We start from the raw sequence: 103,496 nt of genomic DNA, 5'->3' as shown, positions 1-103,496 counted from the left end.
CATATAATATATATATATATATATATATATATATATATATATATATATATATATAATAGGCATATAAAGTAAGCATAACATTTCTACAAAATTTGAAGGGAGGGACAAGAGATAGAAATTGAAGATATAAGAGATATTGTTATTATTATTTAAGAGATACTACTATTTGCTTGAGTATAATGAAAGATTTGCTGATTTGAAGTGCAGGGATTCTGCACAGCATGACAGAAAACATTGTTTACAAGACTGAAACACAATTTCTTCTAAAGTGTTGAAATTGCAGTATTGAATATTGTGATTGAAATAAGTAGTGCAGTCATTCTGCAGCCTGTGTGCAAGCTGTAAATGTCAGCAGGCCTGTGTGTGTGTGTGTGTGTGTGTGTGTGTCTTTCACTTGTACACATTTTAAATAGATTTTGTGTGCTTCTATTGTGTATGTGGTGAATAGATGTTTGTGCGTGTTTCTATTGTGTGAACGATGAACAGCATTCATGTGTGCTGCCATTGTTCAGATTGTAAATAGAGACCAAATGAGCAAACTAGGCTCAGACCGACATGTTGCTTTGCTGATACATCACGAGTTGCTGATATTTGGATTTGACTAAATATCAGATCTCATCACCTCTGATCTGATGGAGGTTCCTCCTGACCGCTGCTACAGAAAAACACTCTGGAAAACCTGCAGTGACATTTTATGTATTTACTTATTCAAAGTTCTTTTAGAAAATAATTCTCCATTTAAAAGCAGTAATGTATCCCAGAATTTCCCCTACCATTAAATAGGAGGAGCAGGTCACTCTGTATTAAAGAACTGCTGACACTGACAAAGTGACTTGGTCGATGAATGGCATTATTCTGTCAGATTGTGGGCGGGGCCAGAGGCTCCAATTGAATTGCTTTGATTTTGCCTTTCGAAACGTTACATCATTTTAAACAGTAACTAAACCCCAAATCTGTGTAAAGCCTTACATTCACCAGTAAAAAGCATGCTACTGAAATGGCCATCTGCTATTGGCTGATCTTTGGTGCCAGGTGATGTCACCGTCTATAGAGTACAACAGGTGGTGACATCAACTGACATCAACAAAGATCAGTCACTGTTTAAGGCGTTAAAGCTGCAATAAGTGATTTTCTGACCACTAGAGGGTGACAGAAACGGCAACACATTCGTAAATAAAGCACAGCAAAACTATTGGACTATGGAGGCCCCTAAGGACAAACCTCACGAAGGACCGTGCGTAAAGGCTAACAGCTAAGCTAACCGTACCTACCAAGAAGTCTCACCGGTTACCAGTTTCACTTTGACAGATCTTTCTCCTGCTGAAGGTCACATGTCCCACAATGACAAGTGAAGAGGCAAGTGAAGAAGCAAGTTTACTAGTTAAGCAAGTTTACTTTAACAAGTCTGCTAGTTTAACAAGTTTACTAGTTAAGCAAGTTTACTAGCTTAACAAGTTTAAGCAAGTTTACTAGTTAAGCAAGTTTACTTTAACAAGTTTACTGGTTTAACAAGTTTACTAGTTAAGCAAGTTTACTTTAACAAGTTTGCTAGTTTAACCAGTTTACTCGCTCGCTTCACTGATTCCGCCATGGAGCTGGAGGAGCTTCGTTCAGAAGAAAACAGCAACACAGCTGCTGCTGTGTGGATATTGGTTTATATCATTATGTCTCAAGGAAATCTCCACATAGCACACATTAGCTTCAGGATTGTTTATAAGGTCTCATATCGCTTATTGCAGGTTTAACATAATTAGCTGGCAAGTGCTAATTAGGTAAAATTAATGGAAAATAAACAAAAAAAACATACTTTCAAGCGTACCATCGACCCCAACAGTAGATGCAACCATTCGCCAATCATTTAATTTCTGAAACATTTATTCCTGTCGTCTTTCAAATAGAAGTTGTAGAGAACTATAAAGCTTTGAACAGCTGGAGTCAACTTCTCCATTTTGCACTTACCAGGCAGATTACACCAGAGTGTTAGGGAAACAGGGAAGCTGAAATCCGATTGGCTGCGGCGACAAGCTGGTCGAGTGTCCACACATCAAGTTTCCCTGGGCGCTCGGCTGTAGAGGAAGTGAATGAACCGACGCTGACTTGTTGTGGAAGAAAAGTCAACATATGTATTAACAGCTGAACTAGGGCTGGGCGATATATCAATATTATATCGATATCGTGATATGAGACTAGATATCGTCTTAGATTTTGGATATCGTAATATTGTGATATGGCATAAGTGTCTTTTCCTGGTTTTAAAGGCTGCATTACAATTAAGTAATGTAATTTTCTGAACTTACCAGACTAAAACAGGGAAGGAAACCCTGTCTTTGCATTTTATTTTGATCACAGTCTTGTTTTAATGAAAGTGCTTGTGACATCTCACATGTGGCTTTGACTTACAACTGAACATTTAGCCCACTTCGTAGAAAATACCGAGATATATATCGTGTATCGCCATCCTAAAAATACAGAGATATGATTTTTGGTCCATATCGCCCAGCCCTAAGATGAACTGGGGTCACCTCAGGGAATGTAAGGTTTCATGATGTACGGCCACCTCACTGTAACCCTTGTGCCATAACTTACTATGCCATAGTGATGTTACGTTCGCGAATGATCCGATTATTTTCAGCGGCTCTTTGGCACGAACGAAGGGAACCGAGTCGTAGATGAGAGCCGTTCTTTTTATCGTTGTGCCCAAATTTCACTGCCTGCCCTAAATCCACTTAACCTGACGTGCAAAATCAGTTTTGCACAAAAATTCATTAGATACTTGTTTTTTATTGTACCAACAGAAGTTTTCTAATATTATGTGTTGCATGAATTGCATTCAAGGCAAGGCAACTTTATTTACATAACACATTTCATACAGGGGGTAAATTCAAAGTAGTAAATTCACTGACAAAGCAGAGGGATATGGCGTCACCTTGTGTAATGTTTGGCAATACGAGTAGCCTGATTTAGTGCTGCTAAACCTAGTCCACACATGCAAAAGTAAATTATATTGGTGGGATGTCTAAGTTTGAATCTGATCCAACTCTTACCCTATCATTATCCTAGTGATTATTTGGCAGATAAACCTAGTAACCCCCGCCCCCTAAAAAAAAGAAAAAAGAACGGCTCTTGGAAAGGAACGGAGCCATAAGATCTGGCTCCCTTCAAAGAGCCGTAATTCCCATCACTACTATGCCACTATGACATTCATCTGCACTGTAATATTTATTTATATCTTTACTTTCTTTTAAATTTGATTTTAATGCACTTTTCACTTTTCTAATCCTAAGTCTTTTTATCTGTCTTTATTTTAATTTTATTTTTGTTGTGTTCTTTTATCTTTCTATTTCACTTGATTTGAACTGCACTAGTTTACTTTTTAAGTCCTTTATCGTGTGGATCTCCTGTCTGTACTTCTGCACTTTTTAATTGTAATTTTTGTTTTAACTTTACTGTATTTTTTTTATTACTCTGTAAAGCACTTTGAATTGCCTCAGTGTATGAAATGTGCTATACAAATAAAGCTTCCTTGTCTTGCCTTGGAAGAAGTGTACGTAGCCTCCTGCTGTGTGCATCTCTTCCTCTTATGAGACTCCTTTTATAATAAATATATATTCAAGTAAGACGAACCTCTGACTCCAGAACAATTCTTCAACACGTGTTGATCATGTTGCACAGTACCAGAATTTCATTAACTTGGGTTTCAATGGAGAGTTTTAGTGTCACACGGTCTACATGCTGTTTTAGAGACTTTTCTACCCTGAAAACGATATAATTCTGGGAGAAACAATGAATACTTGAATTTCGGGGTGGGGGTAAAAAATGGTCAAAATTAAATACAGATTATCGATGCAAAATATCTGCAGCGTCCTTACAGCAAGCCAGTGAACAAGCCTTACCAAAGCCTCCTGCCTGTGTGGATTTCTTGGAAAGTAGTGGAATGAGTGAATGAGTGAGCGTCAGCCAGCGTTTCTGTGTGCGTCTATTGTACAGATTGTAAATGGCATTTTGTTTGTGCTTCCATTGGACATTGTGCAGCGAGAGAGAGAGAGAGAGAGAGAGAGAGAGAGAGAGAGAGAGAGCAGTCCAACACAGACGGCCGGACAGGGAAAAGCCTGCTGAGATTTGGATAAACATCACATTGCATCGGCCATTTGGTGGTGGATGCTTTTTTCCTCCCAAAGTGCCTACATGAGTGGGTACATTTTTAGCATGGGTGGCTCCAGTGGGAATGAAACCACGAACCCTGGCAGCCTTGGTATCCAGCGAGATACACAGGAGAAACTGAAAAAGAAATGCAACTGTTGTCTCTTCATCACTGCCAAATTCATGACCAAATTTCATTTTTCTTCAGCTGATCCTGATATATAGTCAGCTGGACTATTTGCCTTTTTGTTTGTAAGAAAAGAAAAATCAAAGAGTTTAAAAAAAAAAAGGAAAAAAAACAGTTAGGTCTTCTTGGCCTCCATGCTGACACTGATGTGTTGCGTCTATTAAACAGTCCACTGCTTTAAGTAATATTACGTGACTAAACTGTGTGTTGTGTGTCTGGACCTTAGCCCATATCTTCCTCCTCGACTTGCTCTAACATGCTCTTCCCTTGAAGTTTAACATCCTCGCACCCTGACCTTCCCCTCACATTTTCCCTTAAGCAGCTTCAAAGTTAGAAAAAAAAACATTTTCTCCATACTTCTCCAATGTCACATCAATATTCTGTATCTTCTTGTTCAAACGCTTCACTGAAGCTACAGCTGCTGATACTGAGTGAAATATTCAAACCCAAGACGCTGCAACATTACATCAAACAGAAAAAAATCTAGGAGATGTTTGTGCATCATTTTCTACACATTTCCCTGTAATTCAGCCTGACATGTTTGATATCGTTGGAAACTTTGGGATCTTGACTAGAATTTAAAATACAATTCTGTGGGTTTGAACAAAGCTTGGCTGCTTAACATGCCTTTGTATCGATGGACCCACCGGTGGGATCGCTTCCCCTCCACCTCTCCCCTCAGCTCTTTGCTTCCTGACCTGCTGCAGCGGTGACAGCAGCTCTTCTGAACGGACAAACTCTTTCTGCAAAGTCTTCACGCCTCCAATCAAATGATCTTATGTGCTACTGTACCGTAATCTGGTAGCTGGTAGCTGGTGTTGCACAGTGTTAGTGGATTTGGCGAAATCTCGATTTGCACGGTCTCACCCACAAATAAATATTATGTGGGCAAAATAACGATTGCCATATAGTCTTTATTTTCTGACCAGCGCTGTCAGGCAGCTTTCCACTCGGCACACAGTTAGAAGAGCGTGGCTTTCAGATTTGGTCATTTTGGTGAAATCATGCGCGCTCTTCTCTGCACAAACCTTTAGCGACTCTGGACCTCGGTGTGTTCTAGATCTGTCTCATCTCTCTCATCACTGAGACCTGAGCGAGGCACACAATGAATGAAACAAACCGTTCATCCAAGATTGCACGCTTTTAATGTTAGATACTGCTGGCCTATACACCAACCAATGAACATTCACATGCTTCTTATAGGTGTACGGCTCGCTACAAGTTTCTTTTTCACCAGGTAGTCGTCACTCTAGCACTCTAGTATCGAAGCGGACCCAAAACGGCCCACGTTCTTTTTGAGGTAAGAATTGCTCTGTATCAGGTCGTAGTCCCATTTAGCTTTGTCTCAGAGTAAAACAAACTAGGGTTCCTACCAAGGCAGTTAAGATGGTTAAAAAAATGTAAGGCCTAATAAAATAAAAAGAGTTATTACTATTTATCATTTTTTTCTAATTAAAAGCACCCATTCTTCTAAAAGATCTGTAAAAGGCCTTGAACTTAAAAAAAGATCTATTTAAATTAGATGTGTAGTAACAGTAACAGCAGTAAGGTTCTGGTCTATCATAGCTTATAGCTCATTTGGTGGACGCTTCTACCCAAAGCGCCTTACAGTACCATGAGTGCATACATTTTCGGCGCGTCCGGCCGCAGTGGGACTGGACCCCTCGACCCTGGCAGTGTTCGAGCCTCGCCCCGCCCCGCCCCGCCCGCCTGGCCCCGCTCCCCCCGCCCCCCCCCGCTCCACCCGTCGAGCTACACGGGAGCCGCTCCCTGGTCGGCAGGATGGTGTTTCTGCTGATGTATCCTCAGGTTCTGCTTCCCGGCGAACCGTTTGCCGCAGTGCTCGCAGGCGAACGGCCGCTCCCCCGTGTGGACGCTCTGGTGCGTCTTCAGGTGACCCGACTGCGTGAAGCGCTTCCCGCACTGAGCGCAGCTGTACGGGCGCTCCCCCGTGTGCACGCGCACGTGCGTCTCCAGGCTCCGTGACGACGTGAAGCATTTGCCGCAGTAGCTGCAGATGAAGCGCCTGTCCCTGCAGTACCTGTTCAGGTCCAGCGGGTCCATCTTGGAAACGCCGAGGCCCAAAGCCAAAGGAAAGCCGGCCGCGTTCAGGTCGGACACTTTGTCCAGGTGCGGCGCCCGGTGGTCCGGTTTGAGGTACGGCCGGCGCGGGACGGGCACCATGCTGGGCAGGCCCTGGTTGTTCCACGACGAACACATCTCCAGCTCCATGTCGTAGGGGAGGGAGCTGATCATCGACACGCCCCGTTTCAGGTCAAAGGTCCCGGGGAGGGACGTGGGACTTCCCCCCGACCCGAGGAGAAACGGCTTTCGCGTCAAAGTGACGGAGGGCGCTTCGGAGTCCGATTCTGAGGCCAAGTCAAACACGACCTCTGACGAGTCGTTGTCGGCGCCCCCCGCCGGGCCGGGAGACCCCGACTCGCTGTGAGATTCTCGAGGCTCGAGTCGCTCCGACGCTCCGTCGCTGTTCTGCTCCCACTGCCTCATGCTGGCGGCTGTGGCGGCGATTATCATTCCAGACGGCCCTTCTTCACAGTCGTCCGCTATCGGCTGCACCTCCGTTCCTTGGAGAAACAAAATCAATGAGCCGAGTTTAGAGACATTAAAACAGAGCGGCAGTGATTTCAAGTTGATTTTGCATTCGATGAAACGACCAAAGACCCTTCTGTTAAAGACTCCTGTCAAAACGCGTCAAGCTTGTCTATTTTAAAATAAAAGCACCCCATGCACTAAAAAAAGAAACAATGGCTGCAGTCTGTCTTGGGTGTTTGATATATAAAATTTGCTGCCTGTCTCACAAAAGCCACATTTAAAGTGGAATGCCACAATATTCGATGGACAAAGACGCAGCGCTACAAAATCACAGGTAAGTTAGGTGGACCTGTTCTGTCTTTCCAGTAGGGCTGCACGATTAATCGTATTAAAATCGCGATCTCGATTCATACCTCTATGCGATCTCATCCCTTAATGACAACGATTCTGCCGCATGTTCATTAGGGACACCCGTTGCATCGAAACAAGCGCTCCTAACGAGTGACAACACTGCGTTTCACCACGTGACGAAATGAAACCGACAGAAAGGAAAACAAATCCAGAGAGAGAGATAACGGAGGACAGTAGACACGGGAAAACACTTCAAAGGTTGTATTCTATATAAGAGAAGAGAGATGTAAGTTGATTGTTTTTATGATAAGTGTTGGACTCATCAAGCATTTGAATTAAGCTGTTTTGTCTGTTGAAAAACAAGCACATACGTATCTTTGACAGGCCGACAGCACGTGTTGAGCTCAATTCAATTCAATGGATTGTCACACCGTTATCAATTAAACTAATTCCACTAACGTTACTTAAATACCACAAGGTAATGATGCTACCTACGTTAGCGTTGTAAGGCAGCAGATTACGAGTTATCAGGTTATTGTTTACATCAGTGATGCTGTGGGTCGGGTTTTTTTCAACCCGCGGCCGTCCGATCCGACACATGTATCCGAACCCACCGTTCTGTACAGAATGTGCTGACATCAGAACAGGTTATCAAAGTAGACATGAAACCTTACATTCCTTGCCTGGGTCCAGACCTTTGACTCCGCCCACTCCACTGAGTTGACTGATTCTGGTCTGGCATTGTGACATGAAACAGCGGTTGAAAAATGATCGGTCCCGATGAGCGCCGGGGTGGGGGACTAACGATTAGCCAATCAGAGCCACAGGCGGGACTAACGCTGTTGTCAAGCTGTGCGCCGGAACCAAGGAGGAGTAATAACAACAATGGAGACGCTATAGACAAGATAGACGCTGCTATCCAGGCTGTTCTGAATCCATTAAAAGTACCAATTACTTTGAAATCCGAACAGCACTCTGCTTTGAAGGCATTTATTCAAAGGGAAGATGTTTTTTTCACATCAGCGTCGACTTAAAATGACGTCAAATTCAGACGGATACGTCGGTCTCTAGTGATCGGTTAGGGAAAATCGAATCCCCCTCCCCCACGGAAATCGGTTAGAGTGGAGGCAATGTCAGACTGAAGATGGAAATGGAGTGGAACGAGTTGACACTTCTGTCTGATATCAGGCAACCACATTCCCTGAGGTGACCCCAGTTCAGCTGTTTATAGATATGTTGAATTTTCCTCCACAGCTTGTCTTTGTAAAGTCCTGTGAGACTGGCTGTGTGGTGAACAGCTGGATAAATAAACCTGTTGTGTTTTCCCGTTTGCTGGGCTGCTGTCCGTGAGCGGTGAGGGTCGCAGCGTGTGCAACTCACATCTGCTCACATTTAGGCGTTTAGCTAATGTGTGTGTCCGGAGCGACTTAAGGACACAGTATACTTGCTGTGGAAGTGGATTCTGGCGGGTCTGTGCAGACAGAAGGACACGTTTGGGGAGAAAACGAAGCGTCGCATCGGCTTCGCAGGCCGAACTAGTCGAACTCTCCACGCAGCAGCTGCCACCGCGGTACCATCTGCAACTGGTCTAACATATCTCACGATTGGCGGTGTTGCTTTGTAGAAAAGCATCTCCATTTCCTTTTCCGGTTCATTGCCTTTGTTTCCATCTCTGTGCTAACATCTGGTGGCCGACGCTTTTAAACGAACGGTCTGGAGGCTCGGCTCGCTGATCTCGTTAGAGGAAATCTGCACCTTCATGATCGATCAAACGGCTTTTAAATTCTCAGATTCCCTCCGCGGTTTCTCTGGCTCTTTCACGCTCTTTTTGTCGCTGCTATTTCTGGTTTCCCTCGATTACGTTATCTCTTTAATCTTCATGCTTACAGGAACATTTTCTGTGTCACAATCCAACAATAAATGAACATATCTAATGATAAAACGTACAATCTACAAATAACAAATGACCACAACAAATGATGAATGCTCACATCATCAAATAATGAAACGCAAACCAACACGTCAAACAATGACCCGTTGGAGAGGAGTGTAAAGAAACACACGATACGAGTGAGTATACACTAATTTGTATGCGGTGACGTGTTCGACTGTTGTTAGGCTTGTTGAGCTCAACGACAGAATAATCATGAATTCCTGGATCAACAATAGGGCTGAATGATTTTGAAAAAATATCTAATTGCGATTATTTTGACTGATATTGCAATTGCGATATGATTTGCGATATTAGAGGGAATGATAATTTTTACATCATTATTCTCATTTTCATTGAAAAACGTATTAAAATGATTATGGTGTGATTTTTGCGGGGATCTGTACCAAACAAAGATGTTTTCTTAAGTCTGTAGAATATGATGTGTAGGCCAGGACATCTCTGCAGCACCACAATATTTACTTTAAAATGCTATTTTGACACATTTCACCTTTAACAAATATTGCGCCTCCTGTGATTTGAAAATTGCAGTAGGCCATATTGCGATTTCGATAAAATTTCGATGAATTGTTCGGCCCTAATCAACCACACCCCAGGCAGCGTGCGGTGTGACTCCTGCCTTACCGTCCTCGTTGAGCAGCAGCTCGTCGGCGGCTCCGTCTCCGCTCGCCTCCTCTCCCGCCGTTTCTTCCTTAATCAAAACAACATCCGGATCACTCGGTTCCTCTACAGTTAATGGCAAATTCACCTAAGTGTAGAAAGCAGAAGACGAAATACACTAACTGCATGTCATGTTCTCCAGAACAAAATGAGCGTTTAGAGTGAAAGAGGCGTAGGTTTAATTTTCCTAAATTTATAGCAGAGCAAAAATGAAACATTTATAAATGATGGCACACTGTTTTACAGGGTTTAAGATTCAGAAAACGTATATTCTGTAAAAAGCTATTACACCCATTTTGCACCAAATTTAATCTAGAGTCCAAGCCTTGGCAATACGTACTTGAGTCTTTTGGATTTTTCCCTTTATTTTAATTTAGTTAATGATTACAAATGCGTTCTTTTGACCATCTGATTGAACTCAACAACAGCTTTCCAATGATATACAGTATAATACTCGGAGGAAAAACAGAAGAAAAAATCCAAGGAAAGAAGAATGAAATATACCAATACTTTGCACCCTGAAGAAAGCTGGGTGGGGCAACATTTTAACATGAAATATCCAAGAATAATAAACTTTATACAGAGGAGAATGCCTTGGATTTTTTTCTTCTTTTTTTCCCCTCTACACATGGATGTTTGAAGCCTGTGCAGCGTTCCTCATCTGATCAACACGATATATTATACTCATTTTCAGCCAAAATGTCACTTACGCCACATTTGGCACCAAACCCTCAAAAAGCACCACAATGTATGTTACTATGGGCCATGGAGGCGATGCTTTCACATGCTTTGACCACTAACTAGGTCATATCACTGTATAGATGAAGATTGTTCTTCACAGCCACAAATATCAGAATATGTCAGATGATGTTCCTACACGGTTTCCATTTTAAAATTCCATATTTTTCCCAGACCCTATGTTCTTGACCGGATTTGATTTTGGTGGGTATTTGATATAATGCATGCTGACAGCGACTGGGTAATAAGAGCGTCCCTCAATCTGAACATTATTCTTCACATCAACAAAAACTGTGGACTCAAAGTGGCTCTACAACAACATAAAAGCTAGAATTATGTGTGTATCGGACCTGAACCGCAACATTTTCCATACTTTTCCAGATATTTCCCCAAATTCCCAAACTATTCAAGACCTGGAAATGATCAAATTCATTTTTAATACTTTTCCAGACTTTCCAGACCTGCGTAGGAACCCTGTTAGTTTCAGTGTGGAAGCAGTCGTACCTCTGTGGGCACGGGGCTCATCATCTCTGTCGCTGCCTCCACAGCCAGGACCCTTCCACTCTTCTTCAGACTGGCTTTCGGCTGCTTGGCACCAAATCCGCTTGACAAGGCACGTTCTGGACGAAAACACAACACACAACACACACAAGAGGGTCTCAGTGGGAGAATGTGTCAGGTTGACTGTTGTGACCACAGGTTTTACTGTACCTCACTGCTGTTATCTCCCCAACTACAGACAGGCAACAAAGACCTCTAGATAGATAGATAGATAGATAGATAGATATAGTCTTTATTGTGCCACAGGAAATTTGTTTTCACAGCCAGTACATGCACAGAAACATAGATAACCACACCATACAGATACATAAACACATACCATTCATCCCCCATCTGTATCCCAGCATGTATACATGGGCATTATGCGCTTCATTGGGACCAAATCTTACCAAATTGGGGCCCTTGCTCTAATGTCTATCTATTTAGGGGTCCTATATCCAAAATGTGGGGAACCCTAGCCTGCTGTGTGCCGTTCTCGTTGGGAGAGAACTGTATGCCAAGCTCTACTCACATCTGGCAATTTAATGTTTCCTTGCTTATCGGCAAAGGTAACTAAATCTCTCAAATAATATGACCACTTATTAGGAATAAATAGGAGCCACTTATTAATTCGGCATACATATAATGCAGGAAACAACGTTTATTCCGATCAATTTTCCAATTTCCTATAAAACTTTTACAATCCATTCCATCTGCTCACTACGCCCACCACGGTGTAACGTTATTTTAAAATTGTGGGACGAAACGGCTGAAAAAAGTTGACGTTTCATTGAAATAAATGCTACTTTGCGCATTATATGTATGCCGAATTGACAAGCGTCTCCAAACGATTCAGAAAACATCACTGAGTCATATTTTTTTGGAGAAGTGTACCTTTGTCGTTAAGCAAGGCAACGGAATTGCCAGATTTTTGAATAGAGTTTGGCGTACCGGTGTCTTTCAACGAGAACGGGCACGTAACGTTACCGGGGAAAGGGGAACCCATGCATCACACAATACACTGCCTGCCACCATCAATACCATCAATGAAACGCAAATGCAGAAGTGAATCCCGACACCGGCGCAGCGTGGAAAACGGCCTGAACTTACCGACAGTGAAATCCACCAACCCTCCGGCCTCCTGCCCATTGTAGTCCAACATAGCGATGTTCCCTCGGTGTCCGCGGGCGATGATCGTCTCGATCAGCTCCAGTTTCCTCCGCAGCGCTTCGTTCTCTTTGTGGCTTCGAGAGATTTCCAGCTGTAAAACGGCGTAGCTGTCATCCACCAGCTCACAGATCTCCGCCACGGCCGCTTTGGTCAGTGCCTCCATGATGGACGTCAGTTGAGAATGAAACGCCTTGTAATTCGTCATCGTGAACAGATGTGCAACGGCAATAATCACCTGAACGTGAATTAAATTGACATTAGCTAACACAACGCATCCGAAAGAATGAGAAATGACTAGCTAGCTGGCTAGACAGGCTTATTTTGTCCTTTTAACCGGGCGGTGTGGCTGGGCTGGATGCTGCGGCGACCCGTTGTTGTTTGTTGTTGCTCGGCTGTCTCCTCCTCCTAGTAGTCGTCAAGGCCACTTCCGCATCGCCACTTTCAAAATAAAAGCCATATACCCCCCATATCTACCCCTCTCATCTTTAGTGCCATCCAGCTGCAGATCGCGTCTCATCTGAGCCCGCTGTTGCCTTCAGGTGCTCCTCGTACGCTTCTATTTCCGAGGTTGGAAGGCGTAAACACGACTGATCGAGCCTTCAAATGCTTTTTGGTAGGAAGTAATATCGAAATGAACAAAATGGACCCTCATTCTTCTCTGTTTCCCAGCTATATTTACCATACATTTCAAGCTGGTCTCTTTTTTCCCACAGCACTAGAATGCAGCATCAGTGTGGTTTCTACAGCAACGCTTGACAACAACAGAAAGATGGTCTACAGTAAGTTGGAAAAGTTAAGATAACTAAGTAAAAACTGCAACTACTACTGCTATCTGGAATTTATAAAATTAGATGTGAAGTTGAAATTGAATGGGAAGTTTCGGCTGCTATTTTAGCTTCAGCTAAGTTCACTTTTAACGTTAACGTTAGTTAAGATAACGTTAACTTAGCTAATTTTGGCACCGTAGCTAGCGCTTCATGTGAATTAGGTCAGTGTTAGTTAGCCAGGCATCCAAAACAACTAATGATTTAATAGTGTAAGATGGCAAAGCTGAGCCTATGTCTAAATATACATTATTAAATGTTACTGCTACTACTGTTACTATTACTAATACTACTACTAATAATACTTAATAAAGTGATATCTTATCTTTACTACTACTACTACTACCACTATGAATATAGGCTACTACTGCTACTATTAATATTAGGCCTATTACTACTACTATTAATGTTACTACTACTACTTCAAATAGTAATAAACTTTATTTGAATAGCCTTTTAAAAAAAAAACATTTACAAAGTGCTTTAACAATCAAATGACAATAAACATCATACTCATTAAATCAATTAAAGCCAAGAAAAGAGTCTCCTATCACTGACTAGAGGCTGTTGTTGTTTGTATCCTCAATGCTACAAATCATGCTTGACCCCTGTGTGTGTATGTATGTGTGTGTGTGTGTGTGTGTGTGTGTGTGTGTGTGTGCGTGTGTATTGTCCACCCAGTCACAGAGGACATGGTCCGCCGGCGGGCCGAACACAACGACTGTGAGATTTTCTCCTTGGAGGAGGTTTCTCTGCACCAGCAGGACATTGAGAGGATCGAACACGTGGAGCGCTGGTGCCGGGAGCTGAGGATCCTCTACCTGCAGAACAACCTCATTCCCAGGATAGGTGAGACATAGGGCTGAAACATATTGACAAAAAATATAATTGCAATATTTGACAGAATATTGAAATTGCGATTTAATCTGCGATTCATATCATCAGAGGTTTTTCTTGTCATAAATCTTTTAAAACTTTAAAATTGTTTGAAGAAAAGTGATTTTGTTAAAAAAAAAATAGATGTGAGTGTGCAGGATTTACTGAGTTTGAGTCTGATGAAAGGTTTTGATTCATGGACCAAAGATTACCTGCAGCTCTAAAACTCCTTGTTCACAAATCCAGTTTGGACCAAACTCACATGAAGAAATTAACTGCAGACTCTGAGATCTGGAAACTGCAGAAGTTCATATTGCGATTTAGATTTTTTTTTGTCGATTAATTGTTCAGCTCTAGGTGAGGCACGGTTCCACGGTTCCCTTTCCAGCTGTATGAATTTAACTTTAAATTTTTTTCTAATTTACTTTGAATTTTTAAAAGCAATCACCCTGTTTCTTCCCCTCAGAAAATGTCGGCCGCTTGAAGAAGCTGGAGTATCTGAATCTGGCCTTGAACAACATTGAAGTCATTGAAAACCTCGAGGGTCAGTAAAAGTCAGAAAGTTCAGTGTTGATGTAGCAGTAATGCTTGGTTTTTTTTACCGTGGTGGCAGATGTGTGTGTGTGTGTGTGTGTGTGTGTGTGTGTGTGTGTGTGTGTGTGTGTGTGTGTGTGTGTGTGTGTGTAGACAAACTCTTGTGAAAATTTCATCCTGACACCACAGATTCCCTCTATAGTGTAGATGATCTCATTAGATTTTGGATCACCTTGCTGCATAGATTTGCCTATTATTGAGGGGAAACTGTTTTTCTTGAAACTACTATAACTCCTTATACTAGAGGAACAAATCTCCAAAAAAGGCTTTAGTTTTTGATATACCCCTACCCGAGGTAGAACAAAGCACAACCATGTTTTTACATAACTTTAATATAAATTTAAATATAAATTTCACATAAATAGTGAAAATTTAGGCTTCTCCAAGAGGGACAGCGTCTGCCTTATCACATGTATCTCTGGAAATAATGATCAGAATGACACCAAATTTGGACTGGATGTTCACAGACAGTTATTGCATACAATAAAGCAAAGATTCCATCAGTACCTTTGTCCTACACTTAAACACATGAATTATAGGCGGAAATTGAATAGGAAATTAAAAATCCAAAAGGTATGTATATATATGTCTGTCATTATTAAAGTAAGGAGACCAATCACCAAAAAATGATATTTATATGTACCAAAAACTGTTATCTTATCATAAAAGTAGATTATTTCACTATTCACTTCACCCTCTGATGTCACCAGCCCCCCTATTAAAGCTTGCAGAGTTCATGTTAATACAGCCCAGATGTTATATGCAGACAAGTATGTTGGAATAGAAATACTTGCTAGCTGATGACCTCATTAGCATAACTGAATATGTTTAATATATCGTGCAGATTTTGGCGTGGCATCAGGCAGCTCTAGTGCCTCCTGTGTTCAGAGGCATTAGAGCACTAGACTTAAAACTAAAGGTGGCCGTGCTTTTTCCATCTGGGTTTCCCCCTCGGCTCTGAACCTGCCTGAGGAGAGAAGGCTGCAGAATCAGTGACTTCTTTTAAATCACTTCTTAAGTCCCATTTTTATAGACTTGCTTTTATGTGATGTCGTCTTTTTTATTGTCTTTTTATCTTTTCTTTTTATCAGCTTTTTATTGTCTCTTTATCAGCTTTTTTTCATCTTTTTATCATCTTTCTATTGTCTTTTTACGTCTTTATCTTAACTCTATCGTAATTATCTTAATCTTACTTTTATGCTATTATTTTATTATTTTGTTTTTCATCCTACCATTATACCACTATTTACTTGAATGTTTGCTCCTTTCCACCTCTGTCCTCCAATGAATTTAATCCCTGTTTATTATTGTTTTATTGCCTTTTAAATTCATAATTTTAGTATTCTGCTTTTATTTTGTCTGTCAAAGCACTTTGTAAACTCTGTTTTTAAAGGTGTTATATAACTAAAGTTATTATTTAGTTTTGGTTCCTCATCTGCCCCTGTTGTGATCCCAGTGATGCTTGTATTGCAAGATGCAGTGCTGAAAACGTTTTGTGCTGGATAGTAAAAAAAAAACAAAAAAACATTAAGTATATTTAAACCTAGACGACTTAATGTTGTGTTATAAATATGTAATATTAATTCTAAGTATTAGGACTGCACTTCTCTGTTTTTAGATTAGATAGACCATTATTTTAACGTCATATTCTCTCTGGTAGTGGTAGGAATGCTCTTGCTGTGCTGGCGCAGCACTACTCAATCAACACAAAGGACCAGAGGTGGTAGAAGTACACAAATTTCCTACTCAAGTAAAAGTGCAAATACTCATTTAAAAATATACTCTGGTAGAAGTAGAAGTACAGTTTCAAATCCTTTACTCAAGTCAAAGTATAAAAGTACATGGTCTTAAATTTACTTAAAGTATTAAAGTGAAAGTCTTTCTCTAAAAAAGTCATTTCTAATGTTCTAAGCTGGTTTTCTGTTGAGCGTTCCTCTGAATCCCAGATGAGAAAGAGTCTGCAGCTCAGATCAGGAACCTGAACCCTAGCAGCTGAATTCACTAACGTTAATTCTCTCTCTTGTTGCTTCTCTCTTCTTCTTGTTGCTTCTCTCTTCTTCCTGTTGCTTCTCTCTTCTTCCTGTTGCTTCTCTCTTCTTCCTGTTGCACAAGCACAAGCAGCCGATCACATCTGGCTCTTGATCAGCTGCTTCCGGGATGGAAGCCGTCTGATGCTGAAAATATTTTTTTTTAGAAAATCAGTTGATGATTTCCAGAGAGTAACGAGTCTGTTTTGAAAATGTAGTGAGTAGAAAGTACAGATTTTTCTTTTGAAATGTAGTGAGTAGTGAGTCTTCAGTGAAAGAAAAACTTGAGTAAAGTACAGATACTTGAAAATCCTACTTACACACAGTACAGTAATGAAGTATTTTTACTTTGTTACATCCCACTCTCTGCAAAGGAGACACTCAGCATGGTGCTGTGCTGTCAGAGTCTGATCAGAGTAAAGGTGTGAACAGAGCCTCTCGCCCCCTGCAGGCTGTGAGAGTCTGCAGAAACTGGACCTGACGGTGAACTTCGTGGGCCGGCTGAGCGGAGTGGAGACGCTGAGACACAACGTCCATCTGAGAGAGCTGTTCCTGGTGGGGAACCCCTGCTCCCAGTTCCAGGGCTACAGGCAGTATGTGGTGGCCTCTCTGCCCCAGCTCAAGGTAACTTAACCTTAACCTTAACCATAACCTTAACCTTAACCTTAACCATAACCTGAACCATAACCTTACCTTAACCCTACCTCACCTCAGGCAGGGCCCTGCTGGTCGTCCTGAGGTCTGAAGACTAAAGGTAACCGGGCCTTTCTGTCTCGGCCTCTAGGCTTTACAACAGCGGTTCTCAACGTGGGGTCCGGGGACCACCAAGAAGTGGACACAGTTAGAGAATGTAGAAGATTGACTGTTTTGGTCATTTGGTTATCTCTCTACCTACAATAGAGATAGTAATGGAATTCTGGACAAAATCATTATCTAAATCATAATACAAATATTCTCAGATTTGGGGCCGAGAGACAAAATCTCATCAAATGGGGGTCTGTGGCTCTAATGTGGACTAAACTAGTGGTCCTTGATATGAAAAAGGTTGAGAATCACCGCTTTACAACACTGCCTCAAATCATTCCTTAAAACACAATCCTTAAAACCTGAATTTTGTTCAAGTTCTCATGCATCATATATTTATGCAGATAAGTATTTTTGGCCTAACAACATGTTGTTAAATGTCTATTTAAAGACAAAATCAGCAAGATCAGTCTGATCCTGGATTAGAAAATCTGTATAATTCTGCTCCAGATGTAAAGTTGACAAACCGGCCGTGTGTTTGTCTCTGTCCACAGTGGCTGGACGGGACGGAGATCAGCCGGTCGGAGCGGATCCGGGCCGGACAGGGCCTGGAGGAGGTGAGGAGGCGGATCCAGCAGCAGGAGCAGGAATACCTGAGGAGGAGAGCCGAGGAGAGGGGGGAGGCGCAGAGGAAGGGAGGAGGAGGAGGAGGAGGAGGAGGAAAGAGAGAAAACAACGCTGCCCAGCGAGAGAGGAAACCGGGCTTCGACGGCCGCTGGTACACCGACATCAACAACACAGAGTAGGCAGACAGAGACGCTCCTCCACCTCTCCTCAGCTCTGACTTCTTCTCTCTTTTCCGAGCATTTCTGTCTCAGGCGGCGGCCGCACTGATCCATCAGACAACAGACAGAGTTACTGCTGATAGATGTGTGTGTGTGTCGGTTTGTTCTGAGCGTCAACATGGCGGCGAGGCAGAAGAACAGGAAGCTTTGCTCATAACAGAGCTGCCTGATAGAAAACAGAAGAAACAGACTCTACTGTATAAATCCAATCAGAAACTGAGCTGGAAAACCTCCAGGCGTCCCAACGCTCCACCAGGCGAACTCTGTTTTGTTTTTTTCCACTTTAGTTTTTATTGAGTTCAACATTTCTAAACATGGAAAACCAACAGTTAAACATGTACACAAACAAAAAGAGAAAAGAAAATTTAAAAAAAAGGATGTTTTGTTTGGGAGTTACATTCTCAGTAGTTCGTCCATTCTCACAGTTTCATCCACTAAGTCAGTTTTCCTTTGTCTGTAAATCAGTTGTCTTTGTCGCTGCTTTAATGTCCATTTATCCCACTTTTCTTCCAGCTGTGCTCAGGCTTTCTCTGTTTTCTCTTTGTTTCGGTCGGACCGTTCCTGGGGTCACAGGAGTGTTGTCAGGGTACTGCTCCTCTGACCCTGGACCTCCTTGCTGTTGGTTGATTGTAATGATTGTGAATAGGATTGTGGTTTATGAATTGAAGCTTATTCTACTGCTGTACTCAGGTCACTCTCTATAAGGACGTCAGCTAAACGCCTAAATTTGGGCAACCTGTCAATCACAAGCCTCTTCTTTAACCTGCAGACTGCTGCTGCCCCATGTAGGATAAAGATCTATTGCATTGTATTACTACACAATATGATATACTTTTATTTGTATTGGACTCACAGTGCTGCTGGTTTTCCATACAATAAAAGAACACAAATCAACAACACAACATATTGCACAAATCCCAAACAGAAGGCACAGTACTAGAATAATAAAACATGACATCTTTCCATACATCCATGCATTAAGACATAGAAATACATACATTCACACAAGTTGGTACAAAAGTAGAATTGAAGTGCACTGATCTGAGATGAATTGAAGTGAACTGGACTGAATCTTATTCTTTTATGCCGCTTTTTTAGTCCAGGGTTGGAGGAGAACAAGGAGAACCAGGAGAACCAGGCGGTGGTGGAGGAGGAGGAGGAGGAGGAGGAGGAAACAGAGAAGAAGACGAGCCCGGAGGAGGAGAAGGAGTTCTGGGAGACGCCGTGCTCCTTCACCCCCGAGTCTCGCCTGGAGGCTCACCGCCACCTGGAGGACCAGAGGAGGGCGAAGGAGAAGTTAGTGCATTTATGTTTTTATCTTTTATCTGTAAGGGTATGACAGGTCTTTTCCCTTTTAACACAAGCACAAGCAGAGGCTGGCCGACACAGCTGTCCATGTAAACAGTCTGGCTCTCTTCAGGAGTCTGGTGCTGGACTTCACTGTTAACACTTGAGTGAGCTTTTTTTTAAATTTATTTTTTTATTTACTTAACAAAAATAACAATACAACACAAAACACACAGAAATGACAAAAAAAACATGTAGAGACATCAGAAAAGAGAGGAAAAACACTGTAAACATAACAAATGTAAAACAAAGTATATTAACTAGACAGAATGGAGATCACAGCCCAGTTATGAAGAAAAAAGGTAGAGAAAGTCTAACTGATATGCAGGTATAGTCACATAAGCTTATACATAAATAAAACGTATAAAGTTACATAAAAGAACAGAACATAATAAAGTATTATACACTCCATTTACAGTTTTTATAAATAAAGCCAATACAAAAGGCAAAAGAAAACAAAAAAAATGTGAAAAACAGGAAAAGAAGAATACAAAAACAGGACATATCAAAGCTCAAAATCCCATGCCTTTATAACTGATAGTTTTTCCCATTTACCAGTAAAAGCAAGTCCCTTACCTTTCCCTCTCATAATGAACCTTTCTTGAGTGAGCTTTGTAACAGTGCAGTTCACCGTTTCATCCACTGTGTGTCACTACAACATCACCCATCACTTAAGGAACCCAGAAGTTTGCTGCCAAAGCATTTACATCAAATTCAGCCACTGGTGGAAAAAGTCCTCAAATCCTTGAGTAAAAGTAGCAATACCATCATGGAAACATACTTCATTAAAAGTATAGATTCTGCATTCAAAAGTTTACTTCAGTAAAAGTCTAGAAGTATCAGCAGTAAAATGCAGTGAAGTGTCAAAAGTAAAAGTCGTCATTCTGTCAGAGAGTTAAATTATTGAAGCATGAACCTGTCAGAAGTATTTTAATGTTGTCGGTCTAACTGCTCCATATACTGTTGGGGAGTTTAAACTCTAACAATGCAACATGTTTTATGAGCTGATCGTATGTTTTGATGTAAAACCTTATTCTGCAAAGTAACTAGTAACTCCAGCCGGCAGATAAATGTAGAGGAGGAGAAAGAACAAGATTTCCCTCTGAGATGTAGAGGAGGAAAAGTAGAAAGTCTCACAGGATGGAAATACTCAAGTAAAGACATGACACACACAGCACTGTTTAACTTCAACGACATGTAAGATAAATGAAAGCAATCGTTCATTCAGTTCTGCTTCTTCTTCTTCTTAATTAACCCTTATTTGACCAGGCAGGTTGACTAAGAGCATGATGTAATTTACAGTAACAGCTGGGGAGGGCAGGGACAGGTATAATCCTTAAAATGTTCACTTAAGTATTTAAGGTTTTCTCCCTATCTTGGTCTTATACTTAAGGAGTCCCTTAAAGTTAGTTAAACCGTTGCACAAAAGACCTTAGCAACCAAAGTAAGGAAAAAAACGTAAGGTTCCTCTGACTCTATCTTAACAACATGGCCGAGTTTATGGCGATAAATGAAGACGTTGTCGTATTTTTTTTGGACCTCTTGGATGAACCTCTTCACCAGACTTCTTCAATTCATTTTCGTTGCAATTTCCTCCCACATTCGTTGTTTTCTGTTTGCTGTTATTTGCGGATCAAATTTACATTTTAGTATGTGCTTTCTTTTATTGTATTCCTCCAGAAGTATAATATTTTCCTCATCTGACCAATTTGGTGTTCTTGTCTTCTTTTCTTCTGCCATTTTTTTTGCTATCTATCGGCCAACTCTGTGAGGCGATAACAGGTGAGACGATAACAGGTATCACAAGCACAAGCAAACAAACGGTCTCCATGGAAACTGTAGAAATCCGCTGTAAAATCTCTTTCAATGCAGTAAATGCCTTAACGTTTTACCTTAACTAAGGAAACCTTATAAGGGATTCTTAAGTAAGTCCCTCAGCTAAGGAGAAATTAAGCCTTAAGTGTCACACTGAAGGAGAAAACTTAAGGTGTTTTGTGCAACCGGCCCCAGGTCACTAGCATGTTTCTCCAGATGTTAGATCACTTCCGCTCTCCCAAACCAATCATGTGTAAGAGAAGCCTGTTTGGTGTGTTTCAGACTGGCTGATAGTGAGTGAGAGGCGGGGCTAGTACGGGTAAATCAATCCTAGTGAATTTTCCCGCCATGCCGTTAATTAGTGCTCGCCCTACAGGTGACCCACTTGTCAGGGTGTTAATTGGGTGTGTGTGTGTCACCTCCACTTCTCACTGTGCTTCCTCGCTCTCTTAACATGCAAACACACACTGTCATGCTCTCTCTCTCTCTCTCTCTCTCTCTCTCTCTCTGTCAGACCAGTTCTATCAGTCACCAGCTGTAACCAGCTGTAATATTTTGGTTAGGGACAGCAGCCTCTGGACTAGTGAGGCAACGAACAGTTACAGTCAAGACATTGATCATATCAGTTATTTCAGCCAACTCACGTAAACAGATTATTGAGAATGAATGCAAATATAGATACAGAGTTGAGTTTGGTGTCTAGGCTCTGATCCTGTCACTCCCTGCAGCAGACACCTAGCTAGCTAAGAGAACAGGGAGTGACGATAGGGAACTTCCCCCCGGGGGGAGACCTAGAATCAGAGCTTGGATGGCGGGTACCAAAGCTGTAATACCAGCATCTACCTTCCAGTCGCCAGCTCACAGGGAATAAACCTTCCTGCTGGCACTGGTTATCAAACCAGAAACCCTCTGGTTAGCAGATGTCCTCTGTACCTCTACAGTTAGGGTTAGAGGTAGAGATGGAGCTCTCTCTGAAGTGAAATACCCTGGCTCAGCTACTCCTTCTCTTTTCTGATCGTCTGCTGATCCCCAAGAGGGAATTGGTCAGAGGTCAGAGGTCACGGTACACCGCAGTGCAGCACCTCCTGCTCTGGAGCTGGTAGGGATTCAGTGCTTTGCTCAAAGACACTTCAGCAGGATTGAACATGGGATCTTACAGTTACAAAGGAAGAACAATTCAGCTGCTCTTGGAGGCAGATGGATGTTCTAAGAAATGTTGCAGAAAATCCAACGCACTTGGGCAGAAAGCCTTCATCGAAAAGCCTTTGAACCACATTGGTTTTTCTGTACCAATAAAGGCTTCAGAACATCCACTGGGCTCCAAGAGCAGTTGAATTTGTTCCTTTCTAGCTTTCCTATTTCATGCACCTTGTTTGTAAAGTGAGGTTTTGTTTTTCTTGTGACCCTACAGTTGATTTTTTCCCCAGTCAGGTTTCAGAACTCTTTTACTTCATTTCACCCCCCCACTGCCTCCTGGACCCAGCTCTGACTCAGAGCATTTAGTTTTCATAACACCTAGAGCCACAGAGTCACGATTAGCTGAGCGGTGTAGTTATGACGAACACTGTCGTATGAGAATATACTGCTGTGTCACGGTGCTTTGGTTGATCTCCTGCCCACAGGAAACACTTTAAAGTGGACAGAATGTATTTCAGCATCTCTCTCCTGGCTGCGCTGGCAGTGTGTTTGTTGCCTGATGCACTTTAATCTTCTTCTGTCTGCTGCCTCTCTAACCCTCTGGATGCCTTTTCCTGCACTCCTCAGAAGGAAACCTCATTTTTAACACGTGTGCATTGTTATTAACATAGGTGTTGAGAAGTAACAGCGATGTGTGTTCCCCCAGACGACACACAGTCGAGCTGAACGCATCTTTTCATGGTTGAATGAATCTTAATGGAACCAGCACTCCACCCATGCATTCATGAATACATCACAACACTGGCAACAGGATTCTTATTGGACGCGCACAGATAGTAGCCTACGTCTTTTGTTTTCTCATCCAATCTCCTTTTGAATCTTCTTTACCAAACTCACAACTAAGCCTGTTCCACAACGCAGGCAAAACATGAGCAGAGATCTAAATGCTGTATTGTTGTTCTTACTGACGCAAAGAAAATCAGGAATGGAAATTAACATTTTCCGTTTGGTGGACACTTATACCCAAAGCACCTCACAGCACCATGAGGGAATACATGTTTAACTTTGGCGGACCCAGTGGTATGAGGGGTCGAAGTAACAAAAATCAAATGATAGAAATCAATGTGATGAAAATGCTTGTGAACTGAAAAACTGAGTGATAAACTGGCAAGTGATTTGATGAAAATGGTGGTGATTTGATAAAAACAGAGCCATTTTCATCATTTATCACCACTTTCTATCATTCAGCATGGCCATTTATCATTTAAGGCGAGCCTCAGAAGGGTGGAAGTAACAAAAATTAACTGATAAATTTAGAGGTGATAAAAATGAATGTGAATTGAAAAATACTGTGATGAAATTGCATGTGAACTCAAAAAGACAGCGATAAATTGTCAAGTGACTTGATAAATTCAGAGGAGATCGGATTAAATAGCTCAGTGATTTATCATTTACCTGAGTAATTATTGTTACTTCCGCCCTCACACCTAACCCTAACCCTCAATCAGAAACCACGCCCACTGAAGCTCGACTGTCAAACTGTCTACAGAACTGAATCTTCTGTAATGAATGGACCCATGCCGTCGACCCCTCATACAGTGGGAATCAAACCTGTAACCTTTGCCGTGTTAATGCCTTGCTCTGCTCATGTAGGCATACAGGACCACTGATATGAAGACATGAAACGGCAGAGACAAGCTAATAATGCACATTCCCGACCCTGACCGGCTATAGGAAGTCGGGGTATAAGACGGATTTGAAGGAACCGAGTTTGACGGCTAAAAAGCCAACCGGCGACAGTCCACTTCCTAATCCATACCACAAAAAAAAGCAGACCAGGCCCGCATGCTGTCCAAGCATAAAATCAGGTTGATACGGTGTTGCCGTTTTTATCGTCTCCCGGCGCGCGGCTGTCAGAGCGAGCTGACTTGATTCATGCAGTCGTGCCGTCACTGGATTGTCAGGAAAGATGAATTTGCCGCTCCTGAGGTGGATCCTGAGATAAGGTCAGCCAGGAGAAAAGCATAGTACCAGATGAACAGCACATCCAGCCCCACTATCTGTAGCACTGAATTTAAAGAGGCTCACTACCTTCCTGAAGGTTGAGACAAGCTGACAGGCAGAAAAATGGACATTGTTAATTGATGTGCGTGGATGAGATGGATGGGTGGAGATCTGTTCTCTACATGTGATAATGTGCAGTATATCATTGAGGGGTTATTTGAATAGCTTCGTTCCAAAATGAGATAGCCACTGTTTAAATAAAATGACACTTATAAAATGATTGATAACATAGAATTTAAAAAAAAGTATGGTATTTTTCATTGGATAGTATAACCTGAGTCCCTGGTTGAGAAAATAACAGTCTAGACTGGATCATGCTGGAGATACTGGGTGACAAACCTCAGGTAATTATTTTATTTTTTGCAAAATTATTAAATAGCGTTTTGAAAGAAAAAGTGTTCTAACTCTCCTATCAACCACGTCTGGCTCCATCATGGAGGTCCACTGGAGAACTGGTTGTACGTAAATGTCTAAATAGACTTTATAACAAGCAGCTAGAAACAGAGAGCAGCTGAGTCAGCTTGTTGTGGTGTGGCTGTAGATCCATTCAGTAACGTTCTCAGTAAAAGTGAATAGTGTTATAAGGTGGATTTGTTTCCAAATGTAGGTTACTGTGACACAGTAAACTGTCTTGTCTTTAGCCCTAGTCTCTACTCCAAAACATGAAGAGTTGGAGCTTGAGAAGAGTCAGCTCAGTTAACCTGAACAAACTGTTAGCTAGCTAACTAGCCAGCAAACACACTGATGTTAATGTGAACATGCTAACGCTAGCTGCTACTAGATATGTTAGCTAGTGTGCTAATCAGATGTGTTAACAACAAGACAGTGATGGTTAGCTGACCAGATGCTATGGTTAGCTAGCTAACAAGACTGTCCAGAATTCCATGACTATCTGTATTGTAGGCAGAGAGATAACAGAGAAACTATGATCAAAACAGTCGTTCTTCTACATTCTTTAATTGTGTTAACTTCTTGTAAATGAAATAATGGTGAAGTTTAACAATTCATCAATTTGCTGGGGACCCCCTGGAACCTCCTCAGGGACCCCTGGTGGTCCCCAGACCCCATGTTGAGAACCACTGATCTAAACACTAAATCAATCAGATGGATCAGTGATGAAATGATCAGTTCAGTCATAAACAGACAGAAATTAACTGTCTGTTGAGATGGACAAGTCATACTTTTAGCAAAACAATCAGCTGTTCATACCTATTGTTGTCCAACAGCTGAGGACCTCCAACATGGCCGCTGGAGGCTGTGTTCTGTCACCTGGAAGCCCTCTAAATAGTGACTGTGATTCTGAAAATAAAGCAGCTGCATATTTAGACCTCTCCCCGAGGCAAACTGAAGTGTGTGAGTCTAACTGGGAGCTGTCTGAACACATCGTCCTCAGGTCCGGAGCTGTCATCGCCCATGTCTCCCTGACTCAGCTGTTTGATAGACGCCCCGTCCAAAACAAAATAAAAAGTTTGGGAACAGGTTTTATAGCGCAGAGTGCCACACTTTGACCTTGCGGAGTCGGAGTATATGGCCTGCAATGAAAAAGAGGGAGAGAGAGGGTGCAGAGAGAGAGAGGGATGGTGCAGGGGAACAGGCTCTGTGAGTCAGGCGTTATGGTGATGGAGCGCTGAAGTTTGATCTCCGAATCTTTTGAAATAGATACTTGCCCTCTGTCTCACCCCGACTCATCTCCAAACCACACACACACACACACACACACACACACCATCTCTCTGCCTGTCTGCCCATTTATTCCTCACACTGCAACAGGAGGTGAGAAATGACCACCAGCCACCGGCCAAATGCTGGTATATTTTGTCATCGGTTGGTAAATTGGACTCCAAATGATGGACACCAACCATCATTTGGAGTCCAATTATATTCTAAACACTTAGTTGGCTGCTAAAAGTCACCAGCCACTTTAGCAGCTGGTGAATTTTGGGATTCACCAGCCACAGTGTGCTGCAGACAAACACATTTTCTACTCTGCACCCAACACAAAGTTGGGTGCAGTTACAGGTTAATCTCCAATTTGGTATTCTAATAAACACAAACTAATCCTGGTAGTGTTAGTGCCTTGTTCTACCTGTGGAGCACTTTATTAGTTTCAGATTAAACCTCAGTCTGGGATATTTTAGTTACCAAGGATGGAAATTAACATCTAATACATTTGTCCAAAACACAGCATCATGAATGCCTACATTTCTAAAACGATGAGTGAACAGAAAATCCAAGCTCCACCCACACTGTTTGATTGACAAAGATGGAAACTGAATAAAACAAATTGTCACATTAACATGGATGACCGCAGCAGTAATGGAAGCATTAAAGGTATAATATGTAACATTTCCGCATTAAAATATCTAGAAACGACTAGACCTATGTTTATATATATTTTTTGAGTTGTGTACTTACGTTATCCCAAATGTTTCCAACAATGTTCAAACCCAGAGAAATCTGTAATTTTCTTCAAGGTAACGGTGCGTTTCATTTGGTCTCCTGTCATGGCGTCATATCCCCTTTACCCCCTAACTTCCTGTCATGGCGTCACATCCCCTTTACCCCCTAACTTCCTGTCATGGCGTCACATCCCCTTTACCCCTAACTTCCTGTCAATGGCGTCATATCCCCTTTACCCCCTAACTTCCTGTCATGACGTCACATCCCCTTTACCCCCTAACTTCCTGTCATGGCGTCACATCCCCTTTACCCCCTAACTTCCTGTCATGGCGTCACATCCCCTTTACCCCCTAACTTCCTGTCAATGGCGTCATATCCCCTTTACCCCCTAACTTCCTGTCATGACGTCATATCCCCTTTACCCCCTAACTTCCTGTCAATGGCGTCATATCCCCTTTACCCCCTAACTTCCTGTCATGACGTCATATCCCCTTTACCCCCTAACTTCCTGTCATGGCGTCACATCCCCTTTACCCCCTAACTTCCTGTCATGGCGTCACATCTCCTTTACCCCCTAACTTCCTGTCATGGCGTCACATCTCCTTTACCCCCTAACTTCCGGGGAAACACGGGAAACACCAGATGATCCGTCAGAGAGTGAGGAAGGAAGTAGGCCAGCTAGCCGCTCTAGCCGCTCTGTTGTTTTTTTCATTCTATTGTTTTTATCGCTCACTGTGACGGATCAGGATTATTCATTCCTGTTTGCTGCGCGTTCTGTCGCCGAAGCTGTCCCTGTAAAAAAAAACCTCCCATGATCCCACGCTACTTCATGACATCATCAAACTACGTCTTTTGTTATTGTTTTGATTGAGAGACCCCTAGAGGCAGAAATTATGGCAGTGTTAGTGCCTTGCTCTCCACCACCAGGCTCCAGCACTTAAAATCTTTACGGGTCTCCCTGCGACCCTCTGTCCTGATGAAGACGTAAAGTCGACATGGCCGATCTGAGCGTTCAGAGGGCGGAGGGCTTCACCCAGCTGCCTGTCTGACACCCTGTCACCCTCTCCCCCGGCGTGGCTGATATACCGCCGCAGGAGTCGTGACGGTCGACCCCCCCCCCCGCAGGGCGCTAAACACTCCGCCTCAGCTCGCCTGACACCGGCCGCCGCCATTCATCTGCTGCTCAGCGGGCTTAATGGATGGACACATTCGAAGTGTGTGTGTGTGTGTGTGTGTGTGTGTGCTTCCCCTGCCTGTGCTTTTGTCACAGTCTGGTTCATGTGGCTAATGGAGCGATTGGTTGTACAGCAGATGGTAATGAGAAGTGCAGCATCAGCATCTGTCATAGTAAAACGTCTGACTCGGGGATGGAGGTCTGAAGGAAAACACACTGAATGGCTGCAGGCTCAAGTTTAAAAATACACAAAATGTGCAGAATGTAGCTCTAATAATACAACTGGAGATCATAATATATTTATGTTTCACACTGTAATCTTTTTTTTAGACTTTTTACTTACCCTTTGGAAGATATGCTCAGCACGTATGCTCATTTTCCATCCAGACTTCGACTCTCATTCATACAGTTAAACACTTTCACACTGAGAGCGGCCCGGTGTGACGATGGTCTTCTACTGTGTGGGGAAAGACCAGATCCCTGCATGTTCTGGGTCTTCCAGACAGGACACGGTTTCCTCGCCACCTGCTGCTTGGCACAGTGCAACTCTGGACTAGATGTTTGGAGAAGTCTTGGCTACTTCCCTTGTCGTTTATATTGGAGATTTTTTTCAAATTTTTTATGCAGCAAACTGCGGTGCAAGCCATTGGAAATAACAGGTTTTAGAGGGCAGGGTGGAGTTATCACGTCCTGTATGCAAGCTGCTTTAGAGGCAGAGTTCATTGTACAGTATGTGGCCGTACATTCTGTGTGTGTGTGTGTGTGTGTGTGTGTGTGTGTGTGTGTGTGTGTGTGTGTCCATTGCACATTATCTGTTACCTCTCTCTTTATGGATGCTCCTGGAGGAGTGGTGGCTCTCACCTTCACCCCAAAGACCCCATAACTCTGGCACTGTCATCAGTCACTCAACCCTGTAGACCACACACACACACACACACACACACACACACACACACACACACACACACACACACACACACACACACACACGTACTCCATTCATGCTTTTCCATTCCCCTGCAGGGAGACAGAGAAGAAGCCGAAGGCTCCAAGGACCCTGATCACTGCTGACGGACGGGTCATGAATGTCAATGAGCCCAAGTAAGTACTGAGAACCAAACAGCACCCAGATACAGTATATACTGACACCCATACATACTGCACCCATCCAACTATATACTGACACCCATACATACTGTACCCATCCAACTACATACTGACACCCATACATACTGTACCCATCCAACTATATACTGACACCCATACATACTGTACCCATCCAACTATATACTGACACTCATACAGCACCTTTCTTATTCAGGCAACAGTCACAAAGCATGTTGGCCACATAATAAACAACATCTAAATCAGGACATGTACAGGCTTAGGGTTTTCTGATAAATTGTGACATATTCACTTGTCTGTATGAGTGTGTGTCATTGTGAAGTGTATGTGCAAATACACAGTCTGCATGCTAGACTGCTTGGTGACAAAGGCTTTTTGCAATTTCGTCAACAAAAAGATAAATAAGTCTGTCCCAGGGAGATAATTCTGTTTCATTGTAGTTTTGACAAAACAGGATTAATGAAACAGATTTCTCTCCTCAGTATCTGAGCTTGGAGCCGCTTTTTCCCTTTGGCATTTGGAAAAAAATTCTTTCAATGTCTGAAGGTTTATTGATCAAGGTGAAGTTCCTGGATATTTAGATCTGCAGTATAGTACAGTCACATGATGTTTTTATTACCTGTACTTGGTTGAGTAAATGTAATGTTTCTGATATTATTCGCACAAAAATAAATAAATAAATACATAAATACATAAATACATAAATACATAAATAAAAATTAAAATAGTAAGGTTGAATATAGAGAAACAGAAAATACTTTTAAATTTGTAAATGTAATCTACACTAAATGAGTGGTACTTCTTTTTTCTATTCTAAGGCTGAACTGTTGAAGTGGATATATTTTGACTATAATGTATTTTAGTACTTTAGTTAACTAAAATCATCGGCCATTTTAATAAAAAAAAATGAACCAAATCTAATCAATATGCCATGACTCAAATCTGACTAAATTAAAGGCTGTTTTCACCAAAAGACTAAGACTAAATTTCATAATGCTGTGAAAATGACCAGTCTACAGTTAAACTCCAACTCAACAGAGTAATAAATGAGGACTCGATATATTTGAAACGGCTCATTTGAGCACGCGCTCTGCTGTAGCGCATGGCGGTCAGCATATGGAGTCAGTGGAGTCTGTTGAGAGTGTCTGTTGTCATCGACAGTGATGATGAAGAGTGACTCAGTAGAAGTCATCACTCTGATCCACACCAAGGTCAGCGGTGAGGCCGGAGTATCGCCTCTGCCTCACACCTACCATGAATCAGTCCTCCGCACCATTCACTCTTAGTACACAGCAGGCCTGACTGGACTGTGGGCTGTGCCTGCTATATATAGAATATATACTGTATACTGTATGTCCACAGTTTGGTTTGGTTTGTAAGGGTATGATGGATGTCTGCTGGTGAAGCAACCAAACATTTAGCACTGGTGGATGCTGACTGGGTTGCATGCTGGTTTCTGCTGCTGAACCACAGAACTTTAATGGATAGAACGGTTCTTCCACTGTTTTCAATAGTAATTTGGCTGGTATAGGATAACATGCCAATCATGGAACTTGGAGGGTTAGTTGCTATGGTGATGACGCAAATCTGGACTTTAAGTCTGTAAAGTCTGTCACACTGTGAGAACTGAGCAGATGAGTCTGTCAGCAAACTGTCAAAACTCAACTGGAAGCTAATGTTAGCGACGAGGCTAACGTAGCTTCATCACAGACTGGACTTCTCTCTCTAGCTCTTCTTGTCAACATTAGCATGTTAGCAATCCATGGCAGCAAGGAGACCCACTGAGCAATTTTACTTTGATTAGACGTTTAAAACACGTCTAAATGGCCATACCCATCTAGGCTAAATTAAGTTTAAATGGGGTTGAAAAGTGAAAGTTTATTAGATGTCTATACATACATAATATTATCCTGGACTATATGAGAGCTACGCATAGACGCAATGTTGAAATTACTTCTTGTGCTCAGATCATTATCTTGTAGGCTAGTCTACAGGACTTCTCTGGTGCATATTTTTGGTATTTACAGATGTTTATTCATTGTAATAATGTATTTACTGCTTGGTCTAAAATAGGTCTATACATAGCCGTAATGATCCTGGGCTATATGAGAGCTAAAGCAAAGACAAGACGTTGAAATCACGTCTTTTGCTCAGTGGGGACAGAGAAGCTGCTTTGGTTCTTGCTGTAAAACCTCTCAGCTCAGTGACTTGCTGTGAGTCGCTTTATACAGAAGCTAGTCCGGGGGTACGGGTCACAGCAAGATGGCTGCCGGATGTCAAAAGAAACATAAATGTAGTCAAATTATTGAATAATGGGGCTGTACATTTTGTCACAGATCTAATAATGACACAAATTTCAGAATCTTATTTTTACAAAGCTCAGCACAGACTATAACAACATGTGCAATATCACATATTGAACTGCAGTGCTTTGCATGGTAAAGATCACATGTTACAATGGCTGTTTTTTATAAAGTAATCAAAAAACTTTTAGGCTACTCTGGCTAGATTTTAAATGGCTGACATTTTACTTTTACTGAAGTCGATTTTTAAAGTAGCTGTAGTTTTACTTGTACTTAAGTACAATTTCTGCAAAGTAACAGTTCTTGAGTAGCTTTTGGTTCTCTTTCCAGCCCTGACAGGTACAACACAGTACCGACACTGTCATAGTATTCTGTTCCATCACCACACGGCCATCTTGGTAGGAAAATAACAGGTGATTGTAGTAAATAAACAGGTGATTATAATCAAATGACAATGAGCTGTGTCTATGGTAAAGCAGTGGTTCTCAACGTGGGGTCCTCGGACCACCAGTGGTCCTTGAGGGGATTCCAGGGGGTCCCCAGTCAAATTGATGAATGGTTAAACTCCAGCATTATTTCATTTATAAGAAGTTAACACAATTGGAGAATGTAGAAGAATTACTATTTTGATCATAGTTTCACTTGTTATCGCTCTACCTACAATACAGACAGTCATGGGATTCTGGACAAAATCATATCTAACATTAAAAATATTCACAGATTTGGGTCCAAGAGACAAAATCTCAACCAATGGGGGTCTGTGGCCCCGATGTGGACTAAATTACGGGGTCCTTCATATGAAAAAGGTTGAGAATCACTGTGGAAAAGCACCATATTGGTAGGAAATGCGTGTGACATCATGGGGATACTATGAATAGAACGCTACTTGTGCATTGGAAAAAGCCTAACAGTTACAGGAATAGATACAGAACACTGAGACTCCACACACCAAGCGTCACTGTAATGCCTCACTGGCATCAGCAGCGATATGATTGGCTGTGAGGGAAATGGAGCGTTCCACTCGGCTGTGGCAGCGAACACAGCACAATACAACATAACTGCTTCTGGTGCTGTTCTCTACAGCAGAGCCAATCAACCGCTCCATCTTTTTGTAAAAAGAAATAATAATGAAAAAAAAAAAAAAAAACAGTCACGGCTTCTCGCTTTCTCAGTTTCCCTTCAAAGTATTTTATAACTGTAATGTTTTTTCTCCTCGATTACCTCAAAGCCAAAGCGCCCGGTCAGCGAGGCAGGTAGGAGCTGCCGGCCGGGGCGCGATTGCTTCATTAGCGACCTTCGCTTTTGATCTCTGGCACCGGATTGGCCTGTCTGCCGTGTTGGTGGTAACCTGATAGCCGAGGGCCACCCCAGTCTCCCTCCATTAGCCGCGGGTTTATATCCAGTGCAAGGCCAGCGGGGTCAAGGCCTTAAAACACGGCTGATTTCATTTGTAATTTGAGCTGTGGATACACTCAGGTCATATGTATGGTTTATATGATATATCACTTTCCATCAGCGGGGAGAAGGGCCGGTGTGGTTTACTGCACCGGTGATAACAGTGAAAACTGCATCAGTAACGTTTCTGTTATTACCAGCCTTTGTCAAGAGGCTTGTAAACTCTTCTACTTTAAGGTCAGCACTTAATGTATATATTATATCACCTATAAACAAGCTATTTATGTAATGAATTGACAGAATGCCCGAGAATTTGGCGTAGCCATCAGAGCACGGAGGTTGCAGATCACATCACATATCTGGATATTTGGATTTATTAAGCAGGAGTGCAGGAAAAATACCACCACTGGTAAAGAAAATGGGAAATTTAAATCACAGTGCCAAACAGCCACATTTCCCTCTAAAACACAAATGAGTCTGATCCTAATGTTTTGATTTTATGTGTGTATTACAGTAAAGTATCCAAAGAACAGTGTTTGTAGGACCAAAACAGGGACGGATGTGGAAAATCACAGAGGAAACACTCGATCATACTTACAGTATATGAAAGAGGATTATTTTAATATCAAAGAGGCATTTTGAATTGGCTCGTGTTCAGTTGACTTTTTTCACTTTGCTGATAATGCCATGCCTAATCCCGTCATCGTCCATTGATACTGAAGGGCTCTTGTGGGATGCTGCTGATGGTTCCAGTGTCTCTTTCTGCATGTTAGCACTACAAATCCATTAATTCAACACCATTTTATGCACAGTCTATTGACAGCAGAGACAGACAGACATGTAGAAGTCCAAATGGCTAACATCATAAGAGCCGAACACAAATGCAAATTAGATGTTTAGGTTTGGTTCCTAAGAGATTGAAAAATATTTGGTTTACCTTTAGATGAATGAGGATCTATGAGCGGAGGAGAAGTGTCATCCTGTTACATCTCATTAGTGTGCTGCTTTCCCCTGTGTGTTCCCTGCTGAGTCTTGCTTCTCTGGACGCATTACAGGCTTGAATTCTGTCTGACTGAGGATGAGGACAGCAACACCGTCGTCTTGGACCTGGCAGTGTACAGGTAGGACTAATGAGCCCACATCAAAAACACTTCTAGGGCTTCATTTATAAAAAAAAAAATATGCTTGGATTTAATCTTTAATGTGATCTTCAAGGGGCTTTAAGCAATCCATGAGTCCTGTCAACACACAGCTCACAGTGTCCTGTACCTGACACAAACAATAAAGTCACATTGTCACAATATAGAGGAGTAAGCTAGCTAATTAGAGCAGAGATCCAACAGAAAAGTGTACTGAAGAGCTGATACATCACCATGCTGAATCCTGGAATAATAACACTGCTTTGTCACTGTCCTCCATTGTTTATCAGTTGAAAATGCGAGTAAGTGGAGGGGGGTCTGATTTATAAAAATATCTTAGACTGAATAAACCTGCGTAGCATCCCTGTTTCATATGCACATGTATAAAGCCCTATTCGCACGGGACTAGTATTACCTAGGGACCTCATGTGATTTAGAAATTATGCCCCCACGTCTGTGTTTCGTGCGCCGCATTCGCACGGGATAAGCAAAGTCTGTATTTTACTCGAATTTACTGACATTATCCCCCGGATATAGTAACCTTGAATTATGATATGAATCACCTGGCTTGTTTGTGCACTATTTTTTGGAGAAATATTGATTGGAAAGAGTCTGGTCGCTAGCTATAGGCCTAACGTTACTATTAATAGGCTAACACATAATAACTGTTGAGCCTGTTGAAAGATGGAAAAATTATGCCGCATGCTGCCATGAATGTCATCCATCTCGTCATCTTTCGAGATTTTGCTCTTCTGATGGATTTGAGCTTGCTCTTTCTGCGAATGGGTCTCCATGCTGTGTAGCGAGATGAGCCTCCTGAATTTGCACCCAAAATGCTGTCAAAACTTTCATTTATAATTGCCAACGCAGCCTCCATAATTCTTGACCGGAAAAGAGGCAGAAAAAAGGCGTGGAGAAAACAAAAAACCTTGAAAAAAACCAAAAAACAACCCCAAATCACTGAGATGCCGATTCGCACGGGACTAATATTATCACATGACCTCTGTGTTTGGTGAAATATGGTAGGTAATTTGTGGTATATAAATTACGGACATGGCAGATTCGTATGGGATTACGTTCACAGACGACCTCCGCAATTATTACAAATTACTAGAGGTCCCCAGGTAATACTAGTCCCGTGCGAATAGGGCTTAATATAATACTATAATTGTGAATGAACTTCTATTTGAACATGTGGATGGTTGGCCTTGTGAACAACTGACAACTGTTTCCGTATTGAAAGCACACAAATTTCTACACTTTTCCAATAATCAGCCTCTTAGTGTTGATATGATTGTTGTGCAGACTTACAATCATATCAATCAATTCTAAGCCTGTCCATTTTCGTTAAGATTAGACAAATTTTGTCAAATGATATCAACACCATTAATATTTTTAGGCCACTTCGTATGAATTAAAGCCGCTGTGGGGCTTCAAGACTTAACCAGCAGGTATAATGTCAGTTGTCAACCTGACGGGGAGCTACAGCCATTCCCACTTCAAGTAGAGCTACTTTGTTGTGATTTTTTTTGTTGTGTCTGCCTCTGGGTAAAATCAAACACGATCACAAGACCTTTCTATAACTGAGGCCTTTAGTCTCTGCTGAGTGTGAAAAAGCATCAGAACCACCTTCCCCTTTTGCACAATCCACATCTCAGTCGTCTCAAAGCTCAAAAATCCTTGTTAAGTCTTTGTCTTCCTCGACGGGAGCGTATCTATGTTCCCAGGGTCCTATGTTCCCAGGGTCCTATGTTCCCAAGGTCCTATGTTCCCAAGGTCCTATGTTCCCAAGGTCCTATGTTCCCAGGGTCCTATGTTCCCCAGTTCAATATTCTGTTAACACACATTAACCCTCCTATTGTGTTTGCGTCAAATTTGACCCGTTTCAAGTTAAAATATTTCATAAATATTATCCAGTTTTTTTTATTGGAACAAGGCGTCAAAACAGCTATATAAACACAACAAAACCAGTGGTTATCATTTTATTTGATTTTGAAAGTCTCTAACCCTAACCCTAACCCAAACCCTAACCTTAGAACTGGGGAACATAGGACCATGGGAACATAGGGCCCTTTGTCATGTTCTCATTATGTGCCATATAAATCTGGGGAACATAGGACCATGGAAACATAGGAATGACTCCTCTTCCTCTGCTCCTCACCTCCATGACACCTCCTCAAGTGGACTTAGGTGAAATCGGTAAGGGATCACAGTTTTCACCCGAATTCCCTCGGTCCGGACGGAAAAGGCAGGTGGTCCAAATGTTGTGTACACTCACTGCAGATACTACCTGTATGCCTTCTATACAAACTGACCTTCACTTTCCCATAATTCCACTCAGACACATGGACTCCTCCCTGCTGGACGTTGACGTTCAGCCGACGTACGCCAGAGTGAACGTCAAGGGAAAGGTACGCCGTCGAGCTTTTACAGGTCTGGGTAGCTGACACCTTGAGGATTTGTTAAAGTTTATCATCATTTACCAAGTGCATTAGAACGATCATGTTGATTCCTCAAATTTGTGTTTGGCTTGCAACTCCTTAGTTTCCGACCAAACACATTTATTCATTGTTTTTAACATCTCAAAGGGCAAGAGCAGCGGTATTGACACATGGATCTGACGTCTACATCGACTTTACAGGAGTTTTTTATCTCAGACCCTTACTCGGCAACTTTTTCCATTGTAGACATATTTAATATCGATAATTCATTCCTGGCGTAGGCCTCCAGTGCATAAAATATACCATAAATTCCTCGAAGTTGCTCCGCTGTGCAATAATTCAGCCTTTGGAGAACAGACTCATGTTTAAGTGCTTGACTTTCCCCTTAAGACGAAAGAATAGCTTTTCAGGAAACAGAAAGATTCACCTCGAAGGTCTTTTTCATGGCACGACATTTTCATGTATTGCTTTTTTAATTTATTTGGGTGAGGTTGAATGTTGTTCATCTTTATTTCTCCAGAGAAAGTCGATGAAATCTCCATGATCTTTCTCAGCTCCATCCTGCTTCACATTAATACAGTAACACACTTTCACACTGGGAGCTGACCAGTACAAACACAGCCTTCCACTGTCAGACGCTGAGCAGCTCCACCGCAGCAGCTGGGGGTTCGATGCCTTGCTCAAGGGCAGCTTGACAGTTGATGAGGAAACATTTCTCATTCATGTTCCCCACCCACATTTTCCCAGCCAGTCTGGGGATTCAAACCGGCGACCTTCCCAGTCACAAGTCGACTTCTCTAACGTTTAGGCTTCCACCGCCTCCGGTTAGGCGGACATTTCCATGTGAGACAGCATGACATTTCCATGCTTTTTGCTGAGTTAACATGATTTTTCATGTTTTTTGCTGAGTTAACATGATATTTCCTGTGTTTTGTTGAGTTAGCATGATATTTCCATTAATTGCAGGGGGTTTGTGTGTGTTCAAGGCCTGCAGAAACACTAGATGTAAGCAGGGATTCTCACTGTTGCTGAGGGTGTTGATGGTGCTGACAAGCCCAAGAGCAGCCGGCACTCTGCCAGGCCGACTGCAGGCACGCGGCCCACTGCTAGGATTACACTCTTAGCAAAGGCAGACCGGCAATATTTAGCAGGCAGCGTAACTTGTGAGGTGCAACGAGACGTTTCCCCCCCCCCCCCCGCCCTTCCCTCATCCTGCTGTCTCTTTCAGTGTTCAAAGTGTCAGAACGAGCACAAGGTCTCTCATGTCATGTTTCTGCACATCAAAATATATTTTAGCACTATAGCGTTGAAAGTTCTTCATCCTTTTGTCCTCCAAATAAATGAAGGGATTCAATATCAGCTCGATGTTTCTCAAGTGATTTGGTCATCGCACTCGCACACTGCTATAAACGTACCGTCGTTCAAATCGTACAAACTAGATATCTAGCAACACCAAATACTTCAGCAGGTGGTAAAACTTGTGAGGTGGAACAGCGGCCTTTTCTTTTCCTGCCGTCTCTTTTCAGTGTTGGAAGCGAAAGCGTGGCGTCCCTCTCGTATCTCAGTGTTTCTGCTCTGGTATTAACGGCCTCCTAAGACGGTGACATGTCAACACTGCAGAGTGATTCATACGATCGGCTGCTTTGAATTCATGGAGATGCCGTTAGCCGCCGAGGTGATGAGGGGGATGAGCGAGACTGGGGGACGCACCGTCAGATTTAGAGCAGTTACTGCAAATAAAAGGCTGTCAGAAAGTGCTGAATCCTCAAACTTGTTTTTAACTTTGATAGCCCACGCTCAAACTCTCAAATATTTATGGAGCGAATTTATTATATCTGCTGTAAAGTAATTTCCCTTTTTTTGCAAGATGGCAGCCGTCCAGGGCAGGAGACCCAACTTTTTTGCCTACGAGCCACAGTGGCTGATAAATCCCAAAATTAAGCAGCCACTTCCAGGGTTCCTACAGGTCTGGAAAGTCTGGAAATGTATGGAAAAAGAATTGGGTAGGTTCCAGATCTTGAAAAGTTTCATTTCAAATATTCTGGTATGTCACTGTGAGGAATAATCTTCATCATCCATGGAATGATATGGCAGTTAGTAGGGACAAGACGACTATCTACGTAAATTGAATTGAAGACCAAAATCTTCAAAGGAAAAAAGATCTGGAAAAATATGGAATTTTGAAATTTAAACTGTGTAGAAACCCTGAACGTTGTGTCACAAGCTAACCAGATGTTTAGAATAGAAAAGGACCTATAAACTATGGTGGATTACCTGCTGAAAGTCACAGCAAAAGTTGACTAGCACTTGGCTGGTGGTATTTTTTCACCATGCTTGACATCAGTTTGAGTATAATCTGAGAAACCCAGAAGCTCTACGACACAAAGTGAGAGCGTGAAAGAGTTTCTGACCAGGAAGAGCCACATGAACACTTTATTCTGTCGGATGATCAAGTCTGAGAAATCAGGATCACCTTAATCGCTCTTTCCAACATGGCTGAACAGAGCGCAGAGTTGCCCGTGAACGTAAGAAATTTCATACAATAAAGTACAAGTACAAGTACAAATTTACCTTGATAATTATAGTGCTGCGGCTTTCAATTTCCCGTGGTATTTACATTCATAATCCCCTGAAATAGCTGAAGATTGCTTGCTAGCTCGGCTATTGCTAGCTCGATTGCTAACGTTAGCCTAGAAGGGTGGCAATGTGTGTAAACAGTTGAGGAAACGTTCTACAATTTTCTGACCATAAAGCACGTGAACAGAAACTACTGGGACGGCCGAGTCGTGACGTATTCCAGACTCGGAGAAAAGTCCGGCCTGACATCAGTTAAATGCAGAGTGAAACAACAAATGAGCCACGCCGTCTAATACAAAGTTCCACAAGGCTTCCTGCGTTTCTGTTTACAAACTGCAGGCTGAAACACGCTGAGATGACGCTGAGGCTTTAATCCCCGCCCCCTCAAACAGGATCTGGATACGTTGCCCTTGATGCACTCAGACACTTGGTTATATATCAAGGGTCTGAGCAGTTGGAGTATAACTCTGGTTTATTGTATTGGAGGCGTGGTTCTGCATGTCATCGTAACCGCTCAGTTTATCTCCAGGTGTCCAGCACCGTGGAGGAAATGTGTTGGGGCTTTTAATCTCCCACAAACAGGCCAGAGCGACCTTTAAGCCTGATTAAACAGCTGCTTGGCCAGCCGTAAATCCAGGAAGTGTAATTCAGTTTTTTTTGTTGTTCGTGTTCCCTTTTTCACCCTTCAGCAAACAAATTAGAAATATAGGGCTCCTGCCGTTTTGGATTTCTTCGGCACTCGCCTCTCGCAGTTCTCCAGACTCCTGAATGTCATGGCTCCGATTCAAGCCGTTAGTGTATTTATGGATGGCCGTTTTATGCCAAGGGTCAGCCTGATTGGACCGGGGCGGTGATTTATGCAGTGATACATCAACTTGGGCATGGCAGAAGCCTTTAAAATTCCTTCTTAATATGAACTCATTTAGGGGAGCTGTGCGAATTGATTGGAGGGATGTGTATATCAAGTCCGCTTCACAGTTTGGAGACGTGTAACTCTGACAGCCAAGAGAAGCTGGAGGAGGCCTGCAGCTTTGGAGTTACCTTTTCTTTATTCTCTATTGTTAAAGTTCAACTTTATTTATATAGTGCTTTAAAAAAACAAAAACAAGTTTGTACCAAAGTGCTTTACAGAAATTGGTTATAAAGGACAAGAATAAGAATGCAAAGAATAAAACAAGAAAAGAATAACAATGCAAGAAGAGTAAAAACACCTAAGAGCAGAAAAGTAAAATTGAGAAAAAAGTTGAAATGCACACGGACACGGACACACACACAAACACACACACACAGCCATGAGTATACAGTACACACATCCACAAACACCTGACCAATCAAACAAAAAGCTAGTGAGTAAAAGCTGTTTTTAAGGCAATTCTTAAACGAACCAACCGAATCAGCAGATCTAATGTTTTCAGGGAGACTCTTCCACAGTTTAGGTGCTGCTGTGGAAAAGGCGGAGTCATTTCTATGTTCCCAGTTCTACATATGTGCTCTCCCAGGGTCCTATGTTCCCAAGGTCCTATGTTACCAGGGTCCTATGTTCCCAGGGTCCTATGTTCCCAAGGTCCTATGTTACCAGGGTCCTATGTTCCCCAGCTCTATATAGCACATAATGGGAGCCTGAAAAAGATGTTCCCCAGCTCTGTATTCGCTTAATATGGTTAGTTAGGGTTAGGGTTGGGGTAGGGTTAGGGTTAGGGTTAAACATAGGACCCTGGGAACATGGATACGCTCCCGAAAAGGCCCGGTCCCCAGCCCAGGCAGAGCTTTGAAAACAAACACAAGACTTTTGAACTGAACCCTAAAGCGGACAGGGAGCCAGTGTAGCAAAGCCAGGATTGGTGTGATGTGGTCTCTCTTGTAAAGGTGACTCCCCTAGATTCCCTCAGTGTCAAATAAAAGTAGTTTGAAAAATGAAAAAAAAAAAGCCTCATTTTATGACCGATTATTTCACCCATATGAATCGTTTGATTTTCACAGAAATTTCATTCCAGTGATTGATCGGCAGTATATTCTCGCTGTGAGCTATTCTGGTAACTCTCCTAGGTCTTTCTGGAAAGTGTACCTATAAAAAGGCCCACTAATGATTAAAGTCATTTGACACACTGGGACAGTGCGGGTGCCGGATCGGGGCATTAATCTTGCTAATTAAAGTTGTGAATAATTTACACCGCAGATATTTCAGCTGGTCCTGCCTGCTGAGGTGAAGCCTGACAGCTCCACAGCCCAGAGGTCCCAAACCACCGGACACTTGGTCCTCAGCATGCCCAAGGTACATATTCTTACACATCTACATCTAGGAGGTGAGATGTTAAGGCTGATACACATGCAAACTTGACTCAAGCATGAGTAACAACAGACGAACCCACAGAACATGAATGGATAGAACGATCTTTCCACTGTTTGTCATGGTAATTTGGCTAGTACAGCATAAAATGGCGATTATGGAATTTTAAGTGTTAGTTACTATGGTGACAACACAAGTCTGGGCATTAAGGCTGTAAAGTCTGTCACACTGTGAGAGGGTTAGGGTTAGAGTCTGTTAGCAAACTGTCAAAACTCAACTGAAAGCTAACGTTAGCGACGAGGCTAACGTAGCTTTATCACAGACTGCACTTCTCTCTCTAGCTCTTCTAGTCAACATTAGCATGTTAGCAATCCATGGCAGCAAGGAGACAGAGAAGCTGCTTTGGTTCTTGCTGTCAAACCTCTCAGCTCAGTGACTTGGTGTGAGTCGCTTTATACAGAAGCTAGTCCAACGGGTCACAGCAAGATGGCCGCCGCTTTCACCGTCCTGGAACGTTGATTTGAATGGAAATAACCGTTCTAGCTGTTCAAGTTCTGTGGACGAACACCTGGCTGGTGGGTGTGGCAAAAGCTCAACAGATATGAACGGTGTGACGTTTCAAATTCTATGTGCAAAACAAAAAAATCGTAATTTTCTGTGTTCTAATAATTGATGTGACATGTACATGATGTTGTTGCTCTTAACCTTTTGACAGCTGTCAAACAACTGTATGATCATAATAATTCTGGAAGTCACAAAATGCTAACAAGCTAGCAAACTTCCGTTCAAGAGAGGAGTCATATTTGCATTTTGAGACTTTGAGAAAAACAAATGTTCATGATCATGCTGTTGTTTGTCAGCTGTGAAAAAGGTAACGACAAATTATTTACACCAAATACATTTCACATAAATAGAACACAGAAACAGCAACCACAGGAAATGCTGATTTATTGTTTCACATGTGTACCGCACTTTGTAGGCATCGTCTTTTTGCAGCATCATCGCCATTCATATCTATTGAATCAGCCAAAGGTTGTTGTTTTTTTTTTTTACCGTTACACTCTGCTTTATTCTAGATGAAAACTGTATTGAAAAGAAAGAAGTTTTTGAAGAAAATGTAATACGTCATATAAAGTTATGAGAGAAAAGTGTTAACAGGAACTCACTGCTGACTTAACATAAGTTTTGCATGAATTGTGAGACTATATGAGATGCTGTTTATTATTTGTAATATTGGAATACATTAGAACTGGATTTTGATTTGTGGTATGACATTTTAAAAAAGCTTATTTTAAAATTTGTGTCTAACTGCCTTTCAAAATGTATTGTATCTCTAAAATGTCTTAGATTGTTCCACATTAGTTCACCATAAATATCAGGATCATTGCACTTGCACACTATTATATTGATATTTATGTGTAGTGATATTTATTGAAGTGTCAGACACTGTGGGTCCATGAAATTAACATATTCCTTACTAAAGTCATATAACAAAATTAAGCAAATATTTTCCCCAGGCTTTGCTGATAAAGAGCTCCTACTAAAAAATAAATAAATCATATTACCATTCATCTAGAAAGCAAAACCAAAAGGCAGCGCTGACCTGAATTTAAACCCAGCACATAAACACAGAGGTGCCACTGTGCTGTCTACCTGCAGCACAGTTACTTTAAATCATGGTTTATGTTAAAATATAGGCATGGCACGGAAGATAGTGTGTATGATGCATAGCTCTTTAATGATAGTTACGCCTCAGTGTCATGTGGCACATTAGCTTCACACAGATGGATGGAGGTAAGCATGTCTTTACATCATGCATGACAAAACCAGCTTTCATTTGTTTCCATAAAGTAATAATCTGTGACATTTTCATGTAGATAAATAGATAGATAGCCACCATGGCTGAACACACAAAGAAAAGAGAAACTCAAAACTGCATCAACAGAAAATCCAAGCTCCGCCCACACTGTTTGATTGACAGGTGATCTGTGGGAAGTGCACAGTGAGGCTGAGCAACAAAGATGGAGACTAAATACAAAACGCATTTAGTATTTATATTTATTATTATTTTATTTATACAAAACGTGTATAGTGTTCCATCCGAGCTTGTCTTTACTTGCTTTGCTTCACTGGAAATGGTAAAAGATTGATAATGTGCTTGTTAGATTACAGAAGCACTGGGACTTGATGATGAACCAACATGTTTGTTTCCTGCAGATGTTGCATTGTGGGAGGTTTGAGACATGGCAGCAAGCGGAGGGGTTTTGAATACAAGCTGTGAATAAAAAGAAAGAATTGGTGAACAGCGCCGAGGCTGTAAGCATCCCCATTACACAGTAATCAATAATTCATTTCAGATAAACTATGATCAAGTCGGGCTGCTCTCCACTGATCATAACAAAGCACTCCGCCTCAAATAACTCGCTCTGCTTACCCATAATTCAGCCTGGTGCGCAGCATTATCATTACTGTTCAGCCACAGTGATTCAACCTGCTGTCATTATCTGCTGCTGAAAAAAAACCAGCTGTCTCTTTATACTCTTCATGTGTGGTTGTGTGTGTGTAGGATCGACATCAACATTTATTAATGTATTATTCTTACTTTATATTTGCAAATACAAACCTTCAAAGGAAAAGGGTGCTGCGAGGAAAGACATTCAAATTATATTTTTCTTTTTCTACAGTTTTATATCTTTACCTGTGAATTTTTTTCAGGTGACAATAATTGATAAATATTTTTAGTAATTCTCTAGTGCTGTCTCCCACCTAAAGAGCAGCAGGACATTTTGGAGGCGCTTAGCAACCAGAAAGAGCTGCTGCTCCAATTGGCTGTCAGTACCAGAGGCTCCGCCCCCCTTCCCCTGCTGCGTAAGATGATTGGTTGACTCCAAAGTAAGCTTTAGACGCAACAACCGGACTGTGTTCTGATTGGCCGGTTTCAGAGGCAACATTTTTTTCTAAATACAACTTTGGCAAAACAACAAATAGTACAGTTTTCTCTTACTGTGAACATGGAACATCTAAGACTGTAAACCAATAAAAAACATTAGATTATCCATTTCCAAAGGTACCGCCCCTTTAATATTAGCTAAGTACCATGATATAACTGGGCTGTTTGCAAGATGACAGATGTATCTGTCCTTGTAAAAATAAAAGCTACAAATGAAACGTTCCCTACAGTTGGACACCAGCGAATGTTTATTATTCCCTGGAGACTTTTAACACGTTTAGTGGCCAAGCATTGCTTTGTCACACTCATGACTTTGCCTGCGGGTTTGATTAAGTTGTGCATCATCTGCATTGTCTTTAAGTTACCAGATGGTCACGATGAACAAGGTGACACAGTTAAAGCTAGAAACAGTGTTTAATCTTTGACTCACACATTCATTAAACTTGAAGTCATGTGTGGAAACTGCACCTTTAATTAACCAGTGTTTCCAGGGCAGGAAAACAGAACAGATGATGATTTATTGATTACAGAGCCAATGTCACAAGTCTGTCATCAGACTTGAGAGGGAACTAAATTGCAGTAGTCAGAATGGGTGAGATCAGTGATTCTCAACCTTTTTCATATCAAGGATATTTTAGTCCACATTAGAGCCACGGACCTCCAGAGAATATTTTTATTGTTAGATATGATTTGGTCCAAAAGAGAGAGATAACAGTGAAACTATGATCAAAATATTAATTCTCTAACTTATTGTAAATTAAATAATGGTGAAGTTTAACAATTCATCAATTTGCTGGGGACCCCCTGGAACCCCCTCAAGGACCCCTGGTGGTCCCCGGACCCCACGTTGAGAACCACTGGGTTAGATGGTTAGAGATACAGTCCTTCTTTCCACTGAGGTTCGATCCCATCAGCAGTCATGTGTCCTGTCAAATTGTCCTTAACCAAGACACTGAACTCCTCACTCATTGTAAGTTGCTTTGGATAAGAACGTGAGTGGAATGCCTAAAATGTAAAATATATAAATTTCCTACGCATATTTTAATGACCCTATGCATGCATTCTCTCTTTCATCTGAAGCGGTGTCCTGCAGGGGGCGTCATCAGCCCTGATTTAAAACCGCTTGGTGAAATCTTGATGCTCAAGGCCGGCGGCGGCGGCTCTGACACCTAAATCTAAAAAATCTCTTTGAAGAAAAACTTTGGAGGAATCTCATTAGCCGTGTTAAAGCACCGCTGCACCGATGTGACTTTAGGCTGTTTGCTGTTTTCGGTGATAGTTTATGTTCTTGCCAAAGTGTATCAGACCTTTTGCGCCCAGAAATTTAATGAAGGGACTCTTTATAGTGTCTATAAAGGGAGACAGGTGGCGTTACTGCAGAGTCAGACCGCTGCCTGCTACTATCAATCCTCCATATGGCTTCCCATATATCCTGCACCAGAACGCCAGTAAACACATTCAATTCAGAGAGGACTTTCCGGGAAGCTGTTTGCAAAATCAACAAGTAAACATGTCTTTTTTTTTTTTTTCTCCTGTTTCCTCCGATACTGTACGTCTTTCAGGCTGAAGGTGAAATCAAAGTGACAGAAAGCTTCCCACGTCCAGCCAGAGCGCGTCAAAACAACATCAGGCCCGAGGAAAAGAAAAGGTAAAGATATTCTCTCCTCCCACTAGCTGTGAAGCTGATATGAGCGGCATTATGACGCACGGACAGGCGAGGAGAAGCAGGGAACAAACGAGAACAGGAAAACATGTGAGCAGGATAAGCACTCCCTTCCTACCCATGTGTTTTTAGGTCACTGTTGAACCAAACCTAAACATTTATTATATGTGTATTGCCGTTAGCCTGTCATGATGTTAGTCATGTTGTTGACTTAAGCCTGAGGATCTAACAAAATCATCTTTTAAGTCACTTTTATGTCCATAGGCAAGAGAAGAGAGAATTCCCGCACACTGTCCTTTTACTTGCAATAAACTTTATTACTGATAGTCCTTAGACCTTCATCAGGTAACACTGAGGAACAAAGAACATTCCAGACAGATACAGCCAACACCTCCTCAGGTGAGGCCAATCAGGGACCAAGAGCTGTCAGGCAGTCAGTCCCACAGTCTGTATGCATTCAGCCAATTAGAAGGCACAACCCACCATCAAAAATGGACCTTCCACAATCTATGATGGACGGCAACTACATCAATTTATATACAAACATTGAATCACATAGTTAAAGTTGAAAACAATTAATCCAAAATCATCTCTTCCATAATGACAATAATTATATAAGGCTAATGGTAAATCTCAGGGTAACATTATCATAATTTCACTGTTTAGGCTACCCCATAAATATACCTCTAAATAGGCAGTAGGTTACCACAATACAAAATTTACATAGCCACATTCAATCATATAATAGTAGAAATAGAAAATAGGAAAAAAAAAAAATAGAAAAGAAAAAATATGAATATAGAAAAATACATTGAATCTCACAATTGAAATACATTGAATCTCACAATTGAAATACATAAACATAGGGATGATGAAGACAGTGTGCAAAAATCATCCGAACAGGGCTTCATTACCTGGGCAATAGAAGAAAATTCATCATTAGTGGATAAATCTATAAATATAATATCAAATAGGAATCTGTCCTGGCTGTCACTTTTATGTAAAAGGCATTTTCTTAGTGTGCCTGTTATTCTTTATTCTTTCTCTTTTCTTATTTTATATCGTGATTTTATTATTTTATTTTCACCTTTATCCATGTTTTACTCTCTCACATTATTATATGTTTGTTTTTTTTACTACCTTTTAGTCCTACTTTTTAGTTGTTTCATGAAAATTTTTGAACTCTTTTTGAGCACTTTCTAACCTTGTGTTGAAAAGTGCTATATACATAAAGTTTATTATTATTATTAGTCATGTCAGCTGTTACAAATCTGTCTGTCTCTGCTGCAGACAGACTGTAACATGGTAAAAGTATTCTTTTTGTAATGATAGTAGGCATGAAAAGTGATTTGCAGCAACACTGAACCCTGCATGTACCTGAATAAGTGTGTATATATTTAACATGGAGGTAAGTGTGAACCTAGATCATCTTCTGTGACATGTGAGTGTTTGTCTCGGTCGTTCGGCCTTGAATTGAATCCGCACCTATTCTGCTGAAACGCTCCCGGGCCCTTCAGGTCCCTCTGCTCCTGATTACAGACGCCTATTGTATATTAAACACTGAATGATTCATTATGTCGATGATAGCGCTCTCCGGTCACAGATAACCTTGACCGGGCTGCGCTGCTGTTAGCAGCATCACAGCGGGACGGGCCCAGTCTGTGTGGAGAGGCTGGAGATCGCCCCGCAGCCCCGCTACTCACTGCAGAAAAATAATTAACACGTCGTTAAATGTTGTGTTCAGTGTTTACCTCAGACCTTCGTGCTAAATTCCAAATTGCTGCTCGAATGTAATTATTTTTTGATGAGTATTCATATCTATTCTAGGATGTAACCCATACCAATACTGTATGAACTGACTGTGATGATGAAAAGAGTAACATTAATGAATGATGGTAAAGTGCTTAGTGCCTATACTGTAGGATTTATGATTGTTGAATGATGTAAGATTTACTTATTGTCATGGCAAGACAGACACACTCTGATTTAAGCTTTTAAATACAAGTCACATGTAGATCATCACATCCAGGATCTGATTCTGTAGCACATATCCACGAGGTCTGGATGGAAACTGTAAAACTGCGACTCCATGCAGATTTTTGTTGTTCATGCCATCAGATCTGAGTCACATGTGAGGTAAAACAAAAAAAAATCTTATTTCTGTTAAAACAAGTGCCTTTATGTTTAAATACAGTAAGGCTGCGTTCACTTTGCGGAGCGGTTTCTACTCTAAACGGCATTATTTCCTATGGAAGGGAGCGGAGTCCACGCTCACCGCCGGCTCCATGGCGGATCTTGGAATTTTTCCGCCGCGGTTGGTCGCGCAAAGAGTTGAAAAGAGTTCAACTTGAGCAGATAAGATCCGCACTGAATATGTCACTTCTCAACAGAACAACTCAGCGCTACTTTGGTTGCCTGGCAACAAACTGAGCGCTCCACTCCACTTCGTTTCTGCCACTTTTTTTAAAGCGAGGCAGTCCACCTTGATTCAAGATAGTGTCTCTTGATTCAAGAAAATCCTTGAAGCAAGTTGAATTGAAAACAATTAAACTGTGTCAGTCCACTGATTGATTAAGATTGTAAGACTCAGTACTTTACATGAAATGAGTCAGTAGTGTTAGTTAAGGTTAGAGCTGAGAGGAGCAGCTACAGTTTTCCTTTACCTCCTAACTGACCCATCAGGCTGCCTGCTGTTGAGGTCTGGGTCCCTCTCCTTGCCCGGAGCCTCTCTCGTCACCTGACTGTCATCATTACCGTTTTACGACCGCGGGCCGCTGCTTGTCCTTCAGCCGGCCCCATCGAGCACAGAGAGCCTCGCTGCGATCCTGTACGCTCAAATTAAACATTAGATAAAAATGCTAAGCGGCTCCTGCGCTACGGCAAGGTGACAGGTGAGCGCCGCCGCCGGCCGCTGAGTTATTACACCGTTTGGACGTGATTAGGGGCGACCTTTGACCCCCGGGCTTCCCTACAGATCCTGTATTCAGCTTCTGGCGCAGATGGAAATGGATCTGGGAGCGAGGGCCGTGATGGGTCTGGAATGGCTTTGCTTGATGACACCCGGCAGGGCGAGGTGGGAACTGTATGATGAAATGGAATATGGAGCATTATCTAAAATCCGCAGGCCATGGCGCCTGAGATGATATGCTGCGTTTCTGAAAGGTCAGAGGTCAAGGTAGGGTCAACTGCAAAGCAAAATCTTTGTGTTACTGGGGTTTTAAGTTAATTAGCTTACATTTAGTGTACATGTTAGCCTTTTAACCAGTGAGGACCACATTGGAAATACATTTTGGAAACCTTATGTGTTATCCTCGATGATTTTAATTGATGCATGCCTGATGACTGTGCATTGTTTTTGATTATCAAACAAACAAACAATACTCTTACCCAGAGAGACCTACAGTGAGTGAGCAGGTGCAGCATGCTTCTCAAACACACTTGGTAGTAGTCTGCTGCAGGGATCAAACCTGTGGTCTGTTGGTTACAGGATGGCTTCTCTAACCACTAGTCTTCTCTGGTTTGTATAGACACATTTACATTTAAACATTAAATAAATGACCAAGACTAGTGACCCTCAGAGCCTCTGCAGTGAAGGCATAACGACACACAGCTTTCAGTTATAAACATAAATAAATCCCTCGGGACTCATTTGATTAGTCTTTGTTTACTCCGTCGACGGCGTTTCCGTCCTCCAGCCCTGACCCTCTTCATCCTGACCCTCTTCATCCTGACCCTCTTCATCCTGACCCCCTTCATCCTGACCCCCTTCATCCTGACCCGCAGCGGTCCGCTCACAGACTCTGGGACAAATTGCTCGATCAATAGTGCAGCGTCCGCGGTTATCAGTCTTGCTCCTCCAGCGCTCTCATTATAATATTTTCTCATTCTGATAATAAGGTGTGAATGGCAGCGACTTTATTCCTCTGTTGACAATTCGGAGACCTCATTACCCGTGAGATATGATGACCGGGGGCCTTTGCCTTGAGTGACCTATAACAGGAGCCATTTTGGACTTCCTAACCAGGGAGCGCGTTATTAGAAGAGCCTTGGGACTAATGGCTCCATCCATCTCGCATAGGGAAGTGCTGACGATTAGGTTTACCTGCCTGTTACCAAGATGAGTGTTGGGGCTAAACTTAGACCGGGCTCCGAGGAGTCGTTAATCTTAAAGCTCTCCCTTCCACACCCAGACCCTTATAATTAATATATCGTGGATTCGTTAAGCTCCCCAGTAATGCTGTCAGTTAAAAAAAAGAAATTTAATGAACGGAGGAACATGCCATCCAGCTTTTCTCCATCTGGATTGACATTTTAGGCATGGAGCTGATTCTCTTATCTAAAGTAACTAGTAAAGAATCAGCACAACGCCAGAATAAATTTCAGTTCCTAGATTGCCAAGATTACAAGCAACCAATAGTCAAGGAGTCAAAGCCAGAGTGCCCAGATAATAGACTGAACAAATATTCCTGTGACCCTCGAACAATCATGTATGATAGGGAAGTGAGTTAAGAAAGAGAAAGAGTTAAGGAAGAGTTAAGACATAAGGAGAGAAAAGGCAGAAGCCGCAGTCAGATGGTGGCTGTTTTTGAATTTTAGAGTTGAAATAGCTCAGATTTCAAAATGTCCATCCATGACTTTTCCTAGACCCACTTTATGTACAAACCAGGGACCGGATTCACCAATGTGTTCTTAAGATAGATCTTAAGAAATTACATAAGAGGAAATTTTAGGAAGTTCTTAAGAAGGCTCTTAAGTGCAATTCCTCAATATTTTCTTAGTAACAGTCTCATTTCTTACGAATTTCTTTAATTTTCCAACTTAAGAACTTCTCAAAATAGGGCCTGAATTAATTCTGGTTAATAAACTTTAGGCTTACTGCCATTGAGGCTAGGAGACAAGGCTAGGAGGCTAGGAGACAAGGCTAGGAGGCTAGGAGACAAGGCTAGGAGGCAACCCAAAGTGCTTCCATCTACAAAACAATTGGGGAAAAATCTATTTAGAGCAACTAGAGCAAAGATTTAAACATTGGTTGCTGTTGGTAACTGTAAAATTTGCAGCTTATTTCCAACAGACATGAGACAGAGGCCTACCTGGCCCTACACCAAATAAAGCTTTACAATAAATGTTCATCTTAATGTTAGGTGTAGGGGAACCTATGAAGACTTTGAACTATAACCTACTTGTCTAAAATGTGTTTAAATATATGATATTAGAGGCTTACCTTTTCACTGTAGGAGTTTTAAGACAGGTGAAGGGCCGTCTTAAAGTTAAGAAAAAAATCAAGAACAAATTTGAGAAATTTCATTTCAAGAATACCATTTATTCCTAAGTTTTTTCTTAGGAAGAAACAAAAGAAGAAGGTTAGGAAAATATATAAGAACTGTTTTTGAGAATAGCATTTTTTCCTATTTTTTTTCTTAAGAGTAAAGTTAAGAAAAAAAATGGCACTTGAGAAGATTATTTTTCTTAAGAGGGTTTTGTGAATCCGGCCCCAGTGCTGTTAGTCTTTCAAAATAGTAGTTTTAATTGTATTAATCTTCTTATAAATAACCCCAAAATCCACTTTCTGGTGCTGAACAAGTAGAGGAGCAAGATGATGCAGTTTTGAAGGGAGAGGACGATGTAACTTTAGGTATTGTTTTTTCAGGAGAGCAAAACCATTTTACATGTAGTGTAAATATGAATTTGTTTCTCCCTCTGAGACACAAGTAGATGTAAAAGTTTCAGCAGAAGCACATTGGACGGTCAGGAGAGGAAACTGCAGCAGGACGGGCTTCAGGATCATGAGAGGAACCATGGGACCGTCTCTCCACCCAGAACATACAAGCATCGACCTTCTCAGTCCGTTTAACTCGTTTTGTCTGGTTCTCATCTAAATGTTAGCTGATGGAATTAAAGCCCCTGACACCAAAGCACATCCAGTCCAAACCTAATCCCCTATGGATTTACAGCAGGTCCAGAAGCTGAGCAGAGGTCTGTGATGCTGTTAGCGCGACCCGGTCCCATTACAACTCAGTTAGGTCCCGCTCCGCAAATGGAGAGTGATAACCTTAATTCGGGCCACTATCTGCCTCACTAATGACAAAACCCGAGCCACCGCCCACTTTCTGCGGATGTGCTCTTATATCAGTTTTATCAGATTTTCCTTTTCCTTTATGTTGCGCTGTTGCTCAGGGCTAATTTCAATTCAAGTCATCTGAAATACGTGAGCATCACAATAATATTTAGTTTAAAAGCTACACATCATGAGATAAAAAAACAAACAAAACAATAAATAGTCACATAATATTTATTTTATTTGAATTTTATTTGATAGGGACGATGCAATTTAACATAGTTCCATGAAACTGATGCTGCACAGAGAGTTTATAGCTATTGCTAATTTTCAACTCTCGTCCCTAGTTGGGCTTTTACATGTACAGTGTTATTAAAATATACAGCTTTCAGTATCATAAAACCACAATACACTACAGATATGGAAATACAACAGGGATTAGATTATCAAAAATCCGTCTTTTTCCCTGTTTTGGTCCTCGTTCTGCTTCTAGCGCAGGTTGCAGCTCTAAAACCTGTGTTTGTGTCATTCATAACAAACACATTAATTCTAAAAATAGGGCCTGCACTCATTTTCTTTGTAGAAGGAACACGGGCTAAATTATGCCGCCATTTAAATTTCCCATTTTCTCCAGCGGCGGTGGTAATTTTCTCTCGGAGCGAACACAGAGGCATCACTCTGGTGAACGCACGCGTGACGACAAATCCAGCGTGCCTACCCTCCCTCCGCCAGCCTTATTCCCCTCTCAATAAACAAGTGGCAGAATGCGGAGTGTAATGAAGTGTCAGGGGCCGCCGCTCCTCCGCCGGTTATTGTCCACCGCTGAGCAGGGAGATTAAATTGTAATTGCCGCGCTCTTCCTGGAAAATCAGCACTTTTCATTAATACTCGTCCGGTCTGCCGTGCCCGCTCTATAGACTAACACCACCCGACAGTATGGAGGGGCGGGGTAATTGGCAAAGCAGCTTAATACTGTCAAAAGTTCAAAGGTCAAGCCGTGTGTGCGTTATTGCCCTAATGATCCGACCAATCAAACGACACCCCGTTTTTGCATTTAATTACATTTTTCTTGTTGATTTATCTCTCAAAGCAAACACAGGAGGGAATGTCAAATCTCAGATAAGGTTATAAAAAGATTGAGTATATAAAGGGAGATAACAGCCGGAGCTACAGATTTGATTCTATTTAAGTTGAGTTTATTTATGCTGTGATTTTAACACTTGACAGAAAACAAAGGATGCAAAAACAGATAAAAACTAAATATCAAAAATGAGACAGAGAACAAGTCCATCACCAAACTCCAAGAAGCAGAGCTTGTGTGTAAGCCTGTGTGTGTGTTTTTGTGTGTGTGTGTGTGCGCCCGTGCACACACACACACACACACATACTGTATGTGTGAATGAGACTGCTGGGCAACACCAGGGCAATCTGCAGGGGAACTGCATGACATACTGCAGCTGAGAGTTAAGATAGGCTGTAAGCTCTGAACACACCGGTCTTGAGTCTGGACTTGAAGCTGTAAAAATGTCCTTCAACTGAGCCGCTGTAGATTCTCCCAGTTTGTCCAAATTAAATTCTGCTGTCAGTTTGGTGGGAAATCTTCTCCACACAGGAAGAGACCGATCCAAACTGAAGAGGGAAATCCAAAAGTGTCTCCTAAGCAGTAGCAGAGAAAAATGAAGCCTTCAAAATTCAAACAGTTACCTTTAAAGGTCCAGTGCAGTGAGAATTGCATTTCTCAATTTTAAGGTACAATTTAACAATGGACCTGCTAATGTAAAGCTCCGCAAATTATAATAACTTTCAGCATTGTGGAAATTTGAAAAAACGAATGTCAACAGAATCAAGCAGATTTAGAATTCAAGTCTACTTCCTGGTGTAAATGATGTCACATACACCCGGGTTTAAATGATTGGTCGACCCGTTTTGAGTCATGGACCAAAGATTACCTGCAGCTCTAAAACTCCTTGTTCACAAATCCAGTTTGGATCAAACTGCAGACTCTGAGATTTGGAAATTGCAGAAGTTCATATTGCGATTTCATTTTTTTAATTTTTTTTCCCATGAATTGTTCAGCTCTAGTGTGTACTGTGAAACACTGCACAGCACTATATGTTGTTGATATGTGTTACGAAGACAAATCCTCTTGTGATCCTGGTAGTGAAGCACATTCCACTCAGGAGAGCCGGATACTTCTTTAAGTAAATATAGAATGGCTTCTCCGCACTTCTTTACTGAGTGTTTGCTCATTCAAATGCAAATGATTTCCTTTCTCCGGCAAAGAGCTTGGAGCTTGGAGCGTAGCCGTGTGAGGCTGGCTCACGCTCCGGATAATTACTCTGTTTGGCTTATTTAATTAGGGCTACATTTTATTTGTTAGGGCAGCATTTAAACTGAAGTGAAGATACTTTTCAAATACCCCGAAATAATTCAGTCGATTTATTTAGTCATTTCAAAACTTTTCTCTCTTTACTCAGCTCTGTCATATATTATCATATCGGGTCACAGGAGTATTTGTTCCATCTGCTGTGGCTCTTTCCCATGGTTACTTGTTAGTTTGTGGAAATTAAGCTTATTTCACTAGTCACGTTTCCATGGACAGCAATTATCCGATGTGAACCTGTTTAAGACAATAGTCTGAATAAAAATACTGCCACGTAAACAGCATTTTCTGATCACCTTAACCTGAATAAGGTCATAGTGGAGTAAGAAGAATCTCATTAAGACATGTGCAGTATTCTGATTTCAGTCTCATTACTGAAGATATTTCAGACTGTAAACACCTGAATCCAACCAGGACTCTCTATCGGAGTGGTGATCCGACCACCTGACGCTCCTCTGCCTTCCAGAGGCTGAACTGGTTTCAGAGGAGAAAGAGACCGACAGCAGAAAACAGACGGAGAGGCTGAAACTGAGCATGCTCAGGATTTAGAGGGAAACGGAGATCATGAAGTTTTCAGTAAAGTCTGAAACTGTCCGAGTCTCCAGTGATCCTCCTCTGTCCTGCTGACCTGTAAACAGGAATATGAATGGAAGAGTTCTATAAGCAACACATGGAGACAGATTAATGGGAATATTGTCTTATTTAAAATAAGGCCAGTGGTCAGATTATTGCTGTCCATCATCTACATGTACCGTATTTCCTCTAATAGTGGCAATTAAAAGCCGGGTCTCCGATAATGTCCGGGGCCGTGGTCGACACGAACAAATAAAGGCCGGCCCCAAATACAGGCCGGGGAAAAAAACAAAGGAAAAAACAACGGTGGATACCGGTAAACTCCCGGTGCCTGTTATATAATGTAACTGTAGTTTGTAGTAACGTACAAGTGCCACAAGATGGCGGTATGCCACAAGACGGCTCGGCCGGCGGAAGTCTCTGGAGCGTGCCGTCGTCCATTACCGTAATTATCGGTAATGCGTCGCAGTAACAAAAAAACGGCTACCTAACGAACCCCAACAGAAGCAGATCAGGAGGCTTCGTACTAAAATATGAGCAAATATACTTATCAAACAGAGGGAATTAGAAATAAAGGCCTGTCTCTAATATAAGCCTGCTTCCAATAAAGGCCTGGCACCCTCTGCAGCTGAGGGAAATAAAGGCCAATATTAGAGGAAATACGGTAGTTACTGTTGTCACTGTAAGTCTCTCTGGATAAGAGTGCCAGCTAAATGCCCAAAATGTAAAATGTCAATGCGGTTATTTAGCAGTGAGTGAATCCCACATATAACCAACATTTATGTAACCTTGGACTCCCACGCTGTCACATATCATAACCGGTTGACTTCACATTATTCCAATCGACACACACACATCCCATGAACGGAGGAATCCCCGGAGATCTCTTTAAAATCATTTGCCGCACAACTCATCTCATTTTGCGGCCGGGGGGGCCTGCAGTTGAAGTTGTATTAATTGATTAATTGGTGAATGGAATGACCTCATTTTAGCGGGATGGAAGCGATGGGTTCAGAGGAGTGGATCAATTTGGTTTAATGGTAACTGATCGTCTGCTGTAATGGACCATCGTCCCCCTGGAGATGAATTTATGGATGTTCTTCTATCCAGGAACGGGTCACACTGAACCCAACTCTGGGCTGCAAAAAATGTCTGTTTTAAGTGATTTCAACTCATTTTACGTCTTAACATCTTATTTTTCTTGAAATAACTAACGGCTATGCTTTGAAGTAAAGAATAGACTTTGTTTACATGCACACTAATAATGTGATGAAGGCCAATAATCAGAGTAAGGCGTTACTCTGATTAAGATGTTTACATGACTCGGCAATTCCTTTAAATCCTGTTTACTACTTGTGGTTATTCCATTATTTGCAGAATGGGTAGTTTCTAAATCCGTCCCTCCACTTTACACTTCTGTTGTCCCTTCAGCAGATTCTACTACAAGTGACACTCTGCTGTTCTCCCATGTCATATCTGTTGCTGCCATTTTTATCGGCCAGCTGCAAAATGCCGTCCTCTTGACACTTCTGGGAGTCTTTTGGAAAGCACAAATACATCTTGGTCAGACTGGAAGAAATGTGTATCCATGCCTTTATAATGTGATTAAAACCACAGTACTGGGTTACTCTGACTATGAGCATAATCACATTAACATAATCAGAGTGTGGTGTTTACATGGCTCCACAGTACTTGCGTTACTGCCTTAATCGCATCATAAATACCTCCGCCAAGGAAGTTATGTTTTCGGTGCCGTTTGTTTGTCTGTTTGTCTGTTAGCAGGATTACGGAAAAACTACTGGCCCGATTTTCATGAAACTTGGTGGAAGGGTGTAGCATGGGCCAAGGAAGAACCCATTACATTTTGGAGCGGCTCCGGATCCGACTCACAAACAAGCAATAATAGCACGAACCTTGGCGGAGGTCTGCGCTCTCCGAGTGCCCTTCTAGTTGGATTATGGATTATTGTATGCATGTAAACGTAGCCATAGATAACGAGAAAAAAGACAAAGCCTTTTTAAAGTTATTGACCATTTCTGCTTCATTGGTCAGTCAGCAGCAGAGGAAGACACTTGATAAAGATCCTAAACAGGATTTGAACCCGTGACACTACAGCTACATGGTACACGCTTTAGCAAAGTGAGCCACCAGAATGTCCATAAGCCTCTCTTTTGAAGAAAACATTATATTATATTCAGACTGAATGTCCATCTGGTTCCACTCCATTATTCATCTTAGATTTCTTCCTCGTTAGCCGTTTGATTCTCCCCGAACCAATCACTAGTGACCGACGTATCCAGTCAGCCGCTACATCCATGGTTAGCCAGATATTTACCAACTGCACCAAGAATATCGTCCATTTTGACAAAAATATCGTCTCTGCAAAGACAATCTGTTGGTTGAGGAGGTGATTTCAACAAATCTAGTTCAACAAAAAAGCCGTTGAAGGGAAACACCAGACTCTGAATCGCTCCACAAAATCTCTGAAGTCTCAGTCTGAAGCAGGCTGAGAAAATACCTGAAACAAGTTGTACTGTATTGAACCAAGACAAATCGTCTCATCACAGTGGCAGTTTTCACTGATTTTGTGAATATGAAATAAAATTACATGTTAAGATCTGCATCTTTTGCAGTGTGCTTTCATCAGATATTCATGACCGTGCGTCCGGCTTCCAGAGGGAACCCAAAGACAATTTATGTCCTTTAAAGATATGAAACATGTATGACACGCGGTAATTTATCCTTTCACAGCCACTTTGAAAGCGGTATAGGAAACCAATATAGGTTTGTGACTTTGTTATGGAACACCTAACACTGAATGCATATATGTGCAGTAATATTTATAGTCTAGGGTTCATTGCATGTCTTACTCTGTCCATTTGCACCATATACAGTATGAAGTCCTGTTGTCCTTGTAGGATGCCGTTAAATCTTGAAACTTTCTAAGACGTCAACATGTCTCTGCACCAACATCATAAAGACAAATAATTCTGAATTTATTGTACTTAAAAGTGATTCTCATTCAGATAGTGTTAATCCTCTTCAGCTTCACCTCTCACTCACTGTGACGATCTTAAAGTGTTGATTGGATGAGATGAAACCTTAAAGATCCTCGTGGGGATCGCTTGCATACAGTTTGTGAACAGTTCTTTTAAATTCATTGGAGGGAAATCGGGTGTCAATTCGTCTTGACTTATTTTATTTACCGACATTTCCACTCTGCAGGAACAGTCCCGGCCCTGAGAGGCTGGAGGTCGACCCCAGCAGGCGGACCGCCGTCGACCTGGCCAACATCGTCCCTCGCCACAACGCCAAGGAGCGCTCAGGTCCGCTGGAAACGTTCGGGACGCCGCCGCCGCCCGCCGCCACAGATCACACCCGCTTCTCTGAAGGGTTCGTGGACGATCCTGATGTTCCCCCGCTCATATGAAACATCCAGTCGCTGAGAAGTCACCGGAAGTCCATTTCCTCGGCCGATGTTTGGACGCTCAACAAGCTTGTCGGCTGAGAAACGTTTGGGGTCATCAGCCATCAACAGCAACAATCAAATTTGCGTGATTCCTTGTTTCCCTACCCATGTGATTTGGTTTCATGATCAATAGTTCTGCCTGGCAAATGCAAAATTGGCAAGAAGTTGATTCCATCCATTCAAAACTTCCCAGTTCTCTCCAACTTTTATTTGAAAGACGACAAGAATAAAAGTCTCAAAAAACGAAGCTTGGAGAACAGTTGCATCCATCGTTGCGGTCAATGGGAAGCTTGAAAGTAAGGGAACACTTTATTTGGACAGTCCAGTGTTGATACTCAGCTATCAGGTGACAGAAAGTAGATGTTCAACAAAATGTCAGTTGCCTATTTGCTGCTTCTCTACCGACTATGTAACCCAAACCTAACCTTAGCCTAAACCTAACCCTACAGCTAACATTAACCCTCAGATTAACCCAGACATTAAATATCTACAGAGACTTTTCACACTATTATGAGTCTCTCAACTAATGTTCAGTCCCGATATGTGTATTTCTGCACATTAAAATTATTTGTAGACCCAATATCATTTCAAATATTGTTGTGTTTGTTGCTTTGAAGAATATCTTGAACTCCAATTAAAATTCAATTTGAAACAGTGTGGATCTCAGAAATGGAAAGTGTGGATGAACTCTGGATGACACTTTCTTCTTCCACAACTAGAAAGGACTTCTCTTAAGATTTGTGGATGCTTAGTGCCGCTGCTGCAGAAAACAAACTTGTAACCACAATATTTTTTTTTTTAAAGATATATTTTTGGCATTTTATGCTTTATTGGACAGATATAGTGAGAGAGAGACAGGAAGGTATGGGAGAGAGAGCGAGGGGATGGTACGTGCTCTACTCGGTGAGCCACCGGGGCGCCCTGTAACTACAATATTGATGTTTTTCTTTTTCTTCTTACTTGAACTGAAAGGATCCATGATCATTTATGTGTTTAGTGAGTTTCAAGACCTGTGGGCCCTTGAAACCTCTTAAAATCCCACTGATGAATTTAAAAAATACAGAGGCATCTGAGAGAAAATAAATGTTCTTTTCCTTAATACATTTTGCAGATGCATTTTTGTCTGATAAACATTGCAGGAAGCAAAAAAAAAAAAGAGTTTTGTCTGCTTTGCCTGTGGCCCAGTTGTGCTTTGAAACCCAGTGTACTTTGCCCTGTTGTGTTTTGTTGTTGTTGTTGTTGTTTTCTTCCTCTTTGTGATGCTCCTCCCCAAAGGTACAGAAGCCGATATTCTGCCAGACTTTGACGGCCGATGTTTTCTCTGCCCAGAGGACGCAGGACAGAAACCCGCTCTGCAGCTGGTTCGTCTTCTCCTTGAAACTCCAGTGAAAGTCTCCTCCTCGCTCTTCGCCTCCCTCTGAGTCCTGGCTCCAGAAGCCCGGAGGAGGTCACGGCTCGATAACCCCCCCCCCCCCCCTCCTCTTCAGTCCATTTTTCCTCTTGACAGCTCCACTATTCTCTTCTCATCCCACTATTCTATATTTGTGCGAGGCAGCTTGTTCCATCCAGAGTACTTTGATGTTTACAGTCGTTTGTTGTATGGGGAAAAAGCTTGTCCAGAAATTGCTTATGTAACTAACTAACGTTTGTCTGTGAGTCCATATTTACATATTCAGATTTGAAATGACGATTTATTCCTTTCCTTTACACATCTAAGATTTGTGTTTTTTTGTGGTTAATATTCTTTTTTGGGCATTTGAAAATAGAGAGAGAGAGGAAAGATTGGGAGAGACTGCAGGACGACATGCGACAAAGGTTCTGGTGTTGGATTGGAGCAATGTGTATAAACACTGATGTGTTTTTTCTACTAGTAATACTGTAATACTGTACTAGTACTGGACCTACTGTGGCTCTGGTACAGTGTCAGCACACTGCAAATAACCTCCATCTTAACGAGTCATTTAGTCTCATATTCAGCCTTCAAATCTTATTTTTGTTAAACCAAGAGAAACATTCTGCAGTGAGGAGAGATAACTCCACTTGTCTCCAATGCAGCTTCACTTGTTTCAGGAATTTTCTAGAAATGAGTGTCAGTCTGTTGAAACCAGTCAGAATAAGGCAGATCACTGCACTGCTGTCAAGAAAATGACTCTTGATTCTACTAAATTCTTCAAACAAGTTGATTTGCATCAGAAACAAGTGAAATTGTCAAACCACACTGGCAGATTTGTTTCACTTACAGTATTTTAAGAAACTTACAATTTTAGGACTCAGTAAAACCAGTTTATCCAGTGGGGTTTTGAAAAGGTTTCAAAAGTCCTGAGTCAATTAAAACAAAGAACCAGAATTATTTTCAGCTATTACTTGACTACCCAGGTCTGAGTGACACAAGCCGACAGCAGAAGGTGTTTGTGCTCATCTTGTTTTCTTTTTCCCGTCTAATGAGCCGACCGAACATCAGCGCCGGCATTTTGAAAAATGCTCACAACGCTCCATTTGTTATCAGAGTCGCCTGCGTTTGGTGGGAAATGCTTAATTAGTGATGTTTAACAATTCATTAACTTTATTAATTGTCACTCTGGGTTCATCATGTCAGTTTGGTGTAACGGCTCAGTGGCTCTCTGAGGCACGTCACGTCTTGAGGCCCGAGTCCTGCTTCTGACAGGGTTCCTACGCGGGTCTGGAAAGTCTGGAAAAGTATTAAAAATGAATTTGATCATTTCCGGGTCTTGAATAGTTTGGGAATTTGAAAAAATGTCTGGAAAAGTATGGAAAATGTTGCGGTTCAGGTCCGATACACACATAATTCTAGCTTTCATGTTGTTGTAGAGCCACTTTGAGTCCACAGTTTTTGTTGATGTGAAGAATAATGTTCAGATAGAGGGACGCTCTTATTACCCAGCCGCTGTCAGCATGCATTATATCAAATACCCACCAAAATCAAATCCGGTCAAGAACATAGGGTCTGGGAAAAATATGGAATTTTAAAATGGAAACCGTGTAGGAACCCTGCCAATCATCTCACATATTCTGATATTTGTCTCTGTGAAGAACAATCTTCATCTATACAGTGATATGACCTAGTTAGCAGGGGCAAGATGTCTATCTGCGTAAATCATATTGAACACCAGACAAAATCTTCAAAACAAATCAAGGTCTGGAAAAAGTATGGAATTTTTTAATTGAAAATGTGTAGGAACCCTGTTCTGATTGGCTGTAACATCGTTGACTATATTGACTATATATTGAGGACATACAGGATATTCATACATTTTATCTCCACCATTTTCCCGTGATAATGAGGGAACTTTTGTTTTCCAGAGATCTCAAGATCATTTTCTTATTATATTGGGAAAATAAAAAGGTGTCATCTTGAGATAATGACATAAATTATAAATAATATATTGAGAGAAAATGAATTGTAAATGATTTGTATGGATGTGTATGTCCTCAGTGGGCTTCCGTACAGCTGAACCCCTGGATGCCTGCTGTCTGAGTCTGTCCTGCAGCCAGGAAATGTTTCCTCTCTCCTCCTGTTCCCCTGCAGTCGGGACGTCCTGTCAAACCGTTTGAACCTGCTTCATGTCGCCGCGCTCCAAGGTCTCATTATTCCACACGCGGACGATTACGAGTGATTGTTTCCATGGCGACGGGCGTCCCCATAGGCCCCTCCCTGACGCTTTGATTTATGGGTAGCGCATCAGATCCTGACGCGGAGCAGCAGCATACGGGTGGGGGGGCGGGGGGCTAAAGAGGTTAGAGAAGCAGGTTTGTGTTTGAATCCCTGGACTGGTTCATAACATGAGGCTGGGGGAGGTGAGTAAGTAACGCTCCTCCCTCCCTAAACAGCTGCTGTCTCGTTGCCCTTGAGCAAGGCACTGAACCCCCTGCTGCTCTAATGAAGCCAGACTTAACAAAAAGAGAGAAATATCTGCTGTAGTCTGTTTACGGTTGATTTTAACACGAGAACCACCAAGGGGTCATTTTTACCCCCCTTGCGTTTTCAAATGCATGTAACTCTGTTAAAATAAAACCCCTACATCTCTCAGTTCAAGTTCATGACTTTTCCTAAAATGGGTTTTTTTTTTATTCTAGTGAATTATGGGGGGTGTGGGATAAAAAAGAAAAAACATTATGATCATTTATACCTAGAACTGCCGAGGGGTCATTTTTACCCTTCTTTTTTAACATTCAGTTTATTGATGAATTTTAACTATTTTAAAATGCGCCTTTTTTCGATCTGTAATTAAATAAAGCAATTGTAAAATTAATAAAACCCATAAACTGAATTTTAAATAGTTATTTTGTCAAGTCTTCCTTATTATTTAAAAAAAATAGATGAAAATGAACAACTTAACTGCTTCAAGAAATGACATCTTTGCGATTGCTGACGCTGTTGCAGCAGGGGGTAAAAATGACCCCCTGGTGGTTCTAGGGGGTTTTGGAATGTTGGTGGTTCTAGTGTTAAAGACCCCATGAAACGGCGTCTTTACTTCCTTGATTTGATGTGTTTCCTGTTGAAACAGGATGCTGGGGGCGGGACATAACACACTGAGGTATCACTCAAAAGTGTAAACCAATGTGAGATCAGTCAGGGAGAGAAAGGCAGTTTGATTTGATGGGAGCGGTGGAGGGACTGTCCAAAAATCTGTGATGTTTTGGTTGGAGTTTTTATTTAGTGCAGCGTGATGTCACCATGAAAGATACTCTGTTTTCCAGGAGGTGAAAGCAATGGGAGTTCGTTTCATGGGGACTTTAAATTCATAAATACAAATGATTCTGGATGTGGGCGTTCCAATAAGTAAAAACACATAAAGAGTGTTTTCATAACGCTTTTAAGGTACTAAATGGCATGTAGCAACTCAGTATGATGCACTACTTTACTTGAGCGGACACAAAAATAGTAACTAATATGGTGGGTAATAAGGAAGTAATGATTTGTTATTGTTTACATACCATTTAGTACCTTATTCAGAGTTAATCAGGAACGATACATTAAGTAAGTGGTCATTATGCGCATTCACAGATATCCAGGAACTAATCATTAGATACTGGTTCATTAACATGGTATCTAATACTCTGTTCTTAAGTAACTTGTCATTACTTGATTCAGAGTCATTCAGGAACTCCCTGTTAACTATTCGTTAACTAGCAGTTCGTTCCTGATTTGTTCCTTACTCGTTCCTTGGTAGCTACGCACGTTTTTGTGTACCTTATTGTAAAGTGTTACCGATTATTTTAAAAAAATTTGACTTCCTTGGGTTTTAAAAACAAAATCCACTGGAGTTAAAACGAAGAGTTGAAGAGGTTTCACCGCTCATCAGAGAGGCTTCATCAGTCTGACTCCTCCCACCTGCATGACTGACATGAACCTACAGACATACTGTATTCCTTGGATTTTGTTTCTGTTGGCTGGGAAATTCCTGCTCTGTTGACTACTGACAGATTAAAAGATTCACGGATGTTTGCGGTTTGCAGATTCTGTCTAAATCAGTCTCTTTGAGTTTCATCTCAGTGAGTCGCACCCAGATGGCTAATCTGTTTCCGTCTGTCCACGTTCCTCCAGCGTAGCCTTCACTCCTTCAGTGTTTCAAAATGTGCAGCTACTGAGTTGAAGTCAAAACGCAACGAGTCTGATGTGAATAAATCTCAAGAGAGCAGCAACTCCATTTAGAACATTTAGTGAAAAATAAGTGGTGACAGACTAACAAGATTTATGAATTGGCAAATAAATTATTTTGGTCAAAAATTTGTGTTGCTCTCTGGACTTTCTCACTCCAACTGAGTCTAATGACAAGGACGTCAAGGTAAATGTAAAGGAGCATTTCAACTAAATGGAATGGAATGTTTATACATAAGAAACTATAGGGAAATCTAATGTTGTACAATAATCAACAAATATGACTATAGTACAGATAAACTATCACTAGAGCTTCGATTCAATTAACACTATTTTCTTTATTTCAAATATACAAATCACTAACTACTGTATATATCAAAATATCTTTTCTATTAGAATAGCTCTTACAACAGGGAACGAGGCATCACACTGAGTGAAGCTTGACCACAGAATTTGAATGGATAGAACGGCCTTTCCACTGTTTTTTGGCTAGTACACCAGTAAATGGCGTCTATGGTTAGTTTCTATGGTGACAACGGAAGTTTGGCTGTAGAGTGTGTCACACCGGCTGCCACACGGTGTGAGTGGGTTAGCTTTGTAATGTTACAAGACTGATTGAATGGTTGATTTGAGTGGGAGGGACCGTTCTATTCAACCAAATTTTGTGGACTCAACAAAGAGTTTTAGAGGCGGAGCTGCGCTTATTGAAACATCTTCCCAGGGCAGAAACTGTTATAATTGGTTCAATCAGGGGACCAATCAAAAAAGAGAGGAGGCGGGCCGATCTGAAACGTCCAGCGGGACGGTGACGGGCAGAGCCGGCATTGTCAAAGACAGAGGTAAGTTAGCTAACACAAATCCTACTATAAAATGAGGAAAACTCTGTCCTTCTGTCTGTCTGCATCCATTTTGCTCCTCAATGGGTTGGCCAATCAATCTGAAACTGCACATGGGCATTGAGCATTGGCATAGGCAGGGACTGACAAAGCTTTTCCTTTTTCCCAAATTTGGGGCACGCGCATCCCCGGGTATGGATTAGTGTTTTTTATTTGTAGGTATTTCATTCACAATTTATTAACTTTCATGTTAAATAGAAAGAGACAGGTGCTCAGGTGTAACAGTTGGCTGACTATGTAAACAAGTTAGCTGTTAGCTAGTAGCTACTAACGTTAGCTGGAATGGTCACGGCCATAGAGATCAGTTAGACAGCCAGTTTTATTTAACTTGTTGGCAGATTTATTTACAGTTTTATTTACTTGCACACAAGCTGTGACCAAAGAATGTGTACTGTAGCTGGCTCAAATTCCACTCGTGAACGAAGCTCCTCCCGCTCCATTCAGCAGCTTTTCTTTTTTTTTTAAATTATCTTGTCTCCTCCCTCGCTCTTTAAAAGCGGAGCTCACCCCCTCCCATTCCTGAAAAAAAAATCCTGTAATGGTGGAATCGATGAAACGAGCGCATAAACTTGTTAAACTAGTAAACTTGTTAAACCGTAAACTTGCTACCTGTCTCTTCACTTGTCATTGTGGGACATGTGACCTTCAGCAGGAGAAAGATCTGTCAAAGTGAGACTGGAAACCGGTGAGACTTCTGAGCAGGTACGGTTAGCTTAGCTGTTAGTCTTTATGCACGCTGCTTTGCTAGGTTTGTCCTTGGTAGGCCTCCGTAGTGCAGTGGCTTTGCTGTGTGTTATTTACAAATGTGTTGCAGTTTCTGTCGCCCTCTAGTGGTCAGAAAATCACTTAATGCAGCTTTAACTCTTTGTGGCAGAGATTTGATCTTTGAAATATAAGGGGAGAGTAATTACCCACTTCTAATGCAAAATGGGAACTATTTATTCAAGATAACAGTTCCAATTGACACGTGTTATAAGGATGGGATGATATATCAAAATTCAATATATCGCAATACAAAAATGTGATACGTATCGTGGGTCAGACACGAATTGCAATATTAGCTCCATTTTATTCTGCTGTAGTAATCACAAATAAAAGACGCTGGACCATCACAGTTTCACAATCCAAATTATATTATTGTCACTTTGTAATGACATTTTTAAATTGTTGTTTACATTCTAGCAGCCAATGCCATCACTAGAAAGATTTGTGTCTTAGAAATAAACAGAATTCGTCACAGTCAGACTTTTATTTATCACATCGTATCCTGGTTGTATTGAATCCTGAATCTCATATCACATATCGACTCGTATCGTGAGATAAGCAGATCGTCCTATCACCAGTTCCTAAAGCGTGTATGTGCTTGTATGCATTTTGATGTCCTATTGTGTCCTTTTTGCTTCAAACAAAAAACCCTTATTTTTTCGAGTACTTTGCTGTTTTGGGGATCCTTCACCCTCCTCCACCCTCTTCACAGTCATACTCAGACATCTGATCTTCTCCTGGGTGTTTAAACAGGGAAAAATCAGATGGCATGTTGTTCCTTCCTGTTTAAACAGCCAGGAGAAGATCTGAACCGGGCCGCAAAGAATTAAAAGTCAGATTTTGCTGTTTTCTTATGTGATTACAGCCAAAGTCACAAAAACATGATCCACCTACTGTCTCTCCAGTCAGTTTTCTGTTTCTTATCTTGTCTCGGCTCCATCGCTGCCTCATTGATTTCTGTCTGTTGCCATGACAGCAGATGGTCCCACTAGTTTTGAATATGGCACACTGACTTCTCCTCTCTACCTGGGTCAGACAGTCAGTCCAAGCTGTTCTTCTGTTCTTACGCCACCAGACTCCAAACGTCTCCAGCTCCTGAAAAGGTTTCTGAGGTTTCTTGTCTCTCGCCCTTTTGAACCATCGTTGCTCAGTAAACTCACAAAGCTCTTTACAACACCAGTGTACATGAAATATTCACTTTCATTCGCAAATGCGTGTACCAACCTGACTCCCTGTCTACATTTTATCGAGTATATTTCCATTTTAAGTCACAAATTATTTGTGTTCAGTAGTTTCTTGTCAGTTTCCATTTGAAATCCTTTTTGAAAAGGAAGCCAAGGCACTCTTCTGGTTGTAAAAGCCTTTATTTTTCCTTTGGCTCCCCTACATGTTTCAGCATATGTGCCTTCATCAGGGGTATTTTTAACTTTTACACACAATAGATGAGTGCCTTTGCTTCATTTTTCTAAGTACCCTTGACTCCAATGAGCACTTTTTTTTTTTTTTTTTTTTTGCAGATTAATGGCTTGGAAAAGCATAAAGCAAGGACACAGCCTGGTATCCATTCTCAAACGGCAAATTATTTAATGGTTTTTCAGGTTTACTTCTATTTTAAAGCTCAAATTCTGTTTGTTTAACAATTTTTAAGGCATTTATGTTTTCATAAACAGCATCCAGTGCAGAGTGACTGTGCTGTCTCATAGGAAAAATCAGATGGCATGTTGTTCCTTCCTGTTTAAACAGCAGGAGAAGATCTGAACCGGGCCGCAAAGAATTAAAAGTCAGATTTTGCTGTTTTCCTATGTGATTACAGCCAAAGTCACAACAACATGATCCACCTACTGTCTCTCCAGTCAGTTTTCTGTTTCTTATCTTGTCTCGGCTCCATCGCTGCCTCTTTGATTTTTGTTACAGTGCCGCTTTAAAATTTCACCATTTCTGTCACTGTTTTACCAACCAACTCGATTTTTAGAACAAGAGCTCCAGATGACGGTGCGTTAGCTGTAGAGAAGCAACAGCCAAAACTCACCAGCATTGACTGGTAGCTGGTGGTAATTTCCCTGTATATCACACTAGCATACATTTCCACTTCAGTATAAGCGTCTGTGATCCAGACTACAAATATATTTTAGGGGGAAGGCTTGTTTACACGACCCTTGACCTCTAGAGCGTGCGCTCCAGTGGGACAGGAGCAAAACTGTCTGCTTGATAAATAGGAGGGAGGCTCTCTAGGAGTCGGTCTCCCTCTGAGGCTGATGGGACGTTATCGCCCCCCGGCTTGGTATCAGGATCAGTGTGTGTGTTGCGCTGTTCCAACAAATGACTTAAACATTAAAACCTGAGAATGGCAGAAACGCAGAGAGCAGAAATCATCTTATGAAAATTGGATCTCATGCTGTGGATCTTCAGCAATAAATTGAAATTGAATGTTTGATTTTTACTGGGAGAATTGCAGAGTATAGACACAAAGGGACACTTCTGGAATTATGGGTAAAACAGGATAAAAAATAAAGAAAAGATTGTCCAGGATGGAGATTTGTTTTCTGAATGGTGGTTGTTATATTTTTTTTCCTGGGCCCTCTGTTGGCCCTCACTCCCTCTCCCTCTCTCTCTCTCTCTCTCCCTCTCTCTCTCTCTCCCACTCTCCCCCCTCTCTTTCTCCCTCTCTCTCTCTCTCTCTCTCTCTCTCCCCCTCTCTCCCTCCCTCTCTCTCTCTCCCTCTCTACCTCTCTCCCTCTCTCTCTCTCTCCCCCTCTCTCCCTCCCTCTCTCTCTCTCCCTCTCTCCCTCTCTCTCTCTCTCTCTCTCCCTCTCTCTCTCTGGGATGAACCATTTAACCATTCGCCTCATAGTCACCTCCTCTCAGTCTCCTCTCTCTCTCTCTCTCTCTCTCTCCGCTTGCTTGAATATTGCTTATGCCATTGCACACAGAAAAACATTGTGCCTATAAACAGTATATGATTGAGCGATACAGGCTCTGTAAAGGTCTGTAAACTATCGAATAGATTTGCAGGTGATGTAACCTCCCTCTGGCGGCCATCTTGGAGGTCCTCAGCTCTGTGAACAGCTGACTGAGTTTCTGTCATCTCAACAGAACTGAACAGACGGTTCATTTCTGTCTGTTTCTGACTGAACTGATCATTTCATCACTGATCCATCTGATTGATTTAGTGTTTAGATAATGTCAGCTTGTTAGCTAGCTAACCATAGCATCTGGTCAGCTAACCATCACTGTCTTGTTGTTAACACATCTGATTAGCACACTAGCTAACGTATCTAGTAGCAGCTAGCGTTAGCATGTTCATATTAACATCAGTGTGTTTGCTGGCTAGTTAGCTAGCTAACAGTTTGTTGAGGTTAACTGAGCTGACTCTTCTCAAGCTCCAACTCTTCATGTTTTGGAGTAGAGACTAGGGCTAAAGACAAGACAGTTTACTGTGTCACAGTAACCTACATTTGGAAACAAATCCACCTTATCACACTATTCACTTTTACTGAGAACGTTACTGAATGGATCTACAGGGGAGCGTATCTATGTTCCCAGGGTCCTATGTTCCCCAGATATATATGGCACATAATGGGAACATGACAAATGGTCCTATGTTCCCAAGGTCCTATGTTCCCAGGGTCCTATGTTTAACCCTAACCCTAACTAACCATATTAAGCAAATACAGAGCTGGGGAACATCTTTTTCAGGTTCCCATTATGTGCTATATAGAGCTGGGGAACATAGGACCTTGGGAATATAGGACCTTGGGAACATAGGACCCTGGGAACATAGGACTCTTTGTCATGTTCCCATTATGTGCCATGTAAATCTGGGGAACATAGGACCCTGGGAACATAGGAATGACTCCATCTACAGCCACACCACAACAGGCTGACTCAGCTGCTCTCTGTCTCTAGCTGCTTGCTACAGATTTAGACTTTGTTTGCGTACAGACAGTTCTCTGGACCTCTACCTCAACGCCCCAATCTCAATATCTCAGATTATTTATCCTGGGAAAGGTTTTGTTGCTTTTTCAGATCCATCTGGCTTCACATTAATGCAGTTCCACATATTCACACTCAGTACAACCAAAGTCTTCTGCTGTCGGCCGCTAAGCAGCTTCACTGGTTTGCTCAAAGGCACCTGGGTGATGATTCTCAGTGGAAAGGAGAGTGTTGCTCCCTCACTTCACCTTCCTAGATCTTCCCACTCCATCCAGGAATTCAAACCAGCAACTTTCCAGTCACAAGCATGTTTTCAAAGCAATCAATCAACAGGATCTACAGTCTCGCTCCAAGCGGTGTTGAAGTGAAATTGTAAATATATTTTCACGGGATACATCGTAAAAGCTGCTTGCTGAGCGACCTTTCACCTGACCTCTCCTGGCTGAGTCCTTTAGAGCGCTCTGTCTGTGCCATAGAGGAAGTAAAAGGTAATTATAAAATCAATAGTGTTGTGCTGTAATGTGCCTCTGCACTGGTTTGAGGGAGGGGAGAGGCTCTCAAGACAAAGCTCATACAGATCTGTATTTGGAAATTATATCCATTTTTAACTGGTGTTTTTCATTCAGTTTCACTAAAATATAGATGATCTAGTCATTAAAACTGATGATTTTGGGAAACCATGACACACTATTCTGCTGTCTGAACTGATGATAACAAGCAAACTTTATTTAAAAACTGATAAATTGAAGTATGGTAGGAATATTATTTTAAAATTTCAGTTTTATTTGACATCACACGTAACATTACTATGCACTTCAATGGGTTGAAAATCAGTTTAATTATTTAAAGGGATATTTCACCCAAAAATTAAAATTCGGTCATTATCTCTTCTTTCTCAAGCCGGTACAAAATCACATGAGTGTTTTTTCTTCATACAGCTCACCAGCAGTTCTCCAGGCTCACTGCCGGAGAGGTTTTCTTCCAAACAGTTGCAGTAAATGGAGTCCAGTCCTTCAGGCTTCAAAAAGGGCAGAAAATGTCCATAAATGTCCATAAATGTCTCCATACAGCTGCAGCATAATCCAAGTCTTCTGACGCCATGTGATCACATTTGGGAACGTGGAAGCTGAAAACAACAGAGGAAGACTAGATTTGCCTCCATCAATGTCCTTTTTCATTACTCCAATAAAGCTGGATAAATGATCTCACACAGTGGCCTGAAGTGAAATACTTTGAGATTTACCACTACTTCATTTAATCACCAGGTAAGATAATAAGTTGACCTTGAATAATTTCACTTTCACTCACTATGCTTTTCAGACTATAAATTTGAGCAATGCTGACGTGACATTAATTATTTAAGTGGATTGTTGCTAAGTTAACTATCTTATGTTAGCTAACAAGTCAGTGAGATTTCTCATTACTTTTGCACCCTGGACTGACAGTCAATACAGAGCAAACTATCCTGAGACCCGCATGAACACAACTCATCTGTTGTATAGAGAGGATTTGGCTCAGTAATGTTAGCTTAGCAGCAGCCTAATGTTAGGACAGCATGCAGCTTTTAAACATTCAGGTTATCTTACAAGAATATAACTAGATACTTACTGGTAAGTTACTTACCAGTGACAAAACGCTGGCCACATTATAAGTATACTTAGTTTCAGGGTCCCAAAGTTTCCTCTTCTACCATGAACCACTGTCAGCGCCTCTCTCCTTACAGCCTGGATCCACATTTTTCGGCTCCTTGTTTTACTCCTGTAAACTGTAATTCATGGTTTTTAAGTTTGTTGGCTGTGCAGCACCACACAACAGCTTTTAGGCTGTTTCATTTGGGGAATAATGACAATGATGTTATGATGTCTGGGTATTACCCACAAGATTGTGTACAAATCTGCACCTCCCTACTAGGGCTGGGCGATATATCAATATTATATCGATATTGTGATATGAGACTAGATATCGTCTTATATTTTGGATATCGTAATATCGTGATATGGCATACGTGTCTTTTCCTGGTTTAATGTGATGTCATTTTCTGAACTTACCAGACTGTTCTAGCTGTTCTATTATTTGCCTTTACCCACTTAGTCATTATATCCACATTACTGATGATTATTTATCAAAAATCTCATTGTGTAAATATTTTGTGAAAGCAAACCAATAGTCATCCCAACAATTTTGTCAATATCAATATCTAAGTATTTGGTCAAAAATATTGTGATATTTGATTTTGTCCATATCGCCCAGCCCTACTTACAACTGAACATTTAGCCCACTTCGTAGAAAATACAGAGATATATATTGTGTATCGTCATTCAGCCTAAAAATACCGAGATATGATTTTTGGTCCATATCGCCCAGCCCTACTCCCTACCTATCTAACCATTTTAATCTAGTTAAAAACAACCATACCCACAATACCAGAGGCAGTCTAACGAATTTTACTCCTATGAGATTTAAAACATGTTTTGGGAAAAATACATTTTTAAATACAGCTACATGTCAATGGAACAAGCTGCCTATCTCCCTTAAGCTAACTCCGGTTGAGAGGTGTTTTCAATTAAATCTCAAGAAATGGCTGTTAAATAATTGGTAGATTAATAAATGTTTGCATGATTTACTGTTTGCTTTATTTGTTTTTTATTGTTTTGTTTTATTTGTTTTTCTGATTGTTTTATTTGTTTCACTGGTTGTTTTATTTTATTTTAGCAAAATGTCATTCTTGCTTGACACTTTCTTATTCAATCTGCCATCTTGTACTGTGAAAGAGGACCTTTTTTGTGTATTTTAATCCTTATATGGGGACTGTTATCATGATTAGTCTATCATGTACGTTTTTAAATTTTTGTCAAATAAATCTATCTATCTATGTTGCATTCAGTCACACAAAGTGAATGGAGAGCGGTGCAGTGATTTCCCCCACGATGGGCGTGGCCTATTTTATGCACTGTCTCTATTGTGATATATATATCGATATTGAAAAAAAATCCTAATATATACCATATCGCTCAGCTCTAGGTGCACCCACGCTAAAAATATACGCACCCATGGCTCCGTAAGGCGCTTTGAATGAAACCACACACCCGGCACCTGTATCCCCTCTGAGGTCACATGAGGTGATTTATGCCGATCTGGGAGATTGATAGGTTTATTTTAGCGTCTATGCTGAATCGCTGGATCTCCTGAACTCTTGAGTGTCAATTCAGCAGCGCTTCCATCCTTCAGAGCCGGACAGCCGGAGCCATTTTTCATGTGAAGAGCCTGATTCACGACGGCCCGGAGACACCGACGCCTCCGGAGGGAAGATCACCGGCCGGCCCGCGGGCTGAACCGTGTTCGTCTCGTAAAGGTTAACGCAAAATAAATAAATAAATGCCTCCAGCCTTCTGTCAGACCGGCTGGCTTCACAGGACATCGTCTCCTCACAGGATGAAGATGAACTGAGGTCTTTGCTGCTTCTCGATAAGACGACCGGGGCGAAATTAGATTATGTAAACAAAGCAAAGCAAAATGTAGATTGGTGGCAGTAAATCTGATGAGGTTCTGGGCTTTTATTCCCCCGCTGTATCTCCAAAATGTCTTCTATTTATGGAAGAGTATTAGGGCCATTGTAGGTGAACTTTGTTTTTTTTAACACAGCTGGGGGGAGGGGGAAAAAATAAACTCAGAAATTTTTGAGAAATACATTTTTCCAAGAAAAGGAAACTCAAAGTTTCTTTCTTTCTTTATTTCTTTCTGAGGTTTTTCTCACAAATTTCAGATTTCTTTTTCTCACAAATTTCTGACTTTAAAATGAGAATTTTTTTTGTTTTTTTCTTGCAAATTTCTGACTTTAATCTGAGAAATTTCTGAGTTTTTTTCTTGCAAATTTCTGACTTTAATCTCACAAATTCTGAGTTTTTTCTCAGAATATTACCGCCCCCGTCCCCCCACCCCCGGCTGTGGTAAAGAAAAAAACGTCACCTACAAATGGCCCTAATACTCTTCCGTATCTATTCATATATTGAGAAAAACAGTTTTATTTTCAGATTGACAACCACACATTGTTGAAGTGACAGTGTTTATATGAAAAGGCTTCATAAGGCTGCGGTCAGATACGATGATGCTGTTTTTAGAATACAGAGCGCAGCTGGGAACAGAGCGAGCCAGAGAGGTCAAAGGGCACGAGCTGAAGAAGAGGAAGAGGAGGATGAAGGTTCCTGACGTTCTGCTGGAGAACAGAGCACCCGAAACAGCAGCCGCAGAGTTGAGAGGAGACGCACACCTGTCGCCACCAAAATAACTGAAAATAACTGAAAAAAAAGGGAGCAGATGTGTTTCAAAAGTGTTTCACTGCAAAAAAGCTTGTAGCTGTGGTTTTTAGTTCCTTTCATAGCCTTGGCCTTACACATGGGCGAGAGTCATAGAATCCACATTTCCTGCGTTTTTACACTTTTATTATACAAAGTTTTTCCACAATAGATGATGAGTCAATGATTTAAATAGACTCCAGAAGAATTAACTTTCACCAATCACGAAGAAAGAAAACCGTGTGTCTCCATGGCTCACAAAACTGAAACTAATTGTTCTCCTCCTCCAGCAGCCTACCTGTCTTAAAGCAACAGTCCACCTTAAGGCTGCTGCTCCCACTGATTCCACACTGTCCCAAAACAACACACATTCTGGTGAACAAAATTCCAAATCTTAGCCACAAATATATATATGCCTAAATAACATTATAATCCTAACATTACACAGAGTATATCCTCCACACAGCAAATATTCCCCACACCACATGCAAAACCGATTGATGAACCGACAGTGACTTTCTCTTGTCTTCAGACCTATCAGCTTATTTCATGATGTTTTTAGTCAAATTCTCTCTCAGCACTGGCAGATAATCTGCTGGTTTCAGTAAATTTCACTTGATTCATGCCAATATGACTTCTTCTTTCAAGAAATCATCATAACAATGAAGAAAATCTGGAAACAAGAAACTCTCTTCAAGACAATTTCACTTTTACCAAGAAAATGTCCTGAAACAAGCTACATTCTCCTGGAAAAAAAAAAGTCCAAATTGTTGAAACCGGTAAAATTATCTGCCAGTGCAGTGAGATGATTTCACTAAAAAGTTCCTAAAATAAGCTCTATAAGTCTGGAGACAAGATAAAATAACTTGACAAATCTGTCAGTTTTTGCAGTGTAGACAGTGAACTTGGCTACTGCCATGCATCAGATGCTCAGTGGGAATCCTAAACCTAAATCCTAACCCTGATCCGAACTAAAAGCTGAAAGCAAACCTTAAAAAAGTGCATTTTTAAATGATTAATGATTTTTAAATGATTTAAGTGATTCCAAAAGAAAACTTTGACTGAATTTTGACTTGAAATTTTGACTTGAACTGATCTGTTCATGCAGTTGCTTTGGGGTTTTCTCCTCAAACTACTTTTTTTTTTTTTTTTTGTAATTAGTATTTTATTGAATTTTTGTATAAACATTGTCACATACTGGTCAACAAATCAAATGACTCCTATACATCTATAACATAATAATAATGATAATAACAATAATAATAATGATCATAATAATCATAGTGATCATAATAAAGAAAAAAAACAAATAATAATAAAAAAAACGTTTGTTGTTTTACGCCTTCAGCTGCTGTTTAGTCATTAAAAAAAATCATCATTAAAGTTTTATCAATTATCTTCATACAAACTCCGTGCATATTTTTTTTCAATTCAATACTTTATTAATAACAGGTGCAATTGAAAAGACAAAAAAAAAAAAAAATCAAGTAAGAATACCATTTGCATATTATATCATCAAATCAAAATATTCAAAGTGGTCTAGTACAGAATAGAAATGACAAGTTTTTTTGTTTTTTTTTCAAACTGGAATGAGAAAAATGATGCACAGCTCTGAAGGCCACTAGTGTAAATTTGTCCAAACTTCCCATAAACAAAACACAAGAACAACAACAATGTTTTTGCAGTGTGAGTCCCACACAGGACCGTGGATTCCTTCACTTCCAGTAAAAAAAACTTTTGGAAATCATTTTTTCACTTGACAATGCCGGTTCCTGTCCGGGCCGATCTTCTGAACTGCCAAACCAAATTATTGCTGATATTTGATCATTAATATTTGCAAGCGCAGTCATCACAGTTACTTCCATTCTGTTTTTAAGCCCATTACTAACCAGAGGTGGGACGTAACAAAATAAAAATACTTCATTACTGTACTTAAGTAAGATTTTCAAGTATCTGTACTTTATTTAAGTTTTTCTTTCACTGAAGACTTTTTACTTTTACTCACCACATTTCAAAAGAAAAATCTGTACTTTCTACTCACTACATTTTCAAAACAGACTCGTTACTCTCGGGAAATCATCAACTGATTTAAAAAAAAAAAAAAATCCATCCCGGAAGCAGCTGATCAAGAGCCAGATGTGATCGGCTGCTTGTTCAGCAAAGCGACACCAAATATTAGGGAAAGGGAGAGAGAGAGAAGCAACAAGAGAGAGAGAAGCAACACAAAGAAGAGAGAAGCAACAAGAGAGAGAGAAGCAACACAAAGAAGAGAGAAGCAACAAGAGAGAGAGAAGCAACACAAAGAAGAGAGAAGCAACAAGAGAGAGAAGCAACTAGAGAGAGAGAATTAACGTTAGTGAATTCAGCTGCTAGGGTTCAGGTTCCTGATCTGAGCTGCAGACTCTTTCTCATCTGGGATTCAGAGGAACGCTCAACAGAAAACCAGTTTAGAACATTAGAAATGACTTTTTTAGAGAACGACTTTTACTTTTATACTTTAAGTAAATTTAAGTCCACGTACTTTTATACTTTGACTTGAGTAAAGGATTTGAAACGGTACTTCAGCTTCTACCAGAGTATATTTTTAGATGAGTATTTGCACTTTTACTTGAGTAGAGAATTTGTGTACTTCTACCTCCTCTGCTACTAACTTGGATACATATCAAGTGTCAGCAGACTGGGAGCTTTTTCATCCTGTCACACCTCAAAGTCTGACAGCGGTCTGACCTGATGATCTGATGCTTTGATGTTCCTCCACCACAGTACATCTGTCTGTCTGTCTGTCTGTCTGTCTGTCTGTCTGTCTGTCTGTCTGTCTGTCTCTCTGTCTGTCTGTCTGTCTGTCTGTCCTTCAGAGGTGGAAAGTAAAAAGTATTTCCATCCTGTGAGACTTTCTCCTTTTCCTCCTCTACATCTCAGAGGGAAATCTTCTTCTTTTTCCTCCTCTACATTTATCTGCCGGCTGGAGTTACTAGTTACTTTGCAGAATAAGGTTTTACATCAAAACATACGATAAGCTCATAAAATATGTTGCATTGTTAGAGTTTAAACTCCCCAACAGTAACTGGAGCAGTTAGACCGACAACATTAAAATACTTCTGACAGGTTCATGCTTCAATAATTTAACTCTCTAACAGAATGACGACTTTTACTTTTCATACTTCAGTTCATTTTACTGCTAATACTTGTATAGTTTTACTGAAGTAAACCTTTGAATGCAGAACTTTTACTTTTAATTAAGTATTTTTACATTATGGTATTGCTACTTTTACTGAAGAAGGATTTCAGGACTTTTTCCACCACTGATGTACATTCTTGTGAAAACTGTAACTCAGTAACAACATGATAAAAAACTTCATCCTGACAAAATGGTTCCTCCTCTAGAGTCGATGATCTCATTAGATTTTGGAGTGCCTTGCTGCATAAATTTGCATATTAATGAGGAAAAACTGATTTTCTTGAAACTACTATAACTCCTTAATGCTTTCAGACAAAGTTCATATCAATATCGCTTATGTGTTATGTGATGGCAGGTATGTTGACATAGAAATTAATGCATTAATTAGTTTAATTCACTACCTCATTAGAATAACTGGTTATGTTTAATATTTCATGGTGATTATGGCAGGATATTTTTTTAAAGTGCGACTCTGCTGCTTCACCCTTCAGTCACTTTGCCTGAATCTTGGTGTTTGAGTTTGTTTTGTTTGGGCAAGACAGAAATCAAAGAAGGTTGGCAAGAAAATAAATATGTTAAAATATCTGCTCGAATATAAATTTGTCATGTCCATATTGAACTGTTGAATTAAAAAAAAAAAAGGATTTGTTGAATTTATTCAAAAGTGTGCGGCTGTGCGTCTCAGGAAGCTCAATCTGACTGAAGAAAACTGACTTTGAATTGGGAAAAAAACAAATTTGAAACAGATAAGGGACAGACAATTTGAAATTGAATGTGATAATTACTGAATTTAACTCTCATCTGGGTAACACTTTACAATAAGTGTCACTAAGTTAAGGGTTAGTTCATGCTTAATAAGCATGAACTAACCCTTAATTAACAGTTAACTAATGTGTCTGGTAATCATTTATGTACTAATGGTGTTCATGTTAACTAAGGTATTAATTTATACATTATTTAATAGTCATCTTTATAAACTATTAAATAATGTATAAATCAATACCTTAGTTAACATGAATACCATTAGTAAATGATTACCAGACACATTAGTTAACTGTTAATTAAGGGTTAGTTAAAAATAAGCATTAACTAACCCTTAACTTAGTGACCCTTATTGTAAAGTGTTACCCAGATGAGAGTTAAATTCAGTAATTATCACATTCAGTTTCAAATTGACCCGTACAAATTTTGCATCATGTATTCAACAAATTAATTTGTTTGGATTCACAGTAAGATGCATTGCAGCAGATGCTACAGTCAGGTGAACAGCCTGTATCTCCATAATACAACTCAACTTTTCAGGAACTAAGCAAAGCAGCTTGACACCAGGAGTTTCTGAGTTTATCCAGTTGGGTTTTGAAAGAGTTTCATCAGACCAAGAGTGATGGAAGTTTTTCAACCCAGCAGCAACAGGTTAATGCACTCTGGTACCTGTCTCTCCTCTCTCTCTTCACTGTACACTGTCCATCAATTGACGTCTGTTTTAAATTTTTGAAATTTTGAAATTGCCCCTCCATGGTTCTCCCTCAGAGGTGGAGACTCGAGTCACATGACTTGGAGTCACAATTTTAATTGCTTGAGACTTGATGCATGAAGAGAAGACTTGAGACTGGACTTGACTTGGGTTCTGCTGACTTGGGACTTGACTCTGACTTGTACTTTGATGACTTGAAAAGGTTTCTAAAGTCTTGACTTGAGATCTTGTGTTTGTGTAAATGACTTAGATTGAAAGTGATGAGATTTGTTCCAGCAGACGACTGAATTTAAATTCTGTTTTCTGAATTTGTATGAAATGATTGAATTTATTGAAGTTGAAACTGATTCTAGAAATCAAACTCATGATGCTCTTACCAAGTTTTTATCCTATTAAAACCATATTGCATTGAAAAGTCCTAGATATTTAGTTTTCTTTAAGATATTAAATTGATACTGGACTCTTGATTTGTTCTGACTTGACTTGCTGTTCTACATTTAGACTTGAGACTTGACTTCTGACTTGTGCCTCAAGACTTGAGACTGACTTGGGACTCGAGTGAAGTTGACTTGGTCACACCTCTGCTCTCCCTGGAGTTAGGAGGTTTTAGTTTGGAGGTTTCCACATGATGACAGCGGTGATAAAGCTTCTATTAGTGAAACCTTCAGTGAGTCTCGTGCTTCTGACACGCAGCAGCAGCAGCAGAGCAGCAGGTCTCATGTGTCGTGTGTCGGGGTTTCTCTTAGTGTTCACCAGATGAGAAGTGCTGAGTTACGTCCAATCAGACGCAGCGCAGGGCCGGGCGGTGCTCCGCAGGGCCCCGCCACCCGCCCCCGCCTGCCCGCCCGCCCGCCTGTAACAGGAACCTGGAGGTCCGAAGACGTTTCTCTAAAATGAAGTGCTGATCACAGGGATTTTTTTTCTGCTCGTCTTGCCGTTTCGGTGAAACCAAATCTGTTTCTTCGAGGTCTGAGGGCCGCCGGAGTTTTTTTGTCAGAAATCCATGTATGACATATCAGCTGGCGTCCGATCGATCCGAGTTAAACCTCGGCGGTGGGAGCGGAGCGGCCGGAGGAGCCGGAGCCTGGAGGGAGAGTCACAGGTTTGAATCCCTGACTGACAGCTGTGGATCTCAACCTTTTCGACTCGTGACTCGTGAAAACAAAGCGACGCCTTGAGGCTGAAAACTATTCAGTATTTTACATGTAAACAGCAAAAATTTGAGAAAAAAACCCATAAAAAAATAGACATGATCATGAATTTGTATACATAGAAATACTTTTTTTTTTCTTATCCCATAAATCATCTCGCGACCCCCCCCAAAATGATCTTGCGACCCATGGGGGGGCCCTATCCCCAGGTTGAGAACCACTGAAATACAGCATTTTCCAGCTGTCCTATTGAATAATTATAAAACATTCCTATAATATTGAATAATCATTTTATTATTTCCATACTATTGAAGAATCACTATAATATTCCCTTAATATTAGGGTCTTATAGTTTGTATGTGGTTCTCAAAAGTTTATAGTGAGCTTATCATACTTAAGGTATTTTGTTATGGTATTACTAATAATACCACTAATATTGAGAAATTTCTATAATATTTCTATAATATTCCTGTTGGGTTCTGCTTAAAAAATGGAAAAAGAAAATGTAATTCCTGGCAACCTACGACCCTCTTAAATTTCTATTTGTTTATTTATATTATTTTTTTCTCACGTTACTGATTTTTGTTTATAACCCTGTTAAAATAATAAAAAAAAAATTATTAAAAAAAATTATATATATACTGTATATCTATTGGGAAGTTGACATTCCCCCAGCTGCTCCAGTAGAGCTGCTCTGCGGTCAGTAGAGTAAAACGATGCTGAGAAATAAAAACCCTCACTGGCTGAATGAAGAAAAAAATGAAAAAAAGTTGTTTCACTGCAACCACAATACCGTAAACCTTTTTTTTTTTTTTCTGATTTGTTCATCACCATGGTAGTAAACTCCAGACTCCTCTTTGTATCTTCTAACCTTGTGTTATGAAAGTTGGATGAAGGATGAATAAAACATGGTCGGCCACATCATGCGGATAAAACACAACGCCTGTAAAAACATCAATTATTCAGCAGCTGGAACTCTGACAAAGACCTTCCAGCCTCCCACTCCACATCCACCGGGTCACTTCCTCTCTGAGCCACACTGAACACTTCAGTACTTTGAATTCACCACTAACTTTTTGGCAAACATAACCTTAAAGCAATATTCCAGTGGTGGAAGAAGTACTGAGATCTTTTACTTCAGCAAAAGTAGCAATACAACAATATAAAGATACTCCATTACAAGTAAAAGTCCTGCATTCAAAATCTTACTTAAGTAAAAGTACATAAGTATTGGCAGCAAAATGTACTTAGAGTATCAAAGTAAACATACTCATTATGCAAACTGTCCCCATTTAGAGTTATATTTTTCATAAATTATTGGAATATTAATACTTAGTATTAGTACTTAAGTACAATTTTGAGGTACTTGTACTTTACTTGAGTATTTCCATTTTATGCTACTTTGTACTTATACTCCACTACATTTTAGAGGGAAATATTGTACTTTTTACTCCATTACATTTATTTCACAGCTATAGTTACTAGTTACTTTTCAGATCAATATTTTATATTTAAAACATTTGATCATCTTTATAAAATAACTATAAAATAGCATTGTTATAGATTAGACTACCCAAAAGTATAGCTAAATTGTTAAGATTAGCTTCACGTTGACAACTTTAAAATGCTGCTTACATGTACATGTATGTCAATAAATCAGTATTAATATTCCAATAATTTATGAAAAATATAACTCTCTAAATGGGGACAGTTTGCATAATGAGTACATTTACTTTGATACTCTAAGTACATTTTGCTGCCAATACTTATGTACTTTTACTTAAGTAAGATTTTGAATGCAGGACTTTTACTTGTAATGGAGTATCTTTACATTGTTGTATTGCTACTTTTACTGAAGTAAAAGATCTCAGTACTTCTTCCACCACTGAAAATCAGCACCATGTTCAGAAAACCTTCTTTACACAGGCCGTTCCAATGCAAACACATACAACTTGCTTTTTTAAAACTGGTTCATCCTCCTGCTCCTGCCTCAGTCTGGAGCGATCTGTTTCCTTTAACCTTGTGCGGTGAAACTGGGATGCGAGCTCAGCAGAACCGTTCCCCGGCAAAACACAGAGACGCTCCGATGCAACGTGAAACCAAATAAAGAAAAAGCTTTAACAAATACACACTCTTTCTTCCCTGAAAACCAATATATGCATTTCTCATCCGGAGCCCGGCCAGCTGCTGCCGCCTGATGACACGAGACATGATTTACAGTCTCTGAGGTTTGCGTCTGTAAATTGCCTAAAAAAACCAAAGAGTGGAAGAGAGGCAGTTCAGCTCGTACGCAGCCACTTGAAAGAGAGGGTCATTTATTTTCATAATCAAAATTGACAAATTGCTCGGCTGTTGAGTTTGGAAAGCGGTGTGGAAAGCAGTCAGTTACCAGAGGAGGATTTTTGGTTTCAACAACAGTGTTGACCTTGTGTTTGAGGCTTTTTTGAGGCTTTTTTTCATGGAAAACATGGGTTCAGAATACAATCTGTGAACCCATCGTCTATCAGTCTGACGACGATTAGACTCTGGGGGCGACGGCCAATATTTGGGGGTTTCCGGTGTAGCCAGCGGACATCCGGGCCAAGACTTCCTCTTCTGTGTCATTGTTTACAGTCCGATTAGCAACTTGAGACGTGAGAACGGAGTTGGAGTTGAGAGACGACGTCTCATATGCAGATATCTGTTTATAGAGATTAGCTGAAATGTCGTCCGGACCTAAAACACCTACAGAAAGTATCGATGTTTGTGTTTTGTGTGGAGAAACGTTCGACTCTCGCGTCTCAAGTTGCTAATCGGACTGTAAACAATGACCGGCTCACGGAAGAGGAAGTCTTGGCCCGGATGTCCGCTGGCTACACCGGAAACCCCCAAATATTGGCCGTCGCCCCCAGAGTCTAATCGTCGTCAGACCGATAGACGATGAGTTCACAGATTGGCCTGAATGTGACTCTCGGACTAACAAGGTGTTGACGGGTTTCGAAAAAAGAATAAGAAAGGAGCGCTGCTTGGATCTGGGGGCCGATATTCGATCTCGCTGAAAATATTGTGATTTTCACAAAATATCGCGATATTCAATAATATTGAATATTGGCCCAAGCCTACTAGCGATATTCCTTTCCGCCACATCGGATACATTTGAGGAAGTAAAGGCATGAAATCCCCAAAGAAAAACCACAGCACTCCGTCTGCAGATACAACAATGTAAAAAGCCTTTATTATTATTATTATTAAAGCCCTTATTAGATTATTTGATTATGCGGCTACATGATGAAAACAGCAACCGACATGTATCGACTAAGAACCGGTCAGAGTCACAGAGCTTTTTTTATGGTCTTGGCGAATTCTGGATGTTTACGGAAGAGAACGAGGGTCACGTGAAAAATGTATTTTAGTTCTGAGATTAATCTCAGAACTAAAATTCTGAGAATAAAGTCAAAATTGTAAGAATAAAGTCAGAATCTCAGAATTCTGGTGTTTTTTTCAGAACTCAAATACATTTTTCACATTTTGACCCTCGTCCTCTTCCGTAGATGTTAAAGTCCCAGTTCCAGTTCTTGTGTGATTTTATCAGCCTTTTATTTTAGTGCTCCTAATTCCTGGAATGATCTTCAACACACACTAAAAACCAATACTCTACTAACCTATGGACAATTTAAAACCATGATCACAAACCTCCCTGCCTCAAAGTGTAACTGTTTTAATTGATTTTCTTTATTGTCATCTATGTCTTGTCCTATTTATTTAATACTTTGAACTTGTTTGTAACTCGACATCATTGTAAATGAGGGCAACCTCAATGGTTATTCGCGTTTAAATAAAGGTTTGAAATGAAATGAAAATTATGTGGCAGCGATGCTCGGTGGTGATTTATTTCTGGTTCCTGATCCTCGTCTGTTCTGGGCCCAGTTCTGGTTCTGTTGCAGGTTGCAGTGTAAAAACGTTTGTTCACATCACAACACATCACTTGTGAACAAGAGGCCATGAGGACTCGGTGCTTCAGAGGGAAATCAGGCTGAAGGACTGTGTTATTTCTGTGGAGGAGCAGCGGACAGAGGAAACCTGCACCTGTGATGTTTTATGTTGGATAAGAGCTGCAGGTCACATGAATTCAGGCTTTATCTTCCTCTTGGGGTGAATCCGTCTCCTGTCCTGAGCTCATGAATCCTGCGGCTGTTGCATGTTAGACAGCTGCACTGCTGAACCAAATTAGAAATGCTCTCAAAGTGATGGATAGCAGGGGACTGGGGGGCAGGGGGAGAGGAGGTGGAGGTTTGTGAAGGGAAGATCGCCGGTCTGAGTCCTGGATCCACTGGGAGAGTCTGGGAGGGGGAGGTGGAGGAGGAACGCTCCCCACTCCCTGGACAACTATACTGCCCAGGTGCCTTAGAGCAAGGCACTTAGGCCCAGTAGATAAGTAGGTACTTATCCCCAGTATGACCACAGATCCCAGGTGTGAATATGTGGAAGTGTATGAATGTGAAGCAAGGCAGCGCTGAAAAAGAGCCTGGTGATCAGTTGAGTTTCCCTAGAAAAGTAAAAAAAAATATATATATAAACATTGAACAAAAAGTTCGGAACTTTGTGTTTGGTAGATTATTTCTCTATTGTAACAATGCTTCTTGGCAATACATTTTATATTGTTGGAAAGCCTGTTTATTTCCCTTTTAAATGGTGCCTCATTTGTAAGGAACATGCATTTGTGGGATGAGCAGCACAGCTGAGTATGTGGGTTGCGCTCATGTAAAATTTGCCAAATCTTCTCTGCCAATGCCAAACAGCTTATTCTGCTGTTGCTATTGACTCTTGTTTGGTGTTGTTTGGTGGATTGGATGAGTGAAGTCTATCAGTAACAAGGAAGAAACAAGACATATTGGCAATTTTACAATTTATTCATTTAACAAACAGTCAGGAGCCTCAGTAGCGTGTGGAAGAACCATACACAGCCACAACAGCCTGGCACCTCCTCCTCATGCTGGTCACCAGCCTGGTCACACACTACTGTGGGATGGCATTCCAGTCCTCAACCAGGATTTGTCGCAAGTCAGCCGACGTGGTTGTGTCGGTCACTCTAGCACGAACAGCACACCCAAGCTGATCCCATAAGTGTTCAATTGGGTTGAGGTCAGGACTGTTGGCAGGCCATTCCATTCTCTCTACTCCCAAATTCTGGAGGTAGTCTCTGATAAACCCCGCTCTGTGGGGGCGAGCGTTGTCGTCTTGGAGGATGGAGTTCGGTCCCAGACTGTGGAGATATGGGATCGCCACCGGTTGCAGAATCTCATCTCGATATCTCTCTGCATTGAGATTGCCTCCAATGATGACAAGCCTTGTTTTTCCAGTGATGGAGATGCCGCCCCACACCATCACACCGCCTCCACCAAAAGGTGTTACTCTATCGGTGCAGCGATCAGCATAGCGTTCTCCCCGTCTTCTCCACACTTTGACCCTACGATCCGACTTCCGTAGGCAGAATCTGGACTCATCGCTGAGCATAACGTTCCTCCACATGTTCAGGTTCCAGTGCAGGTGCCAATCAGGTACCTGATTGTCAGCACCTGGGGGACCGGAAGCTCAAAACAAGAGTCAATAGCAACAGCAGAATAAGCTGTTTGGCATTGGCAGAGAAGATTTGGCAAATTTTACATGAGCGCAACCCACATACTCAGCTGTGCTGCTCATCCCACAAATGCATGTTCCTTACAAATGAGGCACCATTTAAAAGGGAAATAAACAGGCTTTCCAACGGTATAAAACGTATTGCCAAGAAGCATTGTTACAACAGAGAAATAATCTACCAAACACAAAGTTCCGAACTTTTTGTTCAATGTTTATAAATTTTTTTCACCAACTTTACCTAAGCTCAGGCGAAACCTAAAACCAGAGTTTACAAAGTGCTGTACAAAAAGACATTAAGACAAGGAATATTTAAATATATACAATAATATATACAGTACTGTGCAAAAGTCTTAGGCACATGTACAAAATCTGTAAAGCAAAGACACTTAATGAAATGAAAAGTTTCTGAATATTAAAAAATAAATACTATAAAGAGCAGTCTACTGACACACTATTGCAGAAGACAAATAAACAAACATCTAAGACAAAATTTCTATAAAAAACCTAGGGTGCCTAAGACTTTTGCACAGTACTGTATATATTAAAATAGAATATATATAAAAGGTGGGCAAAATCGAAAACATTACATTAAAGCAAGTGTATAAAAGTGAGTTTTAAGAAGAAGTAATTCAAGTGAATGAATTAGATGGTAAAAACACATGTTCAAATATAAAATAGGAAGCTGGTGATAATATTCCAGGCTGCTTAACAACTTGAACCATCTTGTTGCAGCTCTTGCAGCAGTAGTTTTGTTTTTTGAAATATTAAAAGAACAAATCAGCATTTATTAGCAATTCTGGCGCAAGTCAGTGGAGCTGAAAAACATTTGTTTGAGTAAAAGACACTCAGTTAATAATGAATGAGATTGGCTCATTAACAGCTTTCCCTTTAAAATGCATAATACTTTTTAATGGCTGGTAATTACTGGATTAGTGGTTTGATATACTGCAACATTAACAAAGCCATGGAAAGATGAAAACGATAATAAAGAATAGCTGAAAACTTCACAGACTGAAGAGACTGAACTGTTTTGAGATGATAAAACTGAAATGAATCACACAGAACTACAGGATGCATTAGCATGAATCTGACAAAATTTCATTAACATTTTTGTTTAAAGTGGTAATCTCTGAGATAAATTTTTAATTTAATCTCCATCTTTGTCACTCAGCCTCACTGTGGCGTTTCTGCACTGTACTTCCCATAGATCACCTGTCAATCAAACAGTGTGGGCGGAGCTTGGATTTTCCTGTCGCTGCAGTTTGAGTTTCTGTATAGGTGGGGCTCGGGGCCTTGCTTCAGGACGCTTCAGCGCGACACGCGGCCGCTGTGGGGATCGAACCCGTGACCGCACCGCTAACGATGATGGACGATGCTCTCCGGTCGGTACAGTGTGTTCTTCTCAGCCGGTAAAATCACACGGATGATGTATTTCGTTGAGTTGGCGGACACGGGTATCGATCCTCCGCCCGCCGTCGCTTCACGCCGACACGTTGACACACGGAGTTCTGCTGAGCGCCATCCATCACCTGAGGCCGAGCCACAGCTTCACCTTCCACTTGGCATCAGCGGCTCAAACGTGTCGCTATGTCTTCGTACCGCGGGTGGTGGCAGTCTAGAGCAGTGATTCTCAACCTTTTTCATATCAAGGACCCATAATTCAGTCCACATTAGGGCCACGGACCCCCATTTGATTATGTCTTTTTCTAGCGAACTGAAATCTGAGAATATTTTTATTGTTAGATTTGATTTTGTCCAGAATTCCTTGACTATCTGTATTGTAGGTAGAGAGATAACAGAGAAACTATGACCAAAACAGTCATTCTTCTACATTCTCTAATTGTGTTAACTTCTTGTAAATTAAATATGTTGAAGTTTAACAATTCATAAATTTGCTGAGGACCCCCTGGAACCCCCTTAAGGACCCCTGGTGGTCATCGGACCCCACGTTGGGAACCACTGGTCTAGAGGTTAGAGGAGTAGCTTGTGACCAGAAGGGTTGCTGGTTTGAATCCCTGGACCAGCTGGGGAAAGGGAATGAAGCCCCTCACATTGTGAATGTGAAGCAGGGTGGAGCTGAGAAACAGCCTGGTGCTCAGTCAACGTTCCCTGGATAAATAAAGGTAAAAGTAAAGTAATTCAGGGTATTCTGATTCTATACAGTGTAATTAGGAATTAGTATCTTCACATCTCCTTCTGAGACACATTTCACCAGAGGGGTCAGAGGTCAGAGGTCAGGAGGGGTTCAGTGTCTTGCTCAAAGACACTACAGCTGTTTACTTCTGCTGTACTGCCTGCTGCAGGTATTGAACCTGTGGCCTTCTCTTTGCAGCACAGTGTCTCTGAACAGTGTGAACAGCAGTGTGTTATTGTATAAAAATATTGTTATGTGTTCATCTGTTAGGACACATGTTGAAGGCTGAACATCACCAGGCTGCACTGAAGCACAGAGCAGAGCTGCCTGCTGAGTTTTTGTGCTGTTGTTGCTAGGCAACCACAGAATCAGCTGATTAGTCCGCTGTCAGTCACTCAACTAGTTGTTTATTGCGCTACCTGGATTAAGGTGATTTTCTTCATGCAAGTATTATAATTAAAAATTCATGTTACCAGGAATTTTGAGAGCAGCTCTAATTTCCCTCCAAGCTGCTGGTTTCTGTTCAGATCTGCAGTAGTTTGTGACATCATAAAGCTCCAGGTGATCCTCCATGTTTGTAGTTTACAAGACTCACTCACCGCAGAAGCCCCGCCTCTCCATTGATCTGATTGGACAGTAGAGAAAACCTAGTAGAGAGAGCGTCTTTCTGCTCTAATGGTGCGTTTTCACAGGGGCTTCATTTCACGCGAGGGATCACGCTGCTTCCCAGTGTCGGACGCTTGATAGGCGAGCTTCCATATCGGTTCCTTGCTGCACCTGATTGGACGAACGCTGTCACTCGCTTATGAAAATAGTTCACCGAAATGTGTTTCTGAAAACATTTGAGGCGAGAAATAAGCAATACAGCTGCTGAATCTGTCTTCGTTTTAGATCGACAACGGTTAGTTTAAAAGTTTATACGAGAGTTTCGGGAGTTTCCAGAGGCGCCGAGTCACGTTGGACGCCCCTGATTTGCATAAAGTAGCCTAGACCTCAATTTTATGCAAATGTGGAGCGGCCGACATGACGCCCCGTCTCTCGAAACGCACCGCGGCGCTCCCAGAATGCATTGCACGGCTGCTTACATAGAAAATGAATGGGAAGCGTGGAAATGACGGATCCTGTGGAAACAAACCATGAGCTGAACTTCATTCATCTCGGGGTTCTGAAGGCGCCCAGCAGAAGCACAGAAGCAAAAACTACCGGAAGAAGCCGCCCTCTGCTGCTGAAACCCGTCCTGTGAGATCGAGCCTCTGATCCGCTCTTCAGTTCGTTTTATTTTTGAAGAAACCCGGTACAGAAAGTGAAAGGTCAGAGAGAGATTACATAACCAAAGAAAAGGATTAAAAAGAATCAGTGGAGACTTTCAACCAAAGTCACAAACCCGTCGAGGTTTGGCTCCACACTGGACTAATCACCATTTTCTGTTAACAGCCTCTTTAAAAACCAGTTTCTAAGCAGATTTAATGGAGTCTGAAGCTTAAGGATTGTGGGTTTAAATAAAAAAAAAAAACACAACAGCAGAGGGAAGATGTATTTTATCAACAGTTTAACCAGCAGCAGCAGGTCCAGTTCCCTCTGTCTGTCTGTCTGTCTGTCTGTCTGTCTGCCTGTCTGTCTGTCTGTCTGTCTGTCTGCAGCTCTGCAGAGCGGACAGGACAGGCCAAGTCAAATTATTGCTTTTTCAATTAGGAGCTTGTACCGCCGTTTTTCATCCACATAATTAGTCAAATCCGCCCACCGCCAACGATTAAGTAGAAATACTAAAGGCCACCGAGTCGTGCAATCAATCTATTTTTAAATTACTCAATGTTATTCTGGGTAAATCCAGTTTGCAGGACCCTTGGGCTCTGTGTGTGTGTGTGCGTATGTGTGTGTGTGTGTGTGTGTGTGTGTGTGTGTGTGTGTGTGTGTCTGTATTTCTTGGTCAAATAGAGGTCTTTCTCCTGGATAGCGCTGGATTGTGCGTGTGTGTGTATCTTTATGTTTTATTATATACGCATGCATTTGTATACTGTGTGTGTTTGTATGATAACGTGTCTATTTGTATGTTTGTGTGTATATACATTATATTTGTGTGTGTGTGTGTGTGTATCTAGATTTTCCCATAGGCTTTTGAAGCTATGAACACCTGATACATTAAAGACTTAAGCTTTACAAACACACTGAGCTTCTGTTATCGTTTATGATGCACCTCCTTAATTTTCCCCTCAAAATCTGTTATATACCTGTTATATTTCCTTATGCCTCAGGCAATGAATCAAATTATTTTTTGCTATATAAAACAAAAGGGCTCATCAATCCACACTGAAATTGTGTATATATATGAATTGTTTCCGGATGTTTATTCAGTTTTTCCAAAATACAACTGACTGTACCATCTGGAATATCTGCTGTTTCATTAGCCAAACTCTCCTCTCAGCTGATGAATTTAATGATTTTCAAAAACTTAATTTAAAGTCAGGAACCGTGTTGTGAGAGTCAGCCTCAGTTCTTTTCAACTGCGATATATATATATATTTTTTAATGAAACTCTTCTTTGTCTGAACCAGCAGCAGGAGAGGAGCGACAGACGGAGACGAGTTCAAAGCTGCTGTGAAAACACTGGCACTGGATCGGCCGTTATACAGTATATGCTAATTCTGTAATGCACATGCAGTGCAGATAAGGAGTCGTGTCATGTGCAGAGTATTAGACATGTCACTGAAGAAAGTTCTGCAGTTCAGCCTTAAGCTCCTAAAGCAATCCTAATAGTCACTGGCTAAATAAAAACCTCTGAACAAACTAAATGTCTGGTTCAACGTCAAACGTTTAAAACATTGCTGTTTTTCTCCAGTACGTGACAGAAGATACTGTATGTGTCCATGTCGAGAATATGCACAGTTATTGAAAATGTAAAGCAAAATAGAAGAAATGCAGAGAAAAAATGTATATTCATATACTGAGGAGTTTTGCACCAATAAGGTCTGAAAATTCAAAGAAAACTTGAAAAATAAAGATACTCGCACATTTGTGGCTCCAAAGATGGCAGACAGGCAACTGAACTTCAAAACCCAGAAACCCTGTGTGGTTCCAGTCTGTTCTTTTGAAGATATCAGGGGAGAAGATGGTGATGTCATACCTGAGGTGGGGACTTGACACTTGATGCATGAAGAGAAGACTTGAGACTTGATTTGGGTTCTGGTGACTTGGGACTTGACTCTGACTTGTACTCTGATGACTTGAAAAGGTTTCTAAAGTCTTGACTTGAGATCTTGTGTTTGTGTAAATGACTTAGATTGAAAGTGATGAGATTTGTTCCAGCAGACGACTGAATTTAAATTCTGTTTTCTGAATTTGTATGGAATGATTGAATTTATTGAAGTTGAAACTGATTATAGAAATCAAACTCATGATGCTCTTACCAAGTTTTTATCCTATTAAAACCATATTGCATTGAAAAGTCCTAGATATTTAGTTTTCTTTAAGATATTAAATTGATACTGGACTCTTGATTTGTTCTGACTTGACTTGCTGTTCTACATTTAGACTTGAGACTTGACATTAATGACATGGACTTGACTTGGTAATCTACATTTAGACTTGGGACTTGATTTGAGACTTGTGCCTCGAGACTTGAGACTGACTTGGGACTCGAGCAAAGTTGACCTGGTCACACCTCTGTGACATACCTGACCAGGTACAAAAAACAGATCCATACAAAAAGTAAGTTTTATTACACAGTGGGGTTATTGACAGGATCATGAAACTCACTCAACACACAAATTACTATGGAAACTTTACATTACAAGTAATGAAACAGAGAAACACTAATATTGCAGTTATGTTTTTTCTGCAGCAGGAGCACTATACTTCCTTCCACAAATCTCAAGAGTCCTTTCATGTCATCAGGATATCTGTGAGTCCTTAAAACATCTGAAAAATTCTAAAAATATTTACATTTAAGACTTTAAATCCAGTTATTAGAGGATTTATTCTTTCACAATGTGATGTCAGGTTTGTCAGATGGATCCAGAACAGAGTCAGGAGAACAATCTGCATTCTGTCTGCTTTACTGAACACAGCTGGACTTCATGTCTCTTAACTGTTAATTTCCTGCTGTCCTTTTTCTTCTTCTGCCAGTTTATCGTTTCACAATTTTCATTAGCGATGTTTTATGAGAAATTGGCTGGTTCTGACAGCTTTGTTTCTTTATTTTGGTTTTTAAATCATCAGCATTAAAGAGATTACTGCAAGAATTAACAAGGTTCCCGCAGCTTCCATACTTTATCAAAATTGTTTTTTTTCTGCAACAGTAGGCACATATGCTCCCTTACTTCTTTCCTTCCTTCCTTCCCTCTCTCCCTCCTATATTAACATCAATACAAAGCTGGATTGCATTGGCAGCTGAGTGAGCATGGAGGAATGGAGAAATAATGAAGGAGAGACAGAAGGAACTAAAAAAGCCAAACTAAAGAGAGCAGACCAGCAGATGGTGAGACTACAAGGCTGTCGAGGTTCTGAAGCTTTTCTCAAAATAAATTTCCCATGAGCTTCTCGCCTCTTTTCTGAAGACTTTAGCCTACATACTGATCTGAAACCTGAAATTCAATAATCTAACATGATACACTGTTGAGACTCTCTCTGTTGGATGAAGGCACATTTCATTATGCAACAGAGGGTCTAATGTGATATAACCCCCCCTCTGGCGGCCATGTTGGAGGTCCTCAGCTCTGTGAACGGCTGACTGTGTTTCTAAATGTACAATTTGTCTGTCCAGCTGATTGATTTAGTGTTTAGATAATGTCAGCTTGTTAGCTAGCTAACCATAGTATCTGGTCAGCTAACCATCACTGTCTTGTTGTTAACACATCTGATTAGCACACTAGCTAACGTATCTAGCAGCAGCTAGCGTTAGCATGTTGACATTAACATCAGTGTGTTTGCTGGCTAGTTAGCTAGCTAACAGTTTGTTCAGGTTAACTGAGCTGACTCTTCTCAAGCTACAACTCTTCATATTTTGGAGTAGAGACTAGGGCTAAAGACAAGACAGTTTACTGTGTCACAGTAACCTACATTTGGAAACAAATCCACCTTATCACACTTTTCACTTTTACTGAGAACGTTACTGAATGGATCTACAGCCACACCACAACAAGCTGACTCAGCTGCTCTCTGTTTCTAGCTGCTTGATACAGATTTATGTAAGGGATAATGCACGACGAGGTGTCCAGGAATTAATGGACGACGAGGAGTCCATTAATTCCTGATTATGGACTCCTCAAAGGGCGTTATCCCGCTTATACCATGGTCACTTGCCAAAGAAAAAAAAATGAAGACCATTAATTTATATTTTCATGCGTTCTGTAATCAAAATCTAAAGTTTTTCACAAGCCATAACTCAGTTTCCCTGGTAACACCTGAGGGTTTGACGAATACCTGGAACAATCATTACCATCCCATAAGGTTCTTATGCAATGGAAACGTTGTTCACTACTCCAGTAAATAGGACGAACCTTAGATAGGACTTGGCAGCAGGAGATATTTCTAGTCCGCTCAGCTCATAGAACCCTTTGGCTCAGCTATGAGCCAGAAAGCTAACGTTATGCTAGCAACATTCAAAGTCAATAACAAACAGTAAATATAATTTGACAGTATGTTTAACAACAAGACTAGCTAGCTATCAGCCATGTCATTGTCCCCAAATCAATATCAAGATTTTCACGAACATACAAACGGAGGCTTTGACTGCGTCCCTATATGGTTACTCTTTTTAGAAGCTTTTATGTTATGTTTATCAGATATGTACAACACATCATCTGCTTTTCTTAATAGAAGACACACCGATCAGTGGATTTCCTCAGTTCCTCAAGTTCTCATAAACAAAAAGAAAGGAAAAAGCTGAGTTCTCAACTGAAGAATACCACATTTTGACCCTTTTTCATACCTTTCAATGCCTTAAAAACAATTATGATATTGAGATTTTAGGCATGTAGTTGTGGCTCTTATTTAAAGAGACTTACACTGAGGTCAGCAGTGGAATAACTCTAATCTGAGGTCACCAACATTACAAGCAACAGTCATAGTACCTGAGCAATAGTCCTGTAACCAGAATGTTAATGTAAAAGTACTAACAAAAGAAGTATGGAAACAATACATATATTTTTCCAATGCCAAGCCCTGAGATTATGCATGTACTGTCCTGTCCTCCTCTCTCCATATCAACTCCCCATGGTGGAGCTGTCAGCTGAGTCCACCTACGTCCTGTCACCGAGGATGACGAGGATAAATTCCCATGAGCCTTTGCTCCGTCTGACCCACACTTGACCCTAGGGTGGGCGTGCGTCGCCCCGCCTGAGGTCAGCTGCACCCCTCCTCTTCCTCACTGTCCCATTCTGATTAATGCTGTCATATTGGAGGCTCAGTTTTTCCAGATAAACTCCCCCTTCAGTTAAAATACCACTATCTGCCACATTATATTTTACTAGCCTTTCAGTAAACAACACTCTTAAAAAGTATGTGTCATTTTCAACACATCCGTTTGTCTAGTTTGGGGAGAACCAGCTTTAAAGCTCCCATATGATTCAGTTTTCAGGATTTTGTTTTCAACTCTCCTCTGTCTTTCCAGTTCAGATGCTGTAAACTGGACCCTGATTGGACGGATTTCAGTCATTCTTTAGTGAGGGAGCCAATCCAACCCGGTCTCAAGGCAGTTCGTGAAATAGTCACAGAATTTAATCTATTGATTTGTGTACATGGACACGATTTTTCAATTTTTTTCCTGACACTCAGCACAACTTTCAAACTAATGTATTTCAATTGGAAGTATCTTTCGTGCCTGCAACACATTTTTTTTTTTTCTGTCAGTCGGGACTCAGGAAGTAGTGTGACATTGAAATACCTTCGTCTTTGATGCCGTCGACCGGGGTTTGATTCCCAGCGTGTTCAAAGTACATTTCAACCGTAAGCCACATTTAAATTTTTAACAAACGTTTTTCTTATTCAACCATGACCAAACCATTTCTCTAACCTTAACCAAGTTGTTTTAGTTGCCTAACCATAACTGTAACACAAGTAGTTTTATTTGCCAAAACGTACGTTTTCAAATTCGTGGTGGAGGAACGTAATTCAGTTTTTTAGGTCGTGTTCATTTCACGAAAAAAATAGCAAAATCATGTACATGTACACGAATCAATAGATAAAATTTTTTTAGTGACTATTTCACAAACTGCCATGAGACCGTGTTGGCCAATCAGGACGGAGTCCAGCTTTGATGTGTTTCCTTTGAATTACAGTTTAAAATGTGTAAAATGTGTAAACATGTGTACAAATGCAGTTGTTTGTACTTCATGCTGTTACACCCTTGTGATTACATTATGTAGCCGACTGGGGAGATTTAGTGTTTCCCTTTTAGCCATTTATCTATGCAGGGAAAGACGACTGAGCACCCTGCTGTTTTCCAGCTACGCCCTGCTGCACCCTCACAGCTGCACGACCGCAGACTGCTGCTGGAGCGGTGGGGGGTTCAGTGCCTTGCTCAAGGGCAGTGCTGCTGAGGAAGAGGAGAGCGTTACTCACTCACTTCCCCCACCCGCAATGTCCCAGCCGGTCCAGGAACCGGTCACAAGTCAGTTCCTCTGCTGCCCTTATCTTACTAACCCTTACTTACCCTTATCTTAGCTAACAGACTATTATTGTGTACCTGCAGTATTTTCCCAGGCGAACACACAGCAACGGGCCGGTGTAAAGTCTTACCCAGCAAACTCCTATAAGAGCTTTTAAATTTCATCCAGTCCGCTCATCACAGATTAGTTTCTGTACTTTGCGAATAAAGTGATTCTGAGTGTAAATGTGCTCTTTCAACACATTTGATGCACTTTAATATCAGCCGTTCTTTCTGCACTCTGGGAAAATGTGCTTTTTGTGCAGGGAAATGCACTGTACAGCCACTGTGATCAGCCTCGGCAGACTGCTGCATGGCTGCATGGACACTGTGATTCATTGATTATGTAAATTAGAATTACTTCATGTGACTTTGTGGAGATTTGTCATACAATTGAAATTCATAAATTTTGCAAATAGGCCAGAAAATGTTAGGTTTTTTTTGAGTGTGTGTCTCCTATAATTCCTCTTTTCATCCCTTTGCACCTCCATGACCTCTCCAATTCTATGATTTTAATAAGATAAGATAAGATATGATAAGAACTTTATTAATCCCAGAGGGAAATTAAAATTGTTACAGCAGCAAGACACTTGCGACACCACACACAGACAAAACAAAGCACAAATCCAAGTACATATGAAAAATTGGAAGAACAAAAAAAAAAGAATAAATACCAATACAAAAATAAACTATGTATGTACAACATATACTATGTGCAAATGTAGCCTATATGTGCAAAGGAGCATGTTCCTTATGAGAGAATGTGTGTGTACAGTATATGTGCAAATTGTTACACGTTACACAAGTGTGTGTGTGTTGTAACATACAGTATATTACACAAGTGTGTGTTCAAGATTCAAGATTCAATAATTTGTCTTTGTGTGTTTGTTGTTACATTATGTTACACAAGTGTGTGTGTTGTAACATATATTACACAAGTGGGTAACACTTTACAATAAGGGTCACTAAGTTAAGGGTTAGTTAATGCTTAATAAGCATTAACTAACCCTTAATTAACAGTTAACTAATGTGTCTGGTAATCATTTACTAATGGTGTTCATGTTAACATAGGTATTAATTTATACATTATTTAATAGTCATCTTTATAAACTATTAAATAATGTATAAATTAATGCCTTAGTTAACATGAACATCATTAGTAAATTACACATTAGTTAACTGTTAATTAAGGGTTAGTTAATGCTTACAACTAACCCTTATTAAGCATTAACTAACCCTTAACTTAGTGACCCTTATTGTAAAGTGTTACCCACAAGTGTGTGTGTGTTGTTACATATATTACACAAGTGTGTGTTGTTACATGTTAGTGTATTACACAGGTGTGTGTGTGTGCGAATGTGTGACATTAAACAGTTGAATGGCAGCAGGCAGGAAGGACTTAACAGACTAAATATGGTGAAACAATAGTTTACCTTAGAAGACTCCAGTGTTTCTGCAGGCCTGCATGGTGCTCTGGGTTCATGTGAGGTGACTCCACCCAGAGGCCACAGAGTGTCTGGGGGATTTGATCCCATTGATATTCAATGCTGACGCCTGCCTTTACTCACAAATGAGCTGGAGACACTGGAGACTGTGTGGCGTTCTTCAGCATTAGAGTTAACAAATGTTTTCAGATGTAAAAACCCCACAAGACGCGAGTCAGCGTGTTCACTGGGTCAGTGATGCTCAGCAGGCTGCAGGAGAGTCTCCCATATTAACCTCAGGAAAAATCACTATAATATTCCTATAGGGACTTATGATGCATCAGAGAGTTTACAGTGACCTTAATGGACTTTATAGTATTTTCAAAACCTATGCCATCACTATAATATTCCTATAATATTGCTATAGGACTGGCTATGTCTACCATTTAGTCCTAATGAAAAATCGCTATAATATTTCTATAGTGACTTATAGTACATGTGTGGTAGGCTACTCATCTTATTGTACTTGGTATTTTTATCCTATGGTATCACTATGATAACCCTATAATATTCCTATAGGGACTTACAGTGTGTCTATGGTGCTCAATAGTGAGTTTATAGTAGTGATGGGACGATGTATAAAAAATCAATGATACAGAAAAGTGACAATCCGTCTGTTGTGTCAGGAACATGAATGGTGATATCAGCTCCATGTTATTCTGCTGTAGTAATCACTAATGAGACTCTTGACCATCACAGTTTCACAAGCTCTCCATCCAAATTATATTATTGTCACTTTGTAATGACATTTTTAAATTGTTGTTTACATTCTAGCAGCCAATGGCATCGCTGGAAAGATTTGTGACTCAGAAATAAACAGAATTCTGCACAGTCAGACTTTGTTGTCGCTGAACTTTTATTGATCACATCGTATCCTGGCTGTATTGATCCTGAACCTCATATATCGTGTATCGAAGAGATCTCCCCATCCCTAAAGTTTTGGTGTGATATTTGTAAATATATCATTGCTGCAGTTCTTTTTCATTACAACTTTTTATCCATTTAAAAAGCACATTCAGCTTGTTGATGTTGGCCTAAATGTTAAAGCATCAGTTTCCATGTTGGTGTCAATAACCTATTTACCGCTCAGAGGGGCGCGCGCAGCAAGGAGCGGCCAAGTCATGTCAGCAATGCATCACGGTCACTGAAAAGCTTGTATGTGTGTGTGTGTGTGTGTGTGTGTGTGTGTGTGTGTGTGTGTGTGTGTGTGTGTGTGTGTCTATGTGTCAGTGTATGTGAATGTCTGTTGTCTGCATGTGTGTAAGAATGTGTATGCATGTTTGTGCGCGCGCGTGTGTGCGAATGCAAAGGCTTGATTCTGTGTTATTGTGTGTGTATCTCTGTATGTGTTTGGGTATATGCATGTATGTGTGTGTGTGTGTGCATGTCTGTCTGTGTCTGTGTGTATTGTATGCCTCCAATTGCGCGCGCGTCTGTCTACGTCTGCCTGTGTTTACGCGCATGTGTACCTACTAGCACACGTGCACGTCTCCATGTGTGTGTGCATGCCTGCCTGTCTGTCTGTTTGTGTGTGTGTGTGTGTGTGTGTGTGTGTGTGTGTGTATGTGTGTGCGCGCACGTCGCGTCTGCGTTGCTGCTGATGAAAGCCGGAGCCGGATCCGTCCCTTCTCTTGTCTCCGCGCTGCGCTTCAGTTTCAGTATCGACCTCCTTTACGCAGCATCGCCTCTCCATCCTCCGTCTCCACCCTGCCGCTCCCGCTCCCGCTCCGCCTCAGCGCCGCTTCCTCTGCAGGTGGACGGAGGCTGGCAGCCCGGAGACGCGCACCATGCACGGGAAACGCTGCTGGTAGGGCTCCGCGATTTCACATCGACACCAGCGGAGACTTTGTGCTGTTTTTTGTCCTTTATTCTTCAGCGTGGCTTCCCTCCTCTGGGTGTCATTTTTTTTGGTGATGTGTGTTTGTGTTTGTGTGTGTGTGTGAGAGAGAGAGAGAGGTTGCAGCGTAATCCCAGGTCTTTGTTTCCAATGTGTGTGTGGGGAGTGGAGGGGAGGGGAGAGGAGAGGAAAGGAGGGGAGGGGAGGGGGGATGCCAAGTGGGCAATTGTTGCTTGATATTGCCTTGGATTCGTGGGATTGAATTAATTGATGGATCGATGGGCTGTTGCTTTGCCATCGCCAGCAATTAGACGCGTTCTCGCCTCTTGTCGCGCACAGCCGGAGGAAAACAAATCACGATAATATTCCTATGATATTCCTATAGGGACTTGGAGTGTGTGTGTGTGTGTGTGTGTGTGTGTGTGTGTGGTGCTCAGTAGTGAGTTTATCGCACTTTGTGGTATTTATTTTTTTTAATCTCCTGTGGTATCATTGAAATATTGTCATTATAAGGGCGTGCAGTTTTGCTGTGAAATTTGCGCAAAATGATCCGAGGATTACTGTTGTTCCTTTCCTTCCACCCAAAAATGAGACGGATGCGAATGGTTGGAAGGGGTGTTTCTTTGGCAAAGTGAGAGATGTCAACGCTCTCTCTCTCTCTCTCTCTCTCTCTCTCACTCCTCCTTTATTATTTTCCCGTCCAGTCAGACTGCCGAGCACCTCCCTTCGCGCCGGGGGCCACATCCTTAAATGACCCACGGCTGAAGGCTCCCGGATCCAGCGCCCGGATCATGGCATGCTGCTCACACCGGGCATCCAGCACTGACCATGGGGCTCAGGTCCAGGACTGTCGCTAGCGGCTCGGAGGAGCAGAGGGACGCCAGGAAGCCCAGCGCTCCTCCCGGGGACTTGGACCAAGGGACCGGGGGGCCGGCGGACAAGGATGGGGCCCTGCTGCTGGTGGGCTCGGGTCGGGAGGACTTCAAGAGGGGCTCGCAGGGCATCGGGCTGCTGGCCAAGACCCCGCTGGGCTACACCCGACCGGTCAAGAGGAATAACATCCGCAAGAGGAAGATCCAGAACCTGATCTACGACGCGCTGGAGAGGCCGAGAGGATGGGCGCTGCTCTACCACGCGTTTGTGTGAGTAGACGAAACGGCTTTTTACAACTTCTACGCATTGTTTTAAGGCGTTATTAATGGCTTATTCATATGAGCTGAGCTGCTCGGGAGTGAGAAGGACCTCACTAGTCCCAACAGCAGCCTGTTTGGAGTCGCTGATAAGCTTTAAAAGTCTAATTCTTGCAGTGTCTGGGTCTAAGAAGTGAGTGGATTGTCTGTCCACTTTGCTCCAGCAATTTGCAGTCCATTAATGAAGGCTATTCCAATAATGTGGAATCCAGTTAGGTTGTAACCTAATAACGCAGTGGGAAATTAATAGCCTGGTCCTGTATCTCATTATACGTCCTAGGTTATGCATTTTCAGTCACATTTTATCCAATTCAAACTCCATTTTACTTCAATAATTTGTAGTGCAACAACGAAGGCGACTGCTCCGATAATGTAGAATCCCGTCAGTTTGTAACTTAATAAAAGCAGCAGGTAATTAATAGTCCCGTTGTTTATCTCATTATCACTCCTATTTTTAGCATTTTAATAATGTCAAGGTCTAAGAAGAGAGTGGATAGCCTGCCAGGTTGCAGTCAGTCACATTTTACTCCAATAATGCAGAATCCAGCCAGGCTGGACCTTAATTATTAATATTCTCAGCCTGTATCTCATTACTCCTAACCTTTAATTCCTTGAAAGTTGCATAACTCTGTTTGTGTAAACTGAATCTCTTGTGTCTGATAAATAGTGAGATTCAGATTCCTGGTTGTTAGAAAACCTGCTGCTGATGTGATGCCAGTTGATCTGCCAAATGACAATCGATACCACAAGGCAGGAAAACAACTTTTTGTGTGTGTGCCATCGCAGAATTCACCAGATATTTTCACTATTTTAGCAGAAGACTAGATGTTTAGAGTAGAACATGACTCCAGATGATGGCTGGTTATCTGGCAGAATGGTTAGTAAGGTACTAGCAGTTCGCCGGTGTCTTGTTTATTTCCCACCCTGCTGTAATATTTTCGACAGTCAGGTGAAATCTTCGCATCTCCCAAATATCAACTTTCCAGGAACTAAGAGAAACAGCCTTGTTTCCAAATTTACCGCCATGCATTTTTGACTTCATCTAATGGGGGTTTTGAAAGGGTTTCTCAAGACCAAGAGGTTGTAGAACATTTAATTCTTCAACTCACCCAATTTGGAGTTATGAGGTTTTCACACCACAACAGCGCTATTCTTCTTTATATAAGGCACATCATTGCGAACAAAGCCTCTATCTTTCTGTCGCATTGAAGCTGTGAAGTTTGACTGACAGGATTCATAGTCGTCTGAACTATAAATCAGTTTTGCATTTTAGTCTGTCTGTGATGTTGGTGCATGTTTTTGCAGTGTGTGATTTGTGTTAATTCAACTGAAGAGATTAAAGGGAGAAGAATGGTGATTTTACTCCCTTCTATAGTGCAGAGGCTCCCAAATGTTTCCATGTTTAGAAGATCTTATCCATATAATATTTAACATTTGCCGTTTGGTGGACGCTTTTATACAGTGTTCTGAGTGTATATATTTCTAGTGTGGGTGGTCCCAGTGGGATTCAAACCCCATAGCGCTGGCAGTATTAGTGAAATCCTTCACCTGCTGACCTACAGGACGATGTTTAGCTTTCCCAGGAGCCTCCGTCTGAGAAGATTTGTTGTTGGATAAGATTTGGCAGAGAGATGGAGAGTTGTTTATAGTGTAGGTGGGGAGGGAACAGCAGGGAGAGACAAACCTCAGATCAGAACAGTAATTCCTGCCTTCTCTGCGTATGATATATTATAGAAATTAAACTATTCCTCATTTTGCTGGGGACCCTCTGAAATTTCCTCAGGGGCCCCTGCTGGTCCCTGAGCCCCTCTTTGGGAGTCACCGCTGAAGTAAACAAAAGGATGCTCTCCCCTTCTTCTCTCCCTCTGTCTGATGCAGCAGGTTTTTCTTTCCATCTCGGCTAATTAACTTGAGTCAGAGACGCGAGGAAACTCCTGCCTGATCAGATCAGCCGTGCGTTCTTTAAAAGGAATGAGTCATTTTCAACACATCCATGTGTCTCGTGTGTGACGGCACACATTTGTGTTTCTCTTCAACACAACATATGCAAGTAACAATATGTCTGGTCCATATGGGTTGCTATAAAAGCTGCAGTACGCAGCCATTTACCAGCCGAAATCATGAAGCGTCAGCAGAGAAGAGCGTCCCGTCACCACTAGTCGAGAAGCCGTACATTTGCCCTATTTGCCTTAATTACACTCTGGTGTCGGTGTGGTCACTGGTGGGAAATCTCCTCACCACACAGGCAATGACGAATCAAAACAGAAGAACAGAAATTCCCACTTGGTACGTTGTAATTACAACCAGCGGTCCAGCTCTGAAAAGCCAGGGGAGAAATATGAACATCTGTGAGGTTTTCTTTGCCCAACGTGAAATACTATTCTACATGTAACAAGCTAATGCTATGTCAATGATTTAGCAACATAGTTAGCATAGAACATTAGCAACTGTAAGTGCAACTTTACATTTTAAGTCTATGTTTATCCATTTACCACACAGGTGAGAGAGATTTTAGAGAGATTTTAGCTCATGCAATGCTGAAAAATCAAACTGAAGTGTATTTTGACCGTGTTTAAAGTAAAGCTGTGTAGCTGTTCCACCACATTTTTTGCGACTTTCCGACGTCTTTGCAACACAGCATCGAGAGTGAAATACAAAACGTTCTCCTAACCAGCAGCAGTTCTATGATTTCTGGGTAATGAAGTACTCCAAACTTTCAAAATTCACACAGTTACCTCACGCTGCCACCGGGGGGCGCCAAAGGGCGAAGTTGCCTGACTAAAAAGGATCAAAACAGCAAAGATTATGTCATTCACTGCTGTTTTGTCTCTCACTTATGATGTCATTAAGCAGAAAGGCGATATCAGCTGCAGGTTATACAAGGTCGAGGTAAATTGAGTTAGTATGACGACTTCTATAGTGGTCAGGATGGATAGTGTGTGTGTGTGTGTGTATGTGTGTAAGTTGATAGTGTTTGAACTTCCTGCGTCTATGTTTTGTGATTATATTACATTCTGAGTGTCACTGCAAAACCTTCTCACTTAAGACATATTTGTTAAAGAAGTTAAACTGTGCATTGTTAAACGAAGAATCAGAGTTGTGACCAAGTCAACTTTGCTTGAGTCCCAAGTCAGTCTCAAGTCTTGAGGCACAAGTCTCAACTCAAGTCCCAAGTCTATATATAGAACACCAAGTCAAGTCAAGTCCATGTCATTAATGTCAAGTCTCAAGTCTAAATGTAGAACAACAAGTCAAGTCAGAACAAATCAAGAGTCCAGTATCAATTTAATATCTTAAAGAAAACTAAATATCTAGGACTTTTCAATGCAATATGGTTTTAATAGGATAAAAACTTGGTAAGAGCATCATGAGTTTGATTTCTATAATCAGTTTCAACTTCAGTAAATTCAATCATTCCATACAAATTCAGAAAACAGAATTTAAATTCAGTCGTCTGCTGGAACAAATCTCATCACTTTCAATCTGAGTCATTTACACAAACACAAGATCTCAAGTCAAGACTTAAGAAACCTTTTCAAGTCATCAGAGTACAAGTCAGAGTCAAGTCCCGAGTCACCAGAACCCAAGTCAAGTCTCAAGTCTTCTCTTCATGCATCAAGTCGAGTCTCAAGCGATTAAAATTGTCTCTCGAGTCCAAGTCACGTGACTCGGGTCCCCAACCCATTCGTGATTACAGCAATGGCCTGACTGTTAATAATAAACTATTTACATAAAGTACTTTACAGGAAGGCATTAAAGCAAGAATACATGAGGAGGAGATAAAAAT

General features: G+C 41.2%; 2 protein-coding genes across 2 annotated transcripts; one reads left to right on the top strand and one right to left on the bottom strand.

Moving 5' to 3' along the window:
- Positions 1–6,079: 6,079 nt before the first annotated feature.
- LOC139639699 (uncharacterized) lies at positions 6,080–12,558 on the bottom strand. Its single transcript, XM_071513847.1, has 4 exons — positions 12,231–12,558; positions 11,085–11,200; positions 9,807–9,930; positions 6,080–6,912 (listed from the first exon to the last, which is right to left on the bottom strand). Exons 1-4 carry the CDS (start codon positions 12,493–12,495, stop codon positions 6,080–6,082), a joined length of 1,338 nt encoding a protein of 445 aa, XP_071369948.1. The 5' UTR covers positions 12,496–12,558.
- Positions 12,559–13,059: 501 nt separating this feature from the next.
- On the top strand, positions 13,060–58,458 carry dnaaf11 (dynein axonemal assembly factor 11). The gene is made up of 14 exons (XM_071513848.1): positions 13,060–13,069; positions 13,796–13,963; positions 14,457–14,534; positions 17,063–17,235; positions 17,910–18,040; positions 18,073–18,100; positions 19,357–19,496; positions 29,161–29,238; positions 34,016–34,081; positions 36,441–36,510; positions 41,294–41,389; positions 45,917–45,966; positions 51,730–51,780; positions 58,260–58,458. The coding sequence occupies exons 1-14, from the start codon at positions 13,060–13,062 to the stop codon at positions 58,456–58,458; spliced, it is 1,338 nt and encodes a 445-aa protein (XP_071369949.1).
- The last annotated feature ends 45,038 nt before the right edge of the window (positions 58,459–103,496 follow it).

Source organism: Centroberyx affinis, unplaced genomic scaffold, assembly GCF_046629955.1.
Source record: "Centroberyx affinis isolate AG114_WGS23_722 - 3 ecotype Tasmania unplaced genomic scaffold, CSIRO-AGI_Caff_v1 ptg007576l_1, whole genome shotgun sequence".
Lineage (NCBI taxonomy): Eukaryota > Metazoa > Chordata > Actinopteri > Beryciformes > Berycidae > Centroberyx > Centroberyx affinis.
Note: the sequence above shows the minus strand (reverse complement) of the source record. Positions and strands in the feature narration are given on the sequence as shown.

Coding starts and splice junctions, on each gene's coding strand:
- LOC139639699 (XM_071513847.1), bottom strand. CDS start 12,495: ATGACGAATTACAAGGCGTTTCATTCTCAACTGACGTCCATCATGGAG. Junction 11,201..12,230: donor GTTGGTGGATTTCACTGTCG/GTAAGTTCAGGC, acceptor GTTTTCGTCCAG/AACGTGCCTTGTCAAGCGGA. Junction 6,913..9,806: donor GCTGCTGCTCAACGAGGACG/GTAAGGCAGGAG, acceptor TGTTTCTCCAAG/GAACGGAGGTGCAGCCGATA.
- dnaaf11 (XM_071513848.1), top strand. Junction 34,082..36,440: donor TTGGACCTGGCAGTGTACAG/GTAGGACTAATG, acceptor AATTCCACTCAG/ACACATGGACTCCTCCCTGC. Junction 45,967..51,729: donor TTCCCACGTCCAGCCAGAGC/GCGTCAAAACAA, acceptor AGACACAAGTAG/ATGTAAAAGTTTCAGCAGAA.